This window comes from Pristiophorus japonicus, chromosome 20, assembly GCF_044704955.1.
Source record: "Pristiophorus japonicus isolate sPriJap1 chromosome 20, sPriJap1.hap1, whole genome shotgun sequence".
Taxonomy (NCBI): domain Eukaryota; kingdom Metazoa; phylum Chordata; class Chondrichthyes; family Pristiophoridae; genus Pristiophorus; species Pristiophorus japonicus.
In genome coordinates this window covers 86,095,297-86,207,070 of record NC_091996.1, presented here as the reverse complement: position 1 = coordinate 86,207,070, position 111,774 = coordinate 86,095,297, and the positions used below count along the sequence as shown (strand labels likewise).

Here is a 111,774-nt window from a genome sequence, read left to right as displayed (position 1 = left end):
CACTGCCCCTCCGACAGTGCGGCGCTCCCTCAGCACTGCCCCTCCGACAGTGCGGCGCTCCCTCAGCACTGCCCCTCCGACAGTGCGGCACTCCCTCAGCACTGCCCCTCTGACAGTGCAGCTCTCCCTCAGCATTGCACTGGGAGAGTCAGCCTGGATTTATGTGCTCAAGTCCCTGGAGTGAGACTTGAATCCACAACCTTCTGACTCAGAGGCGAGAGTGCTGCCCACTGAGCCACAGGCTGATGCACAAAGCATTGGAGAGGGTGCAGACTGAGAGGTTTTAATGATCAGGAACGTCTGGAACAGGTTGGAGGCTCTGTTCTGTCGAAAGGAGAAGGCTGAGAGGGTGACCTCATCTTTGACATTATGAAGGGCTTTGATCACTGGTGTCACGCACTCCTTATTTGGGCGTCACCGTTCACTTTGGATGGATGGAGTATAATGTTGGAAAGTGTGAGGTCATGCACGTTGGCAGAAAAAATCAAAGAGCAAGGTATTATTTAAATGGAGAAAGATTGCAAAGTGCTGCAGTACAGCGGGACCTGGGGGTACTTGTGCATGAAACACAAAAGGATAGTATGCAGGTACAGCAAGTGACCAGGAAGGCCAATGGAATCTTGGCCTTTATTGCAAAGGGGATGGAGTATAAAAGCAGGGAAGTCTTGCTACAGTTATACAGGGTATTGGTGAGGCCACACCTGGAGTACTGTGTGCAGTTTTGGTTTCCATATTTACGAAAGGGTATACTTGCTTTGGAGGCAGTTCAGAGAAGGTTCACTAGGTTGATTCCGGGGATGAGGGGGTTGACTTATGAGGAAAGGTTGAGTAGGTTGGGCCTCTACTCATTGGAATTCAGAAGAATGAGAGGTGATCTTATCGAAACGTATAAGATTATGAGGGGGCTTGACAAGGTGGATGCAGAGAGGATGATTCCACTGATGGGGGAGACTAGAACTAGGGGGCATGATCTTAGAATAAGGGGCCGCCCATTTAAAACTGAGATGAGGAGGAATTTCTTCTCTCAGAGGGTTGTAAATCTGTGGAATTCGCTGCCTCAGAGAGCTGTGGAAGCCGGGACATTGAATAAATTTAAGACAGAAATAGACACTTTCTTGAGCATTAAGGGGATTGGGGGTTATGGGGAGCGGGCGGGGAAGTGGAGCTGAGTCCATGATCAGATCAGCCATGATCGTATTAAATGGCGGAGCAGGCTCGAGGGGCCGAATGGCCGACTCCTGCTCCTATTTCTTATGTTCTTATGTAAGTAATAGGATTGGACAGTGGTCACATGGGTCCGCTGCTGCTCCGTGTTACCCGAGAACCAGGGGTCAAGCAAGAAGGATGCACATGTCCTGACTGAAGGTGGGAGAGGTGGGCGAAGGTGTGAGGAGCCTGCCCAGACCCGAGCTTCCTCTCTAAGCCTTGGAGCCTCTCCTGCCCAGGGGCTTATTTTCCAACACAGAGTCGATCTCGTCGATTATCTGCGGAGTCATCTGAGGAAGGATCTAGGAGGACAAAGGAGGAAAGTATGAAGATATTAGAGCGTGCCAGAAGATCGAGTAAGTCGGCCCCTCGAGCCTGCTCCGCCATTCAATGAGATCATGGCTGACCTTCGACCTCAACTCCACTTTCCCGCCCGACCCCCATATCCCTCGATTCCCCGAGAGTCTAAAAATCTATCGATCTCAGCCTTGACTATACTCAACGACTGAGCCTCCACAGTCCTCTGGGGCAGAGAATTCCAAAGATTCACCACCCTCTGAGTGAAGAAGTTTCTCCTCATCTCAGTCCTAAATGGCCGACCCCTTATCCTGAGACTATGACCCCCTGGTTCTAGACTCCCCAGCCCGGGGGAAACATCCTCCCTGCATCTACCCTGTCAATCCCCCTCAGAATGTTGTATGTTTGAATGAGATCACCTGTCATTCTTCTAAACTCCAGAGAGTATAGGCCCAACCTACTCGATATGTGAGATGTGAGTGTTGATGAATGGACCTCTTTCCATTTCAAGTACCCAATGTCATCATCAAACGCAGCACGGGGTTAGATACAGAGTAAAGTTCCCTCTACACTGTCCCATCAAACACTCCCAGGGTAGGTACAGCACGGGGTTAGATACAGAGTAAAGCTCCCTCTACACTGTCCCATCCAACACTCCCAGGGCAGGTACAGCACGGGGTTAGATACAGAGTAAAGCTCGCTCTACACTGTCCCATCAAACACTCCCAGGGCAGGTACAGCACGGGGTTAGATACAGAGTAAAGCTCCCTCTACAATGTCCCATCAAACACTCCCAGGGAAGGTACAGCACGGGGTTAGATACAGAGTAAAGTTCCCTCTACAATGTCCCATCAAACACTCCCAGGGAAGGTACAGCACGGGGTTAGATACAGAGTAAAGCTCCCTCTACACTGTCCCATCAAACACTCCCAGGGCAGGTACAGCATGGGGTTAGATACAGAGTAAAGCTCCCTCTACACTGTCCCATCAAACACTCCCAGGGCAGGTACAGGGGGTTAGATACAGAGTAAAGCTCCCTCTACACTGTCCCATCAAACACTCCCAGGGCAGGTACAGCACGGGTTAGATACAGAGTAAAGCTCCCTCTACACTGTCCCATCAAACACTCCCAGGGCAGGTACAGCACGGGGTTAGATGCAGAGTAAAGCTCCCTCTACACTGTCCCATCAAACACTCCCAGGGCAGGTACAGCACGGGGTTAGATACAGAGTAAAGCTCCCTCTACACTGTCCCATCAAACACTCCCAGGGCAGGTACAGCACGGGGTTAGATACAGAGTAAAGCTCCCTCTACACTGTCCCATCAAACCTCCCTGGGCAGGTACAGCACGGGGTTAGATACAGAGTAAAGCTCCCTCTACACTGTCCCATCAAACACTCCCAGGGCAGGTACAGTAACATTAGATACAGAGAATCAGTCCTCTCCTGCAACCGTTTGCCACATCTCCATTTCCTGCACCAGTCAGTCTGCGGACTCTCTGAGCGAGGATGGAAAGTAGGTGCTGGTTGGACTGCTGTGGGCCCCACGACGAAACGAGAACTAGGCAGAGACTTCAAAACTCATTTCGTACAAGAGCCAGATGGCCAAGCGAGAAAGGACGTTACATTATTGTCCGCAGTGCACTTAAAACTAGGCCTGAAGGGTGATAATCTCTGACCCAAGGTGCCCCCCAGTGAAAATTCTCATCCAACATTACATCTAACTGCCACTTGCATTTATATAGCGCCTTTGACGTAGTAAAACATCCCAAAACGCTTCTCAGGAATATTTGACACTGAGCCACATAAGGAGATATTAGAACAGGTGACCAAAAGCTTGGTCAAAGAGGGTGAAGAACATCAGAAATAGGAGCAGGAGTAGGCCATACGGCCTCTCGAGCCTGCTCCACCATTCAATACGATCATGGCTGATCAAAGGAGGAGAGAGAGATAGAGAGGTTGAGGGAGGGAGTTCCAGAGCTTGGGGCCCAGGCAACAGAAGGCATGGCCACCGATGGTGGAGCGATTATAATCAGGGATGCTCACGAGGCCTGTGAACTCATCCCTTTTTGCTGTGGGAGCAAGTCAGCCTCGACACGAGGGACCGCCTATGAGGATGATGCAGTCAATCAAACCATCCATCAGAGGCAGTCCCTCGAGTCGAGGATGACTTGCTTCCACGTCAAAAAGTGTTTCAATGAAGGACCTAATATTCCAGATCCCGAACTACATCCTGAAGGGTGGAAGATGCCTGTGGGTGGATTTTTTTAACGTGGGGTGGCCGTTGCACACCAGCCACCACACGGGGCTTGACAGAGCGAGGTCTTGATCCAGTGGCAAGGGTCAACCAGGACTACTGGAGACCAAGCTCTGCTGCACGGACCCAGTGCGCCCACATATCGCACAGTGTGAGCTGGGCCCGTGCTGCCCCTGGGCCCCTCGCCTCTTCTGGGCCCCGAACTCGCGCCTCTCCTGGGCCCCGATCACGTCCCTCTACAGTCTCTCGCCGCTCCTTCGCCCCGACCTCGCCGCTCCTGCTGTACCTGCCCGCGCTCCAATCACCGACCTGGATCCTGGTGAGGTCCTTTTTCGCTGCCGTTGCTCTCCTGCTCCAGCCCGTGCTGCTCCCTGGAGCGGTATGCCTCCATACTGCTCCTTCCGCTTCCCGGCCTGCTCCGATGGTGCTCAGTCAAACAAGGTCACCATAAACAACGTATCGATTCAAACACATTGTCGAAAACCGCAGCGCAGCGGGGGATTATTCATAACGTGGATATACGTATGCGAGCTGGAAGAGGCTCAGAGGCGAAGGGTGGTACCTTACCAAAGCGAGGTACGGAACGGATACGGAAGGGACAGAACTGAGAACAGCGGCCATGGTCAAGGAACCAATGACCAAGGACCAATGATCCACGCTTACAGCGATAAACTGGATGGGTGATTGTATGTCTTCAGTCAATTCTCTCAGGAATCTAGTCCTGTAGTTTTAGTCGGTTTTTGCTCAATAAAACTGACACTGGGCCTACATTTTCAACCACGTGTCGTCCTTTCCTCTGTAATTCCCGAGGTCAAACGAATCAAGGTAGCGTGTAAAAACAAACACCCGACGGGATGTTTCACTATGTTAAAGGCGCAATATAAACACAAGTTGTTGTTGTAACCAGTCTATGATTCTCCGTGGTTACCGACTTTGATACCGCCAGTAACGGACGCTCACCTGAATGGCTCCGAGGTTCTCGCGTAGTTGCACTGTGTCCGACACACCGAGCAGGACGGAGCTCACTGAGTCATTACGCAGGCACCAGGCTGAGGGGCAGACACAAGAAGAGAAGATCTCAATGCCCAGCGCATGAATAAAAACTCTGTATAGAATCCAAATGGACCAAACCCCTTCCCATTCACTCCCATTGTACAGAATCCCAATGGACCCAAACCCCTTCCCATTCACTCCCATTGTACAGAATCCCAATGGACCCAAACCCCTTCCCATTCACTCCCATTGTACACAATCCCAATGGACCAAAACCTTTCCTATTCACTTCCATTGTACACAATCCCAATGGACCCAAACCCCTTCCCATTCACTCCCATTGTACACAATCCCAATGGACTAAACCCCTTTCCATTCACTCCCATTGTACACAATCCCAATGGACCCAAACCCCTTCCCATTCACTCCCATTGTACACAATCCCAATGGACCCAAACCCCTTCCCATTCACTCCCATTGTACAGAATCCCAGTAGACCAAACCTCTTCCCATTCACTCCCATTGTACACAATCCCAATGGACCCAAACCGTTTCCCATTCACTCCCACTGTACGCAATCCTAATGGACCCAAACCCCTTCCCATTCACTCCCACCGTACACAATTCCAATGGACCCAAACCCCTTCCCAGTCACTCCCATTGTACCGAATCCCAATGGACACAAACCCCTTCCCATTCACTCCCATTGTACATAATTCCAATGGACCCAAACCCCTTCCCATTCATTCCCACGATACACAATCCCAATGGACCCAAACCCCTTCCTATTCACTCGCATTGTACATAATCCCAATAGACACAAAGTCCTTCCCATTCACTCCTACTGTACACAATCCCAATAGACCCAAACCCCTTCCCACTTACTCCCATTGTACACAATCCCAATGGACCCAAACCCCTTCTCATTCACTCCGACTGTACACAATCCCAATGGACCCAAACCGCTTCCCATTCACTCCTACTGCACGCAATCCCAATAGACCCAACCCCCTTCCCATTCACTCCCACTGTACACAATCCCATTGGATCCAAACCCCTTCCCATTCACTCCCATTGTACACAATCCCAATGGACCCAAACCCCTTCCCAGTCACTCCCATTGTACCGAATCCCAATGGACCCAAACCCCTTCCTATTCACTCGCATTGTACATAATCCCAATAGACACAAAGTCCTTCCCATTCACTCCTACTGTACACAATCCCAATAGACCCAAACCCCTTCCCACTTACTCCCATTGTACACAATCCCAATGGACCCAAACCCCTTCTCATTCACTCCGACTGTACACAATCCCAATGGACCCAAACCGCTTCCCATTCACTCCTACTGCACGCAATCCCAATAGACCCAACCCCCTTCCCATTCACTCCCACTGTACACAATCCCAATAGACCCAAACCCCTTCCCACTTACTCCCATTGTACACAATCCCAATGGACCCAAACCCCTTCCCATTCACTCCCATTGTACAGAATCCCAGTAGACCAAACCTCTTCCCATTCACTCCCATTGTACACAATCCCAATGGACCCAAACCGTTTCCCATTCACTCCCACTGTACGCAATCCTAATGGACCCAAACCCCTTCCCATTCACTCCCACCGTACACAATTCCAATGGACCCAAACCCCTTCCCAGTCACTCCCATTGTACCGAATCCCAATGGACCCAAACCCCTTCCCATTCACTCCCATTGTACATAATTCCAATGGACCCAAACCCCTTCCCATTCATTCCCACGATACACAATCCCAATGGACCCAAACCCCTTCCTATTCACTCGCATTGTACATAATCCCAATAGACACAAAGTCCTTCCCATTCACTCCTACTGTACACAATCCCAATAGACCCAAACCCCTTCCCACTTACTCCCATTGTACACAATCCCAATGGACCCAAACCCCTTCTCATTCACTCCGACTGTACACAATCCCAATGGACCCAAACCGCTTCCCATTCACTCCTACTGCACGCAATCCCAATAGACCCAACCCCCTTCCCATTCACTCCCACTGTACACAATCCCATTGGATCCAAACCCCTTCCCATTCACTCCCATTGTACACAATCCCAATGGACCCAAACCCCTTCCCATTAACTTACAATGTACAGAATCCCAATGGATCCAAACCCCGTCCCATTCACTCCCATTGTACACAATCCCAATGGACCCAAACCCCATCCCGTTCACTCCCATTGTACACAATCCCAATGGCCCCAAACCTCTTCCCATTCACTCCCACTGGACAGAATCCCTTTGGGGATTGGCCAAGGGATTGGTTTCGGTCCTGGCGGCTCGGGGTGGGTATGGGCCGTGCCGGTGGGTTATACCATAAAACCCTTGGCAAGCTGGTGAGCACATGACAGACAGGCCAGAGGATGTCAGTTGTGGCTCAGGGAGCTTTGCATACAAGTGGGCATCAGGACCTCCAAGGTGCTATAAAGCCAATGAAGTACTTTAGAAGCGTAGTCACTGTTGTAATGTTGGGAAACGCGGCAGCCAATTTGCACACAGCAAGCTCCCACAAATAGCAGTGTGATAATGGCCCAGATAATCTGTTTTTTTTAGTGACGTTGGTCGAGAGATAAATATTGGCACCAGGACGTCCCTGCTCTTCTTCCAATAGCGGCCGTGGGATCTTTTACGTCCACCTGAGAGGGCAGACAGGGCCTCGGTTTAATGTCTCATCTGAAAAATGGCACCTCTGACAATGCGGCGCTCCTTCAGTACTGCACTGGGCGTGTCGGCCTAGATTATGTGCAGCTCCAACAACACTCGAGAAGCTCGACACCATCCAGGCCAAAGCAGCCCGCTTGATTGGCACCCCATCCACCACTGGTGGTTACCGAGCAGTGTAGACTGTCCTCCCCACGTACCCCACCGCCCCGTAACCCCCATGCCCCATTGGACGGTCTCTCCCGTTGATTAATGTCCCCTTCCCCGCCCCCCGGAGAGGTACGCAGGCTCACCGATGGCCAGCTGAGGGAGGGTGCAGGACATCTTCTCGGCGATGGGCTCCAGCTCCTTGAGCTTGGCCTGCTGGGCCTGGCCCTCCTCGCTGGTTATCTTCTCCTTCAGCCACTCGTAGCCCTGCGGGCGAAGGACAGGCACGGTCACACCGGGAAACGCCGCGCCGCGCGCCGGGGTTGGAGCAGGGAGGTGCCAAACAGCAAGGCTGGACTGCACTCTGACCATTCACCTCTCAACCCTGGGACCAGGCCAGCCCAGACCGATGGGCCTGAAAGTGGCGGTAAAGGGTCACACGTGAGCTGGTCTCAAGCCTTGTTCTACTGTCCCGGATTGAGGGAGCACAGATTGTCATCGTCTGGGAGATGAGTAAATAGGCAGACCCAGTCAGTGGAGGCCATCAGAGACTGGAGGAGAGGCACATCGTTGGGGACAGGGAGCTTTACTCTGTATCTAACCCCGTGCTGTACCTGCCCTGGGAGTGTTTGATGGGACAGTGTAGAGGGAGCTTTACTCTGTATCTAACCCCCTGTACCTGCCCTGGGAGTGTTTGATGGGACAGTGTAGAGGGAGCTTTACTCTGTATCTAACCCCCTGTACCTGCCCTGGGAGTGTTTGATGGGACAGTGTAGAGGGTATCTAACTCTGTATCTAACCCCGTGCTGTACCTGCCCTGGGAGTGTTTGATGGGACAGTGTAGAGGGTATCTAACTCTGTATCTAACCCCGTGCTGTACCTGCCCTGGGAGTGTTTGATGGGACAGTGTAGGGGGAGCTTTACTCTGTATCTAACCCCCTGTACCTGCCCTGGGAGTGTTTGATGGGACAGTGTAGAGGGAGCTTTACTCTGTATCTAACCCCGTGCTGTACCTGCCCTGGGAGTGTTTGATGGGACAGTGTAGAGGGTATCTAACTCTGTATCTAACCCCGTGCTGTACCTGCCCTGGGAGTGTTTGATGGGGCAGTGTAGAGGGAGCTTTACTCTGTATCTAACCCCCTGTACCTGCCCTGGGAGTGTTTGATGGGACAGTGTAGAGGGAGCTTTACTCTGTATCTAACCCCGTGCTGTACCTGCCCTGGGAGTGTTTGATGGGACAGTGTAGAGGGAGCTTTACTCTGTATCTAACCCCCTGTACCTGCCCTGGGAGTGTGTGATGGGACAGTGTAGAGGGAGCTTTACTCTGTATCTAACCCCGTGCTGTACCTGCCCTGGGAGTGTGTGATGGGACAGTGTAGAGGGAGCTTTACTCTGTATCTAACCCCGTGCTGTACCTGCCCTGGGAGTGTTTGATGGGACAGTGTAGAGGGAGCTTTACTCTGTATCTAACGTCGTGCTGTACCTGCCCTGGGAGTGTTTGATGGGACAGTGTAGAGGGTATCTAACTCTCTGTAATCTTGACACTGGGTGAAGGTTTGCGTTATCATTGGGCTGAGTTTTCAGGAATTTTGTGTTAAAAGTTTTCTGTGGCAGTAACGGACCGGTAACGAAGCCCTGGAATGTTCCGGAATGCAGTCTTCATACTTTCCAGTGATTAAGCCGCACGCCAGTGGCGACCATGTCATTGCTCCTAGACCTGGGAGGAGACACGGAGCACAGGGTTAGGCCTGGTGTGAGGCAGAGGGAGAGAGAAAGAGAGAGGGGGAGCGAGGGGGGGAGCGGGGGGGAAGAGAGAGTGAGAGAGGGTGAGAGGGAGAGAGAGGGGGTAGAGAGAGAGAGAGAAAGATGGAGAAAGAGTGAGGGGGAGCGAGGGGGGGGTGGAGAGAGAGAGGTGAGAGGGAGAGGGAGAGGGGTAGAGAGAGAGGAGGAGAAAGAGAGAGTGGGGAAGGAGAGAGAGAAGGGGTGAGAGATAAGGGGGAGAGAGAGAGCGAGAGGAGGATAGAGAGGGGGGAGGGGTGAGAGAAAGGGGGAGCGGGGAGAGAGGGGGAGGGGGAGAGAGAGGGGGGGAGAGAGAGAGGGGGAGAGAGGAGGGGGAGAGAGGAGGGGGGAGAGAGAGGGGGGAGAGAGTGAGGGGGGTGGAGAGAGGGCGGAGAGAGAGAGGGGGAAGAGAGGGAGAGGGAGGTGGCGAGAGATGTGGAGAGAGAGAGGGGGAGAGGGGGAGAGAGAGGGCGAGACAGAGGGAGAGAGATGGAGAGGAAGGGAGAGAGAGGGCGAGAGAGGGAGTGAGAGAGGGAGAGAGAGAGGGAGAGGGAGAGAGAGAGAAGAGAAGGGAGAGCGAGGGAGAGGGGAAGGGAGAGAGAGGGAGAGAGGGGGAGAGAGAGAGAGAGAGAGGGGAAGGGAGAGAGAGGGAGGGAGAGAGAGAGTGAGAAGGAGGGGAGCGGGAGATGGAGAGGCAGAGAAGAAGTGAGAGAGGAGGGAGTGATATTGAGAAAGCGGGGGAGAGGGAGGGAGAGAGCGCGACAGAGGGAGTGAGAGTGTTTGAGAGTCAGAGGCGAGAATGCGAGTGACCAAGGCAGGTTTGAGGGGTCGCGGTGTGCGTGAGGTGCTGAGATGAGGGAGGTGTCCCTAACACTCACCGATCTTGTGGTAGAGCTCGGGGAGCTGTGTCTCCACCTTTTCGCGATTGAAGAGGTGATACTCAGCCTGCTCACAGGACGGAGGGATCAGGTTGAACTGTCGGGCAATGGCGTAAGCTTCCTGAGGGGAAAGGGACATGGAGGGCACAGTGAGTCAAAAGGACATGAATCCTGTCACACCCTTTAACCAATTCAACCCTCCCTCCAATTATATCCCTTGTTCCTTCCTCCCCTTCAATTATATCCCTCATTCCTGGCCCCCTCCAATTATATCCCTCGTTCCTTCCTCCCCTCCAATTATATCCCTCGTTCCTTCCTCCCCTCCAATTATATCTCTCGTTCCTTCCTCCCCTCCAATTATATCCCTCATTCCTGCCCCCCTCCAATTATATCCCTCGTTCCTTCCTCCCCTCCAATTATATCTCTCGTTCCTTCCTCCCCTCCAATTATATCCCTCATTCTCTTGAACGTCGCAAATTTCATCAGACAGGAGCCTATAGAGTGTACGCTGGCTGGATAGTTACCCCTTTTCCCATCTCCCACACACGCACCTCCCACTGGATAGCAATCTAGAGGGGGGGGGGGTTGGGGGGGAGGGGTGACAAGAGTGAGCCAGAGACAGAGACACAGCTAGGCAGATAGGGACAGGGAGGGACTGACGGAGAGATAAAAGACTTGCATTTCTATAGCGCCTTTCACAACCTCAGGACGTCCCAAAGCGCTTTACGGCCAATGACGCACTTTTTGAAGTGTTGTATTGTGGGAAACGCGGGGAGCCAACATTACGCACAGCAAGCTCCCACAAACAGCAATGTGATAATGACCAGATAACCTCTTTGGTGATGTTGGCTGAGGGCTAAATATTGGCCTCGGTTGAAAAAGAGGCCATGGGATCTTTTACATCCACCCGAGAGAGCAGACGGGGCCAAGAGTTACTAACAGGGGAGGGGTGAGCCAGGAGCATTGATACAGTGACAAAAAATTAGATTCCAATAGACAGTTTGGGTCTTCTTACCTAAGGAAGGATATACTTGTCATAGAGGGAGTGCAACAGAGGTTCACCAGACTGATTCCTGGGATGGGGGGATTGTCCTATGAGGAGAGATTGAGTAGACTGGGCCTATACTCTCTGGAGTTTAGAAGAATGAGAGGTGATCTCATAAGATTCTGAGGGCGATTGACAGGGTAGATGCAGGGAGGATGTTTCCCCCGGGCTGGGGAGTCTAGAACCAGGGGTCACAGTCTCAGGATAAGGGGTCGGCCATTTAGGACTGAGATGAGGAGAAACTTCTTCACCCAGAGGGTGGTGAATCTTTGGAATCCTCTGCCCCAGAGGGCTGTGGAGGCTCAGTTGTTGAATATATTCAAGGCTGAGATCGATAGATTTTTGGAGTCTAGGGGAATCGAGGGATTATGGGGATCGGGTGGGGAAGTGGAGTTGAGGTCGAAGATCAGCCGTGATCTCATTAAATGGCGGAGCAGGCTCGAGGGGCCGAATGGCCAACTCCTGCTCCTATTTCTGATATTCTAACACCCTGTAAATGTAGGAGGATTGAGAAGGCATCTGAGTTGATAGTTCCAGTCTTGAAAATTTGACCTCATCCAAAACTCGGCTGCCCCGTACCCTAACTCGCACCGAGTCCCGCTCACCCATCACCCCCTGTGCTCGCTACCCCGTACCCTAACTCGCACCGAGTCCCACTCACCCATCACCCCCTGTGCTCGCTGCCCCCGTACCCTAACTCGCACCGAGTCCCACTCACCCATCACCCCCTGTGCTCGCTGCCCCGTGTCCTAACTCGCACCGAGTCCCGCTCACCCATCACCCCCTGTGCTCGCTGCCCCGTGTCCTAACTCGCACCGAGTCCCGCTCACCCATCACCCCCTGTGCTCGCTGCCCCGTGTCCTAACTCGCACCGAGTCCCGCTCACCCATCACCCCCTGTGCTCGCTGCCCCGTGTCCTAACACGCACCGAGTCCCGCTCACCCATCACCCCCTGTGCTCACTGACCTACATTGGCTCCCGGTTAAGCAACGCCTCGATTCAAAAATTCTCATCCTTGTTCACAAATCCCTCCATGGCCCTCACCCCCTCCCTATCTCTGTAATCTCCTCCAGTCCCACAACCCCCCCCCCCCCCCCCCCGAGATCTCTGCGCTCCTCTAATTCTGGCCCCTTACTCCTCCCCGATTTCCATCGCTCCACCATTGGCGGCCGTGCCTTCAGCTGCCTGGGCCCCAAGCTTTGGGACTCCCTGAACCTCTCCGCCTCTCCTCCATTAAGATGTTCCTTGAAACCTACCACCTTGACCCAAGCTTTAGGTCCTAAGGGCCGGATCTACCGGTGATGTCCGCCTCTGTTTTCATCCCCGGAACGGCGGCAATGGCGGCGGTGAGGTTTTCCGGGCGGGCGGCCAGCCTCCAGTGGCCCGCCGGTGTTTTTGAGGATGGTTTTGGCGGGTCGCGGAGATCACCGCATGGGAGAGGTGTGTCACTGGCTCGATTTGTGAGTCCTGTCCGACCCGTAGCGCCCCCTAGTGGGACCGCCTGTGAAAGCGGGCGGTCCGACTTGTAACGACCGCAGTGAGCTAAGTAATGCCGATTGTAATTTATTTTATTTTTCTTGCAATTTATGTTGTGGTGACATGAGTTATATGTTGAGAATGTTTTTGGTGGTTTTTTTTCAGGTTTTTTGTTTTCTCCCCAGGCCTCTCTTACAGCGCTCCCAGGCCGGCTGTTTAGCTCGGGATCTTCCCATGCTCAGCCAGCCTAGCGCCCCGAGAGAGGTGTGTAACGCCTCCCTTAACGCCCCGCCCAACACTCGGGGCCCAGCTGCCCAATGTTCCCGGGGGCAAACGTTACCGCCCCGAAATGAGCCAAGCCGAAAGTCCAGCCCTAATATTCTAATACAGGTGCGACGTCCAAAATCCGGACTACCGGAATCTGGACACCGAGCCGATCCGTGGTGGGGTCATCCAAAAACTGGAAAATGTTCCGAAATCCGGACTCCCCTGACCTCAGCCCGACCGACCCCCCCCGACCTCCCACGACCTTAGCCTGACCGACCCCACCGACCTCCAGCCGCCCGACCTCCCGCGACCTCAGCCCGACCGACCCCCCCCCGACCTCCAGCCGCCCGACCTCCCGCGACCTCAGCCTGACTGACTCCCCCCGACCTCCCCGACCTCCAACCGCCCGACCTCAGCCCAACCGACCCCCCCCGACCTCCCCTGACCTCCCCCAACCTCCAGCCGCCCGACCTCCCGCGACCTCAGCCCGACTGACCCATCCCGACCTCCAGCCGCCCGACCTCCCGCGACCTCAGTCCGACCGACCCTCCCCCCGACCTCCCCTGACCTCCCCCGACCTCCAGCCGCCCGACCTCCCGACCTCCCGCGACCTCAGCCCGACCGACCCCCCCGGCCTCCAGCCGCCCGACCTCCCGACCTCCCGCGACCTCAGCCCGACCGACCCCCCCGACCTCCAGTCGCCCGAACTCCCGCGACCTCAGCCCGACCGACCCCCCCCGACCTCCAGCCGCCCGACCTCCCGACCTCCCGCGACCTCAGCCCGACCGACCCCCCCCGACCTCCAGCCGCCCGACCTCCCGACCTCCCGCGACCTCAGCCCGACCGACCTTCCCCCTGACCTCCCCTGACCTCCCCCGACCTCATCCCGACCGACCCTCCCCCTGACCTCCCCCGACCTCATCCCGACCGACCCTCCCCCTGACCTCCCCTGACCTCCCCCGACCTCCAGCCGCCCGACCTCCCGCGACCTCAGCCCGACCGACCCCCCACCCCCCGACCTTCAGCCCGACCTTTGGCCGCCCGGCCTCCCCTGGCCTCGCCCGACCTCCGATGTCCCTCCCTCCCCTACCTCCCTTCCTTGGCCCAGGCAAAGACGTTCCAAAATCCGGAAACACCCGGAATCCGGAACGGCCTCGGTCCCGACGTTCCCGGATTTCGGACGTCACACCTGTATCTCCTTATGTGGCTCGGGGGTCAAACCTTGTCTGATAATCGCTCCTGTGAAGTTGTCATCAACATCATAGGCAGTCCCTCGGAGTCGAGGAAGACTCGCTTCCACTCTAAAAGTGAGTTCTCAGGTGACTGAACAGTCCAATACAGGAATTACAGTCTCTGTCACAGGTGGGACAGACAGTGGTTGAGGGAAAGGGAGGGTGGGACTGGTTTGCCGCACGTTCCTTCCGCTGCCTGCGCTTGCTTTCTGCGCGCTCTCGGCGACGAGACTCGAGGTGCTCAGCGCCCTCCCGGATGCACTTCCTCCACTTAGGGCGGCCTGGTCTTTGGCCAGGGAAGTATCAGATGGGAGTACCTCACGCTGTACCACATTAAAGGCGATATAGAAATGCACATTGCTGTTGGTGTCACTCAACCACCGACCAATGGCGATCATGGTCCGCTGCGCCCCCCCCTCTCAAACTCTCTGGGGACGAACCATCTGACTGCCACGGGGGAGGAAGCCCCCAGTGGGTTCTGTTTTGGAGCCACTCACCATAATCTCCACCGTGCTCCACCGTGAGGTGCCCCAGTACATCGCTTCACCCTGGTTTATCACGAAGGTCATGGCGCGGACAATCTCTGCACAAGACGGAGGGAATCGCATCGTGAGCATCACACCATCAAGAGAACACAAGAACATAAGAAATAGGAGCAGGAGTCGGCCATTCGGCCCCTCGAGCCTGCTCCGCCATTCAATAAGATCATGGCTGATCCGATCATGGACTCAGCTCCACTTCCCCATAACCCTTCACTCCCTTGTCGCTCAAAAATCTGTCTATCTCCACCTTAAATATATTCAATGTCCCAGCCTCCACAGCTCTCCAAAGATTCACGACCCTCTGAGAGAAGAAATTCCTCCTCATCTCAGTTTTAAATGGGCGGCCCCTTATTCTGAGACGATGCCCCCTAGTTCTAGATTCCCCCACGAGGGGGAAACATCCTCTCTGCATCCACCCTGTCCAGCCCCCCTCAGAATCTTACACCTTTCAATAAGATCACCTCTCATTCTTCTAAACTCCAATGAGTACAGGCCCAACCTGCTCAACCTTTCTTCATAAGACAACCCCTTCATCTCAGGAATCAACCGAGTGAACCTTCTCTGAACTGCCTCCAACGCAAGTATATCCTTCCTTAAATACGGAGACCAAAACTGCACGCAGTACTCCGGGTGTGGCCTCACCAATACCCTGTACAGTTGTAGCAGGACCTCTCTGCTTTTATACTCTATCCCCCTTGCAATTATGCTGTTGCCCAAGATTCATCTGGGATTCACGGGTTCCCAACTAAGTTTTCTGGTTCTTTTCCCAGAGAATAGTAGACCTCTGAAACAAGCTGCCGTTTTGCGTGGAGGATGCAGGCTCATTGAATTCCTTCAAGGGAAAGCTGGATTTGTATCTGTCTGCGGCAGAGATCACCACTGACAGAAGGTAGGTACTGCAGGGAATTCAGGGCTAGAGTGAACTCCTGGAGTAGTTTCGATTGCCTCGATGGGTCGGAGAGGGATTTCCCAGATTTCCCCCCCTGCCCCAAATTGGCCAGGGTTTTTAATGTGTTTTTTTGCCTCTCCCAGGAGATCACGCTGTCTCAGGTGGGGTGGAGTGTACGTGTTGTGATACACAAGGTATCGGGATTGTGTGGGACAGGCTCGAGGGACTGGATGGTCTTTACCTGTCCGTCATTGTCCGTTTGCTCGTGTGAGCAGCAGGTCTTGTGCTCAAAGTGCCTCCCCCTCACCCACCCCTCCCAAGTGACCCCTCACCCTCACCCACCCCTCCCGAGTGACCCCTCACCCTCACCCACCCCTCCCGAGTGACCCCTCCCCCCTCCCCCACCCCTCCCGAGTGACCCCTCCCATTGCCCCACCCCTCCCGAGTGACCCCTCACCCTCACCCACCCCTCCCGAGTGACCCCTCCCCCCTCCCCCACCCCTCCCGAGTGACCCCTCACCCTCACCCACCCCTCCCGAGTGACCCCTCCCCCACCCCTCCCAAGTGACCCCTCACCTTCACCCACACCTCCCGAGTGACCCCTCCCCCCTCACCCACCCCTCCCAAGTGACCCCTCCCCCTCACCCACCCCTCCCGAGTGACCCCACACCCTCACCCACCCCTCCCGAGTGACCCCTCCCCCACCCATCCCGAGTGACCCCTCACCTTCACCCACCCCTCCCGAGTGACCCCTCCCCCCTCCCCCACCCCTCCCGAGTGACCCCTCCCCCCTCCCCCACCCCTCCCGAGTGACCCCTCCCCCTCCCCCACCCCTCCCGAGTGACCTCTCTCACTGCCCCACCCCTCCCGAGTGAACCCTCCCACTGCCCCACCCCTCCCGAGTGACCCCTCCCCCCTCACCCACCCCTCCCCCCTCACCCACCCCTCCCGTGTGACCCCTTCCCCCTCACCCACCCTCCCGAGTGACCCCTCCCCCTCACCCACCCTCCCGGGTGACCACTCCCCCCTCACCCACCCCTCCCGAGAGACCCCTCCCACTGCCCCACCCCTCCCGAGTGACCCCTCCCCCCTCGCCCACCCCTCCCCCCTCACCCACCCCTCCCGTGTGACCCCTTCCCCCTCACCCACCCTCCCGAGTGACCCCTCCCCCCTCACCCACCCCTCCCGAGTGACCCCTCCCACTGCCCCACCCCTCCCGAGTGACCCCTCCCACCGCCCCACCCCTCCCAAGTGACCCCTCCCACTGCCCCACCCCTCCCGTGTGACCCCTTCCCCCTCACCACCCCTCCCGAGTGACCCCTCCCACTGCCCCACCCCTCCCAAGTGACCCCTCCCACTGCCCCACCCCTCCCAAATGACTCCTCCCCCCCCGCCTCCCCCCTTCACCCACCCCTCCCAAGTCACCCCTCCCCCACCCCACCCATCCCAAGTCACCCCTCCCCCACTTCACCCATCCCAAGTCACCCCTCCCCCACTCCACCCATCCCAAGTCACCCCTCCCCCACTCCACCCATCCCAAGTCACCCTTCCCCCACTCCACCCATCCCAAGTCACCCCTCTCCCACCCCACCCATCCCAAGTCACCCCTCCCCTGCCCCACCCCTCCCCAATGACCCCTCCCCCCGAAGGACACATTAAAGAGCGTGCCGCTGGTGAATAAATACCTTCCACACAGAAGATTCTCGATCGGGGCGCGTAGGTACCTGCGGACAGAAGGCGTTGAAGACAATGGATTAAGAGGGATGGAGATAGCCCTTACCCCCTTTGCGAGGGATGGGCGGGGTACTGCAAGAGGGCGGCTGTCATTATAGAATTGGGAAACTGTGAGATGGCTGGTATTAATGAGCTAAGCCTGACAAAATATGTTTAGAACAGTAAAAGACAAAAACCCTGGGGAGGCGTGAGTTCGGGGCCCAGAAGAGGCGAGGGCCCAGGGGCAGCACGGGCCCAGCCCACACTGTGCGATATGTGTGCGCACTGGGTCCGTGCAGCAGAGCTGGTCTCCAGTCGTCCTGGTTAACGCTTGCCACTGGACCAAGACCTCGCTCTGTCAAGCCCCGTGTGGTGGCTGGTGTGCAACGGCCACCCCACGTTAAAAAAATCCACCCACAGGCATCTTCCACCCTTCAGGATGTAGTTCGGGATCCGGAATATCGGGTCCGTCATCGAAACACCTGGGAGCTCATCCCTTTTTGGCGTGGAAGCAAGTCATCCTCGACACGAGGGACCGCCTATGATGATGATGAAATGCAGTAAAGAGGAGCCCTCAGTTTGGTCACTGAGGTGCGATTACCCGGGGCAAGGTAGGCCTGACCAGCACTTGGGTCTGGGCAGCAGAGAAAGGGAACCTTTAGGTATTTGCTTTGTTGAGCTGAGTATAATCACTGCCTGTATGGGGGATTTCAACTTCGGTTATACAAACAAGAGTCTGCACGGTTAATCGGACATTGTGTGTCGGTCTCTACAATTCCCGGAGTTACACAGGGTACAGGCACGCTCCGTCATACCGACTGTATAGTTAATATAGAGGAGGGACTGCAACAAAATACACGCGATGAATAAACGTGCCGATTGGGTGTGTAAACGGCAAGTTAATTTCAATATAGATAAGTGTGAGGCGGTATGCTACTCCCTGGAAAATTAGGGTCTAAATAGGGGAGAGGAACACACACACACACTCTCACACACACACACTCACACACACACACACTCACACACACTCTCTCACACACACACACACTCTCACACACACATGCAAACACACACTCTCACACACACACTCACACACACACTTACACACATACACACTCATGCAAACACACACTCTCACACACACACTCTCACACACACACACACACTCGCACACACACACACTCACACACTCATGCAAACTCACACTCTCACACTCACACACACACTCACACACACACACACACTCACACACACACGCACGCAAGCACACTCACTCACACTCACACACACTCACACTCACACACACGCACTCTCACACACACACACTCACACACATACTTACCCTCACTCACACTCACACACACACACTCACTCACACTCACTCTCACTCACACTCACACACACACACACACTCACGCAAACACACTCACTCACACACACACTCACTCACAAACACACACACACGCACGCACACACACTGACACTCACTCACACTCTCACACACACACACACAAACACACCTCACTCACTCACACACACACCTCACTCACTCACACACACACCTCACTCACTCACACACACACCTCACTCACTCACACACACTTGCACACACACACACACACACTCATGCAAACACACTCACTCACAAACACACACACACGCACGCACACACACTCACACTCACTCACACACACACACTCTCACAAACACACCTCACTCACACACACACCTCACTCACTCACACACACACTCGCACACACACACATTCCAGCCGGTGTCACTGGGTACTGATCAGGAGCAGGAACCCTGACTAATTGTTTTCCCGTCTCTCTGCCCCAGGGGCACAGACGACCCCCCCCCCCCCCGCCTCACTGCGATGGGCAGGGGACGGACCCTATTGTTCTCGGGTTCTATCGGACGGTAATCACAAGATCTCGACCTACCCTCCGACGGCACATTCACGTCCGGCCTGTTGGCAAAGACGATGTCGACGTACTTTAACTGCAGCCGCTCAAGGGATCCCCTCAGTCCTGGGCACAAACACGGGTTAATCGGTACCATGCGAGTGTGATATATTCTCACCACACCAGTAACCGACACACACACCGAAATTCAGCCTCCCGCAAAGGCCTCGTACTGCCGGAAAACGGCAGCCTCGTGGCAGAGTCGAATGGCCGCTCGCACCCGCTATTTTATTTTTTATTGGTTGGCCGACTGCCAGGTCAGCCCCAACAATTGTGCCCCTCCCCCTCCCCCCGAGTTCGGCCGGGCCGCCAACGGGCAGCCTGGCAGCCCCTCTCCCCTACCCTTGGGTGGCATGTCACTGGCCCGGCTGAAACCACCCGCCCCCTCCGCCCCCCCCCCCCCCCCCGGGCCCTGGTGGACCCAACTAACGGAATGGCGGAGCTCGCAGTGGCCCCCGCCCCCTTTCAGCAAAGGGGAGCGAGGCGATGACGCACAAATGCACGCGTCACGTCGTCATTGGCCCCAGGCGGCCTCCTCCTCTGCCCCTCCGGGGCGCTCCCCCCCCCCCCCCCCCGCCACACTCCCGCCCGCATCAGGACCCGTTTCCGGGCCCGGCTCCCAGAAAAATACCAACGGGCTGGATTTCCACGCAAGGAGGCCACCTCGTCCACAGCGGCGGGGAAAACACATCAGAGGCAGGGAGGCGCAAACCGTTTCGGGCAGACCTGAATTTCCCACCCCGATGGTTCCGGACAGGAAACTGTCGCCGTGACCCTTTATTATTGACATCAGCCGTTGCAGTACCGCCGTGGTCCACTGGGGTGGGGGGGGGGGGGGGAGCTCTAGTCCAGCCAGGGGTGGCTCTCCCAGAAATCGCACGAGATATTTCAACTAGTGCTCCGTGCTGAAATGCTGACTGCTATTTTAAACCATGCCTGGCTTGTGTGTGGCTCAGTATCACATACAGCGCACACAGCAGATAAAGGGGAAGGATTCACTGCCGTCTGGTACTGTACGGCCCGTGTAAGAGTTCGGCGAAAACATCGACAGCAAGAGCATAAACTATTGGGCTTTTAAGTTCTGGACGTTGTTTTTAACTTGGCTGTTACTGCACAAGGGCAGACAGCTCGACGTGGGACAGGTCAAAACCTGTCCCACAGGAATACACATCAGGTGGGCAGGAATGGATGGCTGAACTGGCAGGAAGATGGTTGATGGGGGGAGAGGGGCGGGGGGCCTCTGTCACATAATCAGTGAGAGATCAGGCAGGCTGGTTGGTGCTCAAAGACACAAAGGAAGCTTTTTGACCACCCAGACTTGTTGGAGTCTTGTCCCGAGGGACAGGGTCGTTGACAAAGACACCGTCCGAAAAGGTTTGACATTTTGCTCTTTCAGTTGCACTGCCTCGGGCCAAGGATTGATTTTTGGCGCGAGGGAGTCAGAAACATTTTGCAGGTATAAGAGGGGCAGTTTTTTGGCTGCCGTCTCTCTCTCCTCGTCCACACTTGCGCGCTTCGTTCAACGCATCAGGACTGGTCACTCCGTCTGGGACGGAGAGAAAGAACCACCATCCAGGAGCAAAGAGAGCCTCACTACTTCGGCTGGGAGGCTGACCCTGAGACCGAACTTGAATATCACAGATTGGTACAGACCCAGAAGATACGCCTCATCAGGAGAAGTAGCGAGTAAGCCAGAGGGGTAATTGCTGAGCATTTATCCCAGCCCACACGTCTTTAAGACCAGCGCATAGTGTGAAGGGGCGTCGTGTGTCCCAACCAAGCCTTAGGGGTTTAGTGGGGAGGTTTTCGGCAAGGATCACAGGCGCACACACATTCTGTTGGACAGATTCGGTGGGGCAATTTTGAATCCGAGCAGGGGTGTTTTAGTCGTGGGTACTTTGCGTTAGGAGCCTGTTCAGATGGGCCAGAGTTGTGTGTTGTACTGCTTTATGCCACCAGGGTGTGTTTTACTGGGTGCAGGTGTGTGCTTTAACTTGAATAAATGTAATATCTCCAAGTTTGCAGATGACACTAAGCTGGGTGGCAGTGTGAGCTGTGAGGAGGATGCTAAGAGGCTGCAGGGTGACTTGAATAGGTTAGGTGAGTGGGCAAATGCATGGCAGATGCAGTATAATGTGGGTAAGTGTGAGGTTATCCATTTTGGTGGCAAAAACAGGAAGGCAGAATATTATCTGAATGGCGGCAGATTAGGAAAAGGGGAGGTGCAACGAGACCTGGGTGTCATGGTACATCAGTCATTGAAAGTAGGCATGCAGGTACAGCAGGTGGTGAAGAAGGCAAATGGCATATTGGCCTTCATAGCGAGAGGATTTGAGTATAGGAGCAGGGAGGTCTTACTGCAGTTGTACAGGGCCTTGGTGAGACCACACCTTGAATATTGTGTGCAGTTTTGGTCTCCTAATCTGAGGAAGGACGTTCTTGCTATTGAGGGAGTGTAGCGAAGGTTCGCCAGACTGATTCCCAGGATGGCAGGACTGACATATGAAGAAAGACTGGATCGACTAGGCTTATATTCACTGGAATTTAGAAGAATGAGAGGGGATCTCACAGAAACATATAAAATTCTGACGGGATTGGACAGGTTAGATGCAGGAAGACTGTTCCCGATGTTGGGGAGTTCCAGAACCAGGGGTCACAGTCTAAGGATAAGGGGTAAGCCATTTAGGACCGAGATGAGGAGAAACTTCTTCACTCAGAGAATTGCGAACCTGTGGAATTCTCTACCACAGAAAGTTGTTGAGGCCAGTTCGTTAGATATATTTAAAAGGGAGTTAGATGTGGCCCTTACGGCTAAAGGGATCAAGGGGTATGGAGAGAAAGCAGGAAAGGGGTACTGAAGTTGTATGATCAGCCATAATCTTATTGAATGGTGGTTGCAGGCTCGAAGGGCCGAATGGCCTACTCCTGCACCTGTTTTCTATGTTTCCATGTTTCTATTGCGATGGCTGAGAGTGAAAGATCTGACTATAACTGTGTATTTCTGTTCACCACTGTAATTCCAGTGTCTCGAACTGTTGTAAGAGGATGATTCGAAACCACCAAGGGCAAAACCTCTTACACGCGTGTGTGTCTCAGTGACAGCTCGCGGACACGTACAGCACACACAGGGATCCCGGGAAATTACTGTCTGGGGGTGTGGGATTCCCAGACACCCTACACTTTCAGAATCATTAGTATCGTGAGCCAAATCTGTCGTCCTTGCTGCGTTAGTATGTGTGTGTGCACACTCCATGTATGTGGTGTCAAAAGACCCGCCTGCTTTAAACGTATTTCAACCCGGCCCCACTCCGTGAACCTCCCAGTCCTTTCATATCTTTACATTTGTCCGAATAACTGTGTGCAGTTTGGCTGCTGTGTTTCCTACATGTGCACATAAACCTAGGCTGACACTGCCAGAGCAGTACTGAGGGAGCGCCGCACTGTTGGAGGGGCAGTGCTGAGGGAGCGCCGCACTGTTGGAGGGGCCGTGCTGAGGGAGCGCCGCACTGTCGGAGGGGCAGTACTGAGGGAGCGTCGCACTGTCGGAGGGGCCGTGCTGAGGGAGCGCCACACTGTCGGAGGGGCAGTACTGAGGGAGCGCCGCACTGTCGGAGGGGCAGTGCTGAGGGAGCGCCGCACTGTCGGAGGGGCAGTACTGAGGGAGCGCCGTACTGTCAGAGGTGCCGTCTTTCAGATGAGACGTTAAACCGAGGCCTCGTCTGCTCTCTCAGGTGGATGTAAAAGATCCCACGACCACTATTTCAAAGAAGAGCAGGGGAGTTCTCCCCGGTGTCCTGGAGCCAATATTTATCCCTCAATCAACATCACAAAAACAGTTTATCTGGGTCATTATCACATTGCTGTGTGTGGGAGCTTGCTGTGCACAAATTGGCTGCTGCGTATCCCACATTACAACAGTGACCACACTCCAAAAGTACTTCATTGGCTGTAAAGCGCTTTGGGGTGTCCTGAGGTGGTGAAAGGCGCTATATAAATGCAAGTCCTTAATGGGATAGAGTGCGGGTACCTTCGATGATATGCTTGCGAGAGAGTCCCCTCTCTGTCTCCGCTCTGTGGAAAGAAGAAGGAGAATGGTTTGAGAGCGGGCCCCGACAGCGGGTTCCGTGCAGCAGATACACTTTTTACCTCTCTAATTTCCTCCCCTCCCCTCCCACCCCCTTGCGTGGGGGTCACGATCTCCTCATGTCCCTCCCAAGTGATTCAAATCTCGATGTAGTACCTTCCTGTTGTGGCAATAGGCTAAGCCACGCAACAACTGGAACAGGAAGAGCTTTACGTTGTGGATGTTAATAACATTCCCACAATCCTCGAGGTACTGTTTCAAGTCTTTATCCAGGTACTCAAAGACCAGCGTGAGCGTCCGTTACTGCGCGTGGGTGGGGGGGGGGGGGGTGGTGAGCCCCGACAAGCGGGCCGTGCCAGCAAAACTCCATCCCGCCCCAGTTCGGCGAGGGCTATTCAACTGCAGAGGGCGTCACGGCCCAGCTCGATCCCAGGTCCTCGCCCAACGATTCAGTCGGGGGGACCCACCCCCCCCGCCCACACACCCCCAGGGGGGGGTCACAGACTGGGCATCCATTGCGCATGGGGTCAGACACGGCTGTGGTGGCCCCCTTACCTCCCCCCCCCGACAGGTGACGATCGGGCCGTCCAGACTGGCCTGGGTGGGGCTGCGGGCACTTGCGGACCCCGACAGGGCATGGGTGAGCGTCCTGAGGTGAAGTGAGTGTGGGGCAGAAAGGAACAACAACTTGTGTGTATTTATATAGCGCCTTTAACGTGGCACACCTTCGAAGGACCACACTGCTTCAAGGTACAGCGCGTGTTGGAGAACGACGGCTGTGAAGAGGGCAGCTGGATTGGACGTCACTAAGGTCCAGGTCGCTGATTGGAGCGCGGGCAGGTACAGCAGGAGCGGCGAGGTCGGGGCGAAGGAGCGGCGAGAGACTGTAGAGCAACGTGATCGGGGCCCGGGAGAGGCGAGAGTTACAGGGCCCAGGAGATCCGAGGGCCGAGGGGCAGCACGGGCCCAGCCCACACTGTGCGATATGTGCGCGCACTGGGTCCGTGCAGCAGAGCTGGTCTCCAGTCGTCCTGGTTAACCCTTGCCACTGGACCAAGACCTCGCTCTGTCAAGCCCCGTGTGGTGGCTGGTGTGCAACGGCCACCCCACGTTAAAAAAATCCACCCACAGGCATCTTCCACCCTTCAGGATGTAGTTCGGGATCCGGAATATTAGGTTCTTCATAGAAACACCTGGGAACTCATCCCTTTTTGGCGTGGAAGCAAGTCATCCTCGACACGAGGGACCGCCTACGATGATTAATGTAATGAAACGTCCCAAGGAGCTTCACAGCGGTGTTATAAGACAAAACAGATAAATTTGACACCGAGCCGCATAACACGAAATTAGCGCAGGTGACCAAAAGCTTGGTCAAAGAGGTCTGTTTTAAGGAGCGTCTTGGAGGAAAGAGAGGTAGAGAGACGGAGAGGTTTAGGGAGGGAGTTCCAGAGCTTGGGCCCCAGGCAACAGAAGGCACGGCCACCGATGGTGGAGCGATTATAATCAGGGGATGGTCAGGAGGGCAGAATTAGAGGAGCGCAGACATCTTGGGGGGGGGTTGTGGGGCTGGAGGAGATTACAGAGATAGGGAGGGACAAGGGCCATGGAGGGATTTGAAGACAAGGATGAGAATTTTGAAATCGAGGTGTTGCTTAACCGGGAGCCAATGTAGGACAGCGAGCACAGGGGGTGATGGGTGAGCGGGACTCGGTGCGAGTTAGGACACGGGGCAGCGAGCACAGGGGGTGATGGGTGAGCGGGACGCGTTGCGAGTTAGGACACGGGGCAGCGAGCACAGGGGGTGATGGGTGAGCGGGACGCGTTGCGAGTTAGGACACGGGGCAGCGAGCACAGAGGGTGATGGGTGAGCGGGACTCGGTGCGAGTTAGGACACGGGGCAGCGAGCACAGAGGGTGATGGGTGAGCGGGACTCGGTGCGAGTTAGGACACGGGTCAGCGAGCACAGGGGGTGATGGGTGAGCGGGACTCGGTGCGAGTTAGGACACGGGGCAGCGAGCACAGGGGGTGATGGGTGAGCGGGACTCGGTGCGAGTTAGGACACGGGGCAGTCGAGTTTTTGATGAGCTCAAGTTTAAGAGGTTTCCGTAGTGTAGCGGTTATCACGTTTGCCTCAGACGCGAAAGGTCCCCGGTTCGAGCCCGGGCGGAGACATTATTTGGGAGTGGGGTACTGAGGTGAATGATCAGCCATGATCATATTGAATGGCAGTGCAGGCTCGAAGGGCCGAATGGCCTACTCCTGCACCTATTTTCTATGTTTCTATGTTTTACGTAGGGTAGAATGTGGGAGGCCGGCCAGGAGTGTGTTGGAATAGTCAAGTCTAGAGGTAACAAAGGCACGGATGAGGGTTTCGGCAGCGGATGAGCTGAGGCAGGGGCTGTGGCAGGCGATGTTACGGAGGTGGAAATAGGCGGTCTTAGTTATGCTGCCGATATAGAAACATAGAAACATAGAAAATAGGTGCAGGAGTAGGCCATTCGGCCCTTCGAGCCTGCACCGCCATTCAATGAGTTCATGGCTGAACATGCAACTTCAGTACCCCATTCCTGCTTTCTCGCCATACCCCTTGATCCCTGGATTTGGCCACCTAACTCCGCAAACACCAAGTGGAACCTCGGACCTTCCTACGCTGACCAGCTCAGTATTATGCTATGCAATGCTTTTTCCACTGAACATGATCATATCCTAACTTGCACTAACTCCCATGCACCCATCACCCCTTTACTCGCTGACCTACACTGTTTTCTCCTCCAGCTCTACAACCCTCCAAGAACTCAGCATTCCTCCAACTCTGGTCTCGAGTGTATCTCCCACCTTCCACTGCTTCACCACTGGCGGCCGAGCCTTCAGCCGTCCAGGCCCCAAGCTCTGGAATTCCCTTCCTAAACCTCTTCCAACTCTTTCTCCTCCTTTAAGGCACTATTTAAAACCTACCTCTGACTAAGAATTTAGCTACCTGTGCTAATATCTCCTTCTTTGCCTTGGTATCAATTTTTATCTGAATACATTCCTGTGAAGTGCCAGGGATATTTTACTATGTTAAAAGTGCTATATAAATGCACTTTGTTGTTCTCAATAAGGTAATAGTGACAAAGATTTTTTTTTGGGGGTGGGGGGGTAATTGTAGGATATTACAGAAGGATGGGCAAATAGCCCCACCTCATCAGAACTTATCCTTGTGATCTGATAGAAAGATGCACTTTCTGCGCTCCTAAGTAACCTTTTGAGCATGGTCACGGAGTTTCCTGTCAAGGAGTGATCATATTATCACAGCTAATGAAAAAGAAACTTAGAAGGTGCCGGAAACTTATTTCAGGGTTAACTATGTCACCGAGGTTGTGAACAGTTTGGTTCAGCCTCAGACAGGAGTTGGGGCGAGGGATGGAGTCAGTGGTTAGGGAACGCAGTTTGTGGCGGGGACCGAAAACAATGGCTTCGGTCTTCCCAATATTCAATTAAAGGAAACTAGAACACACAGCACACGGGAATGTGCACGCTTCCCATGAGATAGGCTGGGTTTGTTCTCATTGTTACAGAGGAGGTTGAGAGGAGACCTCGTTGAGGTGTACAAAATATTGAGGGGCCTGGATATAGTGGATAGCAAGGGTCTCTTTCCATTGGTGGAGGGGCCTATTACGAGGGGGCATAGTTTTAAGGTGGTTGGTGGAAGGTTTAGAGGGGATTTGAGGGGCGGGGGGCTTCTTTACTCAGAGGGTTGTGGGGATCTGGAACTCGCTGCCTGGAAGAGTGGTGGATGCAGAAACCCTCACCACTTTTAAAAGGTGCTTGGATGGCACTTAAAGTGCTGTAACCTGCAGGGTTACAGACCTAGAGCTTGTAATTGGGATTAGACTGGATGACCTTTTGTTGGCCGGTGCAGATATAATGGTAAGTACTGCAGGGAATAGAATACAGCCAGGGTGATCTCCTGGACTAGTGTCAATCGCCTGGATGGATCGGAGAGGAATTTTCCCAGATTTTTTCTCCCTAAATTGGCCTGGGTTTTGATCTGGTTTTTGTCTCTCCCAGGAGATCACATGGCTCCGGTTGGGGAGGAGTGTAGAATGTTTCAGTGTAAGGGGGTGTCGCAGTTGTGTGAGGGGCGGACTGGTTGGGCCGGGTGCTCTTTACCTTTCCGTCATTGTTCATAGGTTTATATGTAACCTTCAGGGCTGCTGACCGAGGGCCGTGCGGCTCTTTGTCGGCCGGCGGGAAACGATGGGCCCAAATGGCCTTCTGCGCTGTAAATTTCTATGTTTCTATGAGATACTCACTCTCCTCCCCAGTAAACCTTGGTGGTAATGATAAAACTGGACCTCCTACATGGGAAGAGAAAGAAAGGGTTAATAGTACAACGTGGTTAATCGCTCAACTTAGGAAAGATCCCAGGACTCTTTACATGGTGGGAGTTGGTAACAATTCTACTGTTGGCCTCCAAACCCATTTTTTGTTCCTTTACTTGTCCCATTACCACCACCATTTGCGTTGCCCCATCAGTTGCTCTCCTCTACACCGGGAGGAGACCAAATGCAGACTGGGGTGACCGCTTTGCAGGAACACCTCTGTTCAGCCCGCAAGAGTAAGGTTACTAATTTTCAGAAAAACGCAGATTATGAATTAAAAATTGATTGATACAAGCTTTTGGAATTAAGCTGGACAATTAAGGACACCTTGTGGTCAGGAACCAAAACTGATTTCATGCAGAACAACCACGGAGATGTTACATGAGGCCCTGAACTTGATTGACCAGGGAGGGGAAAACAAGCCCACTGGAGACATCGAGTCTGTAAAAGGACCGGACAACAAAGGAACCCCACAGAACGCAAATAAGGAAATATCTTTTGCACTGTCGACACCGCGTGCAAATTTGTAGCCATTCAAATCCAGCACCAGAGCCAGTTAAACAGATCATCACCTCGGTAATCGGATTTCGGAAGCAAGAAACTTATTCATAGTAGGGATATAAATATTCAGACACAGAGACACACAAGCAGGCAACAGAGGAAGGACACAGGAGCAGGAGGAAGAGACAGAATGACACGGAAGGAACAGGCCCCGCAGAGAACGGACAGAAGAATAACCAACCGGTCACGGAACCCATGCTACAGCAACAGCTACAACAGCTACAGTCAGGAATGGCGATTGTATGTCTTCAGTCAAATTTCTCTCAGAAGTCTAGTCCTGTAGTTTTTATCGGTTTTTGTTGCGTTAATAAAACGGACGCTGGGTTAAGTCTTGAAATGTTGTGCCACATGTTGTACTTTCCCACTATAAGTTCCGAGGTCTGAGAATCAGGGTAGAGTGAATAACAAAGACCCTACTCAAGTGTTGCCCCTCCCACCCCCCGAGCTTCCGGTCGCCTGTCGCTTTAATTCCCCACCCCCACCTCTCACTCTGACCTCTGCATCCTCGGCCTCGTGCACCGCCCCAACCCAGCTCAACTCCAGCTCTGGGGGAGCGGCACCTCATCTTGCGATCAGGCAACTTTGCGGCCCTCCGGGACTCAGCGGCGAGTTGGAAAGATGGGGAGCCATTTTGAGTCTCGCAGACTCCATGTGCAAACTGGGAACAGAAGAGTCCATTATTGCAGTCAATCAACCAGGATCAACCAGGATCACCACAAAGCAACGTATCGATACCAACTTAAGAAATAGGAGCAGGAGTTGGCCATACGGCTCCTCGATCATGGCTGATCCGATCATGGACTCAGCTCCAGTTCCCCACCCGCTCTCCGGAACGTATACAGTAGGAACAGCGCTGCAGAGAACGGCCAGAAGAAGAACCAACGGGTCACGGTACCAACAACCATGGACCTACAATAGCTACAACCAGTAAGGGCGATTGTATGTCTGCAGTCGATTTCTCTCAGGTGTCTAGTCCTGTAGTTTTGGTTAGTTTTTTCTACATGATAAAACTGGCACTGGGTTCAGCCTAAATTTTGTCCTTTTCCCCTATAATTCCCGAGGTCAAAGCATCATCATCATCATCATAGGCGGTCCCTCGAAACGAGGATGACTTGCTCCCGCGCGGAAAAGAGAATGAGTTCACAGGTGTTTCATTGAAGGACCCCGAACTACATCCTGAAGGGTGGAAGATGCCTGTGGGTGGATTTTTTAACGTGGGGTGGCCGTTGCACACCAGTCACCACATGGGCTTGACAGAGCGAGGTCTTGGTCCAGTGGCAAGGGTTTACACCATCAGGGTAGAGCGTAAAACAAATACATGCACTACAAAGCCTGTCCCTCTATTCAATGAGATCCTAACCTCTGACCCAACATTTAACAGCCTGGGTTCCATAACGCTTAATGCAAAAATCTATCGACCTCAGTCTTCAAAGCTCCAGTTGACCCTTAGTATCCAAGGCTTTTTGGGGTGGGGGAGTGGTTCCAGAGTTCCACCGTCCTTTCGATGTTGCCAGGACTGGAGAATTTTAGCGATGAGGAAAGATTGGGTAGTCTGGGGTTGTTTTCTTTGGAACAGAGGAGGCTGAGGGGAGACCTGATTGAGGTGTATAAAATGATGAGGGGCCTGGATAGAGTGGATAGGACGGACCTATTCCCCTTAGCAGAGGGGTCAACAACCAGGGGGCATAGATTTAAAGTAATTGGGGGGAGGTTCAGAGGGGATTTGAGGGGAAATGTCTTCACCCAGAGGGTGGTGGGGGTCTGGGGCGGAACTCACTGCCTGAAAGGGTGGTAGAGGCAGAAACCCTCACCACATTTAAAAAGTACTTGGATGTGCACCTGAAGTGCCGTAACCTGCAGGGCTACGGACCGAGAGCTGGAAAGTGGGATTAGGCTGGGTGGCTCTTTGTCGGCCGGCGCGGACACGATGGGCCGAAATGGCCTCCTTCCGTGCTGTAAATTTCTGATTTTCTGATTCTTTGTGTGAAGAAGTGCATCCTGATTTCACTCCTGAATGGCTAGAAATTGATTTTTTGGGGGGAGTTATTTTCACCTGAGTGGATGAATCAAATTCCAAACAGGGTTGTCAGGCCCCCTCAGATGTGTTAAAAGTCAAATCATCCTTACCTCCAGCCTTTCTTCTTAATGATGTTTCCCAGTGTGACTTCAGCCCTAGAATGAGCAAGAGGGCAAAGAAAGAGAGAGAGAGTGAGACAAAGAAAGAGGCAAATAAATGGGGTCAGTGGGAGCAACACCCCCATCACAAGAATTCAAGAATTACTTTTTTAAAGTATCACATGAGGCCTTCACTCGCGAGGCCCAGGGTTTGGGATTGGGAAGATTGGTGTTGGGGGGGGGGGGGGAGGTCAAGGGTTGGATCAGGAGCAGAGAGAAGATAGGGGCCAAGGGTCAAGGGCCAGATCAGGAGCAGAGGGGAGATTGGTGCCATGGGTCAGCGGTCGTTGGGAGCAGAGGGAAGATGGGGGTCAGCGGTTGGAGCAGAGGGAAGATGGGGGTCGGTGGTCGGAGCAGAGGGAAGTTGGAGGTCAGGGGTCAGGTTGGAGCAGAGGGAAGTTGGAGGTCAGGGGTCAAGTCAGAGCAGAGGGGTGATGGGGAGGTCAGGGGTCGGGGTGGGAGCAGAGGGAACATCGGGGGTTAGGAGGTCAGATGGGAGCAGAGGGGAGATGGGGGTCAGGGAGTCAGGGTGGGAGCAGAGGGAAGTTGGGGGTCAGGGGTCAGGGTGGGAGCAGAGGGAAGTTGGGGGTCAGGGGTCGAGGTGAGAGCAGAGGGAAGATGGGGGTCAGGGAGTCGGGGTGGGAGCAGAGGGAAGTTGGGGGTCAGGGGTCGGGGTGGGAGCAGAGGGAAGTTGGGGGTCAGGGGTCGAGGTGAGAGCAGAGGGAAGGCGGGGGTCAGGGGATCGGGTGGGAGCAGATGGGAGATTGGGGCTAGGGGTCAAGAGTCAGATCAGGAGCAGAGGGGAGATGGGGGCCGAGGATCAGGGGTCGGGTCCTGTGATGTCAGGTCGTGAGCCCTGGCTCCACATACCGGCCTGTAACTTACCTTGTCTGTTACCGGCAGCCGGTTTCCCCGAGTGTTGCCCGCGATGGTGCTGGCCGCATCAGGGCCAAACCAATCTTACAGCAGGAGGCCTCGGGCAGGAGTCGGGCCCATCATTGGCATGTGCAGAGAGCCTAATGCCTGCTTAAAGGTCTTATCTTCTTTGCCGTCCCCCAAATGTGATGGGTGGCACTATTCGAGACAGAAACTTGCGTGCGGGGGCTTCCTGCCCGCCATTTTGGGGCCTTAGTAGGCCAAGCTGTGCCTGAAAAATGGCGGGGAGGGGTGGTGGGCTGCGTGGACCAGTTTCTAGGCCTTGGTGCCTCACACTGTGCAACTTGATGCTTCTCGATAATACAAGAGAAATGATACAGCTCGCCCATGCCCCAATTCCCCATCGGAAAATTGCTCGGAACTCAGCGCGACGTACTTCCCTGAAGCGTAGATCTCCGCGCTGTCGAACAGGTTGACCCCATTCTCATAGGCCATGGTCAGGATCTCTTCAGCTGCCTGTGGGAGGAGGCCGGAACAAGTGTGAGAAGGCAGCGCAGGAAAAGCATCGAACATAAAATATTATTTTGCGCGATAGAAAGCAAGGCCTCGCATTTCTATAGCGCCTTTCAGGACCTCAGGGCATCCCAAAGTCCCCAACGGCCAACTTTTTTGAAGTGCGGTCAATGCGGCAGCCAATTTATGCACCGCAAGCTCCCACAAGTAGCAATGTGATAACGACCCGATAATCTGTTTTAGTGATGTTGCTTGAGCGATAAGTATTGGCCCCAGGGAGAACTCCCCTGTTCTTTTTCCAATAGAGGCCCCTGTCTTTTATGTCCATCTGAGAGAGCAGACGGGGCCTCGAATTAACGTCTCATCCGAAAGACGGCACCTCCGACAGTGTGGCACTCCCTCAGTACTGTCCCTCCGACAGTGCGGCACTCCCTCAGTACTGCCCCTCCGACAGTGCGGCACTCCCTCAGTACTGCCCCTCCGACAGTGCGGCACTCCCTCAGTACTGCCCCTCCGACAGTGCGGCACTCCCTCAGTACTGCCCCTCCGACAGTGCGGCGCTCCCTCAGCACTGCTCCTCCGATAGTGCGGCGCTCCCTCAGCACTGCACTGGGAGTGTCAGCCTGGATTTATGTGCTCAAGTCCCTGGAGTGGGGCTCGAACCCACAAACTTCTGACTCAGAGGCGAGGGTGCGGGGGGGAATAGGACTTGCAGAGAGAGGGTAGAGGGGCAATGGCCCGAATGGTCTCCGTCTGTCCTGTACCACTCTGTGATTGGGAGGACGGACCATGCTGGAAGCCACCATTGGATGTGAGAGGTGTGGGGCAGCACGAGCCCAAAGTGAGATGTGTGTGTCGAGCCGTGTGGATCACTCACCTCCTCCGAGATCTGGGACCCGAATGTCACCCAGCTCCCTGCAAGGCAACGGACAACAGGCCAATCAGTCCCGGGTTACAGCGGGGAGTGAGGGCAGGGTGTAACTCATTCACCCATACTGACAACCCTTCCCTCCTCCCCTCCCCCGCATTCTCTCTCCCTCCTCCCCTCCCCCTCATTCTCTCTCCCTCCTCCCCTCTCGCATTCCCTCTCCCTCCTCCCCCCCGCATTCTCTCTCCCTCCTCCCCCCCGCATTCTCTCTCCCTCCTCCCCCCCGCATTCTCTCTCCCTCCTCCCCTCCCCCGCATTCCCTCCCCCTCCTCCCCTCTCGCATTCCCTCTCCCTCCTCCCCTCTCGCATTCCCTCTCCCTCCTCCCCCCCCCGCATTCCCTCTTCCTCCCCCCTCCTCCCTCCGCCCGCATTCTCTCTCCCTCCTCCCCCCCCCGCATTCCCTCTCCCTCCTCCCCTCTCGCATTCCCTCTCCCTCCTCCCCCCCCGCATTCCCTCTCCCTCCTCCCCCCTCCCCCCTCATTCCCTCTCCCCCCTCCCCCCGCATTCCCTCTCCCTCCTCCCCCTCCACCCGCATTCCCTCTCCCTCCTCCCCCCTCCGCCCGCATTCCCTCTCCCTCCTCCCCTCTCGCATTCCCTCTCCCTCCTCCACCCCTCTCGCATTCCCTCTCCCTCCTCCCCCCTCCCCCCTCCGCCCGCATTCCCTCTCCCTCCTCCTCCCCGTATTCCCTCTCCCTCCTCCCCCTCGCATTCCCTCTCCCTCCTCCCCCCGCATTCCGTCTCCCTCCTCGCCCCCTCCCCCCGCATCCCTCTCCCTCCTCCACCCCTCGCATTCCCTCTCCCTCCTCTCCCCTCCCCCTGCATTCCCTCTCCCTCCTCCCCCCTCGCATTCCCTCTCCCTTCTCCCCTCCCCCGTATTCCCTCTCCCTCCTCCCCTCCCCCCGCATTCCCTCTTCCTCCCCCCCCCCACATTCCCTCTCCCTCCTCCCCCCCCCCACATTCCCTCTCCCTCCTCCCCCAGCCCAACCCCTCTTCCCACTCCCTTCTCCCCCTCCGCATTCCTCCCCTGCGCACTCCCCCATCCCAAAATCTCCTCCCCCTCGCCCCGCATTCCCCCCCCCCACACTCCCCTCCCTCCTCCCCCACCCCAACACCCCTCCCCGCTCCCTCCCCTCTCTCCCTCCCCACTACCTCTCCTCCCTTCAGGACAATGGCTTCGGTCAACCCTTATACTGCCACCGAACCATCTCACACACACACTCGATCCGACCCATTTAATGATGATCAGTGCTACTCACCAATACCCACACATGAGACCCGCAATCCTGATTTCCCCAGGTTCCTGCAATAGGAAATACATCAAGTAATGTCAATATTCCTGGGAAATCCCACAGCGGCAACGTCAGCAGTCACAGTGGGGTTCAAGACCCATTATAGGCACAGTGTAGAGGGAGCTTTACTCTGTATCTAACCCCGTGCTGTACCTGTCCTGGGATTGTTTGATGGGACAGTGTAGAGGGAGCTTTACTCTGTATCTAACCCCGTGCTGTACCTGCCCTGGGAGTGTTTGATGGGACAGTGTAGAGGGAGCTTTACTCTGTACCTAACCCCGTGCTGTACCTGCCCTGGGAGTGTTTGAGGGGACAGTGTAGAGGGAGCTTTACTCTGTATCTAAACCCCTGTACCTGCCCCGGGAGTGTTTGATGGGACAGTGTAGAGGGAGCTTTACCCTGTATCTAACCCCGTGCTGTACCTGCCCTGGGAGTGTTTGATGGGACAGTGTAGAGGGAGCTTTACTCTGTATCTAACCCCGTGCTGTACCCGCCCTGGGAGTGTTTGATGGGACAGTGTAGAGGGAGCTTTACTTTGTATCTAACCCCATGCTGTACCTGCCCTGGGAGTGTTTGATGGGACAGTGAAGAGGGAGCTTTACTCTGTATCTAACCCCGTACTGTCCTTACCCTGGGAGTGTTTGATGGGACAGTGTAGAGGGAGCTTTACTCTGTATCTAACCCCGTGCTGTACCTGCCCTGGGAGTGTTTGATGGGACAGTGTAGAGGGAGCTTTACTCTGTATCTAACCCCGTGCTGTACCTGCCCTGGGAGTGTTTGATGGGACAGTGTAGAGGGAGCTTTACTCTGTATCTAACTCCGTGCTGTACCTGCCCTGGGAGTGTTTGATGGGACAGTGTAGAGGGAGCTTTACTCTGTATCTAACCCCGTGCTGTACCTGCCCTGGGAGCGTTTGATGGGACAGTGTAGAGGGATCACTTTCACTTCTCCTTTGCATGGACCTCCCGCTCGCTTTACCTCCTCTCTCACCCCACCTACAAAGAGTTTTTATATAACCCCGGTCCCTGCCCCAGCTCCCACCCACGGTTAGCGAGTTGCCATTGCTGATTGGACGTATTGCTGGAGGGTTCATCACATGACCTCCTCCCACCAACCGCCCCACCCCCTTTGCGCTCCCGCTATTGGTCGCCTGACGTGTCCATTATCTTGATGTCCCAATCGGCCAATATGAGAGCAAACAGACACTTCGTGACCTGATTGGACGATTGTTGACTGTCAGTCAGACAGCCTTTTCGTTTCCCTCGCTGATATTTTAATAAGAAACAAAAGGTGCTCAAAGACAATGTAAAAAACACACAATTTCTTTGAATACCCGTTACGATATTTTTCCCCCAGAATTTCTCGCAGCGGGAGTTTGATGTTCGATTCCTGGGGACACCCAGCTAGTGTTAGAATCATAGAATCACAGGAATTCACAGCACAGAAGGAGGCCATTCGGCCCATCGTGTCCATGCCGGCCGACAAAGAGCCACCCAGCCTAATCCCACTTTCCCGCTCTGGGTCCGTAGCCCTGCAGGTTACGGCACTTCAGGTGCACATCCAAGTACTTTTTAAATGTGGTGAGGGTTTCTGCCTCTACCACCCTTTCAGGCAGTGAGTTCCAGACCCCCACCACCCTCTGGGTGAAGACATTTCCCCTCAAATCCCCTCTAAACCGCCCCCCGATTACTTTAAATCTATGCCCCCTGGTTGTTGACCCCTCTGCTGAGGGAAATAGGTCCGTCCTATCCACTCTATCCAGGCCCCTCATCATTTTATACACCTCAATAAGGTCTCCCCTCAGCCTCCTCTGTTCCAAAGAAAACAAACCCAGTCTATCCAATCTTTCCTCATCGCTAAAATTCCTCAGTCCTGGCAACATCCTCGGCCTGGGGAATGTTGATAACTCTCTCCCCTCTCTCGTTAAGCCGGGGGATTGCAGAAGATGTTTGCTGGCCTCTTGAGCTGATCTCTAGTGGCAGCTGGTGACAGACAACGTGTTGGAGAGGGGAGGGAGCGGAGGCAGGGGTCGGAGCAGTGGATCCTGAGGCACCGACTTGAAGACCCGGAACATTCTTTGCTCCTGGCTCGTTGTTCGTTGTCTGCACCTGCTCTGAACAGTGCCACCGATGACCCTTGGCCTCCCTCCGATGACCTCTGACCTCCCACCAACAGTCCCTTGACCTCCCGCCGACAACCCCATACCTCCTGCCACTGACCCCTTGACCTCCCGCCGACGACCCCGACCTCCTGCCGACGGCCCCTTGACCCCCCACGATGACCTCTTGACCTCCCGCCGATGGGCCCTTGACCTCCCGTTGATGGCCCTGTGACCTCCTGCCAACGGCCCCTTGAGCTCCTGTCGATGACCCCCTGAACTCCCGCCACCGACCCCTGACCGCCTGTTGATGACCCCTTGACCTCCCGCCGATGGCCCCTTGACCTCCTGCTGCCGACCCCTTGACCTCCCGCCGCCGACCCTTGATCTTCTGCCGCCGACGGCCCCTTGACCGCCTGTCGATGATCCATTGAACTCCCACCACCAACCCCTTGACCTCCCGCTGCTGACCCCTTGACCTCCCGCCGACGACCCCTTGACCTCCCGCCGCCGACCCCTTGACCTCCATGGCGGTACGGTTGGAAACGCTGATTGGACGAAATCCTGGAGATTCAGCCTGCGGATGTTGCCCGGACTGGAGCATTTGAGCTGTGAGGAAAGATTGGATAGGCTGGGGTTGTCTTCTTTGGAACAGATGAGGTTGAGCAAAAAAAACTTAAACCCAAAGAACTGAATATCGCTCGAGTCTTCACCCCCTCCTGGATTGGGATGGAGAAAAAAGCCGACAAAACCGATAAGTGTGCCTCTTTTCCGTCCAGGGGTGGCGGGGTGGGGGCTGCAATTTCGGCCCCCAAAGCTGTACCCAATACTCCGGATGCGGAGTAAGCCTCCGGGTCAACCCTCGCCTCCTGTCACTATGGAATGAGATACGGCTCGCACACGATGGTGGTGAAGCTATCCCACAATTCATAGCGGCATGGAAACCACTCTATTCGAACGGCTGTGTTTCCAACAGAGGGCTTTTCTTGTTCATCAAGATCCAGGTCGGTGATTGGGGCATGGGCAGGTACTGAAGGAGCGGCGAGAGTTTGTAGAGGGATGTGATTGGGGCCCAGGAGAGGCGAGGGCCCAGGGGCAGCACGGGCCCAGCCCACACTGTGCGATATGTGCGCGCACTGGGTCCGTGCAGCAGAGCTGGTCTCCAGTCGTCCTGGTTAACCCTTGCCACTGGACCAAGACCTCGCTCTGTCAAGCCCCGTGTGGTGGCTGGTGTGCAACGGCCACCCCACGTTAAAAACATCCACCCACAGGCATCTTCCACCCTTCAGGATGTAGTTCGGGATCTGGAATTTTACGTCCATCATTGAAACATCTGTGAACTTTTTGACATGGAAGCAAGTCATCCTTGATACGAGGGACCGCCTATGGTGATTTCTCGGTGCAGTGAATGCTGGGAGAGCCTCGGTTCATAGAAAAACATAGAAAATAGGTGCAGGAGTAGGCCATTCGGCCCTTCGAGCCTGCACCACCATTCAATGAGTTCATGGCTGAACATGCAACTTCAGTACCCCATTCCTGCTTTCTCGCCATACCCCTTGATCCCCCGAGTAGTAAGGACTTCATCAAACTCCTTTTTGAATATATTTAGTGAATTGGCCTCAACAACTTTCTGTGGTAGAGAATTCCACAGGTTCACCACTCTCTGGGTGAAGAAGTTTCTCCTCATCTCGGTCCTAAATGGCTTCCCCCTTATCCTTAGACTGTGACCCCTGGTTCTGGACTTCCCCAACATTGGGAACATTCTTCCTGCATCTAACCTGTCTCAACCCGTCAGAATTTGAAACGTTTCTATGAGGTCCCCTCTCATTCTTCTGAACTCCAGTGAATACAAGCCCAGTTGATCCAGTCTTTCTTGATAGGTCAGTCCCACCATCCCGGGAATCAGTGTAGATTAATGTTAAAGAAAGGCTATGGGGCCCGAATTTGGTTAAGACCCCTGCCCTCGCAAAGTGCCGCCGATTGCCGCCGAGGTACCGGACGGGACTCTGGGCAGGGTTTTCCATGGCCGAGGTCCCTCGAAGGTCGCCGGGCAGCAAATGGACGACGTACGCCACCAATCCGGGCGGGCAGCGGGCGGGAGGTCCCATTCTCGGCGGCAGAGGCGCTTGCCGCCCAAGTGCGGCCGAGGATGGAGCCGGGGCCCACGGAGGGCCGAGGAGCTGGAAATTAAAACCACCAGGAAAGAAAAAAAAAATCTGTCGGAAGACCTTCAGGGGACCCAATCGAGGTAAGGTTTACTCACCTTTTTGTGCACCATCTTCAGACCCACCGTCGGGGACAGACCAGCCAGCTCGCGGGGGTCCTTTCCCCGTTCTGGCGGCCACTCCCGCCCTCACCAATCTGGGAGCTCGGCGGGCGGGAGCTCACTTCGCCGCTCGGTCAGCGGACGGTTCCCGGCGGCTCTTCCCCTCCCCCTCCGGCTCCAGCCCAGGTCGAAAGTGGCACTGGGCGGAACCCGTAGGGGAATGTTGGTGGCAGTCGCCGGCAGTGGGCGGTGAGTCCATCAAATTCGGGCACTTGCATTTATATAGCACCTTTCACCATCACCGGATGTCCCAAAGCGCTTTACAGCCAATTAAGTACTTTTTTGAACTGTGGTTATTCTTGTAATGTGGGAAACGCAGCAGCCAATTTACGCACAGCAAGATCCCACACACAGCAATGTGATAATGACCCAGATAATCTGTTTTTTTTGTTATGTTGATTGAGGGATAAATATTGGCCCCAGGACACTGGGGAGAACTCCCCTGCTTTTCTTCAAAATAGTGCTGTGGGATTGTAGACATCCACCTGAGAGAGCAGATGTGGCCTGGGTTTAATGTCTCATCCGAAAGACGGCACCTCCGACAGTGCGGCGCTCCCTCAGCACTGCCCCTCCGACAGTGCGGCGCTCCCTCAGTACTGCCCCTCCGACAGTGCGGCGCTCCCTCAGCACCGCCCCTCCAACAGTGTGGCGCTCCCTCAGCACTGCCCCTCCGACAGTGCGGCGCTCCCTCAGCACTGCCCCTCCGACAGTGCGGCGCTCCCTCAGTACCGCCCCTCCGACAGTGCGGGGCTCCCTCAGTACTGCCCCTCCGACAGTGCGGCGCTCCCTCAGCACTGCCCCTCCGACAGTGCGGCGCTCCCTCAGTACCGCCCCTCCGACAGTGCGGGGCTCCCTCAGTACCGCCCCTCCGACAGTGCGGCGCTCCCTCAGTACCGCCCCTCCGACAGTGCGGCGCTCCCTCAGTACCGCCCCTCCGACAGTGCGGCACTCCCTCAGTACTGCACTGGTAGTGTGACCTAGATTTTGCTGGTCTGCTTAAACTGGTCATTTTAAACAGGGTCCCTGATGGTGAGACCCTCTCTTTAAAAGAGGTCGCTGATGGAGGGAATCATGCTTTAACAGGGGTCCGACCTCTGTTTAAAATGATGGTAGCACAGTACGAGGGAGGAGGGTGGAGATAAGGACGATAAACGTTAGCCCACAGGTCAGAGTTCACAGACAGCTCCCAGGAAAGGCCCTCGTGGTGAGGAAGGGGTTAATGGTTGACGGTACCTGAACTTCATGCCTGCCCCCTCTTGCTCCGTGTCGCCGAAGGCCAGCCTGTGCATTATGCTGAACTCCAGGGGGCTCCTCTTCTGCCCCGTGCTGGCTGCACCCCGTAACCCCGGGCATCGTGGGGGCGGTGACGATTGCCCACCCGATGGCCCCCTGCCCGGCCTGCGCTGGGTGCATCTCCCGTCCACCCTCGGCAACCGGCGCTGGGGGCTGGTGAACACGTCACTGGTGTGGGGCTTGTAGCCGTACATTGCCGTGAGGGGGAGGGGGAGAGGGGCGAGGGAGAGAGAGGGAGGGAGAGGGAGGTGGAGAAGAGGAAGAGGGAGGGAGAGGGGAGAGGGTGAGAGAGGGAGAGAGGGAAAGGGGAGAGGGAGAGGGAGCGGAGAGAGTGTGGAGAGAGAGAGGGAGCGGAGAGAGTGTGGAGAGGGAGAGAGGAGAGAGGGGAGAAAGGAGGGGGGAGAGCGGAGAGGGAGAGAGGGAGGGAGAGGGAGAGGAAGAGGGGGGGGAGAGAGGGAGAGGGAGGGAGAAGGGGATGGAGAGAAAGGGAGGGGGAGAGGGAGTGGGAGAGGGAAGAGAAGGAGGGAGAGTGGGAGAGGGAGGGAGAAGGGGACGGAGAGAGAGGGAGGGGGAGAGGGAGAGAGAGGAGGGGGAGAGGGGGAAAGGGAGGAGAGGGAGGGAGAGAGAGAGGAGGAAGGGAGGCAGAGGGAGAGGGAAGAGGGAGGGGAGAGAGAGAAAGGGAGGGGGCGAGAGAGAGAGAGGGAGGGGGGAAAGAGAGAGCGGGGAGAGAGAGAGGAGGGAGGGGGAAGAGAGAGAGGGAGGGGGAGAGAGAGAGAGAGAGAGAGGGAGAGGGGGAGAGAGAGTGCGTGGAGAGAGAGAGGAGGGAGGGGGAAGAGAGAGAGGGAGAAAGAGAGACGGAGAGGGGAGACAGAGAGGGAGACAGAGCGGGAGAGAGGAGAGGGGAGCAGGCAGTCAGTCCTCCCGATAAGCAGTGCGGTCCCAGGAAGCGTCTGTCTCACTCTGAGCCGCAGCAAAGCTGATGTGAGCATGAGTGAAGTTTGACGGAGCTGGCTGTGGAGATGTCAGGATATCAGTGATGATCATCGCACTGGAGGGGGACGAGACAAGCCAAGGAGCCCAGACAGAGCTGTGTGCAGCCACCGGGGTCTATGGTGGGAAGTGGAGGAAGGGGAGGGAGGCAGGATCAGGACCACACTGTGCTATTCTCAGCTTCCCTTCGGGGTAGGATAATGCCGCAAAGATCTCGGCTTAATAAAATCTCAATTTATTCCAACTATCCATAATGACCACAAAGCCAGAGTGACTGGCCGTACAGAGTCAAACTTTCTGAATCGTCACAGGAACAGACAGCTCAAATTATTGCATTCTGACTTAACTCGAACCACCTTAGAATGAAAGAAAGTCTTGCATTTTTAGAGAGACTGGTATCAGAGAACATATTTAAGGCGGAGATAGGCAGATTTTTGAGTGATAAGGGAGTCAAGGGTTATGGGGAGCGGGCGGGGAAGTGGAGCTGAGTCCATGATCAGATCAGCCAGGATCTTATTGAATGGCGGAGCAGGCTCGAGGGGCCGAATGGCCGACTCCTGCTCCTAATTCTTATGTTCTTATGTGTGTGTGAGAGATGGAGGAGCTGGTATCTGAGAGTGGGACGTGCTGTGAGTGTGGGTGATGGAGGAGGCCGTTTCAGAGGGCAGTTAAGAGCCAACCACATTGCTGTGGGTCTGGAGTCACATATAGGCCTAGACCGGGTAAGGGCGGCAGATTTCCTTCCCTAAAGGACATTCCTGAACCAGATGGGTTTTTACGACAATCTGGTAGTTTCATGGTCACCATTACTGAGGCTACTCAGCTGTGGCTCAGTGGGCAGCACACTCACCTCTGAGTCAGAAGGTTGTGGGTTTAAGTTCCACTCCAGGGACTTGAGCACATAAATCTAGGCTGATGTTCCTAGTGCAGTGCTAAGGGAGTGTTGCACTGTCGGAGGGGCAGTACTGAGGGAGTGTTGCACTATTGGAGGGGCAGTACTGAGGGAGCGGCGCACTGTCGGAGGGGCAGTACTGAGGGAGCGGCGCACTGTCGGAGGGGCAGTACTGAGGGAGCGCCGCACTGTCGGAGGGGCAGTACTGAGGGAGCGGCGCACTGTCGGAGGGGCAGTACTGAGGGAGCGGCGCACTGTCGGAGGGGCAGTACTGAGGGAGCGGCGCACTGTCGGAGGGGCAGTACTGAGGGAGCGCCGCACTGTCGGAGGGGCAGTACTGAGGGAGCGCCGCACTGTCGGAGGGGCAGTACTGAGAGAGCGCCGCACCGTCGGAGGGGCAGTACTGGGGGAGCGCCGCACTGTCGGAGGGGCAGTACTGAGGGAGCGCCGCACTGTCGGAGGGGCAGTACTGAGGGAGCGCCGCACTGTCGGAGGGGCAGTACTGGGGGAGCGGCGCACTGTCGGAGGGGCAGTACTGAGGGAGCGCCGCACTGTCGGAGGGGCAGTACTGAGGGAGCGCCGCACTGTCGGAGGGGCAGTACTGAGAGAGCGCCGCACCGTCGGAGGGGCAGTACTGGGGGAGCGCCGCACTGTCGGAGGGGCAGTACTGAGGGAGCGCCGCACTGTCGGAGGGGCGGTACTGAGGGAGCGCCGCACTGTCGGAGGGGCAGTACTGAGGGAGCGCCGCACTGTCGGAGGTGCCGTCTTTCGGATGGGACGTTAAACCGAGGCCCCGTCTGCTCTCTCGGGTGGATGTAAAAGATCCCGTGGCACTATTTGGAAGAAGAGCAGGGAGAGTTCTCCCCGGTGTCCTGGGGTCAATATTTATCCCTCAATCAACATAACAAAAAACAGATTATCTGGGCCGTTATCACATCGCTGTGTGTGGGAGCTTGCTGTGGCTGCCGCGTTTCCCACATTACAACAGTGACTACACTCCAAAAGTACTTCATTGGCTGTAAAGCGCTTTGGGATGTCCGGTGGTCGTGAACGGCGCTTGTCATGTTTGTACATTCTGTTTGTAGCCACCAGATGGCGTTATTGTTGGAGGCCACTGAGCAGCACGCACATGGTGCTGCTCTGGTATAAAAGGCCAGCCATTTTGAGAGTCAGGCATTTTGGGCCTAAATAAAGCAGAGCCAAGGTCGTACCTTGCTTAGTTAAACAGTACTCAGTTTGAACCTTTATTGCATACATAACAGCGCTATATAAATGCAAGTATTTATCTAATTAACTGAATTTAAATTCCCCAGCTGTCTTGAATTCACGTCTCTGGATCATTAGTCCAGTTTCTGCATTGATGAGTCCAGTGATATCACCACGACGCCCTGTTCAAACTACGGAACAGCTTCACGATGCAGGCTGACCTTTGGTACCAGCAACAGATTGGATAAGACATACAGATCACCAGCACTGAAGTTTTATTTCTCCTCTCGACTGATTCCCGATTGAGAAGGCGGGCGGGCGGGCGAGCAGGTGACACCGCGGCCCCACCGCAGTCCGGCGTAAACGGACACGCAAAGTGCAGCGTCGTTGTTTCGACACCTGCTGCCGCCTCCACACTCGGGAGGAAGGCGCTTCACTCAACTCAAGCACCCCAGCGCGTCGACAAAGGTCAAAGCCGGACCCACCGCCCATCACAGGGGGGATCGCCACCTGCGTGTGCCGAAAGGTTCGGGTCACAAAGGGCTGGCGCGTGCCCCTCCCAATAATGGACCGCCCCCATCGAGGGCATCACCCCAATAGTGGTACCCCCATCGAGGGCATCACCCCAATAGTGGTACCCCCATCGAGGGCATCACCCCAATAATGGAACCCCCATCGAGGGCATCACCCCAATAATGGTACCCCCATCGAAGGCATCACCCCAATAATAGTACCCCCATCGAGGGCATCACCCCAATAATGGTACCCTCATCGAGGGCATCACCCCAATAGTGGAATCCCCATCGAGGGCATCACCCCAATAATGATACCCTCAGCACAGGGCATCACCCCAATAATGGTACCCCCATCAAGGCATCACCCCAATAATGGTACCCCCATCAACGGCATCACCCCAATAATGGTACCCCCTCGAGGCATCACCCCAATAATGTACCCCCAGCACAGGGCATCACCTCAATAATGGTACCCTCATCGAGAGCATCATCCCAATAGTGGAACCCCCATCGAGGGCATCGCCCCAATAATGGAACTCCCAGCACAGGCAACAGCTCGCTGATCCATCACAACATCTCATGCAAAAGACAGCATCTCCGACAGTGCGGCACTCCCTCAGCACTGCCCCTCCGACAGTGCGGCGCTCCCTCAGTACTGCCCCTCCGACAGTGAGGCGCTCCCTCAGCACTGCCCCTCCGACAGTGCGGCGCTCCCTCAGCACTGCCCTCCAACAGTGCGGCGCTCCCTCAGTACTGCCCCTCCGACAGTGCGGCGCTCCATCAGAACTGCCCCTCCGACAGTGCGGCGTTCCCTCAGTACTGCCCCTCCGACAGTGCGGCGCTCCCTCAGAACTGCCCCTCTGACAGTGCGACGCTCCCTCAGCACTGCCCCTCCGACAGTGCGGCGCTCCCTCAGCACTGCCCCTCCGACAGTGCGGCGCTCCCTCAGCACTGCCCCTCCGACAGTGCGGCGCTCCCTCAGTACTGCCCCTCCGACAGTGTGGCGCTCCATCAGCACTGCCCCTCCGACAGTGCGGCGCTCCCTCAGTACTGCCCCTCCGACAGTGCGGCGCTCCATCAGTACTGCCCCTCCGACAGTGCGGCGCTCCCTCAGTACTGCCCCTCCGACAGTGCGGCGCTCCCTCAGTACTGCCCCTCCGACAGTGCGGCGCTCCCTCAGTACTGCCCCTCCGACGGTGCGGCGCTCCCTCAGCACTGCCCCTCCGACAGTGCGGCGCTCCCTCAGCACTGCACTGGGAGTGTCAGCCTGGATTTATGTGCTCAAATCCTTGGAGTGGGACTCGAACCCACAACCTTCTGACTCCGAGGCGAGTGTGCTGCCCACTGAGCCACAGTTTGTCTATAGGTGCCAGCTGTGGCTCAGGGGGTAGCACTCTCGCCTCCGTGCTGAGGCAGTGCTGAGGGAGTGCTGCAGTGTTGGAGGGGCAGTACTGAGGGAGTTCCGCACTGTCGGAGGGGCAGTGCTGAGGGAGTGCTGCAGTGTTGGAGGTGCCATCTTTCAGATGAGATGTTAAACCGAGGCCCCATCTGCTCTCTCAGGTGGATGTAAAAGATCCCACGGCCACTATTCGAAGAAGAGCAGAGGAGTTCTCCCCGGTGTCCTGGGGCCAATATTTATCCCTCACTCAAAATAACAAAAAAACAGATAATCTCTGTCATTATCACAAAGCTGTTTGTGGGAGCTTGCTGTGCACAAGTTGGCTGCTGCGTTTCCCACATTACAACAGCGACTACACTCCAACAGTACTTCATTGGCTGCAAAGTGCTTTGAGATGTCCGGTGGTCGTGAAAGGTGAAGTCTTAAATGCAAGTCTTTCTTTCTTAGACATCACCTTTGCGGGATGAAAATCCCGAATCTTCCCCCACATCTCAGACCCCCCGCGCCGTGCGGATTGCCCTCTGTGCGCCGCCTCCTGCAGTTCAATATCTGGGTGGGCCCAACTGGGCGTCGTGTTCCAGGTGCAGCCTGACTAGAGCCCCGTCCAGTGTGATCTCTGCCTCGTCTCCGTGAGATGTTCAGCAGCTCGGCGCGTGACTGTGTAATGGTACACCGATTTTTGTTGGAACAAGGCACGGGAAGAGGCTACGAACAAACTGTTTTAAAGTAACATTTTTTGGACTACCTGGGAGGGGAAAAGGTGCCAGCCCGAGGCAAGTGGTGAGTCATCACCCATTAAAAGCAATCCCTGCGGTCAAGGGCTGTGCATACAGAAAAAGAGATTGACTGTCTATCAGAAGAGCCCTGGAGTTGATTGGCCGCAGGGGATAGAACAGTTCACCCCAGAGACTACAAGTCTGCAAGAAACCAGGACTACAAAGGACCCTACGAAATGCACATTTTTGGATAACAGGGCATTAATGATAAGGAGTTATCTTTTGCACTGTCGACTCCGTGTGCAAATTAGTAGCCATTCAAACTCATCACCACAGCCAGTTAAACAGATCACCACATCGATCCAGACGCAGTAATCGGACCCCAGCCCAGCGGGAAACTTATTCATACTATGGATATAAATATACGGACAGAGAAACACAGAGACAGAAGGACAGGAACGGGAACAGCGTTGCAGAGAACGGACAGAAGAAGAACCAACACGTCACGGAACCAACGACCACGGACCTACACGAGCTACAGCAAAGAATGGCGATTGTATGTCTTCAGTCGATTTCTCTCAGAAGTCTCGTCCTGTAGCTTTTAGTTGGTTTTTGTTGCGTGATAAAACGGACACTGGGTTAAGGCTAAATTTTGTGCCACGAGTTGTCCTTTCCCACTATAAGTTCCAAGGTCTCAGAATCAGAGTAAAGTGAACAATACAAACACCCTACAAGTGCTGCCACTCGCCCTGCTATCCAGAAGGGGCAGCAGGAAGGCTGGGCCACGGGCGACGAGGCCGAGATTCGTGGCGCGGCGTGCCGAAACGAGAGGCAGTACGAAGATGCCGTCTCTTTCTCCCCTCCCCCTCCGATGTCGCCGACTCTACCCTTCCACCGAGCACCTGCCGCCACCTGCCGCAATCGCTCACAATATTCCCGGCTATTCGGCTACACGGGGCTTCGCGGCCGCCAACCACGCCCGACGGCCAAGCCTTCTGGCGAGTGGGTTCCACAGACACTGATTACATTGAGAAACCCGGGCTGAGTTTTACCTCCGCATCACCCACTGACCATTCCCCCTCCCTCTCCCCCATCAACCCAAGGGGACACCGAGTCTCATTGCTGTGGATGCACAGTGCGTGGTAAACAACCTCAGCCAAGACTGGGAGTGATAATACAATTGTAATTCAGCACCCCGCTGGCACTGGGGAGCCTGGAATTAGGTTTTATAATATAGGGCTACATGGGATATACGGCACAGAAACAGGCCATTCGGCCCAACCAGTCCATGCCGGCGTTTATGCTCCACTCGAGCCTCCTCCTGTCTTTCCTCATCTAAATCTATCAGCATAACCCTCTATTCCCTTCTCCCCCATGCACTTGTCCAGCCTCCCCTTAAATGCATCGATACTATTCACCTCAACCACTCCCTGTGGCAGCGAGTTCCACATTCTCACCGCTCTCTGGGTAAAAAAGTTTCTCCTGAATTCCCCATTGGATTTCTCGGTGTCTATCTTATATTGATGGCCTCTAGTTATGCTCTTCCCCACAAGTGGGAACATTCTCTCTGTATCCACTCCATCAAAACCTTTCATCATTTTAAAGACCTCTATTAGGTCACTCCTCAGTCTTATTTTTTCAAGACAAGAGACCCAGCCTGTTCATCCTTTCCTGATATGTCTACCCTCGCATTTCTGGTATCATCTTTGTAAATCTTCTCTGCACCCTCTCCCGTGCCTCTATATCCTGTTTAAAATATGGTGACCAGAACTGTACGCAGTGCTCCCAGTGTGGTCTAACCAATGTTCGATACAGGTTCAGCATAACTTCCCTACTTTTCAATTCCATCCCCCTAGAAATAAACTCTAGTTCTTGGTTTGCTTTTTAATGGCCTTGCTAGCCGGTGTCGCCACTGTCAGTGATTTGTGTATTTGTACTCTGAGATCCCTTTGTTCCTCTACCCCATTTAGATTAATACTTTCCAAGAATTAAGTGACCTCCCTATTTTCCCTACCAACATGTAAACCTCACATTTAACTGTGTTGAATTTCATTTGCCAATTATATGCCCATTCTGCAAGTTTATTAAAACCAATTTTTTCTTTACATCAAGTAATGTTTCGTCAGGCTAAAAGTTCATTAACTAGCTTAATATTTTGTGAGAGAAATAAACTAGGTTTCATTGTTTCTGCTTTACATTCACTTTTTAATATCCCTACTTACAAAAGTTAGGTGAGGTATTGTTTCTCCCAATCACTGTGCAGGTCAGAGGCTGGGTATTCTGTGAGTGTCTCACCTCCTGACTCCCTTTCCACCATCTACAAGGCCCAAGTCAGGAGTGCGATGGAACACTCCCCACTTGCCTGGATGAGCGCAGCTCCAACAACACTCGAGAAGCTCGACACCATCCAGGACAAAGCAGCCCGCTCGATGGGCACGCTACCCACCACCTTCAACATTCACTCCCTCCACCACCGGCGCCCCCTGGCTGCAGTGTGTACCATCGACAAGATGCACTGCAGCAACTCGCCAAGGCTTCTTCGGCAGCACCTCCCAAACCCGCGACCTCTACCCCCTAGAAGGACAAGGGCAGCAGGCCCATGGGAACACCACCACCTCCACGTTCCCCTCCCAGTCTCTCACCATCCCGACTGGGAAATATATCGGCCGTTCCTTCATCGTCGCTGGGTCACAATCCCGGAACTCCCTCCCTAACAGCACTGTGGGAGCACCTTCACCACACGGACTGCAGCGGTTCAAGAAGGCGGCTCACCACCACCTTCTCAAGGGGCAGTTAGGGATGGGCAATAAATGCCGGCCTTGCCAGCAACGCCCACATCCCCAGAATGAATTAACAAATATGATCTCCTTCAGCGGTCAGAGGTGAATTTCCCAGAATTTTAAAAAATCTGTTTTTTGGCTCTCACAACAACACTGTGTATTTGTCTAGCGCCTTTAATGTAGTAAAACGTCCCAAGGCGCTTCACAGGAGCGCTATCAAACAAAATCTGGTACCGAGCCACATAACGAGAAATTAGGGCAGGTGACCAAAAGCTTGGTCAAAGAGGTAGGTGTTAAGGAGCATCTTAAAGGAGGAGAGAGAGGTAGAGAGGTTTAGGGAGGGAGTTCCAGAGCTTGGGGCCCAGGCAACAGATGGCCACCGATGGTGGAGCGATTATAATCAGGGATGCTCAGGAGGGCAGAATTGGAAGAGCGTAGGTTGTGGGGCTGGAGGAGATTACAGAGATAGCGAGGGGGCGAGGGCCATGGAGGGATTTGTAAACATGGATGAGAAATTTGAAATCGATGGCGTTGCTTAACCGGGAGCTAATGTCGTTCAGGGAGCACAGGGGGTGATAGGTGAGCGGGACTTGGTGCAAGTTAGGACACAGGGCAGCGGGCACAGGCGGTGATGGGTGAGCGGGACTCGGTGCGAGTTTGGACACGGGGCAGAGAGCACAAGGGTTGATGGGTGAGCGGGACTCGGTGCGAGTTAGGACACGGGGCAGCGAGCACAGGGGGTGATGGGTGAGCGGGACTCGGTGTGAGTTAGGACACGGGGCAGCGAGCACAATGGTTGATGGGTGAGCGGGACTCGGTGCGAGTTAGGACACGGGGCAGCGAGCACAGGGGGTGATGGGTGAGCGGGACTCGGTGCGAGTTAGGACACGGGGCAGCGAGCACAGGCGTGATGGGTGAGCGGGACTCGGTGCGTGTTAGGACACGGGGCAGTAAGCACAGGTGGTGATGGGTGAGCGGGACTCGGTGCGAGTTAGGACACGGGGCAGCGAGCACAGTGGGTGATGGGTGAGCGGGACTCGGTGCGAGTTAGGACACGGGGCAGCGAGCACAGGCGTGATGGGTGAGCGGGACTCGGTGCGTGTTAGGACACGGGGCAGTAAGCACAGGTGGTGATGGGCGAGCGGGACTCGGTGCGAGAGTTGGATGAATTAAAGTTTATGGAAGGTGGAAAGTGGGAGGCCGGCCAGGAGTGCGTTGGAATAGTTGAGTCTGGAGGTAACCAAAGCAGGGAGGTTGAATTGGTTGCTGGTGGGTGAGGGGAGTATTGGCGGGGTGTGAGGTGCCAACTGGCCTATTTCTTTATATAGCAGAGAAGAAATGGACGGCGAGATAAAGGAGATGTTCAGAGTGCGGGTCGGAGCCAGAAGCCTGGTCGAAGAGGTGATTTTCGAGGAGGGTCTTCAAGGCGTAGAGTGTAGGGAGGGGAATGCTAAGCGTGGGGCCTAGGTGGCTATAGGGTCAATGGCGGGGTAAAGGGCCGGAGATGGACAAGAGGGGAGAAGGGTTGAGGGGATTGGGAGATTGGGCACACACTCCCGCCTTGGCACACAGCCCTCACCTGTACACCATGCCGGTCTGCTCGGCGACAGTGCTGTCCAGCGAGAGCTGGTACTCGCGGAGGAACATCTCCAGCCGCTCCAGGTCCATCGCCTTGCGGGCCTCCTCCGGGAGCAGGGTGCCGTCTCTCTGCCCGGGCACCTTGCCCATCATCGACTTGATGGGCGGGCCCGACGCCTTGGGCTTCTTGTTGTTGTTGAGGCCGTAGAGCTCCTCCACCGAGAACTTGCCCCGGCCCCCGCCTCCCCCTCCTCCCCCACCCCGCGAGCCAACCATGGGGCTCCGTCAGAAAGGGGTGGCGGGGAGGTCGCCCTCTTACGCCCGCGTACACGCTCAGACCCACGCGCCCGCGCGCACACGCTTCTGCGCTTATACACTGACGAGCTCACACGCGCACACGCTTACACACTGACGAGCTCACACGCGCACACGCTTCTGCGCTTATACACTGACGAGCTCACACGCGCACACGCTTACACACTGACGAGCTCACACGCGCACACGCTCACACACTGACGAGCTCACACGCGCACACGCTTACACACTGACGAGCTCACACGCGCACACGCTTACACACCGACGAAGTTGCACGCACACATGCTTACACACCGACGAGCTCGCACGCTCACACGTTTACACACCGACGAGCTCACACGTTTACACACCGACGAGCTCACACGTTTACACACCGACGAGCTCGCACGCTCACACGTTTACACACCGACGAGCTCGCACGCTCACACGTTTACACACTGACGAGCTCGCACGCTCACACGTGCCCGGGTTAGACGACAATCCCGCTGTCGCCTGACCCCAGCCACGCACTCTAACAGGGAGCGGCAACAGTCTGCTCTGCCTCCACCAGCGAAACTGTCAGCTCCGCTGTACACTCCTGGCTTATTATATCAGCGAAATTCGAGACACTGCCCAGGCAGGAACACACACACACACACACACATACACAAGCCAGGTTCACAGGTGACGTTAAGAGCACAGGACCGGGACATGGGAGGGGCATCTAATGCCCCACGTCTCCGCGTGCACTCCACTCCGATTCTGCTTGGCCCACAGATTGCGTTAACCTTTCATTGATGGAGCCTGTTGGGCAGCAGATCTGTTCGAAGGGCAGCCTCAGCCCCTTGTAAAGAGCGAGCTGTGTTTGACAGGACAGTGTAGAGGGAGCATTACTCTGTATCTAACCCCCTGCACGTGCCCTAGGAGTGTTTGATGGGACAGTGTAGAGGGAGCTTTACTCTGTATCTAACCCCGTGCTGTACCTGCCCTGGGAGTGTTTGATGGGACAGTGTAGAGGGAGCTTTACTCTGTATCTAACCCCGTGCTGTACCTGCCCTGGGAGTGTTTGATGGGACAGTGTAGAGGGAGCTTTACTCTGTATCTAACCCCGTGCTGTACCTGCCCTGGGAGTGTTTGATGGGACAGTGTAGAGGGAGCTTTACTCTGTATCTAACCCCGTGCTGTACCTGCCCTGGGAGTGTATGATGGGACAGTGTAGAGGGAGCTTTACTCTGTATCTAACCCATGCTGTACCTGCCCTGGGAGTGTTTGATGGGACAGTGTAGAGGGAGCTTTACTCTGTATCTAACCCCGTGCTGTACCTGCCCTGGGAGTGTATGATGGGACAGTGTAGAGGGAGCTTTACTCTGTATCTAACCCATGCTGTACCTGCCCTGGGAGTGTTTGATGGGACAGTGTAGAGGGAGCTTTACCCTGTACCTAACCCCGTGCTGTACCTGCCCTGGGAGTGTTTGATGGGACAGTGTAGAGGGAGCTTTACTCTGTATCTAACCCCGTGCTGTACCTGCCCTGGGAGTGTTTGATGGGACAGTGTAGAGGGAGCTTTACTCTGTATCTAACCCCGTGCTGTACCTGCCCTGGGAGTGTTTGATGGGACAGTGTAGAGGGAGCTTTACTCTGTATCTAACCCCGTGCTGTACCTGCCCTGGGAGTGTTTGATGGGACAGTGTAGAGGGAGCTTTACTCTGTATCTAACCCCGTGCTGTACCTGCCCTGGGAGTGTATGATGGGACAGTGTAGAGGGAGCTTTACTCTGTATCTAACCCCGTGCTGTACCTGCACTGGGAGTGTTTGATGGGACAGTGTTGAGGGAGCCTTACTCTGTATCTAACCCCGTGCTGTACCTGCCCTGGGAGTGTTTAATGGGACAGCGTAGAGGGAGCTTTACTCTGTATCTAAACCCGTAGTTGAGTGTGGCACAGGGTGTCTGTAATAGGGAACACCATTGACAACCCTCACCTATACACATGTTATTCAGTGGAGGTTTTGTGGTAATACCCGCCCTCCTGTATGGCTCAGAGACATGGACCATGTACAGTTGACACCTCGAAGCGCTGGAGAAATAACAGCAATGCTGTCTCCGCAAGATCCTGCAAATCCCCTGTGAAGACAGATGCACCAACGTTAGCGTCCTCGACCAGGCCAACATCCCCAGCATCGAAGCACTGACCACACTCGACCAGCTCCGTTGGGCGGGCCACATTGTCCGCATGCCCCGACACGAGACTCCCAAAGCAAGCACTCTACTTGGAACTCCTACACGGCAAGCGAGCCCCAGGTGGGCAGAGGAAACGTTACAAGGGACCACCCTCAAAGCCTCCCTGATAAAGTGCAACATCCCCACCGACACCTGGGAGTCCCTGGGCCAAAGACCAGTCCGCCCTAAGTGGAGGAAGTGCATCCGGGAGGGCGCTGAGCACCTCGAGTCTCGTCGCCGAGAGCGTGCAGAAAGCAAGCGCAGGCAGCGGAAGGAGCGTGCGGCAAACCAGTCCCACCCATCCTTTCCTTCAACCACTGTCTGTCCCTCCTGTGACAGAGACTGTGGTTCTCGTATTGGACTGTTCAGTCACCTGAAAACTCACTTTGAGTGGAAGCAAGTCTTCCTCGATTCCGAGGGACTGCCTACGATGATGATGGGGGGGATTTAATGAGTACAGTTGTGGTTGTCACACTGTTTTCTGAATGCGGGTCTTATTCCTGTATAAACATACTGCACGTTATAGACTCACAGCAGTGTATCTTGTTCGTGAGCTGGCTTTTGTTCTGTGGGGGGGCGGGGGAATGAATCAACTAAAAAAGATTTTTAAATAAGACACACAATTAAACTTACCTGCTGACAAGCCGATTAATTGTAGGAGCTTTGTTATGACAATAATCTCTCTTACAAGCCCAGATCAAATCTCTCAGTCATGGCTCACCTGCTTTGGGTAACTGCCAAGCGATCCCTCGCTCCCTCGTTGCCGTTACCTGATACAGTTCAGGTCCGAACAGGCACTGTAACAGAGCTCCCCCTAGTGGCCTTTTTCCACCTCCGTAACATTGCCCGCCTCTGCCCCTGCCTCAGCTCTTCGACTGCCGAAGCCCTCATCCGTGCCTTTGTTACCTCCAGACTTGACTATTCCAACACACTCCTGGCTGGCCTCCAACATTCTACCCTCCGTAAACTAGGTGATCCAAAACTAGACTGACCCGTGTCCTAACTCGCACCAAGTCCCGCTCACCCATCACCCCCTGTGCTCGCTGCCCCGTGATCTAACTCGCACCGAGTCCCGCTCACCCATCACCCCCTGTGCTCACTGCCCCGTGTCCTAACTCGCACCGAGTCCCGCTCACCCATCACCCCCTGTGCTCGCTGACCCGTGTCCTAACTCGCATCAAGTCCCGCTCACCCATCACCCCCTGTGCTCACTGCCCCGTGTCCTAACTCGCACCAAGTCCCGCTCACCCATCACCCCCTGTGCTCGCTGCCCTGTGTCCTAACTCGCACCGAGTCCCACTTACCCATCACCCCCTGCGCTCACTGCCCTGTGTCCTAACTCGCACCGAGTCCCGCTCACCCATCACCCCCTGTGCTCGCTGACCGACATTGGCTCCCATTTAAGCAACACGATATCAAAATTCTCATCCTGGTTTACAAATCCCTCCATGGCCCTCGCCCCCTCCCTATCTCTGTAATCTCCTCCAGTCCCACAACCCCCCGAGATGTCTGCATTCCTCTAATTCTGCCCTCCTGAGCATCCCTGATTTCCATCGTTCCACCATCGGTGGCCATGCCTTCTGTTGCCTGAGCCCTAAGATCTGGAACTCCCATCCTAAACCTCTCTTTCCTCCTTTAAGATGATCGTTAAAACCTACCTCTTTGACCAAGCTTTTGGTCACCTGACTAATTTCTTCTTTTGTGGGGGCAGGGGGTTGTTGGGGGATGGGTGAGAAGAATATGTTACAAGAGGGCAAAAGATGAGAGAAAAATAAAGAGTTGCATTTCTATAGCGCCTTTCATGACCTCAGGGCTTCCCAAAGCACTTTGCGGCCAGTGAAGCACTTTTTGTAGTCACTGTTGTAATGTGGGAAACGTGGCAGCCAATTTGCGCACAGCAAGCTCCCACACACAGCAATGTGATAATGACCCAGATCATCTGTTTCTTTATTGATGTTGACTGAGGGATAAATATCGGGAAGTACACCGGGGAGAACTCACTCACCTGCTTTTCTTCCGAGAGTGGCCGTGGGATCTTTAACCCAGGGCCTCGGATTAACATCGCTTCTAAAAGACGGCACCTCCGACAGTACGGCGCTCCCTCAGTACTGCCCCTCCAACAGTACGGCGCTCCCTCAGCACTGCCCCTCCGACAGTGAAGCACTCCCTCAGCACTGCCCCTCCGACAGAGCGGTGCTCCCTCAGCACTGCCCCTCCACAGTGAAGCACTCCCTCAGCACTGTCCCTCCGACAGAGCGGTGCTCCCTCAGCACTGCCCCTCCACAGTGAAGCACTCCCTCAGCACTGCCCCTCCGACAGTGTGGTGCTCCCTCAGTACTGTCACTACGACAGTGCGGCACTCCCTCAGCACTGCACCTCCGACAGTGTGGCGCTCCCTCAGCACTGCACCTCCGACAGTGTGGTGCTCCCTCAGTACTGTCACTACGACAGTGCGGCACTCCCTCAGCACTGCACCTCCGACAGTGCGGCGCTCCCTCAGCACTGCACCTCCGACAGTGTGGTGCTCCCTCAGTACTGTCACTACGACAGTGCGGCACTCCCTCAGCACTGCACCTCCGACAGTGCGGCGCTCCCTCAGTACTGCACCTCCGACAGTGCGGCGCTCCCTCAGTACTGCCCCTCCGACAGTGCGGCGCTCCCTCAGCACTGCACTGGGAGAGTCAGCCTGGATTTATGTGCTCAAGTCCCTGGAGAGGGACTTGAACCCACAACCTTCTGACCCAGAGGCGAGAGTGCTGTGCACTGAGCCACGGCTGACACTGCGAGGAGGATATTTTACTCTTCTGCGATCATATTTTTGTATCAATCACCAGGTCTATTCGTGGGGTTGGGGGTGGGGGGGGGGTGCGATGCGGATAACACAGACCCGTGGCCCACATATGTCGGCCTATTTACTGACAGACAGCTTGCTGCTCGCTTACCGCACGAGGTGTCATGTTCATGGGCGTTAGCCTTTCCACACAAAGTTTAATTAACTCTCCCAATTAACTTATGCGCTCCTCAGAAACAACACTGAAATGTGAGCGTTTGCCACTGATCAGAAAGTGAAATCTATTCACGGCAGAATTTGAGTGTAACTGGGGACACGAGCTGCCTGCAGCTTGAAGTCTCTCGAAGCAACACCTCGATTTCAAAATTCTCATCCTTGTTTGCAAATCCCTCCATGGCCCTCGCCCTCTCCCTATCTCTGTAATCTCCTCCAGCTCCACAATCCCCCGAAATGTCTGCGCTCCTCTAATACTCTCTCCTGAGCATCCCTGATTATATTCGCTCCACCATCGGTGGCCGTGCCTTCTATTGCCTGGGCCCCAAGCTCTGGAACTCCCTCCCTAAACATCTCCGCCTCTCTCTCCTTCTTTGAGACGCTCCTTAAAACTGACCTCTTTGACCCAGCTTTTGGCCACCTGCCCTAATTTCATCCACTCGTTCAATTGCTGGTGCCAATCTGTTTTAAAAAATAGTGGATTGATTTGGTATCTAACCCGTGCTTGGAAGATACGGCAAATCTGCCTCTACACTGTCCCATCAAACACTCCCAGGGCAGGTACAGTATGAGGTTAGATACAGAGTCAAGCTCCCTCTACACTGTCCCATCAAACACTCCCAGTGCAGGTACAGCACGGGGTTAGGTACAGAGTAAAGCTCCCTCTACACTGTCCCATCAAACACTCCCAGGGCAGGTACAGCATGCGTTAGATACAGAGTAAAGCTCCCTCTACACTGTCCCATCAAACACTCCCAGGGCAGGTACAGCATGCGTTAGATACAGAGTAAAGCTCCCTCTACACTGTCCCATCAAACACTCCCAGGGCAGGTACAGCATGCGTTAGATACAGAGTAAAGCTCCCTCTACACTGTCCCATCAAACACTCCCAGGGCAGGTACAGCACGGGGTTAGATACAGAGTAAAGCTCCCTCTACACTGTCCCATCAAACACTCCCAGGGCAGGTACAGCACGGGGTTAGATACAGAGTAAAGCTCCCTCTACACTGTCCCATCAAACACTCCCAGGGCAGGTACAGCACGGGGTTAGATACAGAGTAAAGCTCCCTCTACACTGTCCCATCAAACACTCCCAGGGCAGGTACAGCACGGGGTTAGATACATAGAAACATAGAAACATAGAAATAGGTGCAGGAGTAGGCCATTCGGCCCTTCGAACGTACACCACCATTCAATAAGATCACGGCTGATCATTCACCTTTCCTGCTTTCTCTCCATACCCCTTGATCCCTTTAGCCGTAAGGGCCATATTTAACTCCCTCTTGAATATATCCAATGAACTGGCATCGACAACTCTCTGCGGTAGGGAAATCCACAGGTTAACAACTCTCTGAGTGAAGAAGTTTCTCCTCATCTCAGTCCTAAATGACTTACCCCTTATCCTAAGACTGTGTCCCCTGGTTCTGGACCTCCCCAACATCGGAAACATTCTTCCTGCATCTAACCTGTTCAGTCCCGTCAGAATTTTATAAGTTTCTATGAGATCCCCTCTCATCCTTCTGAACTCCAGTGTATAAAGGCCCAGTTGATCCAGTCTCTCCCCATATGTCAGTCCAGCCATCCCGGGAATCAGTCTGGTGAACCTACGCTGCGCTCCCTCAATAGCAAGAACATCCTTCCTCAGATTAGACCAAAACTGAACACAATATTCCAAGTGAGGCCTCACCAAGGCCCTGTGCAACTGCAGTAAGACTTCCCTGCTCCTATACTCAAATCCTCTCGCTATGAAGGCCAACATACCATTTGCCTTCTTCACCACCTGCTGTACCTGCATGCCAACTTTCAATGACAGAATGAACCATGACACCCAGGTCTCGTTGCACCTCCTCTTTTCCTAATCTGCCGCCATTCAGATAATATTCTGCCTTTGTGTTTTTGCCCCCAAAATGGATAACCTCACATTTATCCACATTATACTGCATCTGCCATGCATTTGCTCACTCACCTAACCTGTCCAAGTCACCCTGCAGCCTCTTAGCATCCTCTTCACAGCTCACACCACCACCCAGTTTAGTGGCATCTGCAAACTTGGAGATATTACACTCAATTCCTTATTCTAAATCATTAATGTATATTGTAAATAGCTGGGGTCCCAGCACTGAGCCCTGCGGCACCCCACTAGTCACTGCCTGCCATTCTGAAAAGACCCGTTTATCCTGACTCTCTGCTTCCTGTCTGCCAACCAGTTCTCTATCCACGTCAGTACATTACCCCCAATACCATGCGCTTTAATTTTGCACCCCAATCTCTTGTGTGGGACCTTGTCAACAGCCTTTTGAAAGTCCAAATACACCATATCCACTGGTTCTCCCTTGTCCACTCTGCTAGTTACATTCTCAAAAAATTCCAGAAGATTTGTCAAGCAGGATTTTCCTTTCATAAATCCATGCTGACTTGGACCGATCCTGTCACTGCTTTCCAAATGCGCTGTTATTTCATCTTTAATAATTGATTCCAACATTTTCCCCACTACTGATGTCAGGCTAACCGCTCTATAATTACCCGTTTTCTCAACCTCGTTTTTTTAAAGATGGTGTTACATTAGCTACCCTCCAGTCCATAGGAACTGATTCAGAGTCGATAGACTGTTGGAAAATGATCACCAATGCATCCACTATTTCTAGGGCCACTTCCTTAAGTACTCTGGAATGCAGACTATCAGGCCCCGGGGATTTTTCGGCCTTCAAACCCATCAATTTCCCTAACACAATTTCCCGCCTAATAAAGATATCCTTCAGTTCCTCCTTCTCACTAGACCCTCAGTTCCCTAGTACTTCCGGAAGGTTATTTGTGTCTTCCTTCGTGAAGATAGAACCAAAGTATTTGTTTAACTGGTCTGCCATTTCTTTGTTGCCCATTATAAATTCACCTGAATCTGACTGCAAGGGACCTACATTTGTCTTCACTAATCTTTTTCTTTTCACATATCTATAGAAGCTTTTGCAGTCAGTGTTTATGTGCCCGGCAAGCTTCTTCTCATACTCTATTTTCCCCCTCTTAATTAAACCCTTTGTCCTCCTCTGCTGAATTCGAAATTTCACCAGTCCTCAGGTTTGCTGCTTTTTCTGGCCAATTTATGTGTCTCTCCCTTGGATCTAACACTATCCTTAATTTCCCTTGTTAGCCACGGTTGAGCCACCTTCCCCGTTTTATTTTTACTCCAGACAGGGATGTCCAATTGTTGAAGTTCATCCATGTGATCTTTAAATGTTTGCCATTGCCTATCCACCGTCAACCCTCTAAGTATCATTTGCCAGTCTATTCCAGCCAATTCACGTCTCATACCATCGAAGTTATCTTTCCTTAAGTTCAGGACCCTAGTCTCTGAATTAACTGTGTCACTCTCCATCTTAATAAAGACTTCTACCATATTATGGTCACTCTTCCCCAAGGGACCTCGCACAACAAGATTGCTAATTAGTCCTTTCTCATTACACATCACCCAGTCTAGGATGGCCAGCCCTCTAATTGGTTCCTCATATTGGTCCAGAAAACTATCCCTAATACACTCCAGGAAATCCTCCTGCATCGTATTGCTACCAGTTTGGTTAGCCCAATCTATATGTAAATTAAAGTCGCCCATGATAACTGCTGTACCTTTATTGCATGCATCACACACTCCCAGGGCAGGTACAGCACACGTTAGATACAGAGTAAAACTCCCTCTACACTGTCCCATCAAACACTCCTGGGGCAGGTACAGCACGGGGTTAGATACAGAGTAAAACTCCCTCTACACTGTCCCATCAAACACTCCCAGGGCAGGTGCAGCAAGGGGTTAGATACAGAGTAAAGCTCCCTCTACACTGTCCCATCAAACACTCCCAGGGCAGGTACAGCAAGGGGTTAGATACAGAGTAAAGCTCCCTCTACACTGTCCCATCAAACACTCCCAGGGCAGGTACAGCACAGGTTAGATACAGAGTAAAGCTCCCTCTACACTGTCCCATCAAACACTCCTGGGGCAGGTACAGCACGGGGTTAGATACAGAGTAAAGCTCCCTCTACACTGTCCCATCAAACACTCCTGGGGCAGGTACAGCACGGGGTTAGATACAGAGTAAAGCTCCCTCTACACTGTCCCATCAAACACTCCTGGGGCAGGTACAGCACGGGGTTAGATACAGAGTAAAGCTCCCTCTACACTGTGCCATCAAACACTCCTGGGGCAGGTACAGCACCTCTATCCCTCTCCTCCTTTAAAATGCTCCGTTAAACCTACCTCTTTGACCAAGCTTTTGTACACCTGTCGGAATAATTCCCGACATGGCCAGGTGTCAATTTTCGCCTGATTAACACTGTTCTGGAGCGGCCTGGGACGTTTTACCTCGTGAAAGGGGTTTTAGAAATGCCAGGTGCAAGGAGGGGAAGAGAGGCGGAGAAGTTTAGGGAGGGAATTCCAGAGCTTGGGGCCCAGGCGGCTGAAGACACGGCCACCGATGGTAGGGCGATAGAAATCAGGGGGATGCTCAGGAGGCCAGAATTGGAGGAGCGCAGAGATCTCTGAGGCTTGTTGTGCTGAAATCCCCCTGTTCCCATTTTCTTCCCTCATTCTCCCCCCCCGCCCCGAAGGTGTTGCTGAGGGTATGCAGATTAAGGCAAATGTACAGATGGACCTGGGTGTCCTTGTACACCAGTCAGTGAAAGCAAACATGCCGGTGCAGCAAGCAGTTAGGAAGGCAAATGGTATGTTGGCCTTCATTGCAAGAGGATTTGAGTACAGGAGGAAGGATGTCTTACTACAGTAATACAGGGCCTTGGTGAGACAGCACCTGGAGTAGTGTGTGCAGTTTTGGTCTCCTTACCTAAGAAAGGATATACTTGCCATAGAGGGAGTGCAGCAAAGGTTCACCAGACTGATTCCTGGGATGGCAGGACTGTTGTATGAGGAGAGATTGGGTCGACTAGGCCGGTATTCACTGGAGTTTAGAAGAATGAGAGGGGATCTCATTGAAACGTATAAAATTCTGACTGGGTTGGACAGACTGGATGCGGGGAGGATGTTTCCCCGGGGCTGGGAAGTCTAGAACAAGGGGTCACAGTCTCAGGATACGGGGTAGGAAATTTCGGAACGAGATGAGGAGAAATGTTTTCACTCCGAGGGTGGTGAACCTGTGGAATTCTCTACCACAGAAGGCTGTGGAGACCAAGTCACTGAATATATTTAAGAGGGAGATAGGTAGATTTCTAGACACAAAAGGCATCAAGGGGTATGGGGAGAAAGCGGGAATATGGTGTTGAGATAGAGGATCAGCCATGATCATATTGAATGGCGGTGCAGGCTCGAAGGGCCGAATGGCCTGCCTCCTGCACCTTGTTTCGAGAAGGCCCTCGTTCCGCACTAAACCAACCTGAGGAACCATGAAACAAAGGTGAGCCCAGCATCTGTCCGAGGCCTTTACCTGACTAATTACAACAAATTAGCCCTGAATGGGGGCCAAGTTACTACCTCGCCAACGGCTGCAGCTGAGAACTGGGTAGTCGACGTTAACAGCTGCTGGATAGAGAGGACCCAGGGCCACCATCTGTTCGGGATTGTTCGAATTTACCCAGCCATTTAACGTGACAAGCACACCGCCAATTCTCAATCATCAGTCAGGCAACCAGTTTAAGGGATAAAAGGTTTCAACTACGGTTCAGGAATTGCGCCTGGCTCCTGATTAGAGGGTCTTATTCTCTTCTTTGCATTGATGTCAAGCAGAGGTCACGGGTTTAAAAAAAAAGGAGGGGAGCCTTGCAAACCGGCTTCAGGGGCTGCGAGGGTGGGTTTGTGAGGGGTGTGGGGAGTGTGTGCTGACATTGGCCATCTGTACTGAGAGAACATAGCATATGAACATAAGAAATAGGAGCAGGAGTCGGCCATTTGGCCCCTCGAGTCTGCTCCGCCATTCAATAAGATCATGGCTGATCCGATCATGGACTCAGCTCCACTTCCCCGCCTGCTCCCCATAACCCCTTATCGGTTAAGAAACTGTCTATCTCCATTTTACATTTATTCAATGTCCCAGCCTCCACAGCTCTCTGAGGCAGCGAATTCCACAGATTTACAACCCTCAGAGAAGAAATTCCTCCTCATCTCAGTTTTAAATGGGCGGCCCCTTACTCTAAGATCATGCCCCCTAGTTCTAGTCTCCCTCATCAGTGGAAACATCCTCTCTGCATCCACCTTGTCCAGCCCCCTCATAATCTTATACATCTCGATAAGATCACCTCTCATTCTTCTGAATTCCAATGAGTAGAAGCCCAACCTACTCAACCTTTCCTCATAAGTCAACCCCCTCATCTCCAGAATCAACCTAGTGACCCTTCTCTGAACTGCCTCCAAAGCAAGTATATCCTTTCTTAAATATGGAAACCAAAACTGCACGCAGTATTCCAGGTGTGGCCTCACCAATACCCTGTATAACTGTAGCAAGACTTCCCTGCTTTTATACTCCATCCCCTTTGCAATAAAGGCCAAGATTCCATTGGCCTTCCTGATCACTTGCTGTACCTGCATACTAACCTTTTGTGTTTCATGCACAAGTACCCCCAGGTCCCGCTGTACTGCGGCACTTTGCAATCTTTCTCCATTTAAATAATAACTTGTTCTTTGATTTTTTTCTACCAAAGTGCATGACCTCACACTTTCCAACATTATACTCCATCTGCCAAATTTTTGCCCACTCACTTAGCCTGTCTATGTCCTTTTGCAGATTTTTTGTGTCCGCCTCACACATTGCTTTTCCTCCCATCTTTGTATCGTCAGCAAACTTGGCTACGTTACACTCAGTCCCTTCTCACAGTTATTGACTGAATCTCTCCGGATGTTAATCCAGCTCCCTCACACTGTCACTCAGTAACCCCTCTCCCCCAGCGCCCTGTGTTACTGACTGTATCCCTACTGATGTTAATCCAGCTCCCTCACACTGTCACTCAGTAACCCCTTTCCCCCAGCGCCCTGTGTTACTGACTGTATCCCTACTGATGTTAATCCAGCTCCCTCACACTGTCACTCAGTAACCCCTCTCCCCCAGCGCCCTGTGTTACTGACTGTATCCCTACTGATGTTAATCCAGCTCCCTCACACTGTCACTCAGTAACCCCTCTCCCCCAGCGCCCTGTGTTACTGACTGTATCCCTACTGATGTTAATCCAGCTCCCTCACACTGTCACTCAGTAACCCCTCTCCCCCAGCGCCCTGTGTTACTGACTGTATCCTTACTGATGTTAATCCAACTCCCTCACACGGTCACTCAGTAACCCCTCTCCCCCAGCGCCCTGTGTTACTGACTGTATCCCTACTGATGTTAATCCAGCTCCCTCACACTGTCACTCAGTAACCCCTCTCCCCCAGTGCCCTGTGTTACTGACTGTTTCTCTACTGATGTTAATCCAGCTCCCTCACACTGTCACTCAGTAACCCCTCTCCCCCAGCATCCTGTGTTACTGACTGTATCCCTACTGATGTTAATCCAGCTCCCTCACACTGTCACTCAGTAACCCCTCTCCCCCAGCGCCCTGTGTTACTGACTGTATCTCTACTGATGTTAATCCAGCTCCCTCACACTGTCACTCAGTAACCCCTCTCCCCCAGCACCCTGTGTTACTGACTGTATCCCTGCTGATGTTAATCCAGCTCCCTCACACTGTCACTCAGTAACCCCTCTCCCCCAGCGCCCTGTGTTACTGACTGTATCCCTACTGATGTTAATCCAGCTCCCTCACACTGTCACTCAGTAACCCCTCTCCCCCAGCATCCTGTGTTACTGACTGTATCCCTACTGATGTTAATCCAGCTCCCTCACACTGTCACTCAGTAACCCCTCTCCCCCAGCACCCTGTGTTACTGACTGTATCCCTGCTGATGTTAATCCAGCTCCCTCACACTGTCACTCAGTAACCCCTCTCCCCCAGCGCCGTGGTACTGACTGGTTAGATATCGAGTAAAACTCCCACTCCAAGTACTTGAGTGAGCATGTGAGAGAGTGTGAAAGAGTGAGAGTGTGTGAGAGAGTGTGTGTGAGAGAATGAGAGAGGGAGTGTGAGTGAGAGAGTGTGTGTGAGAGAGTGTGTGTGAGAGAATGTGTGAAAACATAACATAAGAAATAGGAGCAGGAGTCGGCCATACGGCCCCTCAAGACTGCTCCGCCATTTAATACGATCATGGCTGATCCCATCATGGACTCAGCTCCACTTCCCCGCCCGCTCCCCATAACCCCTTATTCCCTTATCGATTAAGAAACTGCCTATCTCTGTCTTAAATTTATTCAATGTCCCAGCTTCCACAGCTCTCTGAGGCAGCGAATTCCACAGATTTACAACCCTCTGAGAGAAGAAATTCCTCCCCATCTCAGTTTTAAATGAGCGGCCCCTTACTCTAAGATCATGCCCCCTAGTTCTAGTCTCCCCCATCAGTGGAAACATCCTCTCTGCATCCACCTTGTCCAGCCCCCTCATAATCTTATACATCTCGATAAGATCACCTCTCATTCTTCTGAATTCCAATGAGTAGAAGCCCAACCTACTCAACCTTTCCTCATAAGTCAACCCCCTCATCTCCAGAATCAACCTAGTGACCCTTCTCTGAACTGCCTCCAAAGCAAGTATATCCTTTCTTAAATATGGAAACCAAAACTGCACGCAGTATTCCAGGTGTGGCCTCACCAATACCCTGTATAACTGCAGCAAGACTTCCCTGCTTTTATACTCCATCCCCTTTGCAATAACAGCCAAGGATCCATTGGCCTTCCTGATCACTTGCTATATCTGCATACTATACAGAGAGAGTGAGGGGGTGTGTGTGAGAGAGAGAGAGAGAGAGAGAGTGTGCGTGAGAGAGAGTGAGCAAGACAGCTCTCAAAAACTTCCCGCCCCCATGGTTGCCACCCGAGGCCACGATGTGGTGTACACGATGGAGTCACCTGTCGGCCAGACCGGGTAAGGGCGACAGATTTCCTTCCCTAAAGGACATCAGTGAACCCGATGGGTTTTTACGACAATCGGATAGTGTCATGGTCACCATTACTGATTCGAGCTTTTTATTCCAGACTTATTTAAATTTCACAGCTGCTGTCGTGGGATTTGAACTGGTGTCTCCGGATCATTAGTCCAGACCTCGGGATTACTGGGCCAGTAACATCACCACTTTGCTACCCTTCCCCGAAATTGTTGAACTCTATGTTGAGTCCAGAAGACCGTACAGTGCCTCATCAAAAAGACAGACTTGCATTTATATAGCACCTTTCACGACAACCAAACGTCTCAAAGCACTTTATAGCCAATGACATACTTTTGAAGTGTGGTCACTGTTGTAATGTAGAAAATGCAGCAGCCAATTTGCGCACAGCAAGCTCCCACAAACAGCAATGCGATAATGACCGAGATAATCTGTTTTTGTTGATTGAGGGATAAATATTGGCCCCAGGACACCGGGGAGAACTCCCCCTGCTCTTCTTCGACATAGTGGCCGTGGGATCTTTTACATCCCCGAGAGAGCAGATGGGGCCTCGGTTTAACGTCTCATCCGAAAGACGGCCCCTCCGACAGGGCAGCGCTCACTAAGATTTTTGTGCTCAAGTCCCTGGAGTGGGATTTGAACCCACAAACCTTCAGACTCAGAGGCGAGTGTGCTGCCCACTGAGCCACAAAAAGGAGGAGGTGCTGTCCCTCGAGCTTGCGTTGGGCTTCACTGGAACAGTGTAGGAGGGAGAGGTCACAGTGGGGGTGAAACGGGGAATTTAAGCGACAGGCAGCTGGGGGGGGTCACACTTGCCGACTGAACGGAGGTGTTCCGCAAAGCGGACACCCAATCTGCGTTTGTTCTCCCCAGTTGTAGAGGAGATGGTATCGTGAGCCGCAAATACAGAATACTAAATTGAAAGAGGTACAAGCAAATCGCTGTTTCACCTGGAAGGTGCGATTGAGTCCCTGGACAACTTCAATAAGCTTCCCTGGTCACTGTGTTCCGATAATCTCTCTCGCTCCCCTCCCAATTAGGTTTGCATATTATTGATCTATTAAATATTTAGAATTTACAGCTCACTGTAATCACATGCCATGTTAGAGCAGAAACCAGACTCCAATTCCTTTAAAGTTTAATGGCCAACATTCACACGTCCATGTAATGTCTGGTGGACTCAGAACTCCCGCAAAGTCCGAGAGATTAGACGGGGTTCGAGCAATAGTCTGAACAACCCGCTTTGCAGGGAAAGTTGGGCAGAAGTTAAGCCTCATCTTCCTACACTTAGAGTCGTCTCTCAAAGAGAGCTTCAACTGTGAGCCACTCGATCAGCTCCGCTGGGCAGGCCACATTGTCCGCATGTCCGACACGAGACTCCCAAAGCAAGCGCTCTACTCGGAACTCCTACACGGCAAGCGAGCCCCAGGTGGGCAGCAGAAATGTTTCAAGGACACCCTCAAAGCCTCCCTGATAAAGTGTAACATCCCCACCGACACCTGGGAGTCCCTGGCCAAAGGCCAGTCCGCCCTAAGTGGAGGAAGTGCATCCGGGAGGGCGCTGAGCACCTCGAGTCTCGTCGCCGAGAGCATGCAGAAAGCAAGCGCAGGCAGCGGAAGGAGCGTGCGGCAAACCAGTCCCACCCTCCCTTTCCTCCAACCACTGTCTGTCCCACCTGTGACTGTGGTTCTCGTATCGGACTGTTCAGTCACCTGAGAACTCACTTTTAGAGTGGAAGCAAGTCTTCCTCGATTCCGAGGAACTGCCTTTGATGATGAGAGGGTAGCACTCTCGTCTGAGAGAGATGGTTGTGGGTTTGAGTCCCATTCCAGGGAGTTGAGCACAAAGATCTAGGCTGACACTCCCGGTGCAGTACTGAGGGAGCACCGCACTGTCGGAGGTGCTGTCGCTCGGATGAGACATTAAACCGAGGCCCTGTCTGCCCCCTCCGGTGGATGTAAAGCACTTTGAGACAGCTGGTGGTCGTGAAAGGCACTATATAAATGCCTTTTTTTCATTTTTTCTGATACCAACGTCTTAAAGAACTGAATTAAATCTCACACTCTGCTAGGATTTGGACTCATGCTCCAGATTATTAACCCCATTGCAATCCCGACACTACCTTACCCCAGTGATAATATGGGGTGCTTGTCATCCAGAGAGGATGAGAAAGGCAGGCGTGCATCAAGATCATCTGTACCTGTGGCCCAGGGATAGATCTGCTCCACGGCTGGACAATGTTAACAGTTTCTCAAGGCCATTCAGTGCCTTCAAAAGTGATTAACGTCAAGGCTGATGTCAGGAGCAGTCAGCCTGTTGATTGAAGGCACCAAGGAGGATATCAAGATACAAGACCTTCACTTGACATTCATCCCAGAAAAAAAAACTAATCTGGCTCACCAAACCCAACTGGAGCAGGGGGGGGGGCCCTCCACTTGTCCCATTACCACCCCCGTGCACCATCATCCCTTTAGTCATTTAATCTCTCCTGTGTCAGCCGTGGCTCAGTGGGCAGCACACTTGCCTCAGAGTCAGAAGGTCATGGGTTCAAGTCCCACTCCAGGGACTTGAGCGCATAATCCCAGCCGGTCACTCCCAGTGAAGTACTGAGGGAGCTCCGCACTGTTGGAGGTGCTGTCTTTCGGATGAGACGTTAAACAGAGGCCCCGTCTATCACGTGACTGGCTAAGCCACTCCTAGCTCTACAAACCTGTGAGCATACATTAGGCACCTTGAACCGCTGCAGTCTGTGTGATGACATAACAGTTTGGTACAACTGAGTGTCGCGCTAGGCCATTTCAGAGACCATATTGCGGTGGGTCTGGAGTCAGATATCGGCCAGACCGGGTAAGGGCGGCAGATTTCCTTCCTGAAAAGGACATCAGTAAACCAGATGAGTTATCAAACCCCAAGAAGTCAGTTATTGATACCTCCCAATTCTCTGATAAATCTATTCACTTTCATTAAAGCAGGAAAACTTCAGGGACAGGTGCAGAGAGTTGGTGATTCGGACCAGGATTCGTGCCATTGAACAGTGTCTCCAGGAAAATACTAAGATGCATTCAATGCTGCATCGTCCAACCAAGAGGAGGCCCCTTGAAGCTCAGCGATCAATGCATTGGTCCTTGAAACAAGAAAATACCCGAGCAAGTCAGACCACCTAAACTAGTTTGAAGTCAAACAATCCCCATCTGTGCATGCACGCCACGCTGTTGACTGGGCCCCAAGTTCTGGAACTCCCCTTAAATCTCTACCCCTCTTTCACAATGCTCCTTAAAACCTACCTCTAACCAAGTTGGTCACCTGCGTTATTTTTTTTTCTTATGCGGCTCAGTATCAAATACTGAATACTCCTGTGAAGCGTCTTGGGATGTTACGTTAAAGATGCTATATAAATATAGGTTGTTAACCTGCAAGGTCCAATACAGCTCTACATCAGCAGTCCTTGAAACCCAGGAAGACTTGCTTCCACTCTAAGAGTGAGTTCTCAGGTGACTGAACAGTCCAATTTGGGAATTAGTCTCACAGGTGGGATAGACTGGTTGAAGGAAAGGGTGGGTGGGGAGTCTGGTTTGCTGCATGCTCCTTCCGCTGCCTGTGCTTGTTATAACACAAGTGCTCAATCATGCGAGTCATTGCCATAATTTAAGGTGACAGTGCCAGAAGATCATAAAATCTTACATCACAGGTGGCCATTCTGCTCACTCTTTAAAGGCCTTTCTAGTTAGTCCTACTCCCCTGTGTTCTCCATCTCCACCCCTCCTAACAAAGCCCTGAAAATTCTCCCAGGTATGTATTCAATTTCCTTTTGAAAGTTGCTACTGAATCCACTTCCACTACTTGGCTGTAAAAAAACTCTTCACCTCTGGCAAAGGTTAAACACCCTGCCCCAATACCTCAAGGAGTCAGCACAAGACTAGGTTACTTGTATTACAAATGCCACACACAAGATCCTGCAAAATGATGAACCCATTGAGCATTGCTTCACTTTCCCCACAGCTACTACATGGACAGGCAGTTCTAAATAGACCAATCTTTCATTTATATAGTACCTTTTGATGTCAGGACATACCAATGTTGTAATGTCAACCAGCCAATTTGAAATATGCAAAAACAGCAATGTGAAGATGAGACTTAGAAAATAGGTGCAGGAGGAGGCCATTCAGCCCACACCATGCAATGATCATGGCTGATCATGCAACTTCAGTACCCCATTCCTGCTTTCTCCATACCCCCTGATCCTTTAGCCACAAGGGCCACATCTAACTCCCTCTTGAATATATTGAGCAAACTGGACTCAACTGTGGTAGAGAATTCCACAGGTTCACAATTTTGTGTGAAGTTGGTCCTAAATGGCTTACCCCTTATCTTTAGACTGACCCCTGGTTCTGGACTTTCCCCACATCAGGAATATTCTTCCTGCATTGAACCTGTCCAGTGCTGTCAAATTTATATGTTTGAGACCCCTCTCATTTCTTCTAAAGTCCAGTGAATATAAGCCAAGTCGATCCAGTCTTTCCTCATGTCAGTCCTGCCATCTCAGGAAATCAGTCTGGTGAACTTTTGCTGCACTCCCTCAACAACAACAATGTCCTTCCTCAGATTAAGAGACCAAAACTGTACACAATATTCAAGGTGTGGCCTCACCAAGGTCCTGTTCAATTGTAGTAAGATCTTGCTCCGATACTCAAATCCCCTCGCTATGAAGGCCAGCATGCCATTTGCTTTCTTTACTGCCTGCTGTACCTGCATGCTCACCTTCAATGACTGATGTACCATGACATCTAGATCTTGTTGCACCTCCCCTTTTACATCTGTCACCAATTAATAATCTGCCTTCCTGTTTTTGCCAGTAAAGTGGATAACTTCACATTTATCCACATTATACTGCATCTGCCCATTCCCCTAACTTGTCCCAAGTCACCCTGCAGCCTCTTGGCATCCTCCTCAGCTTGCACTGCTACCCAGCTTAGTGTCATCTGCAAACTTGGATATTACATTCAATGCCTTTGTCTAAATCATGTATATTGTAAATAGCTGGGGTCCCAGCACAACCCCACTAGTCACTGCCTGCCATTCTGAAAAGGACCCGTTTATTCCCACTGCTTCCTGTCTGCCAACCAGTTCTCTATCCACATCAATACATTACCCCCAATACCATGCTTTAATATTGCACACAGACCTTGTCAAAAGCCTTTTGAAAGTCCAAATACACCATATCCACTAGTTACAGCCTCAAAAAAAATTTGTCAAGCATGTTCCTTTCATAAATCCATGCAGACTTGCACTTATATAACACCTTTCATGACCACCTGATGCCTCAAATGCTTTACAGCCAATGAAGTACCTGGAGTGTGGTCACTGTTGTAATGTGGGAAACCCAGCAGCCAAACAGCAATGTGACCCAGATCACTAAAAATATAAATATTGGCCCTAGAACACTGGGGATAACTCCCCTGCTCTTCCAAATCATGGCCATGGGATCTTTTTGTCCAACTGAGAAGCAGACAGGGCCTTGGTTTACAGTCTCATCCCAAAGACAATGTGGCACTCCCTCAGCACTGCGAGTGTCAGCCTAGATTTTTGTGCTCAAGTGTCTGGAGTGGGACTTGAACCCACAACTCAGAGCTGCCCACTGAGCCACAGCTGACAGACCAGATCATCTGATGAATATTGACCCAGGACTTGGAAAAGCAAGTCTTCTTATTGAGGGACTGCCTATGACAACTTGGGGCAGACAAATCAAGCACAACAAAGCCAGCCAGGATTTACAATATTGTGTTTATTAAGTTACACAGCAAAGTACAGATTCAGCGTCTTCGGGATTTAACAGTATACACCACAGCCAGAAGTGCAACACTGCAGACCACAGCCGCACCAACAGCCAACAACACTACCCAGGACAACTTCCAATGGGTCCCTGGAAGAAGAAGACAATAGGTGAGGTTAGAGACCAGAATTCAACAAAAACTTGGCTGTAAAAAAAAAAAACTGGTCATGAGAGAAAGGAATCAATTGGTAATTCTGGACCAGAGTGAACTGGAGGGACAAAGACAATTTGCAATTGGCCTCCGATCACATGGTTGTGGGGAAGGAGACAATAGTGTTACAATGGAGAGGCACAAGCTGGATAGGCCAGAGGGTATTTACCTGGCCATCATTGTATGTTACAGGGAAGAGGTCCCTGATATGGATGTAGCTGCTAAAGCAACTCAGAATCAGAGTGGACTATGACCTACAAGCCTCATGGTGAAATGGTAGCAAATTGTGGAACATTTATAGAATAACTTGGGCAGTTTCCACTTGTAACTATTGCTCCACCCAGTGGACTACTGTGGCATTGCTGTTTACAATAAGGGAACAAGTTAACTGACTGGCTGAACCTCAGGAACCATCTTAAAGCATGAGGTTGGACTGAAAACCTCAGACCCATGTAGGAAAGGGCATAAAACCAATTTTTACATGAAAGGCCACATTGAGCTAGTCAAGTAGAAGCCTCAATATCCAGACACTTGGTAGGTGGGCCCAATTTCACTGAACACAAGGCAAAGAACCCAGTAGAACCAAAGTTCAGACAACCAGAGAACCCTCCAAAAAAAAAAAAAAATCAGATAGCCACTCACTTAAAATGCAGCAATTGTTGCCTCAGCAACATTAAACAGCTATGAGAGAGGTTGGCTGAAGTAGGCAGTTCACCCCACCAGTCAGTGGCTTGATTCAGCTCAGAATGGACCCCTGGGTCATACATCCCACCCAGCAAGAGTTGAACCTGATGTCATGTTAGTGCTGTGCAATGTAAGGGCCAGGAGCAACCAAACCTCATGCCTCACTCACCGTCACTGGTCTTGTGATTGGATCGCTGCTCCAGGCTCAGGATGTTGATTGGTCCTGATGATACGGCACTGTGAACCTCCTGGGCAGAATGGTTAATTGTGCGGCCTGGGTGGGAAAACAAAAAGCTGACAAGTCAGGTTATGCCGGGGGTAATGTTTAGATACACAGGTTGGACCTCTGGTCCAGCATCCTTGGTACCTGACTGGTGCCAAACCAGAGAATGTTCTGAACCATGGAGGTTAGTATATGACTACTGATATACCCTAGATAATCATGCCTAGCCTTACTAGTACCTGTAGAGTCCTGCTCACTGCTCTCCTGATTAGAGCAAAATAATAGTGCAGAACACAGCCAGGACTGCAAGCCAGATGTAAACAAACATTGTGGAAGTGCAGGAAGCCACCCAGGCAAAGCAGCAGTTCTACAAACTGATGCCAAACCACAGATGTTTCTGGATCAGAGAGGTTGAACCTGTATGATGAATAGAAAGGGCCATTCAGTCCCTTGAACTAGTTTCATCAAGTCATGGCTGATCTGCATCAACTCCATCTACCCATCTTGGCTGCAAAATGAACAAAAAAACTTAGCTATTTTCTATGTAAAAAAATTTAGCAGGAAGATCCAGATCTGGAGATGTGATGCATGCAGGAGAGGTGGCAAACACAAAGGATCTCTTCACCAGCTGGTCCAGGAAAGGTCTCCCTAGCCAGAGTCCTGCAGCAGATGGGATGCTATACGGCATGGATTAACCATTTCTATTCCTCCAAACTCACCCTCAAGGTAGGGGAAGCTCTACCCATGAAAGTTCATTTTAGGATATAGATTATTTAAATGGAGAAAGATGCAAAGTGCTGCAGTACAGTGGGACCTGGTGCATGAAACACAAAAGGTTAGTACGCAGGTACAGCAAGTGATCAAGCAGGCCAATGGTAACTTGGCCTTTATTGAAAAGGGGATAGAGTATAAAAGCAGGGAAGTCTTGCTACAGTTATGGGTATTGGTGATGCCACACCTGAAATACTGCCATTTTGGTTTCCATATTTAAGGATATACTTACTGGAGGCAGTTGAGAAGGTTCACTCGGTTGATTCTGGAGATGAGGGGGTTGACTTATGAGGAAAGGTTGAGTAGGTTGGGCCTCTACTCATTGGAATTCAAAAGAATGAGAGGTGATTGTATTGAAATGTACAAGATTGAGGGGCTGGACAAGGTGGATGCAGAGAGAATGTTTCACTGATGGAGACTAGAACTAGGGGGCATGATTTTAGAAGGGGCTGTCCATTTAAAACAGATGAGAATTTCTTCAGGGTTGTAAATCTGTGGAATTTGCTGCCTCAGCTGTGGAAGCTAGGACATGGAATAAATTTAAGACAGTTTAACCAATAAGGGAATAAGGGATTATGGGGGTGGGAAGGGAAGTGGAACTGAGTCCATAATTGGATCATCCATGATCTTATTGAATGGCAGAGCAGGCTCAAGGGGCTGTATGGCCATCTCTTGCTTATGTTCATAGCTAGATGGTTGAATTATAGGACAACTGGAACAGCAAGAAAAAAAAAAGAGGGAAAGTGGTAAAGAAGTAGTTAATACCACCATAGTAAAGGTCACCAACACTACCTCCTCTCTGCTTGCCAGGGATACATCTCCTTCCACAGGTACCAGCCACCCCAGGGTTGTTGAAGTCACAGACTGCTACATTACAATGGAAGTACACCTAGGAGAGAAGACCATCACATTCAGTTGCAAGGGAATGAACAGATTCACATTTCAAATGGATAGTTTTAACAAAGTGCTGAAAGTCTGTGGGTCAGGTAGCATCTGAGGAGAGAGAGAGAGAAACAGTTAATGTTTCAGGTTGATGACCTGTCAGAACTGGGAATGTTTGAGATGTAACAGGTTAAGGAAGTGCAGGGGGCAGGGGAATGAACAAAAGGGAAGGTCTGGATAGGGTGGAAGGCAGGAGAGGAGACAAAATGGTTACGGCACAATAGGAAACAAATATGAGTCTAGATGGGGTGTGAAGTGGCAGAACCACCAGCCACTACAGGAGAGAAAAGAAAAAAAAGAGGGAATATGGGCAGAGGTTATGATCTGAAATTGTTGAACTCAAGTCCAGAAGGCTGTAAAGTGCTCCTCAAACCCTTACACTTCAAGATGTTACATCTCAAAGGGTTTAATAGACTGGTAGCACTAGATGCTGCTTGACCCAGATTTCCAGCATTTTTGTTTATTTTGGATTCCAGCATCTGCAGTATTTAGCTTTTGTATATTAGTTTTAAAGATATCCTGACCCCACTCCAACACTGCTTACCAGGCCCTCCAATCCACCAGAATTGTTGGAGGCAAGGGTCTTCACTTCAAACCTCTTCAATGAGAATGGGTTCTCCACAGCCTGAGTGAACACTGGGTGGAAGGTAGTCATGTAGGTGTCCATGTGGTTTCCACAGCTAAGAGGGAACAGAGTAAATCTTTAGTATTTTAAAAGCAACCAGGAGTGAAGTGAAGGGTGTGACTGGCTTAATTACTTCACTTCAGTATCAAACTTGAAGAGGCAAGTTGTGGTTGATCCATTTCACCCTTGGAGTCTGGTGGGAGCACTTAGATTTTGACTACTTCTAGCAATGTGGCTTGGATATTAGTGTATTTGCTTCATGGGTTCTTAGCTTAAGAATTCAGAGCTACATTTGCTGTAAGGAACTAGCTGGTTTATTAGCAAAGGTTGAACAAAACTCAACTAGTTCATCCACTGGGCTCACAACTGCACGTCTCAATGTGGAGAACCTGAACTCAATTAACTGGGGTTTTATGGAGTCTGATCATGTGACTGGCCAAGCCACAGTGCAACAACTCCATAGCTTCTACATTAGTGAACAAAACTAGCTTCATAGTTTGAAAAGTCAACCCCAGAAGACACAAGGTTGGCACCAAGGCCCCATTTGAATAGCTATTTCAGTAGGTTCCTCCAGCCAGTGGAAAATCTCCATTCTGAAGTTTATCCAGCTGTGGCTCAGTGGGTAGCACACTTGCCTAAGAGTCAGGAAATTGAGCACAACCTAGGCAGACACTCCCAGTGCAGAGGTGCCGTCTGTCAGAGATGTTGACCAGAGGCTCAGAGATGTTGACCAGAGGCCCAGTCTGCTCTCAGGTGGACAAAAGAGCCATGGTCACTATTGTGAAAAAGAGCAGGGGAATTATCCTTGGTGTCCTGGTACCAATAATTATCCCTCAATCCACAAGATTATCTAGGTCATCATATTGCTATTTGTGAGAGCTTGCCATGCACAAGTTGGCTGCTGCATTTGCCACGTTACAAAAGCATTTCATTGGCTGTAAAGCACTGGAGATGTCTGGCAGTTGTGAAAGGCACTGTAGAGAGAAAGTCTTACTTTCATGGAATATAGCCTATGGGAGCAGATTTAGCACCAAGAGTTTGGCTTACACAGCATTTGTGCAAGAATCCATTGAGAACAGGAATGTTCCCATTGGCCCTGGCAGCTGCCATTTAATATTTGACTTACCCATCTACAATGATGTCCCATTGTGGCTGCCCGGACATCTCCGCTGAGCCAGTTGCCCAGCAGTTCTCCAAAAACAATTCGGCTCTGGGGTTCTTGTAGACCAGCTTGATCTCAAAGTAGAGTGGTTGGGTCACATGGACAGGTATTGGGTAGTCTTGATTCTGATAGAAGCTGGTGTAGGATAGATCTAGTAAAAGAAGCCAACAAAAGCATGGAGAACAGACTGCATTTAGGTACCAGTCTCCTAATTTTCTCTTCATCTTGCCCAATACTATGCTTCACTGGAGTCCATGTGACAAATTATGGCTAGAGTATAAAAGCAGGGAAGTCCTGCTACAACTGTACAAGGTATTGGAGACTTCTATTTGCAGACTATATGTACTCTAGTCCCTGTGTGATTGCATAAGATGTTACCTGATGTACTAAGGTTTACACTACATATGCTGGCACCACTAGAGGGGGCAACTGGGGTTTCCTGCCCTGGTGGCAGGGGCTGTATAAAAGGGGAGCCACCATGCTTGTGCTTTACTCAAGTCATGAAGGACCAAGGTCACTACAGTTTGAGTACAACACTGACTCATGGATTCATTCACAAGTACATTAGACTGCATACAGCTTAAGTCTCATTTAAGGAAGGAAATACTTGCATTGGAAGCAGTTACAAAGGTTTACAGTTGATTCCCATGATGTGGGGGGGGGGGAAAGGGGTGTTTGAAGGTTGGGCCATTACTCATTGGAGGAGTCAAGAATGAGAGAGGTGATCTTATTGAAATATACAAGATTCTGAGGGGGCGAGAGGGGCAGATGGAGGATGTTTCCCCTCATGGGAGAATCTAGAACTAGGGGCATAGTTTCAGAATAAGGGGCCGCCCATTTAGAACTGAGATGGAGGAATTTCTGAGGGTTGTGAATGTGTGGAACTCTCTGCTCTAGAGAACTGTGGAGGTTGGGTCATTCAATTTAAGGTAGAGATATTTTTGAATGGCAAGGGAGTCAGGGGTTTATGGAGAGTGAGCAGGGAAGTGGAGCTGAGTAAGAGTGAGGAGCCAAATGGCTGATTCTTGCTCCTATTGGTTTTGTAATTAAAAATAAAAAGGAGTCACTCTTTGGGCAGGAATCTACAATCTTGCAACTTAATGCGTTCAGCCCTACATCAATCAAATGGAGGTGGTTATTGGCAGTGAATGGTCTCAATTAGCAGCTAATTGCATGGAACCACCAGTGGCCAATCCAGAACCTATTCTGGTGTATTACTAAGTTATTCCACAACTGCGTTTGTAGTGTTTGGCCACAAGTGCTGTTCTAACCCAAGGTACTTATACAAGTGTTAAGCAACTACAGGTGCAGTGTCGAGAATCTGGAGTCCAGAATCGAGACTGTTGGTAGGGTCAGCTGGAATCTGCAAAATGTTCTGGAATCCAGGCCAGTCGACCTGTCTCCACCAGCCAGACAACCTTCTTGGCAGGGCTGGATGAAACAGCCCTGGTGGGAATTCCCCCGACGTTCCAAAATCTGGAAATACCCAAACTTGGGCTCTGGATTTGGGATGTCAGAACACAATCAAAAGTCTGGAAAAACCTGGAACAGCCTCTGTCCAGAGTTTAAATGTGGCACCTGTACCAACAACTTGTATTTATATAGTGCCTTCAATGTAGTGAAGTGTCTCAAGGCACTTCACAGGGAAGCCAATGTAGGTCAGTGAGCACGGAGTGATGGGAGTGGGACGGAGTTAGGACACAGGGCAGTGAAGTTTTCGATCACTTCTAGGTTTATGTAGGTTAGAATATGGGAGGCCAGCCAAGAGTGTGTTGGAATAATCAAGTCTAGAGGTAACAGGCATGGATGAGGGTTTCAATAGCAGATGAGCTGAGGTTTGGGGGGTGGGTGGGAGAGAGAAGATGAAAGGTGCTACAGAGGTGGAAATAGGCGGTCTTAGTTATGCTGTGGATGTGGTCAGAAGCTTCATTTCAGGGTCAAATATGAAACTATTGCAGAAAGTGTTTCAGCCTCAGACAGGAGTTGGAGAGAGGGATGGAGGCAGTGGCTAGGGAATGCAGTTTGTGGGGACTGAAAACAATGGCTTTGGCCTTCCCAATATTCAATTGGAGAATATTTGTTCATCTAGAACTGGATGTGGGCCAAGCAGTATGTCAATTTAGAGACCGTGGAGGGGGGCAAGAGAAGTGGTGGTGAGGTAGAGCTGGGTGTCGTCAGTGTACATGTGGAAACTGACGCTGTTTGCAGATGTTGCCAAGGGGCAGCATGTAGAGGAGAAATAGGAGGTGGCTGAGGATAGATCCTTGGGGGACATGAGGCAACGATGCGGGGACAGGAAGAGAAGCCGTAGCAGGAAATTTCCTGCTACAATCAGATTAGAACAAGTCCAATACCTCTTGCCAGTCTCACATGCAGATCTAGACCCTTCATCGCTCTACCTAGGGAGGAAAGAGAATAATGATGCTGCTGTAAGTTGGACAATTACTGGTTGCAGCTTTGCTTTTATCAAATGCCTTTAATGTTGATCCCAAATTAGCTTGCAAGTCACTTACTTTTCAAAGTTTGCCTAATCACAGACACGCTTGCAGGCACTTGCTGGAATCCAGCAGGGAGATGACCAAATCGGGTGCGGATGCTCAAAGTATCGTTGACTGGGTATCGACACAGGATGGTCAACCTAACCCAGAGACAAAAAGAGGTCCATGTTATGTATGTAACCCATGGCAACTTGTATCACACCAGAGGGCCCTACCTGTTGGAATCCAAGAGATCCCAGCATCCCTTGGGAGCACTATACAAGCAGGCCTCCCATGCTGTACCAGCACTGGAGTTTAATTAAAAAAAGGAGCCAAGGTCACTCATTGCACCATGAGTGCTACACATGGTAGTCCCTGGATAAGAGCATCTGGTACACAAAGCTTCCAATGCCAGCAGTTGAGATTACACAGTCTCCCTCCAGCCAATGAGGTGCATTAGTGTTAGTAACCCCATAATGTTGAGCTGCATCACTGCCTCCCATTATACTAAACTCAGCCTGCCGAGTGAGTGAACTAGTCCTCCTCGGAGGATTCTGAAGATAGCCGTCTCTCGAGTTTACACAAATACCACAACCTTACCTGAAGTTTGGATCTCTGGTTATTACAGGGAGGTCAAGTGGGATTCTCTCACTTGGGTAAGAGATTTCATTTTCATAAATGATGAAGTCTTTCATGATCTGGAAGAGAAAATGCCATACATTTAGATGGTTATAGTCCAGGACTATTCAGAGGTCAAAGCATGCAGGGTATTTATTGCTAGCTTAAAATGGGCAATGGCTTAGCATTATAATAGGAGCAGGAGTCAGCCATTTGGCCCCTTGAGCCTGCTCTGCCATTCAATCATGGCTGATCTGATTATAGATTCTGCTCCACTTCCCTGCCCCCCATAACCCTCAACTCTTTTTGCTCAAAAATCTATCCCTCTGCCTTAAATATATTCAGTGACCCAGCCTCCAGCTCTCTGGGGCAAAGAATTCCAAAGATCCATGACAAAAAAATTCCTCTGCGTCTTAAATGGGTGACGCCTTATTCTGAAACTATGCCCCCTGGTTCTTGATTCCCATCTACCCTATCAAACCCCCCTCAATCATATGCTTCATGGTACTTATGTATGCAACACCTTGTAACCAGCATTCTACTGCCACCAGAGGGCACATCTGTTGGAGTCCCAAGGGATCCCAGCATCCCTTGGGAGCACTACATACAAGCAGGCCTCCCATGCTGTGCTGGCACTCGAGTCAGAAGAGACCAAGGCCAGTAAGTAATCACATTGCTTTGCGATATAACAGTACTGAATTAGCAAACCAAGAAGTAGTGTTCAAACCCTATGCCAAGCTGAATTAGAATTCAAGAAATCTGGTAAATTTGTGGGATGGAACTGATGTGAATAGTAAAAAATGCAACTGGTTCACTGTCCTTCAGAGAATGGAACTAGTTAGCCTGGACTGGTCTGGCTGACATGTGACTCCACTTCCAAGACTGGGATTGGCCAAATTGCCCATTCCTAGTTGCCTAGGATAGAGTCTGGCTAGTTCACTCCCTCTATTTAGTGATTGAGGGCCCCCTTCAAGAGCAGTTGCTACATAGAAAGATCATTTACCCTCCCAATGGTTCCACATGAGTTGATATCGAACACGAAGAGCGCCTTCATTCCATCCTGTTCCTTGGGGCCACAGGTTGGATCTCTGAGCACCAGCTTACTAATATCAATGTCAGGAAGTGTTTGTGTGGATTTGATTGTGACAGCAACAGTACCATTTTGAAAACACACTGGAAAGAAGAATCATATTGGAAAGGTTACTAGGAGTAATGCTAGTATAACTTGTATTTATACAAGTCCTTTAACAAGGCACTTCACAGGAGTATTCTGAAAACAATTTGACACCAAGCTGCACAAGGAGAAATTAGGGTAGGTGACCAAAAGCTTGGTCAAAGGGATAGGTTTTAAGGAGTGTCTTGGAGACAAGAGTTAGAGGCAGAGGGGTTTAGGTAGGGAGTTCCAGAGCTTGGGGTGCAGCAACAGAAGGCACGGCCACCGATAGTTGAGTGATTATAATCAGGGATTCTCAAGAGGGCAGATGTCTGGTAGGGGCTGGAGGAGATTAGAGGTAGGGAGGGGGTGAGGGATTTGTAAAGCAAGGCATTGCTTAACCAGGAGCTAATGTAGGTTAGTGACCAGGACTTGGCAGCCCATGTCCTAACTCGCAGAGTTTTGGATCACTGCTAGTTTATGTAGGGTAGAATGAAGCCAGCCAGGTGTTGGAATAGTCAAGTTCCAATGCTCCTTTGATTGGCACAAGCCAGACTGATCAAACAAGTTACAAGAATTGGGTGGTGTACAGCTCTTTAAGGTACATGTTCAGTTCAACATAGTCAATGCAATGATGTTGCATTTGGTTACCTAATCCAAGTTAGAATTTAGGGTTTCTAGATGTATTGCAAGCAGATTAAAAAAAAGCGAGCCACAATAGAAGTGATGACAGCTTTCATGCTGCAAGTCAAAGTTGGATGGAGGGAGAAAGGTGCAAGAACTTCAACCCCAACAAACCTTGGACAATTTAACTAGATTTTCATGAGCACTTAATATGGACTGCCCAAGGTGTGACAATCTGAATCTTGTCCATGATCCTTACCCAACAATTCCTCCTGTGTGACGGAGAAGGTACAGCGCATGGTGAAGCTGCTGTACACCTCCAAGGTCTGGTTATCCTTCAGACTGAAGTCAACCCTGCATTGCACTTCATGGAGGGAAATTTCCTGAAAGAGATTGGGGGAGGACAATTAGACAGTCAGCCAAGAGAGGTGCAGGCAAGTGCATAAGAAATTGTGAATTGGAAGAAATAACAGAGACCAAAAAGTCTCTGCAGACTGGTGTTAGAATTGAAGATTGCTTCCAGTGCAATAGCTAAAGCAGCTTGAATGTAAATAACTAAGACAGCTCCAAACATCAGCAGGTCAAGAATGGCCTGTGATTCCAACCTTGAGGATGTGAAGGTCTCAGTGGAGACAAAAAACTCAACATGTAGGTTAAATGGTCCTGCCAATATCCTATACCAGGCACCCCTGAAAAAAACAACCTCAGGCATTTTAGGGCAGATGGTGCAAAGAACTGTTTGTGCCACCAGCTGTCATCAGGACTAGTACCAGCTACTTATCATGGTCATACATCTACCCAGATTGTGCGCGTTTGACTATATTTGAACTCACTTGCTTAATAAAATGCCTTACAACTCTGAAGACCCTTTGGGTATCTGACCAGTGATCCTAAATTGTACGAGTGTTGAGTGAGACATGTCCCGAGTGTACTTGGTATTGGAGGCCAAAAAAAAAGTACCTCATGAACAACTCCTGGCGAGGAAAGGGGAACCGCCAAGGAAAAGACAGTGCCATTGTCCATGGTCGCATATCCGTACTTGCGAGCGAGTTCAAAAGTAAGGAGCTCATCGGCAACATAAGGTAGCCAGTAGCGATCCAGATTGCCATGTGTCAGCAGTAGGTAGAGTGCGTCATCTCCACAGTAGCTCACCATGACAGGCAACACTGAAAAAGAGAAAGGCAGATTAGTTCTAGATAGCCGACCAAGCCAGAGTGGGAGAACCTCAAATGTTGGTTCTCATCTTAAGTTGAAGGACCCCTTTCAAGTGGATTTGTAATCATGGATTCCCATGTATACAATATGAAAGCACTGCCTTGAGTATTTAATAATGCTTATGATTATTTACATGTCAGATGGATATGCCTGCTCCTCACTAGAGTTGGTAGACCAGGATGCCTGTAAATGAATGGCAACTTTATCCAATTGAGGCTCTCCAGGGAAGAGGTGGGATCATTTTATAGATTGATGTGTATTACAATCAAGATAGATGCACTCCAGAATGGTTTCTACTGATGTACTGTATGCACCCATGAATATGCTCACAGGTTTGCAGAGTTGTTGCATTGAGTGGCTCATGTGATGTTTGAGACTCAATAAAACCCCAGTCAGTTGGGTAGAAGTCATCCAATGATGAGGTATGCAGTTGTGATCCTAGTGGGTGAACTGGTATTATAAAAAGGTGCTATAGAAAAGTTAGTGAAATATCCCAAGGTGCTTCACCAGGAATATTACGAGATAAAGTTTGACCAAGCTGGAGAAATGAGTACAGGTCACCAAAAACTGGGTCACAGGTAGGTTTTAAGAGTATTGAAAGAGGGGTAGAGAGGTTTATGTAGGGAGTTCAAGCTTGGGGCCCAGGCAACAGAAGGCACAGCCACCAATTGGTCGAGTGACCAGGGATGCTCAAGAGGGCAGAATTAGAGTGCAGAGATCTCAGGGGAAGGGGGGGGGTTGTGGGGCTGGAGGAGGAGGGGAAAAACCATGGAGGGATTTATAAAGAATTGAGACATTGCTTAACCGGGAGCCAATGTAGGTCAGTGAGCACAGAGTGGTGAGCAAGACTGAGTTGGGACATGGGGCAGCAAGCACAGCAGGGGGGGGGGGGAGGGAAGAAGAGATGGGTGAGCAGGACTTGGGGCAGTTGAGTTTTGGATCACCTAGTTTACACAGGAGAATGTGGGAGGCCAGCCAGGAGTGCAGTGGAATAGTCAAGTCTAGAGACAACAATGGCATCTTAAGAATCCATAGCAACACATTGCTATTAAACAAAGAACCCATGAAGCAAATCATTAAAACTAGGTTGGGTTTAACCAATTGTTAACTACAATGCTATTCTCCACAAACCAGATGTTAGCATGTTGCATGTGTCAAAGAACCAATAAGTGGTGAATCTGTTCCTAGGAGTTTTGAGCCAATGTGTGGGTGGAGGTGCTTAGCTGTTGGTGGAGGGGATTATTAGTACTAACATTTAATGTATTGTTATTGAAGTGGTCTCTGGTTAGAAACTGTTTTATGAAACAGACAGGCAATTTAATTTGCAGATCCCTCTACATATCAGAGTGTGTAGACCCCAGTCTGAGAACCACTGGCATTGGCCCCAGCTGGAGTACTGTGTCCAATTCTGGGCACTGCACTTTTAGGAATGGTGAGGGCCTTCGAGGGTGCAGAAACAATGATTCCAGGGATGAGGGACTTGTTACGTGGATAGACTGGAGCAGCAGAGGTTGTTCTCCTTGGAACAGAGAGGGTGGTGGAAATTTGATAAGTGTTCAAAAAGCGAGGTGTCTGAACAGTAGATGGAGACTGTTCCCATTGGTGGAAAGGTCAAGAACCAGAGGACACAGATTTGGGATTGGCAAAGAACCAAAGGCAACAAGAAAAGTATAGAGAGTGGTTAGGATCTGGAATGCACTGCCCGGCAGGATGGTGGTAGCAGACTCAATGGCTTCTGTCAACAGGGAGTTGGATAAGCATCAGGAGGAAAATTTGCAGGGCTACAGGAAACAGGTGGGGGAGTGGGACTGCCGAGAGTCAGCACGGGCCAAATATCCTTCTATGCTTGTAAACCTTTCCACAATTCTACGACAATTATAGCATTTACTGCACACGTGAGCCATGCTGCAAAAGAGCCTCCTACCCTACATCAATGTTATTTATTTCACCTTGTAACCTGCATCACCTGACCACCAGAGGGCCTACCTGTTGGAGTCCCAAGGGATCCCTGCATCCCTTGGGAGCACAGTATACAAGCAGGCCATCCATGAGGTACCTGCACAAGTTTTAGAGCCAAGGTCACACTTGCTCATTGTACACACTACTCAGTTTCATTGAGTACCAATCAACCCCAACAGCATTCTTCAGTACTCATCTGACTGACCTTCAAGGAATCTCTGCTATTTGCCTTAACCACTCCCTGCAGAAGTTTCTTCCAGTTCCTGACCACTTGTACACTGGAAGAAACTGCTTTACCCCAATTCCCCATTGAATTTCTTGACTATCTTATATTGATGGCCTCTAGTTAAGCTCTCCCACAAGTGGAAACATTCTCTACCCACCATCAAAACCTCAATTTTAAAAACCTCTATAAGTTCACCCCTCAGCCGGTTCATCCTTTTGATATTTCCTGCATTTCTGGTATCATCCTTGTAAATCTTTGCACCTTCCAGTGCCTCTATCCTTTATAATATGGTGACCAGCACTATGTGCAGTACTCTAGTCTAACCAAGGTTAGATACAGGTTCAGCATAGCTTCCCTACTCTTCAGTTCTAGAAATAAGCCCCAGTGTTGTCAGTGGACTTGCCTAAAGAATAATGGTATCCATATTTGGAGACAAGCCAAGCTTACTCACCAACATCATGCACATTGACTGTTATCACCAGTGGGACAGTGAAGACCTCATCTGGTTCTGGTACTATTTTGAAGATTAGAGTCAGGTTTAGAGTGTATCTTCTGATGTCATCGTAGAGATACTAGGGAAAAGAGTTTAAAAAAGTTTAAAAAATGAAACAGTTTAAAAAAAATGTCCTTCATGACTAACAGATGTCCCAAAGCACTTTACAGCCAAAGTACATTTTTTGGTGTGTCGTCACTGTTGTAATGTAGGAAACATGGCAGCCAACCTGTGCACAGCAAGCTTCCACGCACAGCAATGTGATGACCAGATAATGTTTTGTTACATTGATCGAGGGATACATATTGGCCAGGACACCAGGGATAACTCTTTGAAATAGTGCAATGGGATCTTTTACATCACCTGAGGGCAGTCAGTGACTCAGTTTAACATCTCTTGACAGTGTAGCACTCCCTCAGCACTGGGGGCATCAGCCTGGATTTATGTGCTCAAGTCCCTGGAGTGGGACTCAAACCCACAACCTTCTGACTCAGGCAAGAGTTACCCACAGCTGGCACTAAGGCTTCCCATCTGTAATTAGCCAAGGAATAAAGTAAGCAGCACTATAGAGAAGTTGATAATTATATACCAAAATCAACCAAGATGAGGGTGCCCAAGCACCATGTGCCAGGAGATGGAACGTGTCTCTAGATCTCAGCCAGCATAGTAATGTGGCAACTTTTTTTTTTTTTAAATAAAGTCAAGAGCTTGGGGTGTGGAAGATGGATTAGCATCTGGTTATGTACCAACTGCAGGGTCAGTGTTAAAAATAATTTAAAAGTCCAATTTTCCCCCTCAAGCAAAATTCAACCTTGTCTTTTGCACAAGGCAAATCTCAATAGAATTGCTGCAGAGATGGAACCAGAGATGTATTATTACCAACTGTGCTGTGGGTAGCACATGTGTCTTGGAGTCAGAAGGTTGTGGGTTTAAGTGTCACTCCAGGGACTTGAGCACAGAACAAAAATCTATCCCTCAGATAATGTGATAATGAGCAGCGATAGCTGGTTGTGGGAGCTTGCTGTGTGCAAATTGGCTGCTGTGTTTCCCACATTACACTCCAAAAGTATTTCATTGGCTGTAAAGTGCTTTGAGACATCTGGTGGTTGTGAAAGGCACTATATAAATGAGAGAGTCTTTTTAAACTGAATATGGGAGCCTCCCCTCCTCCCAACTAGGCAAATGTTGATGGGATGGTGCCAGAGATGGACAGCAAGGATATATCATTTGAAACTGAATATGGAAGCCTCCCCTACAACACTTGGTATTGGATCAGTTGAAGATCAAGGCACCACCCAATCAGGTGTTGGGATTGGAGCATACCTGCTGGTCTATGAGAGGTGCTCCAACATCAACCACTATGATGAACCCTATGGTGCCATTGGGATAGATGATGGTGTGAATATCATAACCATGTGTTTTCAGGTCATCCAATGTCAGATTCTTCTTCCCTACTGTAACAGACACCAGCTCCACATCTGGAAGGAATGGACCCACTGTGATGTTGAAATGTTCCTTTGGATGCGACACATCAGTATCTTGGGGAAAAAACACGATACATGTCAAATACACAATTTTATTTTTAATGCTCGATAGCACTGCCAACCAACTCGTTTCAAATGTTGGTGTTGTATGTACAAGTATACTCCTGTACACTCAATGTACAGTTACACAAGACTAATGTACCTTCACTCTACAATTGTACCACTAGAGGGTGCAACTGGTGGAGACCTAGGGGTCAGTTACACAACAGGTAACCAGGTATAAAAGAGTTTACCATACTGTACCCTCATTCAGGAACTGTAATAAATGGACTAAGGTCACCACAGTGCAAGTACAATACCTTACCATGGAGTCATGACAAGTGTGCTTAGACAATAGATTGCCTTCCCCAGAGGAAGGAGTCTCACTGGGATACAGGGAGGGGGGAACTTCTAACCCAATCCCATTCAGTCAAGAAACAAATGGAGTCGGGTGCATTGCTGAAGCCCTTTGTGGCTTGCACTCTTGTCCAGAGTCAGGTACTTAGGAGTTCAAGCCCGAGAGCATAAAACCCAGCCAACACTTGTCAGTACTGAGGTAGCACTGAGGTACCACCTCTTCATACATCAGAAATTGACAGCACTGAAGGAGGCCATTCAGCCCATTGTGTCTGCCAGCCAAGCCACCCAGCCTTATCCCACTTTCTAGCTCTTGGTCTGTAGCCCTGCAGGTTATGGTACTTCAGGTGCACATCCAAGTACTTTTTAAATGTGGTGAGGGTTTCTGCCTCTACCACCCTCAGGCAGTGAGTTCCAAACCCCCACCACCCTCTGGGTGAAGATTTCCCCTCAAACTTCAACCAATTACTTTAAAATCTATGGCTCCTGGTTGTTGACTCCTCTGCCAAGGGAACAGTCCAATCCACTATTCATACCTCAATTAAATCTCAGCCTCCTGTTTCAAAGAAAACAACCCCAGCCTATCCAATCTTTCCTCAGCTAAAATTCTCTAGTCCAGGCAACATTCACATAAATCTCTACCCTCTGGTGCAGTCACACCTTGCCTGTAATGCAGTGACCAGAATTGCATGCAGTACTCCAGCTGTGGTCTAGCTGGTGTTTTGGATGAGATGTTAGACCCAGTCTCGTCCCCTCAGGTATATGCAAGACTTCCCATGGCACTATTGCCAAGAGCTCACCCAAATATCCCAGGCCACTATTATCCCTCAACCAACACCAATAATGCATGGTAACCTGATCATTACAAGACATAGGAGCAGGAGTCAGCCATTCAGCCCCTTGAGCCTGCTCTGCCATTTAGTAAGATCATGGCTGATCTGATCATGGACTCAGGTCCACTCCCCTGCCTGCCCCCCATAACCCCTTATTGTTCAAAAATCTGTCTTGCTCAGCCTTAAATATATATTCAATGACCCAGCCTCCACAGCTCTCTGGGGCAGAGAATTCCACAGATTTACAACCCTCAAGAAATTCCTCATTTATTTTAAATGGGTGACCTTATTCTGAGACTATGTCCTAGTTTTAGTTTCCCCATGAGTGGAAATACTTTCTGCATCTACCTTGTCAAGCCCCCCCATTATCCAAGATCCTCATTCTTCTGAACTTGTGTATAGGCCCACCTATCTTAAGTCAACCCTCATCTGAGCTGCCTCCAGTGCAAGTGTATCCTTCCTTAAATATGGAGACCAAAACTGTACATAGTATTCCAGGTGTAGCCCCACCAATACCCTGTACAGTTGTAGCAGGACCTCTGCTTTTACACACCATCTCCTTTGTAATAAAGGCCAACATTCCATTTGCCTTCCTGATCACTTGCTGTACCTGCATACTAACTTGGGTGTTACATGCACAAGGACCCAGGTGTGGGAGCTTGCTGTGCACAAATTGGCTGCTGCGTTTCCCACATTACAACAGTGACTACACTTCAAGACATCCCAAAGTGTTTTACAGCAAGAGGTCAGAGGGTGTGTTTTAGGCAGGTCCTTAGACAAGAGACTGGCCACTAAATGCCCAACAAATACTAGCGGATTCTGTCACTAGAGCAACACTCACCGACAACAGATGGAACTTTCGGGATGAAGGGAGTAGATGTTAGACGGAAGACTCGGTGCTGAGTCAGCTCCTGAAGGTGGTCCAACCACTGATGCTCCAGAAGCAGGTGAATGCTGTAAATGATTCCATAGGTGTTGTTCATCATGTGACTCTGGAGGGGGAAGAGAAAACTCATTAGCAAAGCACTCCACCCCAATCATACAAAGGATGAACCAATTAGCATGTGGCCAAGATAATGAGTGGCAGGTCAGGGCCATAAGAGGAGCAGTGACCATGGGCAGTGTGGTGGCATACCATGGCAAGGTACAGCAAGAGCTGGTGCAAGAGGGCAACAGCAACAAAGAAGGATGTCAAGGTCCAGGTCGCTGATTGGAGCGAGGGCAGGTACAGCAGGAGCAGAGAGGTGGGGGCGAAGGAGTGGAGAGATAGAGGAACATGATCAGGGCCCGGGGCAGCATGGGCTAGCCCACACTGATGTGCGTGCACTGGGTCCGTGCAGCAGAGCAGGTCTCCAGTTGTCCTGGTTAACCCTCATCACTGGACCAAGGCCTCGATCAGTCAAGCCTGTGTCTATCCCACATTAAAATCCACACACAAGCATCCTCCACCCTTCAGAATGTAGTTTGGGGACCTGGAATATTAGGCCCTCATTGGAACACCTGTGAACTCATCTTTTTTAGTGTGGAAGCAAGTCACCATTTCAAGGGACTGCCTATGATTACAATGGAAGGGACTAGTCGATTGGATGACCATTTAAGCCAATTCTACAAGTCAAGCTGAAGATGCTCTTATCATTCATTTGATGTGGGTATTGCTGGCAAGGCTGGCATTTGTTGCCCATCCCCAATTGCCCTCAAGGTGGTAGTGAGCTGCCTTCTTGAACCATGTGGTGAAGGTGCTCCCATAACACTGTTAGGGAGGGAGCTCCAGGATTTTGACCCGGCAATGATTAACAGGGCAGCCTAAAGCATTTATTGCTCAAGCCAGGATGGTCAATGGCTTTAGGCCACCTACCTTGCTCAAGCCGCCTTCTGCTCCAACTGGGATGGTGATGCCAATCACAGATTTGTTGACGTACAGCTCGTATCCCCTCTTTTCCACAGTCTTGTCATCCAGAAATTTTCCATCGACTCCCATGGCCAGTATGTCCATGGTGATGTTGGCAGGGAACACCACTGGTGTCAAAACCCTTGGGGTGGTCCACACTAGCTGGTTGTCCTTCAAAATAGCAGGACCTGGGAGAGAATATTCAAGGGAGTTCAGTCATCGATAGCAGCTACAAATCTGTGGGGGGGGAGGGGAGCTCAAAGCAATGAACAATTAGGAGCAGGAGGCAGCCATTTGACCCTTGAACCTGCTCCACTATTGAAGCTCATGGCTGATCTTAGAAACCTCAAACCCACTTTCTCAATATCCCCGTATCCCTTCATTCAATCTGCCTCCACAGCCCTCTGGGGCAGAGAATTCCAAAGATTTACCACACTGAGTGAAGAAATTCCTCATCAGTCCTAAATGGCTGACCCCTTAGTTGGAAACTGACCCCTGGTTCAAGACTGCCCAGACAGGGGAAAACATCCTCCTGGCATCTACCCTGCAAGAATTTGGTATGTTTCAGTGAGATCACCTCATTCTTTTAAACTCTAAATAGTCTGCTCACTCCTCAGGACAATCCCCCCATCCCAGGAATCAGTCTGGTGAACCTTTGTTGCACTCCCGCTATGGCAAGTATATCCTTCGGTAAGGAGAAGGAAACTGTACACAATACTCAGGTGAAGTCTCACCAAGGCTTGATGTAAAAGACATCTTCCTGCAATAAGAGGACTTTGAGTAAAGGCCAACATACTCTAATTGCTTGCTGTACCTGCAAGGTACAAGGACATCCATGTCCCTCTGAACACCAACATTTCCCAATCTCAAAAAAATTTTGCAATTTCACCACAATGTGGATGAATTGGATTATTAGTACAACCCAAGGATGGTCAATCACTAGCCCAGCCTTGGGGAGTGTTTCACCATGAGTGGTGGAAGGTGCATCATTCGAAAGAGCTAGTGCAGACATGGGCTGAATGGCTGCACTATCCCAGAGCTCAAGAGCAACCAGGTTAAGAACAGAACACAAATAGTGAGTAGGCCACCTGGCCCCTTGAGCCGGCTCCACCATTCAAGATCATGGCTGATCTGATCATGGACTCAGCGCCACTTCCTGCCCATTCCCCATAACCCTTTACTCCCTCAATCTGTCAATCCCTGCCTTAAATATATTCAATGACCCAGCCTCCACAGCTCTGTGGCAGAGAATCACAGATTTACAACCCTCAAGAAATTCCTCAGTTTTAAATGGGAAACCCATTATTCTAAGGCTATGTCACCTAGTTTTAGTTTCTCCCCATTCTTCTGAACCCCAATGAGTATAGCCTCAACCTACCCTCAAGTCAACCCCCTCATCTCCAGAATCAACCTAGTGAACCTTCTCTGGACAGCCTCCAATGCCAGCACATCCTTCCTTAAATATGGAGACCAAAACTGTATGCAGTACTCCAGGTGTGGCCTTGCCAATACCCTGTACAGGAGGCAGTGATGCTGTGGAGATCATGTACTTACCAATAGGACAAGCAGTTGAGCTGTCAACTAGCAGAATCAGCCACCTTTGCTTGTAGAATACTGTTGCCTTGATGCTTTCAACTGGCATGTGGTCAATCTTTTGGAAAAAAAGTAAAAGAGTGTAGTATAACTAAAGTAAACTTGATAAACTTTCAACAAGACAGTTGGGATGCATTTCCCCTGGCTGACAGGGCATGATTAAGACAGTGACAGCCAGCTCAGTTAATTGGCTGTCAAGATTATGGGCCCTACTTTTCTGGTCCTTTGCTCTTCCAAGTTACTACATCAGGTAGTCAGCCGTGGGTCACACCCTCACCTCAGAACCAGAAGGTTGTGGGTTCAAGTCCCACTCCAGGGACTGGAGCACATGATCCAGGCAGACACTCCCAGTGCAATGCTGAGGGAGTGCCACACTGCCAGAGGTGCTGTCTTGTGGACAAGATGTTAACAGAGGCCCTGTGTCCTTGGGTGGATGTAAAAGATCCCACAGTAACTATTGGAGAAGCTGGGGAGTGGTTGGTGCCCTGGGCCAATATTCATCCCTCAAATATGAAGATTCTGATCACATTGGTGTCTGTGGGTGCTTGCCATGCACAAATTGACCTGTGTTTCCCATGTGATGAGACCAAGAGTACTTCATTGGCTGTAAAGCACTTGGGACATCCTGAAAAGGTTATAAATGCAACTCAGCATATAGTAGACACTATATGGAGTAGTTACACAAGATCTGAACCCAAGAAATAAGATTAGGAGTAGGCCATATGGCCACTTGAGCCTGCTCTGCCATTTAATCCGATCATGGACTCAGGTCCACTTTCCGGCCTGCTCCCCATAACCCCTTATTGGTTAAGAAACTGTCTCGGTCTTAAATATTCAATGACCCAGCTTCCACAGCTCTCCAAGACCTCAATGCCATCAAGTCCCAGTTAATAGTGAATGTGAAATCAATTATTGCAGCAGTTGTGTTAAAGATGGATGCAATCTGGTTTTTTCCTTCATCAGCTCACTGGAGAGATGTAGTCCTGGTTCACAGTGCCACTTAACAGGTCAAAGAACCATCTATTAAGGGGTTTCCAATGCCACTTACCATTTCAATACTGGATTCATTGGACCCGTAAGGGGCTCTGAACACAACCCGCGAGGCTGTGGTGTTCACCCCGTAGCCAAGGATGTGCGCTTCTGTGGTGGTCATGGTCCGGAGCATCATGCTCTCTCCTTCACTCACTTGGAATACAATCTGCCAGACAGAGGTCACGGCTTCCTGAGCCTGGAACACAAGTATTTATATAGCCCCTTTAGCATAGTCAAATGTCCCAAGGTGCTTCACAGGAGATATAAAATTTGACACTGAGCCACATGTAGAAATTAGGGCAGGTGACCAAAAGTTTGGTCAAAGAGGTATGTTTTAAGGAGCATCTTCAAGGAGGAAAGAGGCAGAGAGGTTTAGGCAGGGCATTCTAGAGCTTGGGGCCCAGGCCACAGATGGTTGAGCAATTATAAAATCAGAGATACGCAAGAGCAGAATTGGAGGAATGCAGATCTCTGGGTGGGTTGTAGGGCTGGAGGAGATTAGAGATGGAGGGGCAAGGGCCATGGAGGGATTTGAACACAAGGATGAGAATTTTGAAAGCAAGGCATTGCTTAACCAGGAACCAATGACAGTCAGCGAGCACAGAGGTGATGGATGAGTGGGACTCAGTGCAAGTTAGTACACGGGGCAGCTGAGTTTTGGATCACCTCTAGTTTATGTAGGGTAGAATGTGGGAGGCCAGCCAAGAGTGTGTTGGAATAATCAAGTCTAGAGGTAACAAAGGCATGGATGAGGGCTTCAGCAGCAGATGAGCTGAGGAAGTCAAGACACTGGGTACCATCCTATGGGAGCAAAGATCTGGACAATATATAGTGGCTGAAATCCAGCAGCATGGACCTTGGTTTTTCAAATCCACTGCTGTCAGTTTCTGCCCCTCAACTGTATAAAATGGAATACTTGCCTTTTAGCTGAGGCATAGAATACAAGAGCAGGGGGGTTATGCTTGAACTGTATAAAACACAAGTTAGACCACAGCTGGAGTATTGCGTGCAGTTCTGGTCACCACATTACAGGAAAGATGTGATTGCACTGGAGAGGGTACAGAGGAAATTTACCAGGACTGGAGAATTTTAGCAATGAGGAAAGATTGGATAGGCTGGGGTTGTTTTCTTTGGAACAGAGGAGGCTGAGGAGAGGCCTCATTGAAGTGTATAAAATGATGAGGGGCCTGGATAGAGTGGATAGGACAGACCTATTTCCCTTAGCAGAGGGGGTCAACAACCAGGGGGCATAGATTGAAAGTAATCGGTAGGAGGTTTAGAGGGGGTTTGTGGAGAAATGTCTTCACCCAGAGGGTGGTGGGGGTCTGGAACTCACTGCCTGAAAGGGTGGTAGAGGCAGAAACCCTCACCACATTTAAAAAGTACTTGGATGTGCGCCTGAAGTGCCGTAACCTGCAGGGCTACGGACCCAGAGCTTGAAAGTGGGATTAGGCTGGGTGGCTTTGTTGGCCGGTGCGGACATGGGCCGAATGGCCTCCTTCCGTGATTCTATGAGGAACGGCTTACATTTGAGCTAGTACATTGCGATTTGTTAGGTGCAGACTGGTTTCCCCCCAATCCCAAGTTTTAGGGGATTTTGGAGTAGAGACAGTATTAAAATGGTAAGGAAGGACAAAGTTCCTTATCCTTTATCTGCAAAAGCAGGTTCTGGATTTTGCTTACTGATCATAGAACAGAAGGGAAGCCATTTGGCCCATCACACCATCTCAAGAGCCATCCACTTAATCCTACTCCCTGCACATTTTTCTTTAATTATATGAAATTCCCTTTTGAAAGTTACTATTGAATCTGCTTCCACCAATAGTACAATACAGACAAGACTCCCAAAGCAAGCGCTCTACTCTGAACTCCTACATGGCAGGAGAGCCCCAGGTGGGTAGAGGAAACGTTTCAAGGACACCCTCAAAGCCTCCGATAAAATGCAACATCCCACCGACACCTGGGAGTCCCTGGCCAAAGACCACCTCCAGTGGAGGAAGAGCATCCGGGAGGGCGCTGAGCACCTCGAGTCTCGTCGCCGAGAGCATGCAGAAAGCAAGCGCAGGCAGCGGAAGGAGCATGCGGCAAACCAGACTCCCCACCCACCCTTTCCTTCAACCACTGTCTGTCCCACCTGTGACAGAGACTGTAATTCCCATATTGGACTGTTCAGTCACCTGAGAATTCAGAGTGGAAGCAAGTCTTCCTCAATTCAGAGGGACTGCCCACAATGCCACATTACAACTCACTGCATCAAAAATTCTTCAGCTCTTGTGTATCTGTAAAGCATGCACTCCCATGTTCTGCCACCAGGGAGTGCATCCCCTGAAGTCCCAAGGGATCCCAGCATCCTTGGAAGCACTATACAAGCTGGCCCCCAAGGCTTGTTCCTCACTGGAGTGTCTTAAGACTGAGGTCACTTACTTTAAACCTCCCTGTGGGCAGCCTTGTGTTAAGAACACAAGCTCCCTCAATGATTTTTAAATCAGTGCCCTTTGATTCCTGACCTTCCTGCCACTAAAGTTTCTGCCCATTGACTCCACAGAAATCCCCCAATTTGAATGGTACTCAAAAGTAATCCTAGTCTTGGCTGCAGTCTTGATCAAACGACATTACAAGGGAGACCACAAAGGTGACAGAGGGCCAGACATGTACTTACTGCCGGTATAACAGCTTCCCAGTCCTCCATCTCCATTTGTTCTTCAGCAATGCCAGGAAACAGTCTCCGAACCGAAACCTATTGGAAACAGAAGTCAGTGACCATGACGTCAAGGCAACCGCTTAGTATTTCTGCACCCTTAGACGTTGCCTACGGTACGGTCATGAAGCTGTCCACATTGTGAGGAACAATGAACCAAACGTCAAAGTGAGGGATTTTATATCAATGAAATTTACAGCGCGGAAGGAGGCCATTTCGGCCCATCGTGTCCGCACCGGCCGACAAAGAGCCACCCAGCCTAATCCCACTTTCCAGCTCTCGGTCCGTAGCCCTGCAGGTTACGGCACTTCAAGTACTTTTTAAATGTGGTGAGGGTTTCTGCCTCTACCACCCTTTCAGGCAGTGAGTCCCAGACCCTCAACTCGGTGAAGGAACTTCCCCTCAGCCTACCAATTACTTTAAATTTATGCCCCCTGGGTTGTTGACCCCTCTGCCAAGGGAAATAAGCTCTTTCTATCGACTATATTCAGGCCCCTCAATTTTATACAGAGGTCGCCCTCAGCCTCTTCTGTTACAATGAAAACCAACCCAGCCTATCCAATCTGTCCTCAGCTTAGATTCTCCACTCCCAACATCCTTGTAAATTTCTTTTGTACCCTCGCCAATGCAATCATATCCTTCCTGTAATGTAACAAACTGCATGCAGTATTCCAGCTGTGGCCTAAATCAGTATTTTTACACAGTTCAAGTACAACCTCCCTGCTCTTGTATTCTATGCAAGGAGGGGATAGCAAGGAGAACGTGGTCTTTGATTAGAGACCTGGCTGTGCCAATTGCCAGAAGTTAAGGATAGAGGCACTGGAGAAGGTGCAAATATTTACTCATGATCAGAACTAAAGTTATACCCATTGGGGAAAAGACTGAACTGGCTGGAGCTGAGAAAAAGGGTGACCCAATCAGTCTTCAAAATTATGAATGGGTTCATTAGGGTAGGCGGATGTTTCCAGTTGTGCTGGGGTGGGAAGGGACCAGACCTAGGGGGCATGAATACAGGAGAGCTCCCAATAAATCCAATGGGGAATTCAGGAGAAATCTTAGTGAAACTTGCTACTAGAGTGCTTGAGGCAAATAGCAGAGATGCATTTAAGGGGAAGCTATACAAGTATGTGAGGGAGGAATAGAACCATATACAGAGAGAGATGGAGGGGGTGGGAGGAGGCTTGTGTGGAGCATAAACCCCAGCATGGAGCAGTTGGGCCAAGTTAAAATTCTGACCATTGCAAGTTGCAATTTTTCTCCTTTTTGTGTTCCACTGCAGAGTTTCCAAAACCAGTGTGTGTTATTGGTTGTTGAGGGCATGAGCCAGCAGGCAGGATAGACAGGCTCTATAAAAACCATGTGATATGTAGCAGTGTGACATTAGTGACTGAATAAAATGATATAGAACCACTGGAGATAGTGTGAGGCTTCAACCCAGCTAATTTATTTAGTTTCTTCCCCCCTGCTTGTTCTTAGATGCTTCTGTATTCAAGTGCCCAATAGCACATGGGAAATCAGAGCACTCTTTGTTGCAGGACATGTAGTCGTATTTATACGAGGTCATTGCAAGCTGAACTCAAGGGGCTGAATTTTAGGCTCATGATTTGGGGGATTGGTAATGGTGGCGGGGTGATAAAGTTTGGGCCTCAGTCAACAACATTGGACAGTTGACCAAGGCCCAAACTCATGTATATTATATACCCTGTGCACTCAATGTAGTTATACAAGACTACAGGATGTATCTTCACTGTATATACTATGCCTGTACCACCAGAGGGTGCAACTGGTGGAGACCTAGGAGTCACCTGTATGCAACAGGTAACCAGGTATAAAAGGGGAACTCACTGTGCTGCACCCTCACTCAGGAGCTGCAATGGACTAAGGTCACCACAGTTCAAGTACAATACCTTACCATGGAGTCATTACTAGAATGCTTAGACAATACAAACTTTATCGCCCTGCTACCATTACCACTCCCAAAATCATGAGGGGGCAGCACTGAGGGAGGTGTTGTAAGCCTCTTGGGGCATTAGCATGGGAAATTCACAAGCTGAAGAGCTGGGAGTGCTCAGATGTGCCTGGGGAAAACCCCCACAAAAACCATTCCCACCACAACAAAAAAAATTCACACTGACCCTTTCATTACTTACCTCTGCAGTCAGTATAGGTCAGACTGCCCGATTACACTGGGGCATATGGGTCAGGCAAGAGTTAGAACTAGCACTGGTGTTGCAACACTGGGCACAGCTCTTCTGGGCGGTACTGCTCCGTGCTGCTGTTAAACCGGACCAGAGATCACCGGTGACCTCACCATTGCTCCACAAAACAGCGCAGAGGACCTGAAAATCAACCCCCCGCCCCCGGTACTGAAGTGGATTCATTGAATAGTTACCTCCATGTAGTTCTCTTCACAAACTATCTCCCGGGAACTCCACTGGTATTCAAGTCCACAGGTCATGGGAAAAATATAACTGGAGAACAGACCAGGAACAAACTGGTTCTCCACATTTAGATGAAAGTTTAGGGAAAAGGTCTCATCGTTCTAAAAAAAAAAACAAGAGATCAGAATGAGCATGGAGAGTGTACTGCACCTATACAACTGACAAACACCATTAGTTCAACAGGGAACCATTTGGTAGTGATCAACTTGGAACATTACAGGGTCCAATAGTGGAGTCTTTTCGATGCACTCTGGATATAGGCATCACCTGCATTCAGGGGCAGATTAACCATGGACAGCACCAGGCCCACCAAATAAAGGTAGGAAATGAAATACAAGGCCTTCCAAATAGAATAGACAATGAGAAGTGCAAGACCAAGGAAAAATAGATTCACTTGTTTATACCTAGATACAATATGTACAGGTTGAACTTCCCTTATCTGGGACCACTCCTCATCCAGTACCATTGCCAGCCACCAGGTGGTGCATGCACAGAACTTTTACATTAACAAATTGAAGTCCTTCCTCACGGCTGACATTTCCCCTGTGGGGAAATCTAGAACTGGGGCATAGTCTCAGAATAAGGGGTCGTCCATTTAAAACGGAGATGAGGAGGAATTTCTTACAGGGTTGAGAATCTTTGGAATTGTCTGCCCCAGAGAGCTGGGACATAATATATTTAAGGTGGAGATACAGATTGGAGTGATAAGGGAGTAAAGGATTATGGGGAGCGGGCAGGGAAGTGGAGCTGAGTCCAGGATTATGGGGAGCGGGCAGGGAAGTGGAGCAGAGTCCATGATCGTATAAGCAGGTTCGAGGGGCCGAATCCTGTTTGTTCTTATGGAATGGAGTGGCTTGTTTGGCCACCAGTGGGCAGTGAAGAGTCAAGGTGGGACTGGACAAGTGTCAGATTAGGGGGGGATGGGACAGGTTTCTTGCCAGAGAGTCAATTACCATTTTAAACAGCTCAATCAAATCACCCATTCTTCTCTGCTCACCAGCTGATAAGGGAATAAGGAGTTAATTGGGAGCGGGCAGGGAAATGGACCAAAGTCCATGATTGGATCAGCCATGATTGCATAAAATGGCAGAGCAGGTTTGAGGGGGCTGCATGGCCTACTCCGGTTCCCATTTCTTATGTAAGCCAAGTATATGCTATGAAGTTTAACCTTTCACATTTGACACAGCCTTGTCTGCACCAACTGGGGCGAGTGACTTCAAACCAATCTCCAATGGCAGCAACAGAACCAAGGTTCATCAGTCAGGTACTGGCAAGGCTGGTGTTTATTGCCCACCCAGAGCAGCTAGTGATGGACCAACTTGAACCTGACAGCAGTTTCAATACAACCAATGGCTTGCTTGGCCACTTGAGGGGCAGTTACATGTCAACCAAGTCAGTGTAGGACTGGAGTCACTTTTAGGCCCAAACCAGGCAAGGATGGCAGGTTTCCTTAAACAAAAAAGCCATTAGTGAATCAGATGGGTTTTAATATCAAATCGAACAGCCGCAGGGTTTTCACTCCCAATGTAAAAGAGTTCAAATTTTCAAACTGCTATGTTGGGATTTGAACTCAACTGGAACTGAACACCTGAAGGACAATGCCAAAGTTGTCTATTATGTAGATGGACTGTGAGGATCTTGGATTACACTAGTGGCTTGCTACTACAAGGGGTGGGTGGAGCAAAGTTGCCATCTTAGATGGGGAAAAAATTATTATATTCCCTAAATCCAACCCACCTTCTGCCAATAGACACCCAATAGTTTGACCCTCCCAGCGACAATTACATTCACCCCTCTACAGAACATCATATTCTGCTTCGGGGATGAAGTGTTTCCACAATTGTCCTTGTTGTACTCTAGTTGCACAAGATGGAGACTGGTTTACTAGATCAGTATGGTGTACACTATATACACATGCTGGCACCACTAGAGGGTGCAGCTGGTGGAGACCAGGGGTTTCTGGCCCTGGTGGCAGGGCTCACCATACTTGCACCTCGAGTTTGGAATAAAGGACCAAGGTCACTACAGTTTGACAACACATTGACTCGTAGAGTCACTCAAGTACATTACAGACACAAGTCTTCTGCTGGGTAATTTGGTTACACCAACCCCACTGGAGGGGTGGTGGGCAGAACTTTATATAGCACCTTTAACATCGTAAAACCCCAAGATGCTTCACAAGCGTTAGGAAAAAAAATAAATTTGACACCGAGCCAAAGAAATTAAGGCAGGTGACCAAAAAGCTGGGTCAAAGAGGTAGGTTTTAACAAGCGTCTTAGAGGAAAGAGGGGGGGTAGCAAGGTGGAGGGGTTTAGAGGGAGAGTGTCAGAGCTTGTGACCCAGGCAGCAGAAAGCACGGCCCCCCCCAATGGTCGAGCGATCAGGGATGTTCAAGAGGACAGAATTGGAGGAGCAGAGATCTTGAGGGGCTGGAGGAGATTACAGAGATAGGGAGGGGTGAGGGCCATGAAGGGATTTGTAAATGAGAATTTTGAAAGCAAGGCATTGCTTAACTGGAAGCCAATGTAGGTTAGAAAGCACAGATGTGCTCATGACTTGGTGCAAGTTAGTACAGGTGCTACTGAGTTTTGGACGACAAGTTTACATACTGTGGAAGGCTGGCCAGGAGGGAGTTGGAATAGTCAAGTCTAGAGGTAACATTCAGTCTGAATAAATTAAGATAGATACAGTTTCTTAATAGATAAAGGGAAGGGGTTATGGGGAGCAGGCAGGGAAGTGGACCCAAGTCTATTATTGGAGCAGCCATGATTGTAGAGCAGACACGAGGGGGTCATATGGCCTACTCCTCCTATTTCTTATGTTCTTATGTAAAAGGCATGAATGAGGGTTTCAGCAGCAGATGAGAAAACAGGTGTGGGGAGATGCTGTTTGAAACCATTACTGTGGAGCAGAACTCAACTATCCAGTAGGAACCGTGAGGTTATAATGCAATGGCCTCACACGCTGGTCTTGACTGGCTGTGAAGTGTACACACATCGGTATAAACGAGGGGGAGTGTCTCTCTCCCTCCCCCCGCGCAGAGAGAATACTCACATCATTCTGAGCCAAGCAGGAGAGGAACGAGGCCCTGATCTCAGGATTGCCCCATTTATCGGAGGTGACAGTGAAGCCACACATGGCTGCAAATCGAGGTGTCAGTGCGAACTTGTTTCTAGAATCATCTAGGGGGGGGGAAATAAAAGTATTCACTGTTCTGAAGTAATCACGGTACCAAGTCATTTCCAGTTCGCAGAACCCAACCATGGTGGTTGATGGCTACAGTATCGGCAAGCTTGCTAATCATCCCCAAACCTCTACCAATAATCTAATTGTGTAGATCAAGTCACCTAGTGTAATGAGGAAAATAGGAATAGTGTTAAAATTTTGTTCCTAGGATGCATGCAAGGCCAGCATTTATTTATTTATTTTTTTAAATTTTTTTTTATTTATTCGTAGCCAATCTTTCCAATTCTTTGTCAAATCACAAACGCCAGAGGTCACCTTGCACACATCAAGGATCACTCTGCGCCAATGCTCTTAGCCAAAAGCCACTGCACCGTTCCTGGAAGTACTGCAATACCAGGTTCGTGCCAGGGAGGTGGATGGGTCAGGCCCCCCCACACACCTCCATGGAGGTGGATGGGTCAATCCACCCCACCCACCTCCTATTTCCAAAAAATCATAGGAGAACCACCTTCCTGATCCAGGGAGAACCACTTTGGGGTCATGGTTACGCCAGTCAGGTCAGTTACGCATGATCTTAGCCAAAAGGCCGACATTTATTGCCCATCCCCAATTGCCCCTCGAGAAGGTGGTGGTGAGCCCCCTTCTTGAACCGCTGCAGTCCGTGTGGTGAAGGTGCTCCCACAGTGCTGTTAGGGAGGGAGTTCCAGGATTGTGACCCAGCGACGATGAAGGAACGGCCGATATATTCCCAAGTCAGGACAGTGTGACTCGGAGGGGAACTTGGAAGTGATAGTTTTCCCATGCCCGTCTTTGTCAGCAGTAGAGGTCATGGGTTTGGGACAGGCTGCCGCAGCCTTAGCTAGTTGCTGCAGTGCTTCCCTCACCCCAGGAAAAAAAAAAAAGTTACTGGAGGCCATTCAGCCTGTTCCACCATCGAATCAGATCAGTGTTCTAAATCCCTTGCCCACCAGTCTATCCATCTCAAATTTTGAAATTAGTTCCAGATTCCCACCACCCCATGTATGAAGTGTTTCCTGACATCACCCTGAACGGCCTGGCTCTAATTTTAAGGTGACACCCCCCTTGTTCCAGATTCCACTCCCCCACCAGAGGAAATAGTTTCTCTAAAACCTGTTGTGTATGTATAATAAGTATACTCCCTGTACACTCAGCATATAGTTACACAAGACTATTGATGTATACAGTGTGAAGGTACACTATGCTTGTACCACCAGAGGGTGCAACTGGTGGAGACCTAGGGATCACTGGTACATGACAGGTATATGAGAGCCCACCTTACTGTACCCTCACTCAGGAGCTGCAATAAATGGACCAAGTACAACACTACCTCGTGGAGTCATTGCTAGAGTGCTTCGACACAAAACCCTGCGATCAAATCACCCCTTAATCTATACACAGGACTACAAGCCTAGTCTGAGAGATCCAGCTTTATAATTTAACCCTTTGAGCCCCGGGTTATCACTCTGGAGAATCTGCACTGCCCCCCTTGGAGGCTGATATATCCTCCGAGGCATGGGGCCCAGAATTACAGATGAGGGGGGTCTGACCAGAGCTTGACATGACTACATTTCTAGCCCATTGTATTCCAGCCCCCTCAAGGTACAGGCCAATATGCCAATGGCCTTTTAAATGAATTATTTTTGGTACCCATCCACTAGCTTGAAGTTATCACTGTACTTGGGCTCCCAAAACTCACTGCTCTGCCACTGTTCAGAGCTTCTCACTATTGAGAATACAAGTCCAGGATCACAATCCCAGTATGGTCACTTGGACAAGATTGCCATCACACAAATGGCTTGGATGGTTTAAGAGCCACACAGTTAGCCATGGCTCAGTGGGTAGCACTCCTGAGTCAGAAGGTTGTGGGTTCAAATCCCACTCCAGGGGATTTGGAGCACAAGTCTAGGCGGACACTCCCAGTGCAGTGCTGAGAGCACGCCGCACTGTCGGAGCAGCAGTCTTTCGGATGAGACGTTAAACCAAGGTTCCGTCTGCTCAAGTGTACGTAAAGGATTCCATGGTGCTATTTCAAAGAGCAGGGGAGTTCTCCCGTGTCCTGGGGCCAATATTTATCCCTCAAACAAACAGACGATCTGGGTCATCACATTGCTGTTTGTGGGAGCTTGCTGTGCACAAGTTGGCTACCATGTTTCCCACATAACAGTAACCACACTCCAAAAGTACTTCATTGGCTGTAAAGCACTTGGAGATATCCAGTGTTCGTGAAAGGCGCTATATAAATGAAAGTCTTTCTTTGAGAAACTTACCACTTGCATCAACGCTCCAGTTTCTCCCAGAAAGGAAGTTTCGGTCTATCCAAATGTAGAAATAGCGATCACGACATTCTCTCTGAACAGCTCCTTTATTTAAAAAAAAAGGATTTTATTGGTGGTCAAGCCAGATGCCATCTACAGTAGAATCTCTTAACCGAGGGACATTAAAGATAGCATGTGGACATTGTTCTCTGTTGTTGCACAGAGAGGGGAAGTTATGAAACACTGGTTCTGCCCAGCTGTAGTATTGTGTCCAATTTGGGGCACTGCACTTTAGGAATGCATGGGATAAATTGTAAGAGTTGCAAATAGGTCAGAATTATACTGAAGGTCAGGAACATCAGTATTAGGAGGGTCCGTATAATTGCCCATATATGCTTATGTAGGTATAGCACAAATGTATAACGCATTAAACTGAATCTGTAACCTCCGTCATACTTAAACAGCAGTTGTTGATCAGAAGTCTGAGAGATAAGGAAGCCAGTTTAGGCGTCTAGAATAGTGTGGCAAAGTGCAAGTCATGGAACACCAGAAAAGATGGGCAATTGCATATACCACTCAGACAGTTTGATAAGAGTTGACAAATCAATGTAACTTCGCTGATAGACCTAGGATAGGGTTTTGTAGGAGGGTGCTCTCTTCAAAACCTGTATATAAAAAAAAAGTGTACTCGAAACGTCTTGTATTTTAGAGGTTCCATGACTGAACCTGCCCATGCATTGCTCATAAAACCAGTAAACCCAAGGTTGTTTGTTTACTGCCAAGGTTGTTAGTGGGAAGCTGGGAGAGGTGTCAATTATCTATATCAGTTAGTCCACCTTGGAGGGAGGAGAAGCCTCCTTTTACAACAAGGATGGATGCAAAGGCCAGAGAGGGTGCAGAGGAGATTTACCAGAATGGTTCTAGGGATTAAGGGATTACCATTAGCTGGATAGCCTGGAGAAGCCAAGATTGGTCATCTTGGAGCGGAGCAGGCCAAGGAGATTTGAGAGGGGTGTTTCAAATCATGAAGGGTTTAGTCAAGAGTAAATAAAGAGAAATGGTTTCCAGTGGCAGATGGATCGATAACCGGAGGGCACAGATTTAAAAAGGTGGTGATCGGCAGAAGACAGAGGAAAAACTTAGGATTTGGAATGAACTACCAGATATTGAAATTGTCTCACCCTAGGAGCCTTCAAAGAGAATTGGATAAATACGCAGGAGAAAAAGAGATGCAGGAATGGGAGGGGGAGGAGGGGGGGGGAAAGACAGGGTTGCACCAAAAGAACCTGGGCAGAGTCAATGGGCCGAACGGCCTCCTTCTGCACTGTACTATTCTAGGACACCAAGTGTCCAGGGACATGTTCCCCAGAACACCTGGAGAAAGCTGACAAATCTGGATCAAGAATTAGTCTTGGGGCACTCTAGCACATTCAAGACCATGAAAGGCCTGAGGCCTTTTAGAACTTTATAGGCCAAGAGAGGCCAACCATGGTTAGATTCAGAAAATACTCCCCAGAAGGGGGAAAACAGCCATTAGAAGAGAAACAAGAGGAGGGGGGGGTAGGTTGGAGTCAGGAACAGCACCAAGAATTTGCCAAACTCAGTAGAAATTGGAATTCCAACCTCTATCCCTCCCACCAGGAGTCAATCCAGTAGAACAGGATACTTTATAAAAAAAAAAGCAGGCACATTGGGAACTTAAGGCATACTTGAAGGACAGACAAGATAGATCCCAATATAAACCAGCACCAATTAAAGGCCAGAGACATCCTAAAGATGGCATGCCCCATTACAGGTGGTGATTAAGAATTACAAGCCAAGTTTATTTTATTGAAAGCTATATAAAACACAAGTCAAGCCCTCACACTAAATCATTCAAAATCATAGCTGATCAACTCCAGTTTCCCTCCCAATCACAAAACCACAAAACCCCTCAACTCCAAGTGTCCAAAATTCTATCCATCTGGGCCTTGACTATACTCAACGACTGAGCCTCCACAGCCCTCTGGGGCAGAGAATTCCAAAGATTCACCACCCTCCGAGTGAAGAAGTTTCTCCTCATCTCAATCCTAAATGGTCGACCCCTTATCCTGAGACTGTGACCCCTGGTTCTAGACTCCCCAGCCCAGGGGAAACATCCTCCCTGCATCTACCCTATCAATCCCCCCCCTTCAGAAATAAAAATATATATAAGAGTGCAACTTACCAGGGGGAGGGTCAGTTTTAACTTCTGAGGCCAAAATTGCCAGGAGTAATGGTAGTCTAGTTAGCGAGGGGGAAAAAAAAAACAGGAAAGAAATTAGCTCATTTGTAACACAGGTCAAGCAGAGGCTAAGCAGAGGCTACTCACCCAAAAAGGAACAGCAAATTCATGGTGATGCCAAGGACCCTGCTCAACCCAGAGAAAATCAGCCTTCAACAGCACAATTCCAACCCTCCAGCTCACCGGTATTTAAACCATTTGAATCCAATTAACTGCTGATGAGTTTTGCCCTGAAAGCGAGTTGCTTTTCAGCCAATCACTGCAATTGGATCACGGAGATTGGTTCTGAAGGCCATCGATGTCACCTGATCGAAGTCAAGACCACTGCTGCAATCATCGAGCATTTCTTTCTCCAATCAATCCCCGGGAAAGGCAACTCATCTAAACACCGGCGATTTGCCAATTGAACTCAACCAAGCGCCCCCTCGTTAAAGGGACACCGCCTCCAGAACCTGTAAATGAACAAGAAAGGTTTAAAGGAACCTTCACATTTTGTCCCCAGTTGTGATAACACACTCCAGTCCCTCCGGCGCCCACCTCTCGCGGAAGGCCGTGAGCGTACCGGTGGACACCGCGTGCTCCATCTCCAGGGACACCCCGGCTCGGATGTAACCGCGGAAGAGAGGCAGGCAGTCGGGCTGAACGACCCCCTCGACCGCCCGCTGCCTGGACCGGCTGATGGCCCCCTTGGCCAGGCCCCAGGAGCAGTCCTACGAGGAGGCCCTCGGACCTGCCCGCTCCCCTCCGCACAGGGCGCCCAAAGATCAGGAGCGCGGGACTGAAGTGCAACCAGAATTTGAGGAGCAGCCCTTCAAATAATGGAACAGGGGCTGCAACCTCGCGCATTCAACATAGACGGGGAACGCGGACTCCTCCCCAGGAAGTAGCAAACGCAAAGCCAATTAACACTTGCCCCCACTTTGTTTTTATAAGGGACACAGCAGTGTCGGCCGTGGCTTAGTGGGAAGCACACTTGCCTCCAAGTCAGAAGGTTGTGGGTTCGAGTCCCACTCCAGGGACTTGAGCACATAAATCCAATGCAGTGCTGAGGGAGCGCCGCACTGTCGGAGGGGCAGTACTGAGGGAGCGCCGCACTGTCGGAGGGGCAGTGCTGAGGGAGCGCAGCACTGTCGGGGGGGCAGTACTGAGGGAGCGCCGCACTGTCGGAGGGGCAGTGCTGAGGGAGCGCCGCACTGTCGGAGGGGCAGTACTGAGGGGGCGCCGCACTGTCGGAGGGGCAGTGCTGAGGGAGCGCCGCACTGTCGGAGGGGCAGTGCTGAGGGAGCGCCGCACTGTCGGAGGGCCAGTGCTGAGGGAGCGCCGCACTGTCGGAGGGGCAGTACTGAGGGAGCGCCGCACTGTCGGAGGGGCAGTGCTGAGGGAGCGCCGCACTGTCGGAGGGGCAGTACTGAGGGGGCGCCGCACTGTCGGAGGGGCAGTGCTGAGGGAGCGCCGCACTGTCGGAGGGCCAGTGCTGAGGGAGCGCCGCACTGTCGGAGGGCCAGTGCTGAGGGAGCGCCGCACTGTCGGAGGGGCAGTACTGAGGGAGCGCCGCACTGTCGGAGGGGCAGTGCTGAGGGAGCGCCGCACTGTCGGAGGTGACGTCTCCCAGTGCAGTGCTGAGGGAGCGCCGCACTGTCGGAGGGGCCGTCTTTCGGATGAGACGTTAAACCGAGGCCCCGTCTGCTCTCTCAGGTGGACCTAAAAGATCCCATGGACGCTATTTTGAAGCAGAGCAGGGGAGTTCTCCCCGGTGTCCTGGGGCCAATATTTATCCCTCAATCAACTAAACAAAAAACAGATGATCTGGGTCATTATCACATTGCTGTGTGTGGGAGCTTGCTGTGTGCAAATTGGTTGCCATGTTTTCCTACATTACAACAGTGACACTTCAAGAAGTCATTCGTTGGCTGCAAAGCGCTTTGGGACATCCTGAGGTAGTGACAGGCGCTATCGAAATGCAAGTCTATCTATCTTATCTACAGCTGAAGGTCTGTGGGAAGAGGCAGAAAGCGTGAGCGCATTTGTACACAAGGGGGCGCTGCCTACCCATGGCTCCAGTGAGCGAAAGTCCCACGGACAGAGAGGGCCATCACTCTGATCCGACAACTATTTTTGTAAAACTTTTAAATCAAGTGTCCCTTTTTTAAGAGCACAATGAACAGGTCCACACCATTTTAGCTGACATCATCAATCAATTAACAGGGGGCACTGAAGCCGACAATTAAACCAATTAACTTTTAGCCAGAAACATAAATCAAATTAAAATTTGGTTGCCGGGGAGTGATGATGCCCTCCAGTCCCTCCGGCGCCCACCTCTCGCGGAAGGCCGCGAGCGTACCGGTGGACACCGCGTGCTCCATCTCCAGGGACACCCTGGCTTGAGCGTAACCGCGGAAGAGAGGCAGGCAGTCGGGCTGAACGACCGCCCGCTGCCTGGACCGGCTGATGGCCCCCCTTGGCCAAGCCCAGGAGCAGGCCCCACGAGGAGGCCCTCGGACCTGCCCGCTCCCCTCCGCTTAGGGTGCCCAAAGATCAGGAGCGTGGGACTGAAGTGCAGCCAGAATTTGAGGAGCAGGCCCTTCAGATATTGGAACAGGGGCTGCAACCTCGCGCATTCGATAAAAACGTGGAACACGGACTGCTCTAGGCCGCGGAAATTGCAGGGGGCCCGGGAGTCCGGGAACCGATTTAAAAACCGATTGCACGGGCCTGCTCCGTGCACCACCCTCCAGGTCAAGTCCCCAATAAATAGAGGAAGGAGCCCCGCGTAGAAAGCCCTCCATCGGGGATCCCCGCCTCCTCCAGACAGCAAGCCAGTGCGCCATGGCGTGTCCGGACGGCAGACGAGGATGGCAGCCTGATCCTCCTGGTGGGGACGGAGGGGGAAGGAGATGGGTGGGGGTTTGCACTGCACAGCGCTGACGATCCCACAGGGCGGCGTGGAGAAAAGTTAGTTATTTAACGGGGCCCCAAAATTGCCCCTTTCTTTAAAGGAGCAGCTACCGCCTCAAAGAGTATCCTCTCCGCTCCTGGGGGAGCGGCGGTGGTGATGTCATTCGAGCGGGCACCGGCCCACGCCCTGAAATAATCGATCGGCCCGCCTGCCGGTGCCCCCGCCTCCTTTTACCGCGCGGCGGGAAGCAGCCGGTGGCCGGGCGGCCCGTCCGCCCTCGAAGGGGCAGGCGCGCGCTGCCGCGTCCGCCATTTTGTCTCGATTGCCCGGCCGACTCTGCGGTCGCCCCTGCGCTCCCCCCCCCTCCCCCCAGCTGGTGGCGCTATGGTTCACCACCCCCCTCCCCCCAGCTGGTGGCGCTATGGTTCACCACCCCCCTCCCCCCAGCTGGTGGCGCTATGGTTCACCACCCCCCTCCCCCCAGCTGGTGGCGCTATGGTTCACCACCGCCCCCTCCCCCCAGCTGGTGGCGCTATGGTTCACCACCCCTCCACCCCAGCTGGTGGCGCTATGGTTCACCACCCCTCCCCCCCAGCTGGTGGCGCTATGGTTCACCACCCCCCTCCCCCCCAGCTGGTGGCGCTATGGTTCACCACCCCTCCCCCCCAGCTGGTGGCGCTATGGTTCACCACCCCTCCCCCCCAGCTGGTGGCGCTATGGTTCACCACCCCCCTCCCCCCAGCTGGTGGCGCTATGGTTCACCACCCCCCTCCCCCCAGCTGGTGGCGCTATGGTTCACCACCCCTCCCCCCCAGCTGGTGGCGCTATGGTTCACCACCCCCCTCCCCCCAGCTGGTGGCGCTATGGTTCACCACCCCTCCCCCCCAGCTGGTGGCGCTATGGTTCACCACCGCCCCCTCTCCCCAGCTGGTGGCGCTATGGTTCACCACCCCTCCCCCCCCAGCTGGTGGCGCTATGGTTCACCACCCCCCTCCCCCCAGCTGGTGGCACTATGGTTCACCACCCCTCCCCCCCAGCTGGTGGCGCTATGGTTCACCACCGCCCCCTCTCCCCAGCTGGTGGCGCTATGGTTCACCACCGCCCCCCTCCCCCCAGCTGGTGGCGCTATGGTTCACCACCGCCCCCTCTCCCCAGCTGGTGGCGCTATGGTTCACCACCGCCCCCTCTCCCCAGCTGGTGGCGCTATGGTTCACCACCGCCCCCTCTCCCCAGCTGGTGGCGCTATGGTTCACCACCGCCCCCTCTCCCCAGCTGGTGGCGCTATGGTTCACCACCGCCCCCTCTCCCCAGCTGGTGGCGCTATGGTTCACCACCGCCCCCCTCCCCCCAGCTGGTGGCGCTATGGTTCGCCAACCCCCCTCCCCCGCAGCGCCCCCTGCTGGGAAGGCCTGTGAGAGCGGGCGGTCTGAGCTATACCGGCCGCAGTGATTGGGGAAACGACGACCTCAGGTAACCCTGATTGCTTTACTCCCTTTCCTTTCGCCGATTCAGGTCGTGGGGCTGGCACGAGTAATGAATTGGGAATGTTTTGCGGGGGGGGGGGGGTTTCCCCCGGGGTTTTCTCCTGCCGGGCGGCCTCAGTTGGAATGCTCACAGGCCGACTGCTCAGCTCGGAGATTTTCACTTGCCCAGCCGGCCCAGCGCTCGAAGGGAGGCGCGCCTCAGCACCCTGCCCCACACTCGGGGGCCCTGGGGGTGAAACTTACAGCGGCAGACGCACACCATTCGCTGCCGCAGAATGTACCACTCCGCCCGGAACAGGGGCACGAACGGATTTTCCCCCCTATGGTCCAGTGGGTTCATCTCTCATTCTTCTAAACTCTACGGCCCCAAGTTTGGTCAAGGCCCTCGCCCGCCCAAGTGCCGCCCACAGATGGTCGAAGAGCTGGAAATTAAAATCATCACCAACACAAAAAAAAACAACCGAGGACCTTCAGGGGAACCCCGTCCAGGTAAGTCCCTGTAAGGAAATCATTTTAAAACATTCCACTTTTTTTTACAGGGGCTTGACACTTACCGACGGGGACAGAGCGGCCCCCAACACAGAGGCCCACCCCCCCGACTCCCGCCCCGCGCCGATCCGGCAACTCGGCGGGCGGGAGTCTACTTAGGTGCATCGGCCGTCCGCTGAGGTCGGGCGGGCGCTCGCCGGCGGCTCGCCCCTCTCCCACCCGCTTCAGGCCACGGCGGAAGTGGCACTGGGCGGTTCGAGCAGAGCAATGTCAGCGGCAGTGGGGGGCCAGTGGGGGGGAGTGGGGGGAGTGGGGGAGTGGGGGAGAGTGGGGGGAGTGGGGGGAGTAGAAGGCAGTGGGGGGGGGGGAGTGGGGGGGAGTGGGGGCAGTGGGGGGAGTGGGGGAGTGGGGGGAGTGGGGGAGTGGGGGAGAGTGGAGGGAGAGTGGGGGAGAGTGGGGGAGAGTGGGGGCAGTGGGGGAGAATGGAGGGAGAGTGGGGGAGAGTGGGGGAAGTGGGGGAGAGTGGGGACAGTGGGGGGAGTAGAAGGCAGTGGGGGGGCAGTGGGGGGGCAGTGGGGGGAGAGTGGGGGAGAGTGGGGGGCAGTGGGGGGCAGTGGGGGGAGAGTGGGGGGAGTGCGAGGGGCAGTGGGAGGAGTGGGGGGGCAGTGGGGGACAGTGGGGGCAATGGGGAGGCAGTGGGGGGAAGTGGGGGAGGGGGAACAGTAAGAGGGAAAGTGATGGGGCAGTGGGGGAGAGTGGGGGCAATGGGGAGGCAGTGGGGGGAAGTGGGGGAGGGGGAACAGTAAGAGGGACAGTGGGGGGGCAGTGAGAGGGCAGTGGGGGGGGGGGAGTGGGGGGGCAGTGAGAGGGCAGTGGGGGGGAGAGGGGGGGGGCAGTGAGAGGGCAGTGGGGGGGGAGTGGGGGGGGCAGTGAAAGGGCAGTGGGGGGGGAGTGGGGGGGGCAGTGAGAGGGCAGTGGGGGGAGGGCAGTGGGGGGGGGGGCGGGGAGGGGGGCAGTGGGTGGTAAGTTCATCAAAATCGGCCCCTATGTTCCAGTGAGATCACCTCTCATTCCTCTAAACTCGAAGGGGGGGAGAAATTGAGTATCGCCCCTTTTGGGGTCACGATTTCTGCGGGGCGCTCCAGGAAGGAAGTGGAGCTAAATCAAGTGTGACTACTTCCCTCTTGGAGTGCACGGTTCAGCAGCGTTTCACCAGCGACTTGAGGTGTCTACCGTACATAGACATGGACTATGTACAGTAGACACCTCAAGTCGCTGGAGAAATGCCACCAACAATGTCTCCGCAAGATCCTGCAAATCCCCTGGGAGGACAGACACGCCAACGTTAGCGTCCTCGACCAGCCCAACATCCCCAGCATCGAAGCACTGACCACACTCGACCAGCTCCGCTGGGCGGGCCACATGCCAGACACGAGACTCCCAAAGCAAGCGCTCTACTCGGAACTCCTACACGGCAAACGAGCTCCAGGTGGGCAGAGGAAACGTTACAAGTACACTGTCTATTTCCACCTCCGTAACATCGCCTGTCGTCGCCCCTACCTCAGCTCATCCGCTGCTGAAACCCTCATCCGTGCCTTTGTTACCTCCAAACATGACTATTCCAACGCACTCCTGGCCAGCCTCCCACATTCTACCCGACGTAAACTTGAGGTGATCCAAAACTCGGCTGACCCGTGTCCTAACTCGCACCGAGTCCCGCTCACCCATCACCCCCTGTGCTCGCTGCCCCGTGTCCTAACTCGCACCGAGTCACGCTCACCCATCACCCCCTGTGCTCGCTGCCCCGTGTCCTAACTCGCACCAAGTCCTGCTCACCCATCACCCCCTGTGCTCGCTGCCCCGTGTCCTAACTCGCACCGAGTCCCGCTCACCCATCACCCCCAGTGCTCGCTGCCCCGTGTCCTAACTCGCACCGAGTCCCGCTCACCCATCACCCCCTGTGCTCGCTGCCCCGTGTCCTAACTCGCACCAAGTCCCGCTCACCCATCACCCCCTGTGCTCGCTGCCCCGTGTCCTAACTCGCACCGAGTCCCGCTCACCCATCACCCCCTGTGCTCGCTGCCCCGTGTCCTAACTCGCACCGAGTCCCGCTCACCCATCACCCCCTGTGCTCGCTGCCCCGTGTCCTAACTCGCACCGAGGCCCGCTCACCCATCACCCCCTGTACTCGCTGACCTACATTGGCTCCCGGTTAAGTAACGCCTCGATTTCAAAATTCTCATCCTTGTTTACAAATCCCTCCATGGCCCTCGCCCCCTCCCTATCTCTGTAATCTCCTCCAGCCCCACAACCCCCCGAGATGTCTGCACTCCTCTAATTCTGCCCTCTTGAGCATCGCTGATTATAATCGCCCCACCATCGGTGGCCGTGCCTTCTGTTGCCTGGGCCCCAAGCTCTGGAACTCCCTCCCTAAACCTCTCCGCCTCTCTTTCCTCCTTCAAGACGCTCCTTAAAACCGACCTCTCTGACCCAGCTTTTGGTCACCTGCGCTGTGTCAAATTGTTTATCTCAGAATACTCCTGTAAAGCACCTTGGGACGTTTCACTATGTTGAAGGCGCTATATAAATACATTGTTGTTGTTGTTGAATTCAAGGGAAAACTCTCTCCATCACAAACCTTCTTGCCTCTCTGGCATAATCAGTTCCAAACTCTCCTCTCTTGTTCCAAGTTCCAACTGCACCGTGCTAAGCAAACCTCCTTGTCGCTGGATCCGTGCAGCGACCCAATCCATTGGGAAGCACGGCAGGCTCGAGAGAGAGAGAGAGAGAGAGGGAGAGGAACGTGCGTAGAGTATCAATGACAGAAGCAGGATTGTGAGGGAGGGGAGGTTTGAAGATGAGAGGGTCACGGTGGGTTATTGGCACCTTCGCCTCTGAGTCAGAAGGTCGTGGGTTCGAGTCCCACTCCGCAGACCTGAGCCCCTCAATCCCAGGCCGACACTCCCAGCGCTGGGACCGAGGGAGCGCCGTACTGTCGGAGGCACCATCTCTCAGACCAGACCGAGGGGCCTCGTCTGCCCTCTCGGCTGGACGTGGAAAGGTCCCTACGGCCGTTATTGGAAAAAGAGCGGGAGGGGGTTTGGGGCTCGCGGGGGGAAGTTCTCCCCATGTGTCCTGGGGGCCAATATTTATCCCTCAATCAACAGCGCTAAAAAAAAACATTAGTTGTTCATTTGTGGTGTTGCTGTTTGTGGG

General features: G+C 51.9%; 2 protein-coding genes, 1 non-coding gene and 1 pseudogene across 3 annotated transcripts; 1 reads left to right on the top strand and 3 right to left on the bottom strand.

Annotated features, from left to right (window-relative positions):
• Positions 1–1,418: 1,418 nt before the first annotated feature.
• Positions 1,419–50,247, bottom strand: LOC139232811 (voltage-gated potassium channel subunit beta-2-like). The gene is made up of 14 exons (XM_070863305.1): positions 49,973–50,247; positions 34,146–34,189; positions 32,839–32,876; positions 31,885–31,964; positions 30,525–30,569; positions 27,768–27,812; positions 23,416–23,459; positions 19,368–19,454; positions 14,778–14,863; positions 10,261–10,381; positions 9,226–9,320; positions 7,750–7,870; positions 4,720–4,808; positions 1,419–1,508 (listed from the first exon to the last, which is right to left on the bottom strand). The coding sequence occupies exons 1-14, from the start codon at positions 50,245–50,247 to the stop codon at positions 1,419–1,421; spliced, it is 1,260 nt and encodes a 419-aa protein (XP_070719406.1).
• trnal-cag (transfer RNA leucine (anticodon CAG)) lies at positions 25,572–25,644 on the top strand. Its single transcript has one exon. It is a non-coding gene; the product is annotated as a tRNA-Leu (tRNA).
• Positions 50,248–70,256: 20,009 nt separating the features above from the next.
• On the bottom strand, positions 70,257–96,040 carry LOC139232810 (uncharacterized). The gene is made up of 19 exons (XM_070863304.1): positions 95,916–96,040; positions 93,485–93,562; positions 90,842–91,021; positions 89,755–89,851; positions 88,168–88,388; positions 87,154–87,304; positions 84,923–85,137; positions 83,558–83,678; positions 80,667–80,872; positions 79,966–80,089; positions 78,933–79,102; positions 77,912–78,009; positions 77,348–77,472; positions 77,189–77,233; positions 74,799–74,985; positions 73,592–73,727; positions 72,898–72,994; positions 71,281–71,385; positions 70,257–70,366 (listed from the first exon to the last, which is right to left on the bottom strand). Exons 1-19 carry the CDS (start codon positions 95,979–95,981, stop codon positions 70,257–70,259), a joined length of 2,532 nt encoding a protein of 843 aa, XP_070719405.1. The 5' UTR covers positions 95,982–96,040.
• Positions 96,041–99,510: 3,470 nt separating this feature from the next.
• LOC139233248 (U2 spliceosomal RNA) lies at positions 99,511–99,747 on the bottom strand (annotated as a pseudogene).
• Positions 99,748–111,774: the final 12,027 nt, after the last annotated feature.

Excerpts from the sequence above, each read along its gene's own strand:
- LOC139232810 (XM_070863304.1), bottom strand. The coding sequence starts at position 95,981 with ATGACCTGTGGACTTGAATACCAGTGGAGTTCCCGGGAGATAGTTTGT. Across the intron at positions 93,563-95,915 it reads GTGAAGAGAACTACATGGAG|GTTTCGGTTCGGAGACTGTT; the intron begins GTAACTATTCAA and ends TGTTTCCAATAG. Across the intron at positions 78,010-78,932 it reads CATGTGGAACCATTGGGAGG|ATCATGAAAGACTTCATCAT; the intron begins GTAAATGATCTT and ends TTTCTCTTCCAG.
- LOC139232811 (XM_070863305.1), bottom strand. The coding sequence starts at position 50,247 with ATGGTTGGCTCGCGGGGTGGGGGAGGAGGGGGAGGCGGGGGCCGGGGC. Across the intron at positions 31,965-32,838 it reads GGTCCCAGATCTCGGAGGAG|GCAGCTGAAGAGATCCTGAC; the intron begins GTGAGTGATCCA and ends CTCCTCCCACAG. Across the intron at positions 4,809-7,749 it reads CCTCCCTCAGCTGGCCATCG|CCTGGTGCCTGCGTAATGAC; the intron begins GTGAGCCTGCGT and ends TCTGCCCCTCAG.